Genomic DNA, 135,453 nt, shown 5'->3' on the forward strand with positions numbered 1-135,453 from the left:
GAGCTGGAGACTGGTTCCTTCTTGCTCAGGAGGATGCGATGCCGCCACCGCCCCAAGCCCAGCCTCCCGCCTACCAGCCTCCGCACCCTGGGCCTCCCAGCGGGACCCTCACTACGCTGGAGCACCCAGGGAGTGAGGGTCTCCTAAGAGCCCACGTGCCGGCTCAGGGAACATCCCAGGATCGGGAGTCAGGGGAGAAGCTGCCTGGAATGTGAGTATTTTGTAAATCCTGCCTCCAGGTTCCACAGGGATCACTCCCAGGAACAGCAGCCTACAATTCCAGAGCACAGTCCGGGACCAGACCTCCCGATTCCCCAAAGGCCAGCGGAGTGGGACAGTGACGTGCCAGGGCGACACGGCCTCTGGCCCTCCAGCCGCCATGTGTCCAGAGGCAGACGTGGCACTGCTGGTTCCGGGCGCAGGTCCCAGGCCTCTCACCGTGTCTCGGGGGCAGGATGACAGAATAGGGAGCAGGCAGTAGCATCATCCCGAGAATTCAAACCACTGCACGGCCGTCCCCCGAGAGCGCTGCTGTCCCCCGATCTGCCCTCTGCGTCCCTGAAGGCGCACTGTTCCGTGCAGGGGTTCTCCACTCCAACCCCGGGATGAGGCCGGGACGCCCAGCGGGGTGGGCGGGCTGCGCCCCGAGAATAACCCCCACTCACGTCTCGACCGGCCGACGTCCTGGCCGGTGGCTGGGGTGAGCTGCGGCTGGGACGCTCATGGCGTCTGCAGATGGTCAGTCTGGAGGAAGAGCTAATCCCACACATAACAGGATGAAGGCCACAGACAAAGTGGGGAGACTGACGTGCTGCCAAAACAAGCCAGGTGAGTTTTAACCAGCACCGCGGGAGACGCTGGATCCTGGTTACGTGGCTGGAGGAGGAGAGGTCGTCGGTGTAACTCACGGCAGAGCATCTGGGACCCAACAGCGCCGACGCAGGCGTCCTCCGGCAGCGGACACATGGGTGCAGCCGCCGCGTCTGCCTTGCTGCTTCCACAGGACAGGAATTGATTTCAATTTCAGACTCTACACTTCTCTGGACAAAATCCGGGAGAACTGAAAAATCTGGAAAGCCTCCCATTCCAGCGTACCTTTAAAGCCTGGCTTTTATATATATATATTTTTAAAATTTCATTGATGTTTAAATGCATAGTGAACAGATGAGGAAGCAGGGGAAATCCTCAGATGAGACAAGTAGGGCTAGACCTCAATCCAGAGCAGTTAGGTGACCCTGTTGCCAGAGGCTGACACAGGACATCGGTGATTCTGTCCCCAGAGCTGTCTGTTTGCCTGGGTCCTTGGGGACAGGACACAAGTCCTTAATGAGCTGCCTCCCACACCCCCGGGACACTCAGGGCTTGGCTCCAGCGCTCCGTGGCTGTAGAGAGACATGTGAGGGGCGGCAAGGAGTGGGGGTAGCAGGGTCCCGCCAGGCAGGGTTGGGCAGAGCCAGTCAGTGGGCACTCGGTGGTCCCCTGGGCACATTTTATTCTGACTTGGGTCCCCAAACTGCCATGGAAGCAGGACATTGGGTCCCAGACAAGGCCGAGACTCCCGGGTCCTCAAAGAGTCAAGCCCTGGGGGTCCTGACTGCCCACACTGGTCACTGGGGTGCTGCCCAGTTTCCAGCCCATGGACCCTTAGGAAGTCCCACAACCCCACTGTCCCCCTGCGGAGACCACAGTAACGCTGGGCAGGGACAGGTCTCTTCAAGGCCCAGCAGCCCTCCCCTCTGCGGCCCAGCCGCCTCCCCAGGGGTCGCCACGCCCCTCCATGCCTGGGCCCTCTGCCCTCAAGGCTCCCTCCTCCTCTGAACACCCAGGAAAACTTCGCTCTCAGTTTCAGCTTCCACAGACTACAAGGAGGGACGTTTCCTGCACGTAGCTTCTGCCCTTGGCTCACGTCCCTCCCGCCTAAAGCAACAGGCGAAGCGCCGTCCATCGTCACCACGCCTGACCCTTACGACAACGCCTGCCGAGGGTATGACGGTCACCGCATCGGTGATGGGGAAAGTGAGGTGTGGCTGTGCTAAGGGACTTGTCCAAGGCCTCCCAGCTGGCGATGTGAAATCACGACCCTACCCGCCTGCTGTGGTCTGGAGACAGCCCTCCGCTGTGACAGTTTTATGTGTCAGCTTGCCGAGGCCATGGTGCCCAGTTTGGTCAAACGCCAACCTCAGTGTTGCTGGTATGTTTGATGTGGTTAACATTCACATCAGTAGACTGTGACCAGAGCAGATCACCCTCCGTGATGTGGGTGGGCCTCACCCCATCAGCTGAAGGCCTTGAGAGCAAAGACTGGGATTTTTCCTCCTCAAGAAGAAGGAATTTGGCCTCAAGACTATGACACAGAAACCCTGTCTGAGTGTCCAGCCAGCTGCCCTGCGGAATTCAGACTCAAGACTGCAGCACCCGGCCTCTCCTGAGTTCGCATTCTCTGCCTCTCTGGAGAGCCCGCATCACACACTCGTCTGTAAGTGGGTGTCATGGGAGGCTTCCCCAAGCAACCCATAACCTTGATCAGAGACTTCTAGGACCACAGTCGGCAGTGAGGCTCGGGACCCCAGTTAGAGCCCTCACCCCACCCATCGCGTCCTCACTGTGTGATGGCACTCAGCCACTCAGGGCTCGGTTGTAAGTTCTACGTCAGAACAGCTGTGCAGAGGGGTGCAGGCCGGGCTGTGTGTGAGCAGAGTTGGTTCTGGTCCTGTTTATCTTTCTTTCAAAATAATTTTCCACCGAAAATGTGCATCCACTGACAGGCTCTGATCTGCCCTCCCGCTTCTGTAACTGCCCCCGGGACGTGGCGGTAAGTGCTGACGGCGTCCCCGCGTGGCGCCCCTGTAATGGCAGGTTCGGAGAAAAGAACGTGTTGGAACAGTCCCACCCTGCTCTGTCTCGGCCGGGCGTCTCCACTCAGGGAGGGACGTCACCGCCGGGGGCAGGGGCGCTCAGCTGGGGACGGCCAGCGGGATGACGTGGGCAAGGCCACCTCAACCAAGGGTCCCGTGGGCTGGGCTGCTCCAGGGGGAACTCAGCCTACCGGTTCTCTTGGACTCAAATAGTCAAAGGGCAAACTGGTTATTTACCTGTGTGAACGGCTACCGTCGCTGAGTCAGTGGTGTGTAGTCACGTCCTATGACAGAAAATGAATAAAAGATGATTTTATGTTACTAAGAAAAGAACGTGTCTGGAGTCTTTGGGAGGTTTCCTTTCCCCCAGTGTCCCACTCCACAGCAGCCATCCGGTTCCTGGGATTTCAAAACGCCTTAGGTCCTGGGCACGTTAGGACAGGTGGGTTTGCTCACAGAGTCCAGAATACTGTTGGGTTTTTTGGAGCCTTTGTTTCTAAGGCTTGAATCTCACATTCTTCTCTTAAATTCAGCGAGAAGGGTCAGTGCGGATGGGGGCTAAGGAAGGCAGGACCTGGGTGGAACGGTGGCAAGGGGTCAGTGAGGTGGCTGCCCCTCCCAGGGCTGGATCCTGGGTGGAGTCACCCTGGGTTGCTGGTGACACCATGGAAGGAAGGCAGGGCTGTTTGTCATGGAAGCTCCGACACCCTCCAGTTGGGTGTGCGTTAAGGACCTCCCAGCCAGGCGGGCACGACAGAGTAAATATTGGGGTAGCATTTGCCAAACTCTGCAACAGCCATGAGCACCAGGGAAGGCTCGGCATGTACACCCCAGGGCCAGGTACCGACGAGCAGCAGCAGGATGGAGACTCGCCCCAGATGGAAGAGGTGAACTTGGCTCCCACGGGTGGAGAAGGAAGAGCCATCCGGCAGGTCCCAGACACGCGGCACGGCATCCTGATGCCTCCGTGGAAAATGCCTCAGTAAGCAGACTCACAGACAGAAAACAAACTTGTGGTTGCTGGGGGGTGGGGGAAAGAAGGATAGGGGGATAAACTGGGAGCTCGGGATTCGCAGACACTAACTACTACGTATAAAATAGGTAAACAGCAGTGTCTGACTGTACAGCAAGGGGACTATATTCAATAGCCTACAGTGAAAATGAATATATATGTATAACTGACTCCCTATGCTGTACACCAGAAATTAACACAACATTGTAAACTGACTGTACTTCAATAAAAAAAAGAAAAGAAAAGAAAAGAAAAGAAAAGAAAGAAAAGAAAAGAAAGAAAAGAAAAGGAAAGAAGAGAAGAAAGAAAAGAAAAGAAAATGCATTAGTATTTTAAGTAAGAAGCACATTAGCCTTTTCTTGGAAGGTATATTGGACAAAGCCATCCGAGCAGATCTGTAAACCAGAGTCAGCCCCTCTTCCTGGGGTCCCAAGGTCACAAGCACCTCCTTAGCCTTAGGTGCTTCCCAGCTGGTGGCACCAGCCCAGGAGCCGCCACCAAGCAGAAAGCAGCAATTAAGCCAAAGAGAGGGAGCCAGAAACAGGGAGAGACGGGCGTGCCTGCCAGGTGAGCTCCCAGCGCCGGGGCTGGCAGCATGGCCAGAAGCAGAGGGTCCGGAGCGAGCTCTCCCAGGCAGGAGCCCCTTCACGACTGAAGACCTTGGCTCCCTCCTGGGTCCCTGGGTCCCTGGGTCCCTGGGTCCTGCCTCAGCCCTCGGACCACTTAATGCCTGGCAGAAGTCTGGTGTAAGCTGCATTGTCCAAGAATTCAAATGCAGGGTGTACAGAGAGGTTGAAATTGAGCCACCTGGGGCCAGTCCAAACTGAGATGCTCTGGATGTCAAAGATTCAGTGTGCAAAGAGGAATGTGAACTATCTCTTTGAGACAGGAGGGAAGGGGGCAGGGCACAGCCAGTAGCAGAAGGACACAGCCATTGAGAAAAACAGGATAGACACCCACTGGTTAGAACCAATTTGACCCAAGGTGGCAGAAGATTCGACTTGCAGTGCCCTTGAGCCTCATTATAGGCTCACTGTAACACATTAGCTGCTAAATGACACACCCACTGGTGCCATGACATTTCCCAGGCTGGCCACAAAAGGCCAAAAAGTGGGCAGGGCCCAATCCCTGGAAATCCCCGCCCCTTCCCCAAAATAGGTGCGATAATCTTCCCACTTGTTAGCAGATGCAATTACCCAGCCCATGAAAACTAACCACCCCGGTACTCCAGGCCCCCTTTCCTTCTGAGACGAACCACACTCTGTCTGTGGAGTGTGTCTCTCGCTAAATAAACTTGTTTTCATTTCACTATGTCTTGCTTTTGAATTCCTTCCTGCATGAAGCCAAGGAACTTCGCTTGGCAGGACGCGTCCCTGGCACTTCGCCCGAGACCTGGGGCGTGACCATCCTCTTGTACCCCATTTTTCTGCATCACCTTGAACATTTTTTTTATTGATTACATGTTGAAATCATATTTTAGATACATTTGATTAGATAAAAATATTATCAAATTCGTTTTACCAGTTTATTCTTACTATTTTAACCTGGCTAAAGAAAATTTAAAACTACACGTATGCAGCCTGCATCGTACTTCTGATGGGCAGCACTGCTCTCAGCCTGGTGGCGGCAGCCTCTAGTGTGACCTGCGGACGCCCACCCCCTGGGATCCAGGCTTGTATACTCCCCTCCCCTCAAGTGGCTGCTTCAAGCCGTCAGAGCAGGGCACCACGGAGGGAAAGTTGCTTTTGTGGTTGGAGTACAAAAGCCAGTGACTGTGTCCTGTGCCCCCACTGGGCAGGCTGCCATGTTGGAGGGGCTTACCTGGCAAGGCCCTGAAGACAACCCCCGGCCAACAGCCCTCAAAGAACTGGACCCTGCCAACCACCAGTGAGCAGGTGGGGGGGCCCGGCCTTCCCCATTTCAAGCTGCGGCGACTGAAGCCTCGGCATCACGTGGAGGGCAGAGAGGACCCAGCAAAGCCAGGCCCCAATTCTCGGCCCACAAGGACTGTCATGAAATAAGCATGTGTTGCTTGAAACTACTAAGTTTTGGGGAAACCTGTTACGCAGCCCTCCACCAGACCCTCCACGAGAACACAAGTTTCCCTGGTCTCTGGCCTTTGGACTTCACCTGTTTGGAGTTAAATTCTCCAGGCAAATGGTGCAGACACAGCCCTGAGCAGGAAGGAGCTGCTTCCCAGAGCAATGAGGTGGCCAAGGCACGGCACTGACGTTAGGTGGAGCATGAGACACTGTTGTGCTTGGCAGCAGCCCCTTGGCCGCCAGAACGCTATCTCCCCATGAGCCATGGCCCCTGAGCATCTCCAAGTCCAGGGGGTCAGAGTTAAAACAAGGTAATTAAACTAAGCTAAGTGCTCCAGCCGGTCTGTGATTTTACGGCACTCAGTACGGCTCCTGCCTGCGATGCTCTTGTCTGGGGGCTGAGAAAGGTGCATCACCGCTCTGCTCCTGGATCGTGGGTGCCCTGGCCCCACCTTGGAGCAGGATCAGCTCCAGCAAAGGGAGACCTGCAGAGTGCAGGTCCCACCTGGCCAGCATCTCGAGGGGACAATGAGGCATGGACAGGAGCAGAGATACCAGCAGTGCTCCATCCAGAAGGGCTGCAGGCTGGGGCTGGACCTGGGCTCACCAGAGAGCTCCCAGACAGCCGGAGCCAGCCAGCTCACCAGGTGTCCCACCTTGTGTCACTGGGTGGCCACCCTCGAGGGCCTGATCCGCTATACCTGCGGGGGTCCCCAGAGGATGAACACGAAACACACACCCATAGCACCCCCCCCCCACACACACACACACAGGGGCCAGGCTCCTCCCCATCCTTGAGGCTCTGCGGGCTTCTTAGTAGAATTTAATGGCACTCCAACCCAAAAGCATCCCCAGGGCCCCTTTGGCATTAGGAGTCTAGCCTCGGACGCTGCTGGTGGGCAGGTGAGAGGATGGAGCCACTCGGGAAAACAGTCGGCGGTTCCTCAGAGAGTGAAGCACAGTCACCACACAACCCCGCTATTCCGCTCCTGGGTGTAGACCCAGCAGACATGAAACCAGAGGTTCACACAGAAAGTTTTACAGCACCATTCTTAACAGCCAAAAGGCGGAAACAACCCAAACAACCACCAAATGATGAAGAAATTTAAAAAGCAGTACATCCATACAGTGGGCTATTATCCAGCAATAAAAAACACTGAAGCACTGATGATTCTTTAACATACAGAGAACTTGAAAACATCATTCCAGCCACAAAAGACCATGTGTTGGATGAGTCCACTCGTAGGAAACATCCAGCAGAAGCAGATCCGTAGAGCCCGAACATCAGATACCTTTGTGGCACCTGTAAAACACGGCGGATGCTTGGGGTGCCGGCACCCTTGCATAATTTACAAACGTGTAAATTGGCTGCGGGTCCGGTGCAGTTTCTGACTTTCTCCTTCCTGTGTTGTTAAGCCCCGTCTCCGTGGAGCTACCGGGGCTGCACCCAAGCCTGGTGCTCGCTAAGCACACGCTCTACTGCTGAGCCGGCCCTCCTCGCTCACTGATTGTTTTCTCCCCTCAGAAGTACCACATTGCTTTTATTACTACACCTTCACAGACTCTCCTGATATCCAGTGTAGGACAACCTCCCTCTTTCTCCTCTTTGTCAAAGACTTCAGAGATTCCAAACAAATTTTAGAGTAAGTGTATCAAGTCCCCGCAAAAGCGTTCAACTGCAAATGTGACTGGGCTTACACTAGGTGTAAGGCTTCGCTTGGGAGGAAACATCCTCTTTGTAATGTTGTCATCCCCTCCCGGAGCATGGATCGTCTCTGATTTATTCACATCAGCTTCTTCGGTCCGTCACTAGAGTTGTAACCATTCGCCACAGAAGCTTCATATAGTCTTAGATTTTTCCTATGCACTTTATAGTTTTTGTTATTATTTGTAATATCTCACTTTGTATATTTTTGTATTTCCATGTTGATTATTTCTGATGCAAAGAAACACTGTTGGTTTTTTAAATTTAACTAGGTATCCATCAACAGTGAGAAACATTCTTATTGTAACTGTTTGCCAATTCTCTTGGTTTTTCTTGTAAGGTGATCGTATAATTTGTAATTACTAATCTGTATCTGTACTGTATCTGCACTAATACGTATCTGACTCCTTGGAGAAAACAGCATCCATGCCTGACCCACCTTTTCTCCCCCCGGCACCAGGCACAGGGCAAAGATGTTCGGCTAATATTTATTAAATGCATAAACGAGTGATAAGTCATCCAAAGCATAGGTTGAGGCCACTCAGAAGTGAAAGATTCAGTCAAGCTGGGTTTTGAAATTGAGCTGAGTGAAAAACCAGTCTCTGTCTAGTGCCTGATGGAATCTAATTCACGGCTCATGTCTCTGGGGACTTAATATCGAAGAGAAACCACCATTGGATCAGCAGGTGTAAAGACAGAATGACAAGTGAATAAAGGACAAAAGGTGAATAAACAGGTAACACAACGTCACTGAGTCAGCTCCACGCTGAACTTCCAGGTCCCCGCCAGGTGAGGCCAGCAGTGCCTGGTCCCTCCAGCTCCGCCTCCTGCCTCCCTTTCAAGGTCGTCCTGGTCGTCCTTGTGGGTTCCACCCCGTGCATCCCACCCTCACGCCAAAGCTCCGTCCAGGCACGTCTGAGTCTCATGCTTCCGCTCACCCACCTGCTTGGCTTTGTCCCGCAGCTCTCCTCCCCAGCACACTGCCTGAGCTCCCACGCGGCCCAGCCCACCGCTGGTTCTGGGTGACCTGGGACACTTGGTCCCTTCGGGGCACTGCCTGCAGGTCTTTGTCAGGCAGGACTAGAGGGTCAAGACCGAGGCTGGAACAGGGAAGGCGAGCAGGGCTGCGCCCTTTGTCTTCTCCTGGGCCCCCCAGCAGAGAGCAGACAATTAGTCAGTTCCCCCTAGAGCTGCTCTTGGCTCTGACGATCAGGAGGAAACAGTTTCTCCCCTGAGAATCCAGAGCGGACTGGTCTGCCTCTGGGCAGGTGCCGGCTCTCAAGCCCTGGGAGCTGGAAGCCGGAGCTCCTCATCTTACTCCCCAGGGTCTCCGAACCCCGGGCTGCGGCCGGTGTCGCAGCCTCCGCGCAGCCTCCACAGAGACCTCTGCTGTCCGCTAATACCGGGCTCCTGCTCGTTGCTCCGAGCTGTCGGCCCACGGGGTGGAAAGCTCCCCTGCAGGACCGAGCGCTGAAGTCAGCTACAGCAGGACCCACTGTCCTCACCCTGCCCCCAGTCACCCAGGGCCTCCGTGTCTCTGCTGTTCACACTGAGATGCTCTAGGACCCCCCCGATGCGGGGTCTCCTTCTTCTCCGGGAGGCTTCCCGCTTGGAGATACTGCCCGGCAGTGGGTGGGCATTTGGGGAATATCTGGAGGCAAAGACCAGCCCAGTGCTCTTCCTCCTTCCGGAAGAGACACCAGGGCATGGCCGGCTCCACTCGGCCCTCTGTCCGATCCTCAGTCCTCAAGTTGTCCAGCACCTCTGGACTCAGTCCTTGAGAGCAAATGACAAATGGGCCCCGACCCACAGCAGGGCCTCTGCCGGCATCCTGGGGGTGGGGGGCAGGGCACAGTTCTACAGCACGAGCACCCTGCTTTCTCTCATCGAGCCCCCCAAGAAGAACATGCGAGCCAGAGGCAGCACCCACGCCCAGCGCCCCAACCTTCTTATTTGGGACTGGCTTAATGAGGATGTACAATCAGTGGGGGCGCCAGAGTGCAATTTTTTGCCTCTGTTTTTTAATAGGAAAAAAAAAAAATGCCAGCGGGTCTAACTTCGAGGCAGAGCAGAGTCTCGTTAGAAATGTGCAGATATGAGCTGCCCTCCCCCCCAGGTGCTGCGTGTCATGTATCTTCCTCTGGAAAGGAGTGCACAGGTCTTTGCAGAACTTGGCTTACAAGCAACAGAAAATAGCCCCAAACTCTCCCTCCATGCAGAAAAGAAAACTGGGCTCCCCCCTCATCCCAGACGCCCCCAGCATCGCCCCCAGGAAGGAGCAGAGGCTGTGCTCAGCTTCAAGGTGTCCACTTAGCTTCTTCCCCGACCTTAAGCACTGCCTCTCACACCCTCTGACACCTGTGCGACAGATGTGCGGCTCCTTGGAGTTCCTGATGGATAGTTTGGGGTCAGCTTGACTTGGCCATGGGGTGTCCAGATTTTTGGTCAGGTTATTCTGTGCGGGTTACTAGTGTGTCTAACTTTGCATGTTCCACGGAGCCTCAGGCAGCCATCTGGGGCTCTTAGCAGCTATGTGGGCACTGGAGGACCGAGTTGTGCAGCTAACTTCCAGGCACTAAGGTTTGCCACAAAATGCAGGTGCAGAGCGGCTTCCCAGTGCCTGGCCCAAGGGGGTCCCTGAGCAACATCTGAATAGATGGCAGCTTTGCTGAGAGGGTGAAGGTGAGATGTGCTTCTTAAGTGAGCCACCAGGAGGGCAGCCAGTCTCAGCCCGGCCCTTGCAGGCAGGCAAAGGGGCTGGCAGGCTCACCCCTGCCCCCGGGCGATTGCCCCATCTTCTTGTGTCCTGCATGGGGTCGCTGGTGCCGGTGGTGTAGACAGAAACCCGAGGAATGTCACTGAGCTGCAGAGGCTGCTCCGGAGCCCCAGACAGCTGTTGTTTTTGGTTTCCAACGTTTATTGAGACAGGATTCTCACTTCACACCGCCCACCCATTTGCAGTCCACAACTTGATGGGTTTTGATGCCTTCATGGTCATGAGCAACTACTGCTGCAGTCAATTCTGAAAAATTCTCATCATCTAGAAAGGAAACCCCGTTCTCTTTGCTCCCCACCCCTCACACCCCTACCCAGCGCCAAGCTCCTCTCCACCTCCATGGACTTCCCTGCTCTGGATGTTGCACGTAGAAGGAATCATTCCATATGTGACCTTTTGTGTCTGGCTGCCTTCGCTGAGCACGTTTCAAGGTCCGTCCCCGTTCTGTCAGGATCCCTGCCCTTCACATAGCCGGGTCATACTCTGTCGTGGGGATGGGCCGCATTTTACTTCTCCATTTGTCGCTCAATGGCCAGTGGACACTGGGGTCGCTCCCACCTTTGGGTTGTTACCACCAGTGGTGCTGTGAGCCATGTGCTGCGCTGTTTGCTTTGGCTTGTTGCTTTCTAGAGGAACGTGAAATACAGAAGTCCTTCCCAGTGCTCCCCACACCGCCCCCCAGGCCGGGGGTGGATTCAGGGCACCACGAAGGCCCCCACACTGGGGGAAGGGGCGTATTTAAGGACGACGTCCTGTAGGGGGCAGTGTGGTCTGTCTTCCTTGTTCCCAGGATCCACCCCCAGCCCCCACTGGGGATCAGAAGAGGGGCCGGGCCCTCCCCAGGTGTCTTGGGGTTAGCCAGTTGAGGACCCCCGGCCTGGCCCTGGAAGAGAGGTCCAGGATTCTGACAGGAAAAGCACGTCGTACCTTTCGGGCATCTGTAAGAGAATCAGCACTCCTGGGCCCCCGCGGTTTGAGCAGAGGCGCCGCCCCCTCCTGGGAAGGCTATCTGGCTGGAAAGCCTCTGATCCGTTCACAGCCCTGAGCTCCCAAAGTCGGGGCAGGAGGCCTGGGGCCTCGGGGAGGGCAGATGGCTGGGTCCTGCTGGGAGGCCAGAGCCCCTGCAGATCTTTCTGCAGATCCATCGCGAGCCCCTCTCCACTCTTCTGTGGAAATGCACCTCCTCCCTTCAGCCTTGAAGAGGGCTGCTGCTCAGAGTGAGACCGGCCCCCTGACGCTCCTGCTGTTTGAGGGGTCGGCTGTCCCCACGGTGACCCTGCCTGGCCCACTCAAGTTACCCTCCCTCCCTCCTCTCTCTCCTCCCTCCCACCCACCTTCCTCCCTCCCTCCTTCTTTCCCTCCTTCCTTCTCTCCCTCCCTCCCTCCCAACATCCTTCCTGAAAGATGAGAGTCACTCAGCTGAGGAACTGGACAGTTTGGGTCTCAGGAAGATAAATGCCCCTCTCCCTGCAGACTTTTGGTAGCTCCTCTGGAATAACTCTTCTTTCTACTAAAACGTCGGCAGGAGAGGAGCAGAGCTGCTCTGGTGCCCAGGCTGCTGGCAGAGTGGGTGCCGGGGCACGCCCAGGGCCGGCCCTGTGGCTCTGTGGGATTGCCTACTTTCTGGCAGGGACATGTTTCCTCGGGAGGTGGTGACAGGGCTCAGGGCTGCGGAGGGGATGGTGGCCCAGCTCTGGCTGCCACCTCCACCCTCACCTTCCCACCTCTGGTCCAGCACAGGGCTCTGCGCATAAGAGACAGCTGATAAATATTTGTTAAATAAGCGAGTTTATTGATGCTTCTCCTTTGCCAAACAAGATGGGCTATTTGGGGAACCCGTTTATTTTTCCAGATGGAAAATTTAGAACAGTGTCTCAGTGGGGCCTCAGAGGGGCCCTGCAGCTCATCCAGCCCGTGTTCTTGACCCTAGCTGCACAAGGGAGCCTTTGAAATGCCGGTGCCCAGGCCTTTCCCAGGCCCTTCCCAGGCCCATGGAGGAAGGCCCTCCGGGTGGGCTATGTTTTCCCAGGCTCCCAGGCGACTCTAACGTGTGGTGCGAACACCAGCCATAGCACAGGTGGAGACAGCGAGGCTCAGGCAGGGCAAGCACGTGCGGCTGGGTGGCTGGGACTGGCTCTTTGAGATGGACTCCTGGTCCAGTGCTCCTCCTGGCACAGTCTGCACACCCTGCCCTTGCAGGGACAAAGGGACTTTATCAATGCCACCCCCCAGGGCGGTGGCCATGACCTGCATTCCCAGTCAGCCCCCACGGCCTGTGCCCTCAGGAGGTGCCTGTGCCGGGGAGGCGAGCCCCAGTGCGGTGAAACCTTAGTGCCCAAAGCCACGCGGTCTCTGCAAAGAGCCACCACGCACAGTGGGGCCACCAACAATCTGAAACCCCGTGGACCTCAGCAGGACAGAGCGTCAGGTGGACACAGCCCACAGCAGCTCTGGATGCAACAGGTAGGGTATTTCTAGAAGCTGCTTCTCTCATGTCTTACCTGCCACCCAGGGACAGGGAACCGGTGGGTTCAGGAGCACTGCTCTCCCAGAACAGCAAGGCAAGACTGTCAGAAAAAAGAGGTGTCTGCCAGCCTCAGCTTCCCTCTAACCCACCTGCAGAATGTCTGCTTCTAACCAACAATGAAAGGAGACTCACCCCCACCCACCCAGGAACCTCCCCAGAGCCCCAGACTCCAGGCTGATGGCTCATCGAACCAAGGGGCAGACACCCCTTTTGGTTCACTGTGAGACCAGCATCCTCCACATTGTGCCCCGCCCCCCAAATTCCTACACTGAAGCCCTAGCCTCCAATGTGATTGTATTTGGGACACTGTGGGAGACCTCAGGAATGGGTTGACACCGGAGTGGGGGATGGTTCTTTTGGGCAAAGCCTGTCCCCCGACTTCCCTGCAGGCCAAAGTGAAGCTGCCTCCCCATGGGGCCTCCTGAGAGGGAGGAGGCCCGCCCCTGTGGAGGTCACAGAGCGACCTCAGCTGAGTGCGGCATGGGGCAGCCCGGGGGTCTCGGGAGTGGGCAGAGTCCCGGCCCCCAGGACCCACCCCTCCCTTCTCTACTAAGTCTCCCAATGATGCAGAATGACCGTTTCCCCCCTGTGCCCCTTCCTTGGGGAGCCAGCCTCTGGGCCCTGGGGGCTCCTGGAAATGCCAGCTCTGGCCAAACCCAAAATGAGCCTCAGAGTCCAGAAGCTTCCTGTTCACATCGGGAGTCTGACCTCTCCCCAGTCTGAGCTAGTGTCCAGCGGAGGTGGATGGAGGGCACCCACGCCCTGGGAGAGGAAGCACCCACCGGGACGGAGGGTTTGGGGTGAGTCAGCACCGAGGGCAGCTCTGCTCTGTGATCTCAGCCTGTCTGCCACCTCCTTCCTTCTCTTTGAAGCAGGCCTTGGGTCTTGGCAAGCAGGCTGTCTAGACACCAGGGCTCTGGCCAAGATGAATTATTTTTCTAACAGAGCTTGTGGCATTCTTGGCAGAGAGGAAAGAGAAAGGCCTTCCTGCAGCCCCGCCAGGCCAGGAAACTCTCTGAAGAGCTACTGACACTAAAACTCACTTGCAAGGATTTCCCTCCAGCAAAGCCCCGTCTCCCTGGGAACCAGACCTGGGCTCCCAGTCTGATGGCAACAACATGAAGAGGTGACACCCAACCAGTCACCAACCTGCCTCAGGGGCCCGGCTGCCCTCCCTCTGGGACTGGTACCGTGAGGGATGGACGGGGATGTTGGCAGAGGAGCCCCTGGGTGGAAGCCCCTGCCAGGTGAGACCTCAGGCCCGGGCGTCCGGTGGCACTTGGTGGAGGAACCCAGGGAGCCTCGCTGCTTCCCTCCCACCTTAGCTGAAAGGAACACCAGAAACACGGATTCTATTCGATGGAGGTAGTTTTGCCTCAGATGAATTGGGTTTCCACTGGTCAGGAAGGCAAAAGCGAGCACGGGACGAACAAACAGCAGCGCTGCCCCAAACACGGGAAGGCCCTTCAGAGGGAAATGGGCGCCCAGCGCCCTCGCTGCAGCGGAGGGGCAGGGCGGCTGGCGCGGCCGGGGCTGCAGGAGAGGCTGTCAGGTTGCAGACAGAGACCAGGAGAGAAACAGCAGTAGGTAGCTAGAGGCCAGGGAAGCCGTTTGCCTTCTCAGGACAGTGGGAGTGAGGCGTCCTGCTCCGCTGGGGGAGGGAGCTGGGGGAGGGAGCTGGGGGAGCTTGTCGGGTGGGGGTGGGAGGTAAGGAGCCAATGACTAACACCCCAAGGACGGGGTTGAGGGGGGCTGTGGAGGGCAGGGGGAGGGGGCTGTGGAGGGCAGGAGGTGGGGGCTGAGGGGGAGCGGTGCCAGGAGGAGATGCCGCCCACAGGGAGGGCCTGGGTCTTGCCTACCCGCTGCCACTTCCTGCCCGCAGCCAGCCCAGATCCAGGGCCCCCTCCCTCTCCACCCTCTACAACCCTATTTTGTGGGCCTTGTTCTGGTCTCCAAAGGGTCAGCTTCAGGCCAGAATTCTACGTGTGATCCCTCAGGCCAGACCCCAGATGTGTGGGCCTCACAGGGGGGCAGGGTGCCAGCCCCCCGACCAGGCTCCCTGCACCGAGGACATACTGTGATTTTTGGGAGAGAACTGCCGTCAAAGATGGAAGCTCCCCAAGCCAGACTTGCTCCTGCATAAGTGTGAATTCCCTGCCTAGGCACCAACGCAGAGCCCTCTTATCCCCTCAGGCATTTTCCACCCCTGGCCCTGCCACCTCTCCCTCCCAGCCCCCTAAGTCCATACAGAGGCAAGAACCCTGGGTCTGGGGCTCTGGGGCAGTGGGACGATGTTCCCAGGCTGCGCTGATCCACCGGCCCCAGCCTGGCGCATCTGTCCGGGGAGCCGGTGCATCTGTCCGGGGAGCCAGCGCCTCCCTGCATCTCACTGCTTCACAGGTCCATACTGAGGCTCCTTAATGCAGCCAGCCACCTGGGCACCTGATTGCTCACCTGGGTTCCAATTTCAATCTGGGGGCTCCCGCCTTCTAACATGGACTGAAGATGCCAGAAACTAACTGGGGAGGAGCCAGCCTCAGAAGGGAGCACTGGGGCCTCCGCTGACTGCACTCAGGCTGATCCCCAGTCAAGGTCAAGTCTCCCAGGATCCTCCCTCCCCGTGAAAGGCTGGCCCCCTGCCGCCCGCTCAGGAGGCACCACGGGCTTCACTGCTGCGCTCTTCTCCCTGCAAGGATGCGGGGAACTGGACGCCAGTCCTCTCAGACACTAGCCGCTGGGGACCACCAGGGCCTGGTGGACACATTTGCCTAATACTGACGGAGGGAGGGAGGGAGTAATGAACGCGTGGAGCCCTTGACTCTGGGAAGAGATCAAGGCAGACCCATTTGCTGCGTTGCCCCTGCCCCCCCTCCTCAAGCCCCAGGCCAACATTCAGGTCACTCAGCTGACAGAGCCGGGTTCCCCTTTCACCGCAGACTCGGGAGCCCTCGGGCATCTCAGCCCCAGGCGCAGTGCCTCCTTCGAGATGGCATCCATTCTCTGTGCCTCTGAGTTCACATCCTGTCGATGGAGCTAGTGTGACCCTAGTGCCAGTTTCCAAGCCCAGGCCTTCAGGAGGAAGCTTCTGCATTCTGTATCTTGAGGGCGCTGGGTTCTCCCAGCCGTCACACTGGGAGGAAGCCCAGACCACACGGAGAGGCCACGCGGACGCATTCTGGCCGACAGCCTGCAATGCCCACCTGCCGTGAGGGAGGGTGGCTGCCCGGTCACCCGCTAAGTGCCTTCAAGTGAAAGAACAGTCAGCTCCTTAGAGGAGGGGCAGGAGGGGCAGTAACATGGATAAAAAAAGTATAAAATTATTGCGTTTGCTTTAAGCCATTACGTTTCAGGCTGATTGGAGGCCCAGCAATAAACACTGAAGGGAATGGGCAGCTAATAAGGGTTGCTGAAACCAGAACAATAGCTTCTCCCCTGCCCTAATTACAAGCGGCCTCTGAGCCGCTTACTTCAACACGAGGCAGTGGCAGCTCTTCTCGGCCAAGCCACGGCACTCTTTGTTCTTCACTTGGAATCTCTTTTGAGAGACACCAGTAGGCATCACCTGCATTGGCCTGAGCAGAGAGAAGCGAGATCATTTAAGGGTCCTTAAATTTTAAAATGTCTATTTGCAACATATGCCCTAAAGGCGACTCCTAATAAAAGCCTCAGAGAGGCAACTCTGTTCATTTATGTGCTATTTTCTGCCAGCCTCTTTCTTTGAGTGACTTAAACTGTTTGCTCAAGGACTCACTATCTGAGCCTGAACCGGTTGCTTTAATAATTGATAATCAGACAACTTCAATATAGACCATAAGTTAGATGGAAACACAAGGTAAACGCAGGAACAGAAATGAGCAGGGTTGTTAGCTAGCGTCACTGCGGGAAAGGCCCGGCGGGTCAGCGTTCGCGTGACACGAACAGTCCGTCACCACAAACCCCTTAAAGAGGGTCAGCATGTGTAGGCCAAGGGCAGGGGACAGGCAGGGGCACTGTCACACCTGGGAAGGAGGTGCTTTGCATGTCAGCAGGGACTGCTTCAGACAGTGCGTGTTTACTGAGCACAGGCTGTGGCCTCACCTGCAAGAAACCCGGGGAGCGCAGCGCTGCTTCTGGTGGCCAGATGAAACCAAAACAGTTTGAAAGAAGTTGTTGAAACTGCGTGCGCCCCGTGCAGACTCTCCACCTGGGCTCTGGAGTCATGCAGAACAGAAGATGCATTTGCTTGGGGTGGGGACAATCAGGACCGTCCGAAAGACTTTTACGGCCTTATATTTCAACGCCTTTCAATCTTACATCTCTTAATGGAGAGTGTCTGACAATCTTGGAAGATGGATTTGGAAATTGAGGCCAGTCCACAAGATGTATAATTTGTCCATTTGTCCCTGAGCTTCTGGACATGTAGCAGCTCAACCACCACAGGGCAAGTTTCTTTTCTCTTTTTTTTCTTTCTTCTTTCTTTCTTTTCTTTCTTTCTTTTTAAATCAGACCTCAGATGCAGAGAATTGGGCTCTGGGCACAATCCTAGATTCAGTTTACAATGTCATCACTGGTCCATGTATGGCCATCTTTCTGTCTGTCTGTCCGTCTTACATGATGTACACCCTGAACGCCCCGCCAGCCCGACAACCAGTACCTCCATATGTGCACTTCCCCTCTGATCACTCGGCCTCTCTCCTCAGAGGCAACTACTGCCTTAAATTTGGTACTTTGCTCTTTAAAAATAACTCTTATGACATTCACACGTAGGCCTGAATAATTTGTTCAGCTGGGCATTTTTAAAACTATGTAAAAAGGCTCTCATGCTACACGAAGTCTTTTGGAACTTGCTTTCTCATGCAACATCATGAGATGCCTACAAGTCATCCTATTTTTAAGGCAGCAGCATTCCTTTTCACCCTTGTGTGGTAGTCTGAGTGTGAATGGGCTCCGATCGACAGAGGCAGTTGGGATGTTTCCAATGTTTTGCTGTTGGAAACAGCGCTGCTCTGCTCATTCTGGGTCCGTGACTTGTCCCGTGCGTTCGCGAGCCTCTCTCTGCGCGGGTTCCCAGAGAGAATTGGAATCGCGAGACTGTAGGGTGTGCTAATGCTCAGATTTACAAAATTGATTTCAACAGTGGTTGTAACAATTTCCACCCTCACCAGCAACGTGTAAAGCATACTATTGCTTCACTTCCTCTTCAATACTTGGCACTATCAGACTTCATAATCTTGCCAGGCAGACGTGGGTGTACATGGGTATTTCACTGTGTCCAGCATGTTCCTGGCTTCCAGTGGGCTTTGTCATCTCCTTTTAGTTTATTAGCCCCTGTGTTTCCTCTTCTCTAAAAGGCCTGTCCATGTCTTTTACCGAATTTTTAAAACTCAGTTGTCTTTTTCTTAATATTTTCTACAAGTTTGTTTTATACCAGTTACATGTGCTGTTAATACCATCTTTTTTCTAGCTTGCCAAATGCATCCGTGTTTTATAGTGTAGGGTTTTTGGTGTATTGTTTAAGAAAGCTTTTTCCTACCCCAAGATCAGAAAAATAATCACCTGTATTTTCTCCTAAAACTTTTAAAGTTTTGTTATGACATTTCTATTTTCTGTCAAAGTAGAGTTGACTTTTGTGTATGGTGTGAGGTAGGGGTCTTGTTCTACTTCCCATAATGACAAAGGAAAAACAGCTTTTTCAGCTCCGTTTACTGAACTGTCTCCCCTTCAACCAGTGATGTCCCATCCCACCTCTGTCCTGTGTCGTGTGTGAGTCATGCTTCTGTGGTTCTGTTTCTGGGTTCTCCATCCTGCTCCACTGGCTGTTTGTTATCCTCAGCCCAACACCACACCATCTTACTTGCTAGAGCTTCATGATAATGCTTGATATCTGCTGGACGAATCCGCCCTCCCACGTTATTCTTCTTTAGAATATTCATGGCTATTCTCAGTCCTTCAATCTTCACCATACACATTAGAATTCAAGTGTCAAGTTGCAATTCTGATTGGAGCTGCCTTAAATCTAGAGATCCATTCAGAGAGAATTTGCATGTTCATGCTATTATGATTTTCTACTCATAAACACAGGATATCCACCCATGTATTTGCTCTAGATTTTCTGTGTATGGGTTTCAAACACAATTTCTTAGATTTGTTCTAAAGTAACTTACAGTTTTTTTTCTAATACAAATTTTGTTTTGCTGTTCAGTTTTGTAAATCAATGTTATGCCCAGCCAACTTGCTAAATATCTATTAATAATAATTTATAGACATTAGTGTTATTTCGATAGACTATAATATCTACAAACAATATGATGTGTAGACACAAATATTTGCATATCTGCAAATAATGACAAATTTCCCTTTTTCTGTTCTATGTGATTCCTTTTTCTATACAATGTGAAAAAGAAGCATAGAAATATGGGGCATTCTTGTCTTATTGCTGATTTTAAAGTGGATATTTCCATGTTTCATCACTAGAATGATTCATTATGTATATTTTAAGGTACCCTTTATCAGGTGAAGAACATTTACTCTTACTCCTAGTTTAATAAGAAAGTTTTTATTTTTCATCATGGTTAATTTTATAAGATGCTTTCTTGACTTCTACTGAGATGATTCTCCTCTCAAAACAATGACATTTTCAGATTTTCAAACATTAAATTTTCCTTGTATTGGTAGATAACTCCTAGGTATTGGTTATCTTCATTTTTGTACGCTCTGCGATTCAGCTTGCTAATGTTTTGTCAGCAGTCCAGCTTCATAAGTGAGATGGGCCAGCAGTTTGGTTTTCTTGTCTTTGTCCCTAGTTTCAAGGTCATACCTAGCTTATACAATGAGCAAAGGCCAGTTATTTCAAACGAATTAATTTTCTATCTCCCTTGATTGACATTCTCAAGTTACCCCAGCCAGCTTGGTAAGCAAGAGAGGAAGGAGCTCAAGAAGTGGTGAGGAGGCATTGTAACACATTATTAAGATTTTTTGGTAGTGCCTGTCTGGTTTTGGTATCAGGGTGACGGTGGCTTTATAGAATGTGTTTGGGAATGAGGTATCACCTCACACCAGTCAGAATGGCCATCATTCAAAAGTCCACAAATGATAAATGCTGGAGAGGCTGTGGAGAAAAGGGAACTCTTCTACACTGCTGGTGGGAATGCAGTTTGGTGCAGCCACTGTGGAAAACAGTATGGAGACTCATCAAAAAACTAAAAATAGACTTACCATATGATCCAGCAATCCCACTCCTGGGCATATATCCAGAGGGATCCTTAATTCAAAAAGACATCTGCACCCCAGTGTTCATAGCAGCACTATTTACAATAGGCAAGACATGGAAACAACCTAAATGTCCATCAACAGATGACTGGATAAAGAAGCTGCGGTGTATTTATACAATGAAATACTACTCAGCCATAAAAAAGAATAAAATAATGCCATTTGCAGCAACATGGATGGACCTAGAGAATGTCACTCTAAGTGAAGTAAGCCAGAAAGAGAAAGAAAAATACTATATAAAATCACTCATATGTGGAATCTAAAAAAAAAAAAAAGACAAATGAACTTATATATAAAACAGAAACAGACTCACAGACATAGGAACAAACTTATGGTTACCGGGGGGGAAAGTGGTGGGAAGGGATAAATTGGGAGTTCAAGATTTGCAGATTTGCAAATTTATAGTGTAGAGCACAGGGAACTATATACGATATTTTATAGTAGCTCATGGTGAAAAAGAACATGAAAACAAATATATGCATATTTATGTATGAATGAAGCATTGTGCTGTACACCAGATATTGACACAACATTGTAAACTGGCTATAATTCAATTAAAAATAAAAAGACATGAACAAGCACCTGTTTTATAAAGACAGCCTTTTTTTGGTGTTTTGCAGCCTTGACTGCAAATTAGGATCACCTGGAGAGCTATACGAGCCATGCCTATGGCAGGCACACCCGGGCCAATTAGATTAGAAGCTCTGGGGTTGCGCCCAGCCATTGTACTTATTAAAAAGCCTTCTAGAGCAATTCTAACCTGTAGCCAGGATTAGAAGCACTAACATGTGAGAATCTGGATTTTCCTTTCCAGAAAACAGTCTCAACAATTATCAACCAGTGGGTGCCGACTGCTGGAGTATTTCTGAGTGGTACGGTGGTGCTGATCTCAGCACCAACAACACAGGCACGCGACGGTTCACGATTGAATAAATTATGGTTCATTTATTCAGTGAAACCTATGCAGCCACCAAGTTCTTCAAAGACATCAGTGATCTAGAGTTCATGCAGATAAAAACACAGGTGCTGATCATGGCATCTCATAAAATACTTAGATATAGAAAAAAGATGGATGGATTAGCAACAGATTACCTCATTAATTGCTTTGTGTTGAGAGTAAGAATAGTTTTAGTTTGCTTTTATGGGCTTTCCCCCTAGCTGTTTGAAACGCAGGGGAAGCTCTTAGGCAAAAGGGAAAAAAAAATAAATGCAAAATATAATGAGACAGGTACATATTAGCTTATTTTATTTAAGACACTTTTGTTACCAGGAAAATCTACTCATATTAGCGCTAGTTCCTGTATGTCCTGTACACACACCCAAGAACTGAACACAGTCAAGCTGGCGTAGAACTGGGACCCACAGCTTCCGGCGCAGCCCCTCATCCGGGCTCCTGTCTGTCTCCCTCTCTGAGAAACTGCTCCCGCTTCAGTCTCCCCGGATGTCCCGTTTGCCCAAGTCCAAAGCTTGCCATGGAGGGTCTCGGATGTCAGTCGTGACCACACAATCTTTGGATTCAGGGCCATCCCTTTGGACAAGTTGCTCATCCTCCCCAAAGCTTAGTTTGTCATTTATAGACAGAGACATAACTGGACAACCTCAACTATTTCTAGCAAAGTGCCTGTTGTATCATAAACAGTCAGCAGATATTTGCTCTAAGACGTCTATGGTCACTGCTTGTCGATGTGTGATTAAACCTCAGTGCTCCCCCACGGACAGGGCAGTGAGGGCGCTCTGCGGGAGGGGGGGTACAACATCATGGACCCACCTCGGCACCCAGGGGAGCCAGGAGGACGGAGGCTGATGGGCGGAGGGGAGGTGGCAGCTGGAAGGATGGGCTCCCTGGTAGGTCAGCTGGATGGGTTAGGCTGGAAGGACCGGAACCCGGAGCCCTTCCCGATTCTGGAAACTGAGGCTGGAGGGACAGTGGCCACCCCTCACCTTTGCCATCACTGAGCTATTACCACGAATGAGCCTGCAGTTCCCAGCTCAGACTGAGCCCTGACTGACAGAGGATGGAGGGCAGACGCTGCGGCAGGCTGTCCCCAGCACAGGCCCCGGGTCTCAGGAACATTTCATGTCGGTCTGGAGGAAGGGGAGTCGGTGCCGGTGCCGGGGACCATTTGCTGTCTGGTGTGTTTCAGAATCCAACGTGGGTCGTTTCAGCTCAGTCTTCCTCGCCCTTGCCGATTGTGAAGATAATGAGAGCATTTCAGGGTTTATGATATACAAATGCAGCACATCAAATGAAGAGTTCCTTTTAGAATCTGGTTTCCCTTCTGTATTCTTTTTTTTTTTTTTTTTTTTTTTGGCTGCATAACAAGTTACCAAAAACCTTAGCAACTTAGGGACTTAAATGGATTCTTGTATACTCATGCTCACAGCAACGTTATTCACAATAGTCCAAAGGTGGAAACAACCCAAATGCGCATCAGCAGGTAAATGGATAAACAAAATGTGGTCTAACCGTACACTGGAATATTTTTCAGCCATAAAAATGAGTGAAATTCTGACACATGCCACAGCATGGATGAACCTGAGACATTATGCTAAATAAAATAAACCAGACACAAAGAAACAGGGAGGTGCGTATAGCCCAATGGTGGGGCGCATGCTTAGCGTGCACGAGGTCCTGGGTTCAGTCCCCAGTACCTCCATTAAAATAAATAAATAAGTAAAATACAGCTTTTTTAAAAAGCCACATACTGTGGGTTTCCACTATGTGACACACTTAGAACAGACAAATTCCTAGAGACAGAAAGTAGAACAGAGGTCACCGGGCTCAGGGAGGGAGGGTGGGGAGTCACGGTTTAATGCGGACAGCTTCAGTTTGAGATGGTGAAAAATGTCTGGAAATGTGGTGACAGTTGCACAGCAGCACTTAATGCCACTGAATTGTATATTTTAAAATGATTAAAATGGTCAATTTCATATGTGTATATTTTGTAACAAATAAACCTAAACAAACCAACAAACAAAACCCCAACATTTCTGACCTCACAGTTTCCATCGAGCTCAACACATGTCAGCTTGATCCTGGATTTCCAAGTTGCCATCAAGCTGTCAGCCGACTGTGTCCTCACCTGGAGGCTTAGCTGAGAAAAGACCCACATCCACACATCCCTCAGGTTGTTGACAGAATGTACTTCCTGGAGGTCACAGGAGAACTATGTCCCCATTGTCCTTCTAGCTGTCAGTTGGGGATGACCCTCTGCTTCTGGAGGTTACCGTCATGCCCTTGCCACGTGGCCCCCTTTGCAGGCCCCTCAGAGTTCCAACCTCTCACTCCAGGAAGGTCTCAGTCCCTTGAAGGACTCAACTGATTAGGCCAGGCTCACCGGGATTCTCTGCCTGTTGATTAACTTCAGGTCAACTGATCAGTAACCTACTCACAGGCATGCTATCCCATCACAGTCACAGTTTCTGCTGGAAATCTGGGGTGGGGGTAGGGGGTATAAAGGGCATGCCCACCAGGGGATGGGAATCTTGGGGTCATTAGTGTTCTGCTACCAGCCCTGCCCGTGCATGTGAGAAGCCCCACTAAGTCGGATTTAAGCCACAATAACCAGGTACTCCTCCACTTGGCCTGTAGAGCCTCCTGAGAAAGCAGGTTTTATCGTGAGATGTAGAAGGAATGAAAAGATGGTCTTCACCCTTCCGCAGGGCCAGCCTGCCTTGAAGACCTCTGAAGCATCATTTGCAGGACACAGGCAGCTGGAAAGTCCAGTGTGAGCCACCCCATCTCTCTGGGAAAGGGAACCTCTCGTGGTTTTCAATGAGCTGTGCTTGCTGGCTTGATAGTCTGGCCCCAGCTGTTGCCTGAACTTAAAAGTGAAAAACTGGGTCACGCTAACACTTTTGGGCTTGTGAAATAGTTCTCTCTGCTGACCGTCCTGTCTGAGCTGTTGACACTGTCAGTGCTCGTCGGGTCGGCGGGACAGTGGTCTCTCCCAAAGGTGCCTGTGAGAACCATGGGGACCCTTAAGAAACCAGTGCCTGGGCCCTACCCACCCAGACCAGCTGTATCCCATCCTCCAGGGTGTTCGCAGCACCACTCATGTGACCCTAATGGCCAGAACCGCTAGCTGGGATAATCATGTGGGGGACAAGTCCTAATAAGATAACAATTAGAATTCCAGCTGCTTTCATTGAAAGCGTGTTCGGCTTATTAGAACAAGAAGAGAAGCCCGGCAGGGAGTGGGGATACAGCTTGGAAAGGACTTGGTTTCGGGTGATGGGGCAGAGGATGGCTTGTCCTCAGGACATCCAGAGTCAGAGGGGGAGGACTCACAGGGCGTCCCTCAGTGTGGGCGCCAGAGACACCGCCGGTCGTACGCAAGGTCGGTGCAGCCCTCGTGGAGCTGGCGGTCTCCTGGGAACGCACAGCCGCCACATGACGGTCCCAAAGGCTGCTCAGATCCTGGCTAAGTTCTGTTTTTTTAACTGGAGCACAACAGGATTCAACCCTGCAACTTTGCACTTTCTAGGTGAGAAAGTTGTACCACAGTGTGATAAGAGAAAGCATATCTTTTTCTCCTAGAAATTTATGAATGAAATAATAGACTGTCTTGGGTTTGCTTTAAAATCATCTGGGGCAGGTGTGTGTGTGTGCATGTATGTGTGTCAGGGGGAGGGGCCGGTAGGCACAACAAGATTAGCCCGAGTGTGACTGGTCCCAGGTGAGTGATGATTGCACAAGAAGGGTGGTTCATTGCACCGTTCTCCCCACTTCTGTCCGTTTGAAATTTTCAGTAATAAAATGTTAACAAAATTAAATTAAATTGATGAATCAAGAGACAAAAGAATAACATATCAATTGAAAGTGTAAAGGTAAGTGAAGAAGAAACAGCTGAGACCCCAAAGTTACACCATCTCTGCGTAGCCCAATTCTGCATCTTGTATCAAGCTTACCCCAGCACCTCCTTTCCAGCTGACTGTATCAGTCTCTGTTCGCAAATGCTCATTAAACCAGCTGGGGGAGGGTGTAGTACAAGTGGCAGAGCATGAGTTTAGCAAGCATGAGGTCCTGGGTTCAATCCCCAGTACCTCCTCCAAAAGTAAATGAATAAACCTAATTACCTCCCTCCCCTAAAAAACAAATAAATAAAAATTAAAATCCTACTCCCCTGCTGCTGAGTTAAATAAGCCATCCATGAACTGGTGACCAGTGGTCGCTACATACTTATCTTAGAATCACAATTCGAAATTTTTGAAATTATGCCTGGACCCTATGATGGCATGCTTGTATTTACCAAGTTTCTTATATGCAGAAAATTAAGCCATGTTTCAAAAAAAAAAAAAAAACAGAGATACCCTGAGCGGCAGTAACCATGAAAGGTGACCTCTGGTCTCAGGTGACCTCATTTGATGGGACCAGCATGCAGCCCACGGGTGTGTATCCGTGTATCCGGTGAGACCCCGTCAAGAGGGGAAAGTGAAGCACTTACCTAGAGCAACATGGACCATGGAGACGGCGGGGGCCTGACTCAGGGCACCGGGCTCAGGCTGGACTCCGTGAGGTCTGCCCTCTCGCCGCACAGTGAGAGAGGTGGACCGGGAGCCCTCTGTCCCAGCGGTGGGGAGAGGCTCCTTCAAACTCCCTGGAAGCAAAGTTGTGCTGTCCCTCAAGACGATTGGTCAAAATCAAGAGCCCAGCAGTGTCCTCCCAGAGGCACTGGCCTTTCCTGTTTCTCCATCATCAGCCCTTAGAAAGAAGTGTCTTCTCAAAACATCGCCCAAGTCCCTTCATCTCGTTCGACTCCTTGGCAACTTCCAAGTTTCTAGATCTGTTTTTCTCTCTCCAATCACTTCCTCTTGCGAACAAATTGTTCATAACATGACAAGGAAAAAACACCTCTCTTCGCACACCTCCCTCTTCCTAAGTGATTCCCAAGGCAATGGTGTGGGGCTACATCTAGGAAATAAACAGGATGTACCTTGAATTACAGGCGCTCCTAGTTTCGGAGGATTCTGTCACCCGGGGCTCCAGCAGGAACACAGGGAAGAGAACCAGTAGAACATGGGCGGAGGGAGGAGGATAGGGACAGAAAGTCTAAGGAATGGCTTGGCCATCATGAGGCTGTCGGGTCTGAAGTCCAGCGGGCAGGCCAGCAGGAAGAGCAGGCTGGAAATGTGGGCAGGAGCTGAGGCTGTGGTCTTGAGGCCAGAACCTTTTCTTCCTCGAGGAAACCTCAGATTTGTTCTCAAGACCTTCAACTGATTGGACGATGCCCACCCACATGGTGGAGGGTAATCACCTTGACTTAACCGTGTCTTCAAAACACCTGCACAGCAAGACCTGGATCTGGCGACACAAGGCATCCTCTTCCAATCCCTGTCCCTTCAGACACCCCATCTCCTCTCTGGAGACAAGCACAGTGACAAGTTCCAAGGGCATCCTTCCAGAGACATCCACAAATATTGCACAAGGAATGCGGATGCTGGCAGGCTCTGCGGGCCATTCCGCATTTTGCTCTCCTTGCACTTACCAGTGTGTATTAGAGACACACAGCAGTAAGTAGAGAGCTGCCGTACCCCTGAGCAGCTGCATCGTCTTACTCTGTTGTGGCCCCATGACGACCTAGTTCATTGTTTCTCCTGTCAGCAGCTGGTTTCCAGTCCTTTGCTCTGACCATACCCTGGTGATTAACCCGCACACATACCCATTCACCAAGATGTTTGTTGGGTAAATTCCTGGGAGGGTAATTCCCAAGTCAAAGGGAATGGGAGTTTCAGACTTGACAGGGATTGTCCAACCGCCATGCAGAGAGGTTTAACCAACGTGCACGCCCATCAGAAGAGTGCCAGGTGCCTTGCCAGTAGTGTTAGAGAGAAAGACAAGCTGTGTCTCGTTGCTTAAGTTTGCACCCTCTTACAGGTTTGGGCACATTTTACATGTTTACTGGCCATTAGTATCTATAGGTCTTGCTTATTTCTCTGCTTATTGATCTTTTCCTTTTTGGTTGGAGGCACTCTTCTTTAGTAAAGAAATGAGCCCTTTGATGTGGCGTGCTTTTCAGTTCATCTTTTGTCTTGACTATTTTACAGGCTTTTTTCCATCCAGGAGATTTCGATGAAGCTGGATTTATGAATCTTCTCTTCCATGTTTCTGGGTTTGGGGTCATATTTTCAAAAACCTTCCACACCCCAAGATAGTAAAAATCAGCTTTGACTTTGAGTACCCTACACACACACACACACACACACACGCACGCGCATGCACACTCACGTGTGCACACTCAGACTGTGTTAAATGTAGGTCTAGCGCAGTCACATTGCTAATATCACTGACCTAAGCTGGACAGAGAGCAACGGTCAACAGGTCTGGTCCCCTTGTTTTAGCAGTGAGGGGACTGAGACCCTTGGGGTGACTGTCACCACCTGCAGTCCCACTGGCAGCTGGCCACGTGGCTATGTGAGCACAGGCCCGAGGGAGCCCACCCTAGTGCCCCTGGGACTCTGCCCAGCACTCCTCCCACCGGACCTCCAGGCCGGGTCTCCTGGGAACCACGGGAAGAGCTGAGGACTGGCCTCCGCTTACAACGTGCACATTCAGGTTCTGGTTGAAATTCATTTGAGTTTTAAGTAATGCAATGCCTTAGACTGTGGGCTTCGGCAGGAATTTTGAGATACAGATAGAATTCCAGGGAGCAGAGAGGTGGAGCACTTTTCCTGCCAGTCCTTTCTCTGGGGACCACGAAGACGTGTTCTTGACAGTGCTCATCCTGGTGGTGGCTTTCCCCAGGAGGATGACAGACAGCGCGGCTGCAGGGCCCGGGGGGGGGGGGGCGGGGGCTGTGCTGTGCCCGCCCGCCCACAAGTGGCCCATGGGGAGAGCCTGGGGAAGATGCCTGGGCGCCTGACCAGAGGGCGGGGATGCAGCGGGGGCGGCCGCTAAAGGGTTGACTCAGGGCCTGGGACGCTGAGGATTGACCGCTGCTGCTCAGAGGAGCCCACCCAGCGGTCACCTGGGGGCTGGGAGGGGCTGGTTTGCTGGGCTGCTTCTCCTCCTCAGCCGGAAAGTAGAGTCGTTCATTATTGCCCATCCCCCGGGGACAATTCACTCCTTAATGCCTCTCAGTCAAAGAGCAGAGTGATGCTCTCTGTCTAGTACACAACTGCAAATAGATCTGGTGGCCTTCTGTTCCACTGTAACTCCTGGGGGCCCGGAGTGGACACAGCACCCCCAACTCCAGTGAAGGGAGGGAGGGCAGAGCCACCCCTCCAGAGAGCTGGGCTCTGTGAGCAGCTCAGGGAGGCTTAGACTTCAGTGACTCTCCCTGGCTCTGCTCCCGCAGGCACAGTTGAAATAGGATGGGAGGCTGGAAGGCGGGGTTTGTTCAGAGGCCATCATTAATCTCCTGTTGGTCTGACCTTTAGCACTCAAGGATACCAGGATGCCATGTAGCCTGTGGCTGGTCCCTACTCTGCAGGAGTTGGCCCCATACAAGAACCTGTGGGAAGCCCGCAGAACTGTGTGCCCTAGAGCAGTGCTGGGCTGGTCCCCACCGGCCCTGCGGACCCGCCTTCTCCGGCACTGGAGTCTCACGCTGGAAATCACTGAAGAAGCCACGAAACGCACCCACCCGCCCCTCTCCATGTAGTCAGAACTAACCCGCTCCTAGCACACCCCTCTCTCCCCAGGGGCAGCCCCAGGCAGCCGGGCGCCCGGGTCCCTCCTCCGATCCTGCCCATCCAGCCTCGACTCAGAGCTGCCCTCTGCTGTCCCCTCGGCTAAGAGCCTGGTGCTGTGCGAGCCTGGGGAAGCCAAGCCACGCGGTACAGCGTCGGGCACGTCACGGCCCGCTCGCCGTGCGGTGTGGGCAGCCCTCTGCTGTCCTTGGGGGTGGGGGGGACGGTGCACTGTTTTTGCCCAGGGATCCGGGGTTCTGCCGATGCACCAGTTACAACTGCACATGTGTGCTGCCCAGGGGGCAAGGCAGCGGGCCTTTGCATGCCGGTCAAGGGTGGGAAGGGAAGCCCCAGGCAGCACGCCGAAACCCCCTTTGCCCTCCCTGAATGCGCCCCATCCTGTCCCTTCATGACGGCAAAGAGGGAGAAGTGGCCAAGGGCTCAAGGACATCTGAGGCCCACCTGGCCAGTGTGCTCGCAAAACCAGCCCAAGTTTCTGGTCCTGCAGCTCCAGGGGGGCTTTTAAAACACTTCGGATGGAATGTGGCACCTCTGCCCTCACCACCTCCTGGGGATTGTGGCACTCTGCCTGTGACGGTGCGGTTGGCGGTCTTCTGCCGTAGTGCCACCGGCCAAGATTCAGATAAGCTTAATTTTCTGCAATTAATGACTTTTTAATGATCTTAGTGTCGTGTTCCAAATGTAAAATTCATATTTATAATGCTGAATAGATACACTGTTTAAACTACATCCCCACAAGACACCGCCGCCTTGTGAGGCAGGAGAGAAACCCCAGCTCTTTTCCCGAGCAAAGCCCTCTGAGAACTTCCTCCCGTTTCCTCGTCCTGAAACGTGCCAGGCAGTGATGCCCACCGGGTGGCACGTTTCCATGCTGGAACGAGGTCGCGAGCACTCAGCAGATGTTGGCTTAGCTGACGAACGGGGAACCCGGTGGGAGTGGCCCGCCTGGGTCAGGTCCGACTCCTTGAGTTTAACAATAGGCTGGTGTCCCAGGGGCAGGGGAGGTGGGGGCTGTCTAGCCCCTTCCCTGAGTCCTGTGACTAGCTGGGCAGAGACCCCACCACCACCACCACCAGATGACGAGAGCGCCAGTCCCACTTCCTTCCAAACGGCACCCTGAGGCAGGGACAGAGAAGTAAGTGTCCCCTCGAGAGGCAGGCATCACGTCACTCAGGAAGCCCGCTGCTGAGATCTGCTCACCAGCGGTCCTTCAACAACGCCCTCTGAGCACCAGGCCCGGGGGAGAGGCAAGCTTCCCTGTGCTCCTAGAGTCTGCCGTCTGGGGTGGGCGGAGGCCAACGGAAAGCAAAGCCAACTAACTGATAAGGAGCATGTGGAAGAAAAGGCACAAATGCCACCTCGAGGGTTTGTAACAGCACGTGAGCACCTCCGAGGAGCCCCAGGGCTCCCGCTGGTGAGAGCGCTGGGAGGTCTCAGCCCGAGACTCTGGGCGACGCGGGACAATATCGTTGAGGCTTTTGTTTTGACTCCTTGTGCATCTCATGCTAGTGAAGACCCCGACCGACCGTCACTCTGGAGGGTCACAGCCAGGTAGGCAGAGGCTAACCGCCCTCCACAAACACACCTGGCCACCGTTCAGCGCCCAGAGGACGGGGAGGGCTCTCTCCACCCAACTCCTGGCTTTCTGCAGCTCCTGGGGCCCAAGTCCCAGAGCACCGGGGACCCCTGAAGTAACTCTGGCCTCACTTGACCCAGGATCACGCCAGCAACAAGATCTCTCCCCGGAGCCAAACCAGAAGCACAGGGGAAGTCCCCCTCCCGGCGGCAGCGCCAACCTGAACGCCCGTGTTTCCCCACCATCGCCTTCCCTGGACATTAGCACTCCTTCAGCCCTGGCCCTTCGATGAGTGAGTAACTGAGGTTTGTTGGCGCTGCTGTTTCTCGTGTCTTAAGTAAGTGTGAGCGGGGCTGTCTGCTGGTCACCTGCACATCTTCTCCTGTGAACTACCTGTCTGTCCTCTGTCTTCTTTTCTCTTAAACTGTCCATTTCATATTGATTTGAAGCTGTTTACAAAGCATGGATATGACGTGTTTTCTATTATATACAGAAATTATTTTTTCCCAATGTGTCACTTTTTAAAAATCTTTATGATGTCTTTTATGTTTATCAAATCACTAAACTATTTAAATGAGTTTTTTAATACCTTTCCAGTTTATCCGCCTGGATTTTCATGCATAATTACCTGACCTGCAGATCGTGGCAGTGTTCCCCCTTCCCTCCCACCACTGTCCCTCCTCTCTTCTCGTGGTCTCACTGCACTGACCAGGACTGTCCATGTGGGCTGATCGAGACAGTGAGCAATGTCTGTTACCTGGTTCCTGCTTCTAATATTTTTATCATTAAGTATGATGTTCAATATAGGATTTCTGATAAATACCCTTCATCAAGTTAAATAACTTTCCTTCTTGTCTTAGCTGATTGTTATTTTTTAAGGAAAGACTGAGTCTTGAATTTTATAAGTTTTACTATTTCAATTTTGCTCCTTTAACCTCTTAATGTTCCTTATGTAACTATATTAAATGTATACATTCATATTTTATTTTGTTATATAAATATGTAATAAGTTATATCTACTATATATAAAATATGCAATTATATAGAAACACATACTAAAATACATAATTATATATACTATATATAAAATATATAAATTGTATAATAAAAATTTATATAATTATATAATCCTAATAAAAATACATAAATGTAGAGAATGTAATACTTTATACCCCGAGAATACATCACGGCATGTTCCTTATTTAATTCCCTGCTGGTCTTGCTTCACTGACATTTTACTTAGCTCTTCACATCCGCGGTAGTGATGTCAGCAGCAGGGGTTCCTTTTGTGTGTGTGTCCTTGTCCATCTGGGGCCTCCCGGGTTCACCAGAAGAGAATGATCAGGGAAACATTCTGGCTTTTTCTATAAAGTGAATTTAACATAGGAATCAGTTGTTTCCTGAAACTGTGACAAAGCTCAGCTGAAAATCTCCCAGGACCTTGTGCCTGTTTGGGGCGAGGAGGTGGGTGCGTCTCTAGCCGCCTGTCCCTTGTCTCCAGTTGTTACTCCTGCTGTGGTTCCTCTCCCGTTCCTGGAACAGCGCTGGTGACTCGATTTCCTGCGTGTTTTCATTTCACCCACGTCGTCAAAGCGCCTGTGCGGGAGGGGATGGGTGTGTTCTGGCACATTTACGAGTCTCTTCAGTAGTGTCTCCTCTCACCGTCTCTCTGTTGAGCAGTTATCAAAGATTTCTCTATTTTACTGATTTTTCCAAAAGCTTTTGAATTATTGGTCACCCCTAAGGAGTTTGTGTCCTGTTTCATGACTGTGTTTGCTCAAGTTTGTTACCTGATACTCAGATCCTTATATTCCACTCCACTTGTCAGTTTCTGATAGGTGCTATTATTAAACTATCTTAATATAACTGTGGCTTTGTCAATTTCTTCTCCTATTGGTAATATTTTTTGCTTTTTCAATATTTTGTTGTAAAGTTCTTTAAGGTTAAAGGTTATTATATGTACATGGTAGTTTTTTATAAATAAAAAAATATGAAGTATTTGTTTTTCCCATTTAATGGGTCTTGCAATGAGTTCTATTTTACTTGATATTAATGTCAACACACCTGGTATCTGCCATAATTTAAAATACACATATTCCCTGACCGATCGATATTACTGCTAGGATTTTATTCTAACCCACATGCCAGGTACAGTATTTGAAATGAAAGTTACAAGGTAATTCTTGTGGGCTTTTTGGGTTAGTAACAAAGGACCAGAGACACCCCGTGTCTATTCACAAGGTTTGGTTAAATGGGGGTCCTCTGCTCCAGATGTACTGATGTGAAATAACTTCCAAGCTGTATTATTAAATACAAAAAAGTGCTAGGAGCAGCACATTCTGTACTGAAGTCATATTTGTGTGAAAGGGGGAAAGCACCTGCATGGAATATCTCTGGGAAGACAGACAGAAAATTACCATTGCTGGTGGCCCTCACGGGGGACAGAGGGGGCTGGGCGAGGAGTGGGGAGGCATCTTGCTGGTCTGAGCCTCTCAAATACTGACCATCATGAACACTGGACTTTTCAAAATAATATTAAAGTAAAACACCCGAACCTCCCTCTCTCATTACCATTTGCCTGTGTCGGTCTCGTTTCAATTTTTTGAGCTGTTTCGTGTTTTCTGTTTCTGTGTTTTCTTGTTCTTTCTATCCTTGTTTCCTTTTCTCCCTCCCCTTAGACTGACAACATTTTGTTACCTTTTCCCTCCAGTGGGTAGGGAGTCACTTTCTATTCTTGTTTCTCCTTGACAAACACGTCTCAGTGGTGCAGGGGAGGTGCGGTCCTCAGGCGGGAAGCCCCCCTCTCCCGCCTGCCACACAATCCAGACCTGCTTCCTTCCGGGAGCCTCAGGTGCTGATCCAAACTTCCTGCCTGCAAATCCCCAGCCTGGGGGCTGTTTCCCAGGGAACCCGACTAAAACACACATTGCTGCTGAATCCACCCATCAAAACCGGCCATCACCTCCCTCACAAGCAGGACAAGTCTGCAGCACACCCTGACCTTCCCTCGCCCACCAGACTTGATTTGCTGAAATCATTGCGCTGTTCTATATTTATCTGTACTTTACATCTCTGCCTCTCCAAAGACTGGGCCATGCAAATGGTCCAGTGCTAATCATGAAAGATGATCAATTATCAAGGCATATCTGAATGTCGGTGCTGGCTGGATTCCATCAGTGCGTGCTCTGGACCCTTCATATTGTTTGTACTTGTCATTGTTTAAGACTGGCTTAAACATTTAGAAATATTGTTACTGGGAAATGCTATTTGTTGCAACCAAAATCCACCTGGAAAAACAAACCCCCAATATTTAATTTAAAAATGTATAGTCTTTCTTCTGACACCAATAACAATCTTACAAAAAATTTAATTGGAACATGAATTTGCATAATTTCCCAAGCACTCGGATAATTTAATGCAAGGCCGCTGTTTTCCAGTTTTTATTAGCTTTTTGTTCCCTGCTTTAAAACAATCGGAAGTTTGGCTCTGAGGGTGGCAGGTGCTGGTGATGGAAACTGGTGTTGGCAATCAAACACTGGGGTCAGATGTGTAACTTCTGTACTTCCCACTATGACCAGTTCCTGAGCTGTCTACCCCAGGCAGGCCTAGGGGAGGCGAACTGAAACACCCCTCCCCAAACCCACAGAAAGAACTGAGAGCAGGCGATGATCCAGGCGACGCTATGTGGTTCCACGGCTCCATGTCTGACCGCGGTAGGCACTCCTGAGACTGCGGACCTTTGCAGCGGCGGACCGTGTGAGCACGACCCACCACGTAAGCGGCATGCACTTCACCCTCCCGATCTCCGTCTGCCCTGAGCAAAAGGTTTTATCCAACGGCAGAAAGAAAGAAGGGCTCATCAGTGAGCGTCTTGTCCTAGCAACCTAAAAACACCAGCCTCCACCTCGAAAACACTGGCTGCCAAGTGTTTCGTTCACATTACCGTGTGGTTTCTATCACACCTGACTGATAAGAGTTAATATAAATAAATCATGTAAACATCATTTGCAAAGGCCAGCCATTGTCCTGTCAGACGACTATTATTACCTAGGCCTTGCTTTGCTTAGATGTCAAATTGGGGGGCGTGGGGGGAATCTGGCTAAATACTCAAGGCTGGTTTTGTTGACCAAATGAGCCCATGGAAACGATGATGCAGTCTGGACAGACTTGGGTTTGAATCTTGGCTCCACCATTCAAATTGCTCTTGACAACCTACCCACGTCTAACAGATTATAACTACACAAAATGTTTGCAAAGAATCTCAACTTAACAAATGTTAGCCGTCTTCACTGCAAAGAAAACACCAAGGGTTCTAATTTGTTTCACAGTATTACATTGTTAGATGAGCTAAGGTTACTTTAACCAATAGCCTCCACTCTGGCCACACGTCAGACCAGATGGGGTTTAGACTCCACCACAGCCATACGAAATAGACTCTCCAACAAGCACGGGCCAGAGATCCTCATCTTAAAGAAGCTCTGGAGGAAAAACTTTAAGAGAACGAAGATCTCCCCTTTTCTTTGGTTGGTGCTGAAGTTCATGCCGTCACTGGCCAGTAGGGTCTTCGGCGGGGGAGGGGGGATGAGGCTGGTCCTGGCACAGCCAGTAGGGGTCAGGGGGGCCACAGTCTGAGGCTCTCAGCCCCAGCCAAAGGGGGAGAGTAGTACACTGGACAAACTGAAAGTGAGGAAAATCAGTGCCCTGGTGCTTACGTGGGAGGGAAAGGAGGATAAACATGGAAGGGGGGCTACAACAACCGTGTTGGGCTGAAATCAGAGGTGGTGGTGTGACATGTGTTAATTTACAGGTAACACATACAGGTGTATAAACGTAGCCTGTGCACACATACACCTTTTATTTCCTAGTAGCAGTGAGCACACCAAATGCCAGGTCTTGGCTTCTAACTACCAGGCTCCACAAAAAGGACCAGGGCTCCGGGGGTGACCTGAGGGCTGGAGCATCGCGCATGAAGTAGGATGGTGGGGACGTGCAGAAGGATGTTGGAACCAACCAGAAACAGCTCTCACCAGCCAAGTCTAGGACAATGAGGACCAGAAAACAAGTGACGGTAACAGACACTTTACTAAATAAAACAGGAACCCTTGAGTCCATATGATATAAATAACTGAATGAAGAAATGGAGCAGAGGGGAAAGCGCTTAATGTAGACGGCAAACCCGTAATGCAGAGGGGCAGTAAAATTGGAAATTAACATCTGGCAACTCTCATGGTAAACTGGTCCAGGCAAAAGTTGCCAAGAGATGCTAAAGCTGGTAGCTCAAGTTCGATAAGAGACATATATACACTCTAAAAGTGTCTCCCTGCAGAATACCTATTAAGCTTTAAGTGAAGGGATGTGGAGGCAGTTACACTTAAGTAGAGCTTCACTTCACTAGGAAGGTGACAAATCCACACCACGAGCCTCTCGATGTGCTCCAGTGAAACAGAGCTCACCACTGTAGCACCCTTGTCGAGATGTGTAAACCACGAGGACACATCAGATAAACCCAAACTGAAGAATGTTCCATAAAGTAATCGACCTGTCCTCCCCTGAATATGTCACAGATCACAAAGGACAGACTGAGAACTGCTTCAGTTGGGAGTGAACACAAACGCCATACAATGAAACACAGCTGACCTGTGAAGGGCACTGCTGGGCCACCTGGCAGAATGCGGTCGGTGGGTGGAGGGAGCCTTGTATCAATGCCTATACTTGGGCTGTGATTTCAGAAGAGGCGGGTTTCCAGCAAAGATACGCTGAAGTTACGGGATAATGAAACACGTCTGCAACTAACTCACGTGGTTCAGAAAAAAAATCAGTCACACACAGGAATTTAGGTGAAGGGTAAGAGTTCTTTATACTGAGTCAGGAAGTATTTCAAAATCAAGAGACTTAGGAGACAAATGAAGCAAACGCAATGTGTGGTCTGTTTGTCCAAACCAACTTAAAAAACAAATTGAGACTAATAAGCAAATGGAAATATTAACTAAGCTATTTGTGGGGGTTTGATCTTTATTTCCCGTCTCCTAGCAACCACTTTCCTACTCTTTCTGAGTTCAATTTTTCTTTTTTAGGTTCCACATATAAATGACACCATGCAGTATCTTTCTCTCTGCCTGGCTTATTTCTGTTAGCATATTTCCTCGAGGTCCATCCAGGCTCACAACGATAGGGTTCCCTTTTTATGGCTGAGTAATACCCCACTGCATATATACGTACCACATTTTCTTCATCGATCCACCTGTTGATGAACATTTAGATTTACCTGTTTCCATACCTGAGCTACTGTGAACAATGTTACGATGAATATGGGCATGCAGGTATGCCTCGGAGGTAAGTTTCACCCCCTTTGGATAAATACTCAGAGGTAGGATTGCTGGATGATCTGGTAATTCTACTTTTAACTTCTTGAAGAACCTCCAGACTATTTTCCATAGTGGCTGGACCAGTTTATATTCCCACTAACGATGTACAAGGGTTCTGTTCCCCACACCCTCACCAGCACTCGTCGTTTTGAGAAGGCACCCTAACAGGTTGTGAAGTGATGCCTTATTGTGGTTTTGATTTGCACTTCCCTGATGATAGTGTTTTCTTGTATCTGTTGACCATTTGCCTCCTTTGGAAAAGTGTCTATTTAGGTCCTTTGCCGTTTTTTTTTTTTTTTTTTTCCTTTCTTGTGAATTCAGTTGTACGAGTTTCTCGCATGTTTTCCATATTAAGCCCTTCTCAGATAGTGGTTTGCATTTTCTCCCAAACTATAGGTTGCCTTTTCATTTCGTTGGTTTCCTTTGCTGGGCAGCTTTTGTTTGAATGTAGTCTACCCTGTTTATTTTTGCTTGTGGTGCCTTTGCTTTTGTCGTCATGTCCAAAAAATCACTGCCAAGACCCATGCCAAGGAGCTTACCCTGTTTTCTTCCAGGAGTTTCATGGTTTCGGTCTTACCTTCAATGCTTTCAACCGCTTTGAGTTGATTTCCGTGTACAGGGTAAGAGAGGGGTCCAGTTTCATTCTTTTGCACGTGGCAATCCTGTTTTCCCAACACTATTGATTGACGAGAGCATCCTCTTCCCATTGTATACTCTCGGTTCCTTGGACAAAAACTGACCAAATACGCATGGGTTTGTTCCTGGGCTCTCTATTCGGTACTACTAACCTGTCTTGTTGTATACCAATAGCACACAGTCTTGATTGCTACAGCTTTTTAATATAATTTGAAATCAGGAAATAGAGTGCTTCTAGCTTTCTTCTTTTTCTCAAGATTCCTTTGGCTATTCTTGGCCTTTTATGTTTCCATACAAATTTTAGCATTTTTTTCCTATTTCTGTGAAAAATGCAATTGGAATTTTTATAGGGATTGCATTGACTCTGTAAGATCACTTTGAGCAGTACGGACATTTTAACAATATTAATTCCTACAATCTATGAGCACAACATATCTTTCCATTTATTTGTCTTCAATTTCTTTCACCCACGTCTTACAGTTTTCAGTGTACAGAATTTTCACGTAAGCTATTTGACACTAAGGAATTGTTACTGTTTTGGTGTGAAGTCACTGAGGTTATTTTTTGAAAAGAAAAAGGGTCCTTATCTTTTGAAATGTTACTGGATGCAATTTACTTCAAAACAATACAAAGAGATGGGTGGTGAAATGAGCAGGGCTATTAATCAGACTGTTAACTCTAAACGCCAAGTGACAGGGACAGGCTCACCATCCCACACTCTGCTCTTCTGACATTTGGAAACTGTCTTGGAAGCTGTGTCACCAGCACCCAGAGCCCTGCCTGGCACACAGCAGGGACTTAGTAAGTGATCAACTGAAGCGGCCCCGCAGGTCCTGCCTGAGGAGCACCACCCGCAGGTTCTCCAACAACAGTGCACGAGGGAGCCGGTTCAGCACTGGAGAGGGCTCTCAGATTGCTCAGGGAACCTTGCACCCACCCACATCTGCCTCACGGTAGCCGCGGCATCAACACCGCCCTCTAGAGGATCAAAGATGAACACACAAGACAGTCATTCAAGTGCTCTCACTGCTACCTACTCACTTTACTTGAGTAGAAACTGACACACTGTAAATGGACGATGCTTCAGCTTACAAGAGGGGAAAGGAGAAAAGCAGCTTTCACGTTCATGTTCCTTTCACCAGCTAATGCTTGACTACGAACATTTCCATTAAACCAAAAGTAAGTTTACTCCTTCTGACTTACAAAGAATAAAACAGGAGTCGTGCACATAACGCGCTCTCACTAATTTTATTTCAACTTTCCAAGGATCCCAAACCCCATGTAAAAAATAAAATAGCAGAGCACTCCAATAAAAGCCCATAAAACCCTCATAATTAGTATCACAATTCATGATACAGCTCTTACTCTGAAAAAGTTTATTTTACCCTTTATTACAAAGGCACGGAAGTCATCTGAGACCTCAGATATCCACCCCACTGAGGATTACTGTTGCACTAACGTGCAACTAATGTAAGGTATTAAAGCTGATAGTACAGTTTTCTATCAATTCGTGAGGAGTTATACATTCTCTCTATAAAGAATCCTTAGAAGAAATAGTGAGCCTTTAGACCAATGCAGGCAGAACAGGGGCCTGAACCCTTCTGTAAGGGCAGTTCTGTTTCTTGGCGGAGTAAGACTTTAAAGATGAAAGTCTATTCCCAGCAACGGGCACAGTGGGCCCAACTTTGCCAGAGAAACCAAGTAACACGAGCAACTTCTAACAAGCTGGTAAAGCCCCTCTCCGGAAGGCCTGCACGGAAGGAGTCCCGGGATCGCTCACGGCCCCTTCACCCACCAGCCCCCGGTCTTCCCAGACACGTGCCTTCCGGGTCAGAAGCGGCCCTGGGTTTGGTCTCAGACCCCAAGGGGAGGCCCCGGCCCCCTCACCGGGGCGGGCCAGCCCCCGCTGGGTCACTGCTTGTGCTGGCGCCAGGGCTGGCGGGCTGCTCTGCTCCTGGTTCAGCAGCGGCCTCGCCATCCGGGGGCACAGGGCTGGCTGTGCTCTCGTCCATCTGAGCAGCCCCGTCTTTCTTCTTTTCTGCCGACACCTCCAGCCCCATCATCCTGAGATAGTGAAGCCGCTCATTCTTGGGCACAAAAGTTCGAATTGAGGCCTTTCCCCGCCATCCGCATAACACGATGGGGCACCGGAGCGTGTCTGGTTTCCTGCAAGGAGAACGGCTCTGCGTAGCATTCACAGTCCTCGGAACTGGCCCTAAAGAGCTGTAATACATACCCACTCCAAAAAACAGCCCCAACCTCCACGGGGAAGGCATTTTAGCCCTTCGACCCTATGGCGGGTTTTCTCAAAGGAACCTCTTTCCTTCCTCATGTCCCTGAATATTATCCACACCCTCAGGCTGGCCAGTTTCTCCTTCTAAAAGCTGACTGTGGAATAACACTCAAATTGGCAGCTTTCAAACCCTTTCAATGTCTGAATTTCCAAATACTTCCATCTTCTCAAATTTGAAGACCTCTCTATAAATTCCTAAAGCTGCCTTTTCTCTTGTACTTCAACTAGCAGAAACTCGTGAATGTGGAAAAGAGAATCCACATCTTAAAAAATAGTCTGCAGTTTTCTATGTGAGCCCCACAAGTACTGTCATTTTAAAACTCACCTGCTGTCTTACTCTCAGCCCCACCCCCACACGAGCTGCTCTCTGCACGGCAGCCGAAGGCAGCTGGAGACCGCGAGGCCGAGGTCACGCGCCCCGCAGATGGGCAGGCTGCCTGGATGGACCTGCCCTCCTGCGCACAGCCCCACTCAGACTGCTTCTCAGCTTCCTCCTCGCCCCTCAGGTTCAGCTCAAGTATCTTCCAGAGAAGCTGCCAAATCCCCCTCCAGCCCTGACTCGTTTCACTTCCTCCTTGGGAAACTGTTTTATTTGACAAAGAGGCGGCTGTTAAATGTAAAACCCGGGTCGGGTGCAAATCCTGCCTCTGCCTCTGCCTGGCTGGGGCGCTCTGGGCACCACCTGCGCTCGCTGTCCCATTCCTGGCAAGTGCTGACCGTGCAGGACATGCTCCCCAGGGAGGGGCAGCCCAGAACAGCGGTCACCTGGTGGCTGCCACCACCGGCAGGGCTCGAGGAACTCAACCTCTCTTCGCTGGTCTATCCTTACACTCACTCTGTTTGAGGCAGAAGTTAGAATTCGCTTTCTGAGGCCCAGGGAGTAGGACTGTGCACTGCATCCCGTGGTAAATAAGACTTCTCCTGGTCTGAGATCCCCACGGCCCCATCTGAGCCTGAGGCCACCCCCTGCACCCCGACGAGAACGCGGTGGCTCCGCGAGCAGGAGCAGCTCACTCACGTGGGGTCCGGCTCGTACTTCAGGACGACGCTGCCTTTGGCTGCAAGAGAAGCAGGGGCGCATCAGCCAAGCCCTCGGGGAGGTGGGGGGGGGGGGCTCTGCTGCACACGTTTATGAGCCCAGAGAACAATAATCCCTGCTCTTGGTCTCGGGGGTCTCGACAGAGAAAAGAGGCCTTTCTTTCTAAAACCACGACGCCATCGGCAGGCCCAGCCCCAAAAGGAGCAGTGGAGACGTGCGTAGGCTCGAGTCAGACCATTAGGGAGCTGGGTGAAGCTACTCAGCAAGTCTCTCAGACACAGGCAGGTGGGCATTAACTGCTGGTTAATTCTCAAAATTCAAGATGAAATAAATAATTTCTCCAACTCCCAGAAACAGCATGGAACAACACAGGAAAACTGTCAAAAACTATGTTGCCATCACCTAAATAAATGTGGGGTTAACTGAAAGAAGAGAGCAAGGACAGGCAGCTCCTTCTCCTGGACAGGCCGGCGCAGCGGCCGCGGCCCCGCCGAGGGAGGCAGCCCATGCCGGCCCGTGCGGTCCGCTCCGGGTGCCAGCTGCAGGCACAGGACTCAAGAGTACACAACTTCAGGAACTGATGTGTGCGGTTTTCACCAAATTGAGCCAAAAACACTGAACAAGTTATAAAAAAATAAACACTGAGAAGACAAGCAGAATTGGAAGCCTCGGTGGGGTTATTTCTGTTCTTAGGCGGAAACGTGACCAGAGTGACTCGAGGTGGCAGCTGATGGGACAGAACAGCAAGGACGCCTGTGTGGCTGGGACCCACACCCGCACCAACGGCCATGGGGTCTCACTGGGGGGAGCAGAGCAACCCCAGGGATGCCCCTGACCTTCAGGATACAGAGGTATCAGTTCTACCTCCACAAATACCTCTGAAAATTGACAGCTGGTAAAAAGCAAGCCTCACTGTACTGAAATGTAAAACTGAGAGATCCACCAAGCAGGAACGCCCCGTGTGCACGGTGTGTGCGAGGACAGGTTACAGGTCTACCGCACTGCTTACCCATGTCCTTGGCTTGGCTGTATGTCTCACTGCTGAGTTTTCTAAAAAATGGATTCTCCTGGGTTAACAGAATTTTAACATCTTCTATCGATACAGTGATGATTCTTGAATTAATAAATGGATACAATGTATATATTCCCTGTAGGGATAAAGAGAGAGGTCACCATTATGCACAGTAGCAACCACCCCTCATCCAGCAGGAAGCGAGCCCTGCCCTCCCCACCCCATGGCAGGCGGGGCACCGGGGATACACGTGGTATCTGTGAGCAAACACACCCCTCCCCAACCCCAGCAGGAACCCAGCGGGAGAGCTCGGTGGCAGAGTGCCCCAGCTGGAAGAAGCCAGCCCAGCTCCAGGCGGCCCGGACCTGCTGGGCCAGCTCAGAAACACCCATGTACGCCCCCGTGGCTGCTGCTGTCCCGCTGGCTCGCCATTACCTCCTGTGCCAACCGGAAAGCACAGTCAAACTCCTCCCCACTGTTATTGCGACACCAGACTTTAATCCCGGTGTTAATAACCTGGATGGGAAAATCTCAGATGAAACACACACACAACTGAAAGCCAGGATAATTGGTTAAAACACTCCCTTCTACTGTGAGGAGACAGAGCTACAAGCAGCTGCTGAAAAAAAGAAAAAAGGAAAGAAAAAGTGGAAAATACCCGAAGAGCCATCTGACTAAACTAGGGGGCCTCCTGGTCCCGGTTTATGCGGCTTACACTGACTAGCAGTTAGCGCAACAGACATTAAAGCCAGGAAAGCAGAGAAAGACCACGTAACACACACGCCACGGGCCCGCAGGAGCAAGGATGCTGTCACCCTGGGACCCCCAGTGGCAGCCAAGAGAGGACGACAAAGAGGCACCTAGTGTCTCAGTATTGTCCCGGTGATACTTCTGACCTCCAGACCACACGGAGATGCTCTGGGCGAACAGAAAGGCAAGGGGGTAAATGAGCTGGAAGAACAGTAAAGCAAATGAAAATCGGGGCCTGAAAGTGGAAAGAAATCTACAGAAAATGGAAAGGACAAATAAAACCAAGTGGCCACAGGAGCAGGAGGCAGATCCCCCAGTCCCCCGACACAGCTGGAGCGAGCACAGTGGGGCAGAGGACACAGCCGGGCAGCCGGATCCCCTCTGCCCATCACCGACGCAGAGACCTGCACCAGGACCGGCTCCTCCCAACCGAACCCAAGCAGGCGACAGCAGCGCGCATGCCCCTGACCTCCCATCGCCCGTGGTACCTTCATCCGCTCACTGTTGTTCAGCAGCACATTTCTGAGCTCCTTGGACACCATGTAGAGCTGCCGTTTCTTCCCTTCTGTGGTTCGTGTTAACAAATTCATCTTTGGGAACGAAGGATCCAAAGCATAAAATTTCCTGTAAAGAAGACAGCTGTTTATGAGAGACCAGTTCAATCACTGTCTCTAGCATCCCACTCTCCCCAAAAAGAACTCATTTCTCAAACTCAGTGTGGCTTAAAGGGCGCTGGAGCTCCGCTCGCTGGACATGGACTTCTGACTTCACCCACTCCACCCAAAACCTCCAGGAGTTCCATCTGAGTACAGCTAGGTCTGGGGTCTGCGTTAACAGGTGTGGCTTCCCCCTCAACTGCTGCTCTGATGACACAGCTGAGGACACCCACCTCCTCCAGAGACGTTTTAGGAGAGATTTTTACAAATGCAGGCAAGTACCAGTTATCCACAGGACAACGGAAGCGACCACTCTGGGGAACAGACACTGAATTTAACAAGCAAGGGATGAACCTGACACGCCATCCTGAGCACCTCTCCCCTATTCCACCTGGAAATCCCACCCAGACCCCCTGAGTCGGAAGCGAGGTGGGGAGCCCGGCCCCCGATCCTGAAGCTCAACTGAGTGGGCCACACTGGGGCTCACGGCCCAGAGCGCCCCATCCTCCCCACCTTTCCCTCTGGGTGGTCTTCCTTCTCTGGTTACCGGGCACCTGAAAAGGAAGGGCTCAGCAAACACCTTCCGAAGTTCCACCCAGCTCTAACACGCACTTCAGAAGGAGCTAAATTAAAGACTATGGTTAAATGTGACCACGTGTGCACGTGGAACTCTACAGTAAACGTATCTAAATGAAGAATTTAAAAGGTTGAATTAATCCTTACTGGATGGGTGGAAACAATGGGTCGTCTTCAGGAATAAATACAAATGGATCTTCTTTGAATCCAAATAACTTCATTTTCTTAGATGGAGGAGGACTGAGGAGGGAGTGGGGATGACATAAATCAACCTGCAATCTGAGTAATAATGTTAAATTCCAGCAGCACGTCCCTCCTTCCCGCCCGGCTCTGTGCAGCCCCAGGTTCCAGGCATGCAGGCTCTGTAGAGGGTGGGTGTCAAGTCTCTGCCCTCCAGACGACAGCCAGCAGCATCCACGATGCAGGTTCACAGGCACCGAACCGCATCCTACGCGGCAAGGACGCTCTCACCCAGGCCCGCCCCAGCCAAGGCACCACAGGGGCGCTCTGGGGTCCAACATAATCTACAGGTGCTAGGCGGACACGAGGACACCAGGATTGGGACACAACCGTTTCTTACCCACACACGCCATCTTTCTTACTTCCATTATTCTCCAAATTCCCAGTTCTTTCAGTCATTTCTGTGTCACTAGTTCCAGTTTTACCCTCCAGCTCCGAGGGGTCGGAGGTGCTCCCCACTGTGGGGTCTGAGGGGCTTGGCTGCAGGGGGGCCCTGGGGTCTGCAGACTCGCCCTGTGGCTGTGACGGAGACAAGCTCGTTTACACTCAGACTGCGACCCGCCCCACCCTGACGGCAGCTCACAAACTCCACCCGAGTGATGGCAGCATTTTATGTGTAAAAGAGAGACACCAGGACTTTTTTAAAGCAAGTATTTTAAATCTGTTTGCCAGTATAAGCAGAATTCATGGGCACTGAGTCTAGTTTTGCTTGCTTCTCCAAAGGTTAAGCATTATTTGTCCTCACTTTCAGGCACGAACCAGGAAGCAGGACAGACCTGCAGACCGACTGCGGGCCGGCCGTGGGTGCCGACGGCAGAGCGTGCAAGGTCCCCCGGCAGGTTACAGCGGAGGGCAGCACGCTGGCGGCAACTGTGTCAAGACTCAGGCTCGATCACTCTGCTTTGTGGCCTCCCTCCCCGCGATCCAGGAGCCACTGAGGCTTGTTATGCCAGGTCAGGCCAGGTCTGTGTCCCCTTCAGCCAGGCCTGGACAGCCTGTCACTCCCCCCACGGCCACAGGGAAGGAAGCAGAGCACAGGCGCCGGCTGGCGGAGGTGGGGGCGCCGTTCTGATTCTGAGCAGCAGAGCAGTCTTTACATTTTTATTCAAGAACTGGACTTGAAATGTAGGAAGAATACACTTCCCAAACTGCTTTTTCCACTTGTTTCTCCCTCGTAAGAAATGGTTGGTTTTTGGAAAACTCAAAATTTAAATGAACCCCTCATCCCACACACACATTCTCGACCTGACCTCTGCCAGCTTTTGCCACAAATGCATGAAAAGACCGAATGGTGCGCTCAGTTGTTCTGGAAGACATTTACCTTTGGGGGACGTTTATTCCAAGGCATCGAACACTTTTTCATTAACACTGCCACGAAGAACCCTCCAGTGTTTTGATGATGGGGTAATATCCTAAGACTGAAAACAACACAAAAACCAAGAATCACTATTTACCCTTTTTACCTGATCCAAAACACAATCTTTCGCTGTAAAGAGTCATGCAACCCTCACTCACAGCATGGCCAACGTGTAATCTGTGAAAAGTGAATGTGGTGCTCTATTCTACGTATCACCATTTAGGTTCAAAGCACTTTCACTGTTTACAAATGTTTGATGCCAGCAGTTAACAGGCTGGAGAAATCTCCCCTGCTGGAAAGCTCACCTATTGGGTCGGCCATGGGCACAGCCAGGCCATGCAGGAATGCCAGGGGCCCCACTGCCTGCCCCCACAACTCACCAGTGCTCCAGGTGCATCGCCTGTAACTTTTCGGGGTCCCTGGGGGGGAACATGGTAGGCCGAATCTGGGTATGCCTGCCGCGAGGGACATCATCCCACTCTGCAAACCACTGCCCATCTTTCGTCATCACCTGCAGAACGAGAGGGTGGATGCTGAATTCCAGCACTGCCCGATGAGAGGGAGCGCCAGCGCGGCGGTGGAGACGCTCTCCCGCGTGGTGAGGGGCCGCTCCCATCCCCCTCCGAAGCCCAGCACGCTGTCTGCAGGGGCAAAAGCGAGGCAGTCCTTCCAGCAGCACAGTGCTTTCATTGTCCGCGTGGGTTTTTTCTTTTTCAAAACAAGCCTCGGATTTTTCCTGGTTTCAACAGAAAAGTGACTGGTTTCATATTGGAAACAAAGCTTGAATCCCAGCCAAATAAAAGGAAAAAAAGCAAAGCTATACTTATGGGATGAGAATAAACAAAGCTGCTTCTACCTGCAGAATGAAGACAGGAAAACTTTTCCACTGCCAGACAAAAATATTTATACAATCTTGCTAATTTGCCATTCAACAGAATTTTGAAGTTGATTCTAAGCCATATAACCCAATGTACTATTCACTCAAGTTACCCAAATGTGGACGCTTTAAAACTTCCACAATTCTAACAAGTCTACTTCAGCTGACCCGCTCTTCTGAGCCAGGGTCCTCACAGAAAGGTTACCTTCCACTGTGAGAGTCCAGGCATCCACTTCAGTCCCGGAAGTTCAGAGGACACATCCGCGAGCTCCAAAGCACCTGGCATCAAAAAGAACCTCACATCACGCCCAGCACAAGAGCCCGGCTACAGAAGACCACGAACGGCAGGATTCTGTTTACAGGAAGCGTCCGGGGAGGGCAGGCCCGTCAGACAGAGGGCAGACCCGCGGTTCCCAGGGCAAGGCGGACAGGGAGTGACTGCACGTGTGCACGGGAGCTTCCTGAGGGGATGGAAATGCTCTAAGACAGGGCCGTGGGGAGGGACACACGGCGACGCAGCGAAGTCACCAGCGCTCACCCAACTGCACACTTAGAACAAGTGAGCGTCATGGCCCATAAATGACAGCACGGCGGAGTAAAGCTGGTGAAGTGAGGGGCTGCACAGCCCCCCCAAGCACCCCAGAGAGGCTCCACAGCAAGGGCAGCCTGTCCACGACGCAGGGCGAGGGCCCCCAGAGCTCGGCCCCCCTTGGTTTCCAGACACACACCCGTGAGATGGTTTGTGTCTTCGTGCCTTTATGTCCAACATCCCAGAAGCAAAAAGCAACATTTAAAGTCAACTGTAGACATTTTTAAACATTCAGTTTTAGGCCCAAGTTAGCTTTCTATCAGGACTGCCCATCAGGACAATAGTCCTGTTTTAAAAACACTGGTCCACACTAGAACTATTACAAGAAGCTGTAAGCTGGGACCACTGCAGGAAATCTCTCAGATGAACGACCATCCACAGCCGCGGACAGAGCCGACAGCCTCGGGAGGAGGGAAATTCGACAAAGCTCCAAGCAAGCTGTGAAAAATGCAGGCGATCATGAAAGCAAAGCGCAAGAATCCCCAAGGTGGAGGCCCCACGGCGAGACACCCTCGACAGACACTCCCCTGACCGCCACTATTACACCCAAACAGTCTGGCTTTACACGCAGCACTAAGCAGCAGCCCAAGTGTCCAGAAGCTGGTCTCCTCCGCAGCACCGCCCGGCTCGGCGGTGCCTCCCTGCGGCACACGCGGGCCAGGAGCGGCTGGCGCTGGCCCAGCCTCCGCAGGCTGTGTATTGGCCACCCTTTCCCGGCTCCGCCCGAGGACTTCCAGGGGAGGACCACATTCCCTCCAGTCAAAATCCCCACAACCCAGAGGACAAGGCCCAGCAAAGGCCTACTCTCCGATGAAGCCGTGTCCACGCACGATGCCTCTGACAGAGGAGAGCTGAGGCATCTACAGTGCGGTCTGAACAACCACGTGCAGAGAGACAGCGGTGAGAGCAACACTCAAGACGGGAAAGCCACCTGCCCGGTAAGAAAATAATCAAAGAGCAGGACACTCGGGGTTACGTTCACTGTGAAATGACACCACCCACAGTCTCCCTCACGTGCCTTCAGGAATAAAGTGCCAGCAAAGACGTGGAGATTATGACCATCCAAAACACGTGATTCAGAAATCATGTCTGTGTAAGTACAGCAAAACCAACAACACATTAAACTCAGGTCTAAAGGATCCCACCAGTGCTAACAGTCAGAGGGCTGACGACACAGCACAGCTCGGTCAGCCGCGAGGAGAACCCCCCTGGAAGCCCAGATGGTCGTGGGTGCCGCCCCAGGAAATGCACACGTGTTTCAACTGTTACGTTTCAACTTGCTTCACACATAAGTAGAAAACTTTGTAGCATTCTATGCTGGAAACGTAGTTAGTTTGAAATTTCCCATTATTTGCTTTAAGACGAATTTGATAGAAAAGGTTAATTTCAGTGAAAACAAAAGGAGAAATAATACTGAACATCAAAACGTGAAAACTGCTGTTTCAGAACATTTCATACAATCTGGTCCCTCAGTACAGACAGTGTGATAAGAACTCACACCCACTAGGATGGCTACTACCAAACAAACAAACAGAAAACCAGCGCTGGTGTGGAGAAACTGGAACTCCTGTGCACTGTTGGTGGGAATGTAAATGGTGCAGCTGCTGTGGAAAACAGGAAGGTGGGCCCTCAAAAAGACAACACAGATATGCCAAAGGATGCAACAATTCCACTTGTGTATACCCCTGAAAGTCCCTGAGGGCAGGGACTCAAGGAGTCATCTGTGCACGTTCACAGCAGAGTTGCTCACAACAGCTAAAATGCGGGAGCAACCCAACTGTCCCTCGATAGATGAACGGATAAAGAAACCACGTTCTGTACAGACAGTGGAGTACTTCCAGCCTTCTTTAGAAAGGAAGGACGTTCTGATACATGATATATGATATATGATACATGATATACGATACATGATATACATGATATAGAAAGGAAGGACATTCTGATACATGACATAATACGGATAAACCTCGAGGACGTTATCCTAAATGAAATGCGCTAGTCAGTCACAAAAAGACACACACTGCATGCTTCCACTCGTGCGAGACCCCTAGAGTGGTCAAACTCAGAGACAGAACACAGCGGTGCGGAGGGGATACTGGGGAGTTGTTCAACGGGTCCAGAATTGCGGTTCTGCAAGATGAAGAGCTCTGGAAATTGCCTACACAACAATATGAATGTACTTAACACCGCTTAACTGTGTATTTAAAAATTGTTAAGATGGTAAATTTAAAGTTATGTGCATTTTACCATCAAATTTAGGGAAAAAAAAACAGTGCAATGAGGATCTGCTACAGTCTTTCAAGCTTAGAGAAGTAAAAAGGGCAAACCTTGTAATTCATGAAATACAACAAATACATTATATACATGTTTTAAATCAGGGATACCTCATTTTAGGGTTTATAGGCTAATCATATATGCAAATATGGAAGAGGTCTACAGGAAAATACATTAGAGCAATTTAAAAGGCATTTTCAACAAATGTGTCCCTAAAATGTACACAGTATTCAGTTTACTACTCTTGAATAAAGCCTCTGAGAAGCACAAGCTCTTATTAAAACACCCGTCACACACCGACCTTCACTCTTCTCCAGTAAGGATGCTATGACCGCCTCATCTTCGATGGGGTTCAGTGAACACGTGGAGTACACCATCCTACCGCCCTCCACCAGCTGCTCCGCGCCCCGGGTCGCGATCCGCAGCTGCAAGCTAAGGTCAGACACGAGGTTACCGAGACCGAGCACATCCACATGGCACGTACGTTACGGGCACCTATCACAGCATGTGTTTATCACAAATCCTATGACAGACTTAAGATATAAAATACTCCAGACAAAACAAGTCCCATGTTAAAAAAAAAGAAAAAACCAAGCAAAACTTTAGGGTTCTAAACAAGTTAGAATAAACCTATACAAGATGTTCCACCTTAATTTTAAAAAAGCATCTATTTATATAAACACTGTTACTACTCTGTTAACCATTCCCAACACGTCAACAAGCAAAGCGTAAAGCTCATTAACAAGGAACTCAATATACTGGCTCAATTCCACTATTTAAAAGGCCTCCATACTTATAAAATATTTGATTTTTTTTCTATGAATAGTTTGTATCCTGTAGTAATTCTATCCTAAATGCCTCTGTTTCTTGAAAACAGTAGTTAAGTTTTTAACAGAGAAACAAAATTTCCTCCTAGAGTTATTTATGGTGAATATTCATTAGTACACGTTACATCACCCTGCCCTGAATTTGTATAATTTTAATGGTAAATGAGAAAAAAGAACACAGCTCTACAGACAGTACATTCAAAGCAGGTACTTTAAAAATCCCTGCACCCACAAAACACAGCAGCACACTAGAGGCATCACAGGAATTATCTTTGAGGTATAAGATTTTCTTTTCCCTTTAAACAAATTTTCTGTAAAGACAACCAAAAAATATTTCTAGGAGATCAAAATGTTGAGCAAAATAATTTAACACAAAATAATTAAACATGAAGTGGAGAAATATTAGTAAGAAATGATCATTTCATGGAAAGCATATTTGAAATGTTACAGGAAATTTTTATAAAAGGTGTTTTCAATAAATGTGTACCTAAAATGTACAGTCTTCAATTTACTACTCTTGAAAGGTTTTAGAAACAACTGACAAATAAGCAAACCCTCACAAAGGTGGCCACTGACTCTGTGGCTCGCGGTCGGGCAGCTGGAGTTCTGGGTGCTCAGGTAACCACCTTCAACCTTCGCCACCTCTCAGCCCGACAGCGCTGCCAGGCATGCGGCCGCACTCACCCGTGTAGCTGCAAGCTATTTAAGGTGGTCCACTTTTTCCAAACATCAATGTTTTTCCTCATAGTGCCATCTCCACTGAAAAGAAAGATATTTAAGAACTTAAAACTCGGCACAGGCAGACAATTAGCGCTCAACAAATATGTCATATTCCAGCTAACCCACAAAACAGGTGCTATTAGTAAAGAAAACAACCTAACTTCTCACAAACGACAATAAACTTTCTATTTCTGTTTTGGAGCCACTCTAATATACGTTAAACTTCCTAATTATACTTTGATTTCAATTCAGTAAGGAAATAAAGATTTGAGAAGGAAACCTCACTCAACACTTGAGAGAGTAACTTGCTTCTATTTGAAATACTAGCAAAACAAACCTACAGACCCAGGACAAGAACCACGAATACATACAAAGCATTTGATCCTGCTACTTAGAAACTCAGCTAACCAACAGCAGCGTTTTAATCAGAATTACATGAATGATGATAAACTTACAAGGGACTTCCACAGCAAATTCAATTAAGCCAATTTAATTTCTTTACCAAGATATTTGTATATATCACAGTTAAACATTCTTAAATTTCTGTTTTTATTTAAAGGGGTGATTATGTCCATATACATTATAACACAGAGTTGATCAATTAATTGTTCTGTCCATGTCTGATTTTATCTACTGAGATTTTTTGGCATAATTCCTGTGTCTGCTGCCTTTCTCTGTAAAAGTCAATTTTCCTTGATTTCTAGCCACATGTCCTGAAGCTGAAGGGCCTGCAGGACGAACTGCCCTATGAGACATGAGGGCTTTCAAACGGCACCCCTGCTTGTCCTGCTTGTGTGGTGGTGGCTGGAACTCTACCATAATTTGAGGAATTTCTTCACCTCACAACTCAGAGCTCATGAGGTCATGTCATTCTCACAATATATTTCTGATCAACAGAATATAGTAGTGGGAAATTATCTGATCCAAAGGAAAGTGAAAAAACTGCAATCTCAAAAGAACAGAACGTAGCTCATGACTTCATCTGATTTTTCTGTAATGGGGAGTTCTCCCAGGCAATCGACACGTGGTCACACTCAGCGCTGCCAGCTACGACTTTCAAACTGAGCTCTGCCACCAGCAGTAAACCTGCCCCTTGTTTAAATAAGATGGGATTTAATAACGATGGGTCAGATTTAAACCCTGGTTCATGTAACCAAGTCCTGTGGCAGCTCCTGTGCTACCGTCTCGACAAAGTCGTGTGTTCAGAAAGTATCAAACACTGCGACATCCCCGCCTACGCCACTGCCTCCAGGAACTTCACAGACGTCTTTAACATTCTTCTTTTCTTTTGGAAAAATTCAGCTATTCAGCTATGCCATGAAATTCTTTCATAGTTAAGCTATAAACATCCAAAATTAGTATGAAAAATTTAACAAAAGGTATGTGTACAAATACACATGAGTTTTCCCAAGGTCTGACCTCCTGAACTGCACTGTGCCAAATAGCATGAGACCGACCATCAGAACCCAACGTGATCACGTATGAGTCATGGCCAAGCGCCGTCCATCCTCACTGCAAGTCCGACGATTACACTCCCCGGGACGAGCAGGTCACTGGCAGCACCAACACCAAGACGCCCCTGACCAGAGCGTACGATGCTACCTCCCCTCAGGTGTTTTCTTTCTCTCTCTTCTAAGACTATCAAAACCACCTCTTTCCGATCTCTTTGTTCTGTGTTGTCAGCTGTCCAGTTTATCACTGAAGCCCAGTGTCTGTCTTCTGATTTAGGCTCACAATATCTCTCTCTTCAAGTCAGTTGCCCCAAGATTCATACATGCAATTACCTGAGTGTTCTGTTCACGTGTAGCTTCATTTTAGACTATACCTGATTGGCTCTCGAGTGGATTTGGGGGTTTCTGGCCTCGTAGCCGTACCTGCAAGGGACGTCACACAGGATGCGGTCGTAGAAGAGAATCTCCTTCCTCCCGTTCACATCCATCTGGAGCCTGGGGATGCAGGACGCGTCGTGGTTGACCACCATGATGCAGGGACTGCTCAGCCGCTTGGCCTGATGCACCAGCAGGTAGCAGCGCTTATTGTCCACGTCGTTGGCGATGACGAACCCCTCTGGGAGCAGAACACCGTGGTGTCAGGTGAAAGGCAGTGTGAGCGGAACAACTCCCTGAAGTACCTAACCTAGGTCAGCAGGTGAGAAGGGCAACCCACCAAACCTAAGACCGAGCTTAAGATTTACTATAACTACAGAAGCAGTCCAGAAGGAGCCAGGTGGCTCGGCGTGAATCTTACAGCCACTTAAAATTTCAAAACTTCAGAATTCATCTGTTCAACAATTATTCGCTTTGTACCAATTATTGTGCCAAAAATGACTTTTCTATTACTAGTAATAAGTAAAAAGGAGGGTGAAGAGAGAAAGATGTGGAAGACAACCGCATCAGTGACAAATGATTACAACAGTGCATGTGTGCTGGGCTCTGTCCTAGACTCCGTGCATCAGACCCACGGGGCGGGGCCGAGGCTCCGCGAGGCCCCGCGTCAGCCTGCTGGGGGTGGGGGGCGGGTCAGCACCCGGGCTAAGGGCACTGCTGGCAGGTTTGCTGAGCACCGCCTCCGTCACCACCAGTAAAAAGGCAGATGACAAACATGCCTAATAATGTTTTGATCAATAGGACTTTTCAAACAATATGAAACATAAAATATTAATAATAGGACGAAGCTCTCTTCTACCAATTCTGGAGAAAGCACTTAAAAGTAGGGAAGAATACAGAAAACTTTTTAGGAAAGATTTACCACAGTAAAGAGGACTTTTGAAAAAACACAGCCAATAAGCATTAAAGCAGAACTAGAGCAGCTGGCCAGAAAAAAAGGCAGCAGGAGGGGACAAGGGTAGACTGAAGCATTAGAAGACTAACGCCGCCACGAACAGCTACGCTCCTTACAAGGATCCCTAGAGGAGCATCAGCGGCACTGTCAGCTGCCGTTCCCTGAGCACTTCGCAACCTCACATGCTGTCCTGCAAGCTCAGGCCTGAGGCCCCACGTCACTACAACAAAGGCCCCCTCCCCACAGTGACGCGTGGCCCGAGTACGAGTGACGGGGCGCACAGCGTCCAGCTCTACCTTCAGAGACCGAAAACCCGCCTGCTTGACACAGGAGGCGCCAGGCCATGTTATGCCCGTTTCCTTGTCTACAACCCACCAGAAAGCCCCAGCAGGCCCACCCGCAAACCACCAGCGCCGCGTGTACCTGGGAAAGGGACGCGCATGTCAGCGTGCAGCATTTCGATTAACTGCGCGGTCTTTGATCCAGGCGCTGCGCACATGTCTAAAATCTGTTGAAAAGCGAGAAGATGGTTGATGTTTTTCTTTTAAATTTATAACAACTTAACATTATTTTTTCATTTCTATTTGAAGACTTAAATACATTTCTTCATACAATGAATTTAGAGCACGTTATACTTACCTTACAGGGCTCTCATGATATATAATGCCCCCAAACCACAGAAGGACAGATAGGGGACTCCATAGGGGACAGGAAGACAATGGCCCTTAATGGCCGATTAAGTGAACACAGGAAACCCAGGATGAGCACAGACAGCAAACGCGAGCAGCACGGTCACATAACACCAAGGCGCAGAGCTGGCTGGGCTCACGTCTCAGCTCAGCCTCGGACGACGAGCTCGGCACCCGAGGCCAGTTCCCTCCACTTTCCTCTGCCACCTTCACCCCATCTGGAAAAATGGGGACGGTGGCAGCATCTTCTCTCACAGGGATGTGCGCGTAATAAAGCGAACTCATTAGTCGAAAGAACCCAGAGCACTGCTCTCCATACATGTGATTTTCAACCTGACTTAGTCAATCAGGAACACTGAGGACAATCTGGGTAGTAGGTAAACAAATGAATAAACTTGAACAGCTATCTGAGTTGCAAAAATTGCAAAAGGAACTTAAATTAAATATGTATCACTCTCCATTATACCCAAAGCAAAAAGGGGCAAAAAAGATGATATTAAGGAAAAAAGGTCTCAACAAAACACAGACCCTGGCAGCAGCTTACCCACTGCGATTTTCTACTCAATCCACGGTACCTTATGGTGAGGGTGAGCGTTCAGCAGCAGCGGTGGAATCATGCTAACGGCTTCCTGACGGCTGATATTTCCCTTAGAAAAGAAAATGTTTTAAAAACCAGCTGTGACATTCAAAAAGGCGAAAATTTCAATACTGGGCATTATTTCCAACGCAATAGGAAAAAACCACAGAGTCATACACAGAACAGAACAGTCAGTACTGTCACACAAACAGTAAATAAGACAGATCTGTACACTTGTGGATAAACGGCTGCTGCCTAAAGGCTAAGTAAGGATGATGATGGATACCAAAACTTAGCATCAGAATGTTAGAAGTTCGAGTGTGACAACCAAGTTCTGTAAAAGAAAGTACAGCAGCTGGATGAGCATCTCAAGGGCAGGCGATGCTACTGAAACACCTTCAACCGCAGGGAGCAGCCCCAGGGGCCCAGCACAGAAGGTCACTGTCAGGGCGCTTTCCATCCTGGCTGAAGCCCTAACTTCTATTTGTAGTCTCCTGTTCCCGGGAACAGCTCATGCCTGCCTCCTGTTCCCGAGAAGTGCCTCTCAGAAGGATGAAGACATCAACCACTGCTCCTCTCCTTCCTCGTGGAGGACAAGCAGCACTGAACCGACCATCCTCCCCACCTTCACTGCAGGGTCAGCAGGTCTGTTAAAATGTACGACTGTTCAGATTCAGACAAATTTTCTTGGTGAAATCCAGCACTTGTCTCAACCACAACTCTATTTTAACAGCCTTAGGACTGAACATTTAAAAAAAAAAAAAGCTGTGAAAACCACCTGAACCACCAGGCTTCAGCTCTATTACAATCTGGGTCTCCTGCACTTGAACAGCCATCCAAGCCGCGTCACTCACCTGATACTTCGCAATTGGCTATCGGAACCTAAACACAGGCTTCCTTCCAGTCACACCCGTTAATTTTCACCTCATGGGTTTCTGGCCAGCAAAGCACCTTTGTGACGATTAAACTGTGATGGACTCGGCAGGCACTGATTCCAAGCTCTGGGTTATACTTGTGATTCTGATAAGCCTGCCTTCTGTTTTCACCCAAGTTTTCAATTAACGCATTAACGGGGGATGGGGCTGTTGGGCCCTTGGCTAGACACCCTGGCAGTCAGTCACTGCATTCATAAACGCTCTCTGCAGCCAGGTCTCAATAACCCAGAAAGTATCTCATCCTGCTGACTCCAGTCAAAAATCTGGACAGGTTCCCTATAACACACGTCCCAATGCTAAACTCCCGTGTCCTACACCTTTCAGAGCTGCCCCAACCTGGCTCTGCACAAGCTGCCCGACTATGCATGCCCCTGCCCTCTGCAAGCCGTCTGCTCTTTTGAAGTCCAAACCTAAACTGTTCTCCGACAGCTCACATATCCCTACCCGACCCTCCAACTAGTTGTAGAGCTGAGCCAGAGAACCCCTCCTGTGTGGGCCCAAGTACAGAGCCGCTGCGTGGAGGTGCTGAGGTCCGTTTATTCCTTACCTTGGGGAGGGGAGGGGAGTGGAGGCAGAAAACCGGGCAGAGGAGCCTGGAAAGCCACACCAAGCGGAAACGGCCGTGGACTGAGCAGACGTTAGACCTGAGTGAGGGGAGGGTCTCTAAGCTGGTTACTGTGTCAAGGGAAGGAAGGCGGGGAGCACACCAGTCCTGTTGGGGTGAAGACGGCAGCTCAGAGTGGGAAAGAAATTAAAGACTGCCTGGTGACACACAGAGGCTTCCTTGGCTAGGAAAAGGAGATCAGAGAACAGGAAGGGGGAGCTTCTGATTTTAAATATGAGACTATTAAGAATCCCCAAGAAAAGAAACTGCAAAGCTCACAACATCCAAACCTGACAGGCATTCATTCGATCATGTACCGCGTGAGGGGACAGTTACTTTGTTGGGGAAGATTTGATGCTAAAGGTGAGAAGTTCAGTGTCTGAACTGCAATCAAGGACTTTGTATGGCAAAGGAGTTGGGGTGAAGACAGATAATGGCTTTGTGAGAACCAAAGTTGTCACAATTGGGTGTTGTTTGTTTGGCAAAGGTGGAATTAGACAAGAGCAGGAAAAAACAGAAATGTTAAAAATGAGTTTAAGTCTCACTTTAATAAAACAACACAGCCCTAAAAATGTATTACTTTTTCTGCAGGAATGGCAGCCAGCCGGCAGGCGCACCTAACCGAAGGATGTGAGGGGGAAAGAGCAGCGGCTCCTCAGTGAGACCCCACCCAGCAGAGCACTGCTCCCACCTCAGGGCGGCAGTCACCCAAACCCAGACTGGCTAGAAACAAAAAGCCACACAGACAACTGTGATGGCGCCCTCCCGACATCTCATGATTAGATGAGCCAAACAAAAAACAGCTATGCAAATGATCAGAAGTGAGGGGCACACACACTCACAGGTGTATCTCTGCATGCCCTTATCTACCTAATTGCTCCCAGTGGCAAGTATGATCCAAATGAAACCATGACACTAGTGTGCATTTAAAGCTTCAAGGAAACCAGGGTGGGCAGGGATAAACTGGGAGGTCGGGGTTTGAAGAGACACACTAATATATACATAAAATAGATAAAACAACAGGGTCATACTATATAGCGCAAGAAACTATAACTAATACTTTGTAATGGCCTGTGATGAAAATGAATATGAAAAGGGATTATATATGCATAAATGAATCACTATGCTGTACACCAGAAATTAACACATTATAAATCAACTGTACTTCAATAAAAAAAATAAAATAAAATTAAGCTTCAAGGAAACCAACAAATCTAACGAAATCTACTCACAGACTCAGTTTCGCTAACCAGAAACTGGTGGAACTTTTCTAATTGCGGAGACTTTCTCAAGATTTTTCGACTTAAATTTGTGTGCCAGGCAAGTTCTTCAGGATACCTGAACAAAAACAAAGTAACACATTTATGGATTCTACATATAAAGTGGTCTCTTCACATCTTTTTGCTTATACAAGTCATAAACCAAGTGAGACACTCAAGTGTGTCCTGCCCACTGCCCCCTCAGCCCTCTCGAGCAGCCAGCAGCACTGAGTGATGTCACTGGGGCACAGGAGCAGGGTTCCGACTGTATCACGTATCTGCTGGGGGGTGGGGAGGGCAGAAACAGAGCCTGGGGGGTTATATGAGACATAAACACATGATATGACTGAGAAATTATAGTAATAAACGTTCAAGATCAGATGAAAAAGTGGAGACACCTCTGCTCTCCACTGTGGTAAGCTACCAGCATAGAGGTCAACAGGAGACATCAGATGACGAATTAAAGTGCAGATCACACAGAATCAAAGCAGTGCCATAGGGCAGGTGTCAGAATGTCTGACAAACACCTGCCTGCAATCTCTGTTACTACATTTTTCACTATTTCCAAAGCAAACCAGTCCAGCCACGTATTGAAACATTTTACACACCAAAAAACCCTGCAAATCATCAATGTACTAACTTGAGCTCCAAGGTTGCTGTTTATACACAAAGCATCTCCTGTCATTTCTGTGACTTTATCTGAACTTTATAAATGATGACGTCACTGATTAGGAAATGTGTGCTTGCACCTGTCCTCTGGGCTCCACCTGCACATGCAGCATACTGACAGGACACACGGGGCCACGCCGAGCATCCCATGGCACTCGGTGACAAATCTCACTGCCCCTATTGTTAAGCCTGAGGTTTGACGGTGAGCTCAATTTAACAATGCAAGGTCACCATGTTTCCACGTGCTAAGGGGACATCCATAAAAATGAAACCAGAACGTTTGAAAAATACACATCTGACTGCTCTGAAAGTTTGAGTGACTGACAGAAACAAACTCAGGTTTAAGATGTGAAGACATGCTCGACTGTCATGATGTTACAAGATACATCTGAAAAGTGCTTTCTACCAAATAATGATGGTTAAACTGGCTGAATCTGCTAACGGCTACCCTCCAACTGTCCCAGAGCTTTTAACTGGTTCCCTCTTCAATATTTAACCTGTTTCAAAATTACAAAATCAAAATGCAATCACAGTTATCAGGCAATTAAAGAGTGTCACTTTAAATACTCGCTTTGGCCTCACTAAAGGTGAATGGCTCCAGCTGCAGGGCTGCGAGGAGCCCGGCGTCCAGATGCAACCTTTGCTGACAAACACCTGCTTTTATCTGATACCTGGCAACCTTGGACTGTCTGTGACCAAAGACAGCACACATGGGGTCACTACCTTCCCAAACCAGCACAACACCTTAATTTGAATGTCACCTATGATTATTTACTGCACCTCCCTCGATTTTCATTTTCAAATACAGACAGCAGTCTAAGATATAACTTGAGCCAACAGTTCCATAGATGCCTTACAGGTTGAATTTCTAGGAGCTAAAATGTAAACTTTCTATTATAAGATTAAAATTCTATTGTAAGTTGTTATGATTGTGAAAGCTGTTAATCTTTTGAAAAAATATCTGAGAACTTTCAAACAGTTAAATACAAATACAGGCTGATAGGTAAAATAAAAAAGTGTATTTCTTATGCAGCTTTACGAGTAAGTTTTGAGCTAACAAATGTTTAATAAAATCTCTGCAGGTTTAAACATCAAATAATCTTTAAAAAACTATGTTTATAGTTACATAATTCAAATTTAGCTCTTGAGCTTTAAAATCCTATTTGGAAACTTGTCATGTCTTTCAAGAATAAATTAAAAGCACCACTGTCACCTTTAAACCTCAAAAATTATGGGAAAAAAGTCTTTCTAAGTATATACAGCATCTATGACAAACCATCTTCAATCCGAAAATTAAAAAGAACTTAAACAGAACGACAGTAAGGTTATGTTCTCAACAACTGATTGTCAAAACAAGGCCTTTAAAACATGCTTTAGGGTAGTTTTCTTACAGATCCTAGTCTATTGAAAGTAAGAAAAAAAACGAAATCTTCCCAAGTTATGAGTCCTATACGTAACATTCCTTCTAGAAAACATGGTTCCCAAAAAATATTTCTCCTGTATTATATTCTGCTAGGTATCAAAAGTTTAAAAGAATATTATGTGACCTAGTTCTGTTTTGAACAATACAGAAAACCACTATAGGTCTTCAGTTTCTGCTTTACTTGCTCACTGATTTATGGGTAGCCTACACTTGACTAGTGAATTTGACTGAATAAATGTTTATAGAATAAAACCATCACATGATTGTCACAGATAATGGGAACAGGTGAGTATTAGGGACCCAAATCATACAATCTGTTGCTCCCACACTTCAGCTGTGTGTTCAGAAAATTAAAGCAACAGTAACGTGCAGAGAATGACCGGCCACTGGAGAGATTCACCGGCAGTCTTCAACCACGAACACCCGCAGGGCCTTTCCAAGAGGTCCGGGAGTTGACCTGTTCTGTACCCAGACCCAAAGTTCACTCAAGAGGGAAAAATAGCTGTAAAATGAGATGAATAAACCAAAGTTTAACTGTAATTTGAAGAATAAAAACAGTGAGACCAATATCCAAATTTGTTGGAAACCCACAAAAGAAAATTCCACAGGGACGCTCCCAGAGAGGCACCTCCTTCCCACAGGAGGCATGTTTCCAGCTCCTCCCCCTGCTCAGATGCAGAGGATGGTCAGAGACTCCCCTCACTGGAAAAGCCATCCTTCCGGACCCAAGGTCTAAGGAATAAATGTTCTCAGGTGACAGTGTGAGGCGGCAAACAGAAGCAAGAGTATTAGAAATGGAAATGTGCACCAAGACAGCCTCAAACCTACTTCTGAAAATATCAGACGATCACTACTTCAAGTGCCAGCACCACCAATCAAATCTGCAAAACATGGCCTGGGAGAGGTGCTCAGCCTATAACCCGGTTACCCTGGGGGGAAGCGGCTCACCACGTGAGGGCTGCCTCACCTGGCACGGCTGCAAGCACAGCAGCTGGAAAGGTCTCTTCCTTCCCCCCGGTCTCAGCACAGCGGACACGCGGCACGTGGCCACCAGGAGCCGCCTAGCACCTCAGTCATTTTCCTGCGCTCTAACGATTAAGCTTTTAAAACCTAGCTAAAATGTTTGACCAAAAAAAAAAAAAAACCATCATGAAATTTTTCGGCTCAATACTGCAGACTTATTCCTTCTCCAGAAATGCATTCTACAATGGGACATCTGGCCTTTGAGCATTCATTCAAAACGTGTATGCTATACACATCTGATACGGACACTGCAATTCAAATAGCCAACAAAAGAATGAAAAGCAAGCAAAGCTATAACCCACATTAATGAGAACCTGACCTTGGTCTATGATCACTAACGGGTATCCAAAGAGGACACACAGCATCAAACACTTGAATAGTCAAAACCTCCAAAGCTGCCAGGAAATGCTGGTTAAATCCACCTTTTACAGCAATCACTTGAAATACTTTGTTGTTGTTTTGTGAGGACTCTCAATACCTCAAAGTTGATATACCGAAATGTGGAACTAAAACAATTTACTTTAATGACTTCTCTATTTATAAATTAACCCAGGGCTTGACATGTCTTTGGTTTGTGCTTGACTATGCCAAGCCTTTTACAAGACAGAAGAGGCTGCCTTCACACAACTGAGACCTGAATCGGACCATGAAAAACAAGCAACCCACGGGACACTTACTGGACAGTAAAAAATAAAAAGGGGGGTTAGCCGGGAGGGCAGGAGTATGCCCGGGCCCTGGGGACAGTAGACAGAATTGGCTGAAGCAGCCCTGGTGACTCTTTGCCAGGTTAAGGGCTGCGAACTGATTTTTAATCAAGCGATTCCTACTCATCTCAAATGACTTTAGGCTACGTTAAGTAGTTCGAAATGGAGTGGCCGAAGTTCGTGAACCGCCGTGATGACCGTTTGGAACAGAAGGGGCAACTGATAGAAAAAAGACCCCCGGGTGTAACCAATTACACTCACTGATGGACTCTAAGACACTGAGGCAAGGCTTGAAGGCTCAGTCACAAGACCTGATCCTGGGAGGCCAAGGAGCTGCTCCAGATAGACAGATGCTGCTGGAGGCACTGTTGGAGCAGGCTTCCCACTCACACCTGCCTCCAGACCCAGTACAGGACAGGGGATCAGCACTTATGCCAAGACGTCTCCTTCCCAGATGCCTCTTCAGAATGGCTCGTCACTTCCTTTCCTTTTCCTATTTCTGGGACTAACCTCTGCTGTATTGGGTGGGGGCGTGCAATAAACCAAGTGATTCGTAAATTCAATGCTGGCTGCACTCTGTTTCCCACCCCAGGACCCTTACGGCCTTACTGCCAGGCCCTGCAACAAAACATTAAATCTCCAGCAGTTCCGATGTGAAGACACGGGGTTTAAATGGAAATGGTGGAAATGGTAACATCCAGGAAGGAAAGAGGCTGGATTGACTTGGAAAAATTAACTGAACCCAAGACTTTACATAGAGTGCTGCAAATCACATATGAAAACTTGCACCCCAGAGTGAAGTAACAGCAATAAAAATCACTGGGAAAAAAGAACAAGAGAATGTCTGGAAAGTATATTTAGGTCCTTTCATGTCAATGTTAAACACATTACCAAGAAATATATTCAAGTGCCAAAATTAAAATCCCACAGAAATATCGAGAAGGATGAAGCCTTGTTATACTCACCAACTCAGGGGCTGTGGAACTTCAACTTTCTGACCATCTACTTCCAGGTCCTCCAATTCCTTGAAATACTTGTTCTTTAAGCAATGGAGAATCTCTTTTGCATGGCTATTTAAAAAGAAGCAAGTTTTAAATCAACCTGAAAAGCTAATTTAATATTTTATTTTTTTGTAAATTTAAATTTTTAAGCATTTTAAAACTAAAACCATCTCTGTGTGCAGAGAAAACATTCTTCAATCTCTGCTCTTTTACTCTATTCGCTCACAGCTTAAACAACCTTCCTTTTTCGATCACTAAAAGGTGATAAGCTAAATACTGTCCTACTGCATTTCTTCCCTCCTGACCATTCCAAGCGTCATTTTTACTTGCAGGTCATTTTTAGAAGACATAACTGAAAGCATACACTGTAACTTACACATTCAAGACCCAGAAGGCAGAAACAAAGTGACTAACCAAGACCCCCAAAGCTTGCTCTGCAGAAGCCCAGGGGAACCACAGATGTGGAAACAATATGTTAATGGCCCCTTTGCATTTAAGGGACTGAAATAACCCAAAGTAAACTTCACAGATGTCACAGACTGAAAATACACTGCATGTACCAGACAGAACTCTCCATCCCGAATTTGCACATGTAACCCATGAAGAGACCTGAAGGACAGCCATGCCTGAACAGAGAACTCCTGAAACTTACCTTTACTTCCCACCCATCATTTCAGAGCCCACTCCACCTCTTACTATCTACTTCCCTGATAAGTACCCCACTCAACAGCTGATGAGAAGACAGATCTGGGCATTGCCTCCTGCCTCCTTGCTTGGTTGCCCTGCAAAAGAAAAGCCTCTTTCTTTCTGCAAAACAGTATTGGTATTTGGCCTTTCCCTTGGGAAGCAGACAACAAGCCCACTTGCCCAGTTACATGAGTACAAAAACATTTTTAAGGAGAGAACACCAGAAGTTTTTAAGCAGGCTTGTAATGTTACAAATTTTCACGTGCTCCAAAGGCTGAGCACCTTCAACTCACAAATCCTCAGGTGTCACCTTTCAGATTACATTTTCGTTTCTTATTCTGGCCTCCAAACTTGCAGTACCTCCCTGACCTATTCCGTTGGACCCTGTGCTCCCTCTCAGTGCTTCCAGACTCTAGAATCCACACCGCTGACATACAGAGGTTCTCCAGCACTGTAACACTTCTTGGGGAAAACATTCTCGTTTTTAACCATGCGCATCCTAACCCCAACTTTAGAGTTAACACTCAAGGCACGGCCCCCTACCTTTTGTAACCAGTAATTCTTAAAGTGGCCGGGAGAGGCTCCCTGAGCGCTGCCATGAACTGGTCCCACTCGCCTTCGGGCACGATCTTGAGCTCCTGATAGTAGTGCTCGAACAGCTTGTTCTCCTTGATGATCTCGGGGTAGCCGCCTTCCCAGCCCTGAGGAAGGAGAGGGACGTCTACTCAGACGCTGGAGCCGCGCCGTAGGCCTCGGGGTCGGGGAGGCCCACGCAGCGCCCTGGCCCGCCCTCACCCTGGCCCCTACCGCGTCATTGCGCTTCCCGCCGCCCTCGGCGCTGTCCTCCGCACCCCCGGGCCGCTGCTGCTGCTGCTGCTGCTGCTGCTGGAGCCGCCGGCCCCGCGACCGCCGCCCCATGGCCCACGCGGCCGCGCACGCCGCCCTCACACACCGACCCGCCACCGTCGGCCGCGCGAGCACTTCCGGGCTGCAGCTTGAGGACCCCGCGGGTCTGCGCCTGCGCCTCACTCGGATCCGCAGTAACCTTCAAGAAACAAGCCGAAAGCCCCGCGACCCGTGCTCCCGGAAAGAAACCAGCGAGAGGAACCGCTGACAGCCGTGAGTGGGAAAGGGGCTCCAGAGAGCAGGCCGAAAGGCGCCTGCACGCCGAGCGCCCGGGTTTCCCGCGCGGGCTCAGGCAGCGGTGCGGACAGCTCGAAGTCGCGCGTGCGCTCTGCGGCGAAGGGCGGGGCGGTGGGTGGGTGGGGCGGTGCGGCCCCGGAGCGGGCGGGACTCCAGTCGCGTGGGAGGGCGGGGACGTCTGCAGGCCCTCCCGCGCCCCGCCCCCGGGGCCGCGGCGCGCAGCCGGACTGGTCCAACGGGTCGCATCCGCGCATCCGGTTTCCATACCCCGGCTTTCGCAGCGGGCACCGACCTCGTATAACCGCGCCTCCCGCCCCCTCGCCGCCTGTGCCCTATATGTGGCCCGCCGCGGCTGGCAGGACATGGAGCTCGCCTGCCGTCCCCCGCCATGGCTCTGGCCGAACAGTTCCTGCTGGACGCGCTCGCCTACCTGGAGTGCGCCCTGGGCTTCGTGAGCTACGTGCTGCTCAGGGTGGTGGGCTCGCCCTACGGGCGCTACGCGTCGCCGCAGTCCGCCTTTCCGGTGCCGGCGCGGGCCGCCTGGGTCCTGCAGGAGCTGCCCTCGCTGGCGCTGCCGCTCCTCGCGTGCGCCGGCGCGCGGGCCGAGCGCCTTAACCGTTGGCCCAACTGCATCCTCCTGGGTATGTTCCTCATCCACTACGCGCAAAGGTAAGGACCGGCTGCCCCGCGCCTCTCCCTGCCCCACCTGGTTCCCTGCCCTCTGCCTGTGCACCAGGGCCTGGCGCCCTCTCCTTGCGCCCGTGTTCCCTCTCGCAGGATCCCTTCTTACTTCTCTACAGTTTAAACTTTGGTCTCTTTGTTGTGGATGAAGGAGCTGTTTTCGCCCAGCCAGGAGGTCATCTGCAACTTGGAAACCGGTTTCCTACAACTGCCTGTGATTTCCCCTTTACATGGCACTGACTCTATGGGCTTGAATGGATCACATTCAGAATTTCACCTCCACTTTTGGCAAGGGCCCCACAAATGCGGAAGCGGTTTTCCAAGAAATCACCTTAAATACACATAACGTTTTCAAGGTTACTTCCAGATGTTTTGCTTTGGTGAAGAGTGTTAAATGGCAGTGTCGGAACACCTCGGGCCTTGTAGTGAGATGGGGCTCCCTCCAGCTCTCAGGCTTTGACTTTCACACAGCTAAACCAAGTGGCCCAACGAACGTTTAAAATCAACACTTAAAATTTTTCATTCAGATTTCCAAAGGCTGCCCAGTTAAAAGGAGTGTTATCTGCCTGTGAGGGAGCTGTGCCGCTCTCTCTGGGCAGGTTACGTGACCTCTCTGATTTGTGGTCCGACGTTACTACACCCAATTCATAGAGGAGTAGAAGTCGGTGATTGTCTCTAAACCGCTCTTGAGTTTCTGGTGCAGCATGTGTCCTCGTCTGCTTTTATTGAAATGGGCAGAGCCCACGTTCCACAAAGGCTCACTGAGCCCGTGCTCCTGACACTCCCGGGTTTGTCCAATAAGCAAAGTTGTTGCCAGGCTGCTAGATGTTTTGTAATGTGATTGAGTGTCAGGAGAATTCTTGTATCTGTATACATTTCTCCAGAAACATGCCAGAACCTGTGCCTCTCTGTTTCTGTAAAGGCTGAGCGCAAGCTCTGGAGACAGACTGCTTGGTATTACCCAAGCCCATCCCTGGTGAGGTGCCGTGGGATGAGTCACTGAGCTGCCTGCAACAGGCCTCCCCATCAGTTAACAGACATAGCGAAGGCACCAGCCTGCGGGATCGGCATGTGTGTTAAATAAAGACAATTCCATGAAATGCCTGTGTGGTTCTGACACAGCTGAGGGCTCAGTGATGACAAATGACACCACTTTCAATTTGCCATGCAAACGGGCACATCCAGGTACATGCTCTGCGTGACATTCATGCTCACTGCTGCTGGCTTCGAGTGCCAATAAGAAACTTCTGAGGACAAGGCAGTGGGAAGACGTAAAGGGAGCACTTTGCAGAGTTTTGTCTAAAAGCTGGGAGTTGAAGCTTTTTACCCTGAGATGTATGTGTCGCTGCGTCTCGGATCTCTAGGGGGAGACCGGATGCTGCCTCCCAGAGGGCTGAGTCACTTCTAGAGACAGAACGTGAATAGATCGTTTCATACAGAGGAGGCCACTGAGCCACAGAATTCACTTAAGGTTGCTGGACAAGAGGGTGCTCGGACTAAGTCCCCCAGTTTCTAGACCAGTGGCTTTAAAATTTCTGCTCCCAAGGATTTGTGGGTCAGGTGTAGTTTTTTTTAACTGCTGGGCTCTTTCTTTTTCGAGTCATACATATTACGGTACACGTGGCCCGTGTGGTTTGGGGACATTCCAGTTTTCCAGATAGAAACGATAAACATCTTCCATTCTACCCAAGCAACTAATTTATTAAACGGTCATTTGACGTAAGTCAGTGAGCACTTGGAAGAGAGCAGAAGTGCAGAGAGCATTCAGCACCTGTTCGAATCCAGCCAGCTGACCCAGGAGACGTTTATGCAGCCCCCTCCTTGTCCGGGCTCCGCGGACCATTCAAGGCAGGGTGAGAAATGAGGTGTGAGTGCAAGCCCGAGGCAGGCTGGTGGCAGGAGAAACGCCAACCAGAGGACGCACTCAGGAGACACGGACAAGGCTGAGGGGTAGCAGCTACGGGGCTGGGCAAAGCTGGGGAGGACACAGGAGGGGACAGGGCCCTGCCTTTCGGGGAGTTTTAGCCTCTTGAGGGAGTGATAAGGACCGAGGCCACTTGGAGGGGCTTCCCAGGGTCTGCGGGAAGGGAGTATTTGCTTGTGTCTTTTTATGTCTTCATTTGGGTCGCATTTCCTAAGGACTGATTCACCTACCTGGTGCTAGACTCGTTATCAGAGCTACAGAGAGACAAGGTATTCCCTTAAAGAATCAAGACATACAAAGCAGGCTCTGGAGAATCAACAGGATCTTTTGGGCAGAAGAGCCAGGGATGGGCAGGAAAGCCAGCCGAGGAGGGGAAGAAGGGACAGCTGCGGGACAGACACCAGGGCCCTGACCAGCCCCCCCAAGGATGGTGAAGGACATTTGTAGGAATGTCTTTTAATCCATGGCCAACAGCATGGTTGTCCCATGAGCTGCCCCTGCAGTTACAGCGTCCCCTGTGTCCCTTCTGCACAAAGGGCCCCTCCTGTCCATCTCAGGGCTTCCCGAGCCCTGGCGGCATCTTCTCACAGCGCCCTGGGACTTGTGTGCATAGAGCGGTGTCTGACGGCTTACCTCCTCACCTGAGGCAGGTGCATGCTAGAAATCACAGATTCCTGCTGTCACCACCACCAGCTCAGGGCTGCTCTGCGTTTGTCAGAGGCCCCGGGCGTGGCTCCCTCCATGGCTGTCTCACCTCATGTTCTGCTGCTCTCTGCCCTGCCTAGCAGAGTTCTCTACTACCTGAACTCAGGGTCCCCGTGTCACAGGTTTTCCCTTCCCATTCAGCAGTGAGTGAGTGTGTCATTGATTATTTCTTCATCTGCTTCCCCATTTAACATTAGTTACAAACCCAAGTCCCACTTAAGCACGGAGTCATTTACCACTGGGCGGCCCCAGTGACCTCCTTTATCTTGAGGCCATGGAGGAAGGATGCCAGATGCACCTCCGCCTCACCAGAGTGCAGACTTTCCATCACCCGTCCCAGAGTCTGTGCTCAGCCAAAGCTGTGGCCTCGTGGCACGGTGATTCTGCCATCCCTGATGGCACTGCCTCAGAGAGCCTCCCCCACTTCAGATCCATCGTGTCTCCTGCAGGGGTCTCTTAATGGTCCTTGGGGAGAGCTTGGCCCAGCCTCTCTCTTATTTATTTTTAAAAATTTCATCTCATTTTTTCTCCCCTTATTGGAGGCACTGGGGATTGAACCCAGGACCTCGTGCACTCCAAACACGTGCTCTACTACCGAGCTATACCTCCCCACCCCAGCCTCTCTTTTGAATGTGCCATTTGGTGTGTGTAACATTAAGACACAGCAGAGAACTGGAGAGGCTGAAGGATACTCCAGAACCTTGGCCCTGGGCTCGTGGATTCAAGTGATTTAAGAAAAGGAAAACTTTTACACAAAGTAAAGCATGGTAAGTGAAATATTCATGTGTTGGTGAACTTGTCTTGAAAGGGCAGAGTGCTTATTTAAGTGTGCGGCTTTATTGCAATATAATCATCATAGTCAAAAAGTCTCTTTTTAAAAATTTTTGTACGGTTTTTAGTGAAAGAGACTTTTACAGAAGGACAGACAAGCAAAAGGAACTGATCCAAACCTAAGAAGTGCTGTAGATTTCAATAATGTCAAATAGCTGAGAAAAAAAAGTAATAAAGTCAGTTATTAAAAATTAACCACTCTCAATTTTAAACATTTAAAAATAGTACATCTGCCATTGCCTGAATGACGGCCAAATCACCAGGTTAGCTATTTCGTGTCCCCAGCTTGGGTGTGTGACCTCACAGGCCATCTTGGGAGAGGATGCCCAGTTGCTTTGATGTGGGGAGTCAGAGCTTTTACTGGATGATTGCATTATTTCTCATTGCAAGGAAGCTGGAATGTTATTACTGTTGGGAAAATCTTTTAAGAGATAACTCTTGTTTACTGTGTGGCTTACGTGGCCATGGAGCTTGTGTCTGGGATTCCAGAAATTGAAACGTTACTTTCAGTGATGAAGGAGGAGTCCTCCAGTGGCTGCCTGCCTGAGCTGATCACATCTGGCAGATGGGCACGGTGGCTCTTTGCCAGTGACTTGGGTTTCCTGTAGGCATTAAGCCTGCTGGCTCGAATGGTCCGAGAAACCACATGGGAATGACACGGGAGGGTGAGAAGCCTGGAGCTCTGGGTGCCACTCTGCAGGCAGAGAGGAGGACATGTGGCTAGCTCTGGGGACTTTTGTTCTTCTTGGTTATCCGATTTCCTTCATGGTGCTTACAGGACACTTTCTTTTTTTCTTAAAATTCAGAAAGTGCCCCACAGATACTCTGTGGTTTGCTCATTTGTTCATTTTGCCTGATTCTCTCTGAGCCTTTCCAATAAGCAACTGCAGGTCTTCGGCCCAAGAAAGCAAATCAAATCAAGCAGACCTCACTCATCGGGTCTGTTCTGAATGTATTAGGTGTCAAGGCTTAAAATACATGTCAGCATATTGGGTGAGGGCAAGGCAGTGTGTGAGAAGGGCTTCTGAATGTGTGTGCCTGTCATGACCAAGCCTGGGCCCGAGCCTGGGTCGTGATGGCAAGGTGTCCATCCAGCAGGTGTGCCCTGGATCCTTCACCCTGATAAACTGCCAGGGTCCACCGCCATCCTTGAGTTGCTCTTGACCCCCCAGAGTCCATGTGAGAGCTCGGATGAAAGCCATGCCCAGAAGCCCCCCTGCCTGACCCCATGCTGGTTCCTAATTGGCCCAAGTCAAAGGAAAATATTTCCGACCACAGCTGCATGGATTTCCAAGAAACAGACGTAAAGCTAAAGGGAATAACCCAAAGGGAGAAAGATAATCCAAAAGATGCCAAGCAAGAACAGAGCACTGCCCTCTGGAAGCCATGTTGCTTCTGGACGTCCGGCTGCAGAGGACCTCGGCCAGCAGGTCCTCGGAGTTAGGGTGCCTGGTCCCCGAGGGCATGCTCAGCCTCTGGGGAAGGAGAGGACGGGAAGGAAGATCTTAGCTCCCTCCTTAAGAGGTGGCCTTGACCGAGACAGCTTGTTCTCCTCCTGACCTCAGTGGTCTTATGTCCAGGCCTGTAGACATTGGGGCCACAGCTGTCCCTTCCAAGGGCAGAGATCAGAAAACAACAGAATGGACCATGTCAGCCTTTCGAAGGCCCTGTTTCCAGCCCTTGCCCTTTCCCTGACATTCACTTAAGACCAAAGAGAGCCCGATCTTCCCTCCACGACGTCTGGGAACATTTTCCCCAGACTCTCCCGGGGCGCGTGCAGGAACTGGAGCAGAAGTCAGTACGACTGTCCTTCCCATTTGGTAACTGAGGACACAGGTACACACAGTCCCCGCCACCCACACCACCCACTGGGAGCCCCAGACGGCAGCGGCTGCCCACAGTCCAAGTGCCCAGGCCTCTGAGAAAGTCAAAGTGATGTTTCCAGAATAGAATTCCTACTTTAACCTAGACCAAGGGCTGCAAACTTTTTGGAAAGGGCCCGGTGGTGCCCATGTTAAGTTTTGGAGCCAAAGGACAGAATAAGTTACATTGTGTAAGTATTTACAACAAAAGAGAAAGCAATTTTTCACAGAAATTGTATTGACAAAATTCAAAGTATGGTACCTTATTGTAGTTCTTATAATACAGGTATAATAGGAATGTAATTTTTTTTTTTAGGGTACCTTCTCATCAAAAGCTGTTGTGTCTACCTCTTAGTGTTGATCTGCAAGGAAGTTTTATCTTTAAAAATCTCTTCACACGTGCAGGGACTGCCAAATATAGATCCCAGTCCACAAGTTTATGGTTTTAATTTCACATAATCCTGCCTTGAAAGGCTTTTATGGAATTCTGTTGCGTTCTGCCTTTGGCATTTGCCTTTCAGAATGTCATGACGTCGTAGATTAATGTCTCTCAATTGAAAACTAGATGGCAGCTCCTCAATTACACAATTAAGTGGCTTTTGAAATATTGAAACCAAGGTTTAAAAAAACACTGGTGGAACTGTAGCCTGAGCTTAGAAATTTGTCTACAGCAAACTAACGTGAGAATGGAGATCTTGCTGCTTTTAATTTTAGTAGCATAGAAAGTATATCAATAGCATTTGACATAACTTGTGATTCAAACAGTGTCAGTTGTCGAAATGACTATCACAGTATAAATTTTGCATGTAAGTGATTTTTGTCTTACAATTTTAGGTGGATTCACTAAGAAACATTATCAAGTCTGCAACAAAAGCTGATTTCCAATGCCCTTTAAAACTCAATAACAGTGGTTGAGGACAGTTTTTCTCAGTGAGAAAATTTGGCTTGAGCTCAAAATAGTGGTCAAGTCCACAGAGGGAATGTCAAATTCACTGTTCGCACTGTTGGTTCAGACACGCACAATATAATTTTTTTTTTTTTGCAAAGTACCTGCTGGTATAGGAAATAGCTTTAAACACCTTACATTTTCACAAGCTTTGTAAATTTGTAATTTGTCTGTGTCTGTTGCACACATTTTTTACCACCACAAGTTATAACAGCTTAGCAGATGCCACTGTAGATTGTACTGAAGTAGTGTTTCCTCAGCTTCTCTGGAAACAGCCTCACCTTTGGTTGTTCCACGCAGACTGTTTAGAAAGCCTGATTCCTCGGTCACTTCAGCCTTAATATTTGATTCCTAGGTTAGACACCTGAGCAGCAGCAGCAAACCTGGGGACACCAAAAGCCAGGGCTGCCCGCCTCCTCCACCTTCTGCCTGGCTTTTTAACTGACTATCAGCATCATTCCTGTCGCCCTGACTCCTCCAGCAAGTGTTTTCGATGAAAGGCTAACCGTGTTAAACAAGTTTATGTTTCCTGGACGTTTCTTTAGCTGCCGCAATTAATTAACTCACCGCAGGTGTATGGTTTCCCTTGCTTGGCTGACAAAATGAGCTGCTTCGTAGCTTCCTGTGGTTGTAGCCTTGTTTTCATTTCTTTTGCAAAGAAATTCAGTAATGGGGTTGTGTTTCAGATTCTCTAATTTTTTGTTTCCTATGAGCTGAGGACGCCACGACGACGGCTCAGTCTGCTAGCGCGGATCTCAGTTAACAGTCTTCTTCTGGTGCAGCTGGTGTCACGCGTCCCAAAGGATGCTTTGTCATCTGATGCAGTGGCAAAATAGCCCGCACTCCGCCATACCTTCAGAGCATGGAGCATGCCCTCTACCTGTTCTGACGTGATGGGTGTGCGCTGAGCACCTGTGGCCCAGTGATACGCAGGGCACTCAGACCACTGCATCACGGTGATGGGCAGTGCCCCGAGCAGCAGTGCAAAGAGATGCAATTGCCAGCCCGCGGGCTCTGTCAGACAGCGTGTAAACAGGGGACCGTGCCCATGTTTCAGTACCGCTTTATTGATGGATGCTGAAACTTGAATTTCATGTAATTTTCATGTGTCTTGAAATATTCTTTTGATTCCCCCCGCCTCTCCATTTAAAAATATAAAAACCTTTCTTAGCTATCACAGGCTATACCGAAACAGGTGGTAGCCTGGATTTGGCCCCAGGACTGTGTTTGCTGACACCTAATCCAGATGTATGTTGATATCGCGGGCATAACATTAGTGACGGATGAGGAGCATCCGAGAAAGCCAGACAAGAGGGAGGTTTGGGTTTCACCTTTACGAGGTGCCAGCCAGTGTTTACCAGCTCACAATTCAGCCCTGAGCTTGAAACCAGGTTGGGAGAAAGCCATCAAGTGTCTGCCGCAGCTGCAGGAGGTTTCCTCAGAGTTGCTGCTTCCACATTTCATGCATCTGTAACTTAGGAATTTGTGACATCTAGCGTTGAAGCTTTCCTTCAATCTTTTTAGTAAGAGCTATTTTTCATATTTCAAGCTTCTGATTTTTCCTCCCCTGACCCTTCCTGTGAGCCTGCGTTGAAGTCAGCATGGGTTCCCTTCAGGTCATCAGTCCCAGTCTCTTAGGAACTGAGCATTCTGCATTTTAACAGGCATCTTTCTAAACCACGCCCAGCGCCTGCATCCTCGACAAGTCTTATTTCCTGAGCTTTTTTCCCTGTATTTCTTCAAACTTGGAATTCTAACACTTTCTCAGTTCGGTCCTGCAATTTGCCACCCAGAAAAGTCCTTGAGACCATAACTCCCTGAAAGTTTTCTCTCAGCTTTCTCCCCACACTGTCCCCTTTCTACTTTCCCATGGCTAGAGAATCCGTAAGCTGCTCACTGTTGGTGCGTCTCCAGTCTGCCTTCAGGGGCAGGGTGAGAACCGTCTTGTCTTCTGCCATTGACTGTTTCTTCCGAGTCTAACACAAGGCCCTCTGCCCTGGCTGAGAAACAGGGAGGGGCAGAAAGTCACCATGACAGCAGTGCCTGATCACAGCGCTTCCAATCTCTGCCTGTTTCTAAGGGAGCCTGTGCTGGTCCAAGACTCGCCCTTGTACCCCAATCAAGACCAAAGCCTGGTCTCGCTCGCGGTTTGAGCATGTGCAGTTAGCCTGCACCCCAGAGGCCAGCCCGCTGCACCCACTGTCTGCTCAGGAGTGAATCATGTTTCCACGATGAAGAGAGAAATGGCTGAGAGTCCCTGTTCTTTCTGAGGTGCTGGTCAACACTGTAGCTTCCACGCAAATTACCACCTCACTGATGACGTCACAGCCAAATGGATGCTTAACATCCAACTCATGCTTTGCCCTAAGCTTGTGTATCTCCTTTGGGGGAACGGGGCTGAACAAGCTGAGAACCTTGGGGACTGCTTTTCAGTCACATGCGTGTTCTCCCAAGATGCTGAGTGAGACTGCTGCGGGGAGAGTGCCTTGAGGACGCACAGCCAACGCTATCGTGCTGTTACTATTACTGCTAACGATCAATTATGTTTTTGCCCTGGAGTAGCTGGCCGAAATGGAAGCAAGTAATAACTTTTTACATGTTTTCCCTGTTTTAAGCTGTAATTCTCATAAATAAAGTTCACTCATTAGAAGTCTACGGTTTGACCGTTTTGATGATTGGATGCAGTTGTGGAGTCACTGCCTCAAGTGAGATACCGAACAGTTGTGTCCCCGTAAACATCCCTCGTGCCTCTTTGCCGTCAGCCCCTTCTGGCTCTAGTCTTGCCTCTCCTAGAATATCCTACGTCTAAATTCAGCTTCTTTCATTGATAGGATTCAAGTTGTCAGTTTGTTCTTCGGTCAGTTTTGGTCGCCTGTGTCTTTTAAGGATTTTGTCTGTTTCATTCAGGTTGTTGAGTTTATTGGCATGAAGTTGACACTAGTTTCTTATCCCCTTAAGGGCTGTAGGATATGTAGTGATGCCCGCTCTTTACGTGTATTACACGTTGAAAGAGAAAATTCAAACACAGAATAAAATTTTGTACCCTGTTTTCTCCATACATTTCTAGTTTCTTGTCCTTATATTTTCTCTCTTTAAACTTTTAGTAACGTGCATCTAAACTAGTGTCATATAACAGAAAAACATGATCTTCTAATTACCCAGATTTACACTTAAACTCAGCCACTGACCAGCCCTGTGACCTTGAGCAGATTCCTTAGCTACTCTGTCTTAATCTTGTCCTGGGTCAAGTGTGTGTAGCAGTGTCTCCTGCCCAGGTAGCTGGGGGGCCTTGCTGGTGACGGGCGCCCGGTGAGTGAGAGCCACTGCGTTGGCGATGGGCAGTGTGATGGTGTCCCCCAAATCGCACTGCTCAGACTAGACCTTGTTACTGGTTTTAGGATGGTGGAAGCTTTGAGAGCTTCTTAAAGCCTTCAGCTTACTCCAATTCACATTCTGTATAGTTAGAATCCTGAGTTTGTGCACTATGGTGTACGTTACTGAAACACGGTTGATTCTTTAACTAGAAATCCTGCTTTTAACAGATGTGGTAAATCTGTGCAAGAAGTACTAAGAAAGACTTTTATACAGAAAGCGAGATTAAAAACACAAGGTGCTTAGAATTGCAGGAATTAGATTCTTTACCATTGTTGCTTTGAAAACAAAAATGTTTCTTGTTTCCTGAGGACCTTGATTTTCTCGCTTCTGATCCGAGGAGGGAAGCCCACGCCGCTCTACTCGTTTGTCCTGGCCTTCGTGTTCTGCACCTACAACGGCTACCTGCAGAGCCGCTACCTGAGCCAGTACGCCGTGTACTCAGACGACTGGGTCACCGACCCCCGATTCCTAACAGGTGAAGGTCCTTAGTGATGCCTGCCACCATTCTAATGATAACTTCAATTTTCATGTTCCAATCATTTCTAGTTAGGAAACACACATTTCCGGAGAGAACACAGGGTCTAAAGGTTGATGACTGACCTGGCCGGGGAGGCGGGAGGGGACAGCAGCGCTGGCTTGGGCGGCAGGGAGTCAGGCTGTCCCGGGGCCGCATCAGCAGCCCGAGCTGACACAGGTGCTGGCACCCTCGCCCACTCAAGGGCTGGAAGTGCAAATACCTGTTCTTCAGGTGCACCTAAAAATAGCAGCAGGCCCCAGCAGGGTGGGCAGTGGACTAAAACAGAGGAGGCTCGGGCACTAATCGGCCGTGTAATCTAAGATAGGCATTAAACCTCCTGCAGTTTCTTCTGGAAAATGACAGGGCGTCAGGTTAGGTCATCTTCCCACAAGGCAATCAGGCTGTTACGGTTAGACTAACTCGAGTGCGCTGTTAGGTTTGTGAAGTTCTCAAAGTGTTTTTATTTTTATCCATTAGTGTAAATTAATATACATTTTTCAAGTTCTCATTAGAACAAAGTTCTAACCTGAACAAAAATGATCATAAAACATTAGCCATCAAAAATATTTGCAAAATACCTCCTAAATTAACATGGTAAATCAACTGCACTTCAGTAAAAAACAAAAGTTAAAAAAAATTTTGCAAGAATGTTGCTAAATACATAATTTGGGGCATCTTATTTTTAAGGAAAGATCTCCTATAATGTTTACCCTCAGAGCGTCTGGAAATTCTAGCACATTCAGAGAGCACTTGCTCCCGTGGGAGCGTACTAAGAGTCTGAAATTGGACCATCAGATTTTCAAACTGCCCCACTTCCTTTACCTTAAGCTCCATAAAGTGACCTTCCATTTCATTTGGCTTTTTCCCCATGTGTATCAATTTGTAGAAGTAGATAAGAGAAAACTAACATTTTGAGAAGTACTTTGTTGTTGACGAAGCCCTTTCACATTTCTCAGTCATACATTTTCTGTGAATTGAAGCTGTGTTCCCAGGGCAGTGTCCTCGTCATACCTGAGAATTGTCACAACAAGGGGTCTGCCTCCTTATCCATTCAAAGGAAGGATGGATGCAAACATTTTCAGGATCCTTCTCCAGCTTCACAAATCTCTGCCTCTGTGAAACACGAGACCAAATTGTTTTGCTTGGACACTGCCCCAAACATCATCTTGATTTACCAGCTCTTTGACTATCTGATTTTCTTCTGCCCCCGCTATCAGGAGGAGGAGAGGGAACAGGCTCGGCCACCTGCCGGGAGCTGCACACATACCTTCTGCCTCCCAAGGTCCAGGAAAGGGCAGAACTTAGATTCTGTTCCCACGAGGAAGGAAAGGTCAGAATGTTAAGCAGCTGGCCCAAGATCTAAATCGAGTAATAGCAGAGTGATGGTTTACACCAGCTCATCACATGGACCTACAGAAGCAGGCAGTGGGGGACAGAGAAAGGGGGTTGATTTTCAACTAAAAGATAAAGATTTTAAGTGTTTACTTGAGATTCTCATGGGAATCATTTCTGTGTTTGGATACTTTTTGATGAACGTCAACAAAACCAAAGAGTTCTTTTGGTCTGTGAGTTTAACTGTCATTCAGCTAGACCATGTTACCTGTAGGTGCCTCTGTGAAGCTGGTGTAAAATTTAAGGCATCAGTAAATTGTACACAGACTTCCTGCCTCTCTCCCATTGAACAGAAGAAACCGAAAATGAAGAAAAAAGAAAATGCCAATTGAAAAAACAAATGAGGTTACTTTGTTGGGTATTATCTTTATCTCATAAAGTTTATAGCTTTTGTAATTACATGAATAATTCTTGAAATCACATAAATAATTCATTATATTTACAGTAGTTACCACTAAAAGCTAAGCAAATAGGCATCAAATCCTAACAAGAAGTCTTCCAGAGCAGTAACAGCAGTTAATCTAAAAGAATTTGTACAGAGATGTTAAGATCCCTAACTGTTGAATTAAACGTTTAGCTCAGATGAGCACAAATATTAATGTCCTTACTAATCTGTGCAACAAAGGAAGCTTGCCTCCTAGAAGAGAAATAAAATAAGCATGAAATGTTGAGAATGCGATTTTTTCTGGAACCTCACGCTGGGGGCCAGGTCACCTGGGAGTGGCGTACTGAGACTCAAAGGAGGGAGCGGGTCAGCTATCAATTGATGGGTCCAGCAAGGGGGTCATAAAACATATCACAAAACAAAACTGGGTACGAACTGTTTAGAGAGTGAGCTGCCGAGGAAAGTCAGAAGTAAGGAACCCCGAAACCCTCACTGTAACCTGAACGGGATTTACACGTCCCTGTTCTGACCATGGAAAACCGTTTGATGCCACTGGCATAACTGACGAATAATCCATAATGTTACTCCAAGTGTACGTTTCTGTGATACAGAATCGAATGCCGCCATTACGCGCCATCTGCCTTTCACATTTTTTAAATATCTCAGGACAATCAAATTAACACTGTTTTGACATTTTGCCTTTTCTTGTTGGAATTCATTGATATGGTCCTACGAAGTCTCCTCAAGGTGATGAAAAACCTCTGAAGACTTATGAATGGAAGAGAAGATGTTCAGATGCTATGGGATGTCTAGTAAGAGCCGGACAGCCGGCAGTGGAAGATTTTCTTGGGAGCTGAAATGGACAGACCCAGGAATACCAATGGACGAGTGAGCAGGAAATCGCGGTGGGGGACGCCATGGATACGCATTAAACTGTTCAGATGAGATGATTGAAGAAGAAGAGAAGAGAACCAGGGATTAGCTCCTTGGAACCACCCCCCAAGGGGCCTGAAGGCAGCTATGTGCTGGGACTTCACCTCCTTGTCTGCCCAACGGAGAGGCGGCAGGCTTCAGACGCGGTTTTAGGGAAGACAGATAAATCCCATGGGCTGACTCACTGGTGATAGTAATGCCTTGTCCTAGAAGAGAGCCTTGGGCCAAAGTCACAAGTCATATTTCTAATCATACTAATCATCCTGAAAACACAGACTGTGGCCACCTGGTCAAAGCATTTTGAATATATTAGATCATGTGTTAGTATTATTAGGAGAGCAAAGCGCTATCTAGCATGCCTGGAGCAGCGTTATAAATCATCTTTCTGAGCAAAGGACAGTATTTGTCACAATGATTTTTCCTGCCAGTTACGGCTAATGTGTTACACCACTGACGGTAGTATGAAGGATTCCAGTCCTACTGTTCAGTTTGTGAACCTGGTGGTTTATTTAGCCATAACACTCTTGAGTAATGTATTTTCTTTAGGTTTCGTCTTGTGGTTGGCTGGCCTTCTGATAAACATCCACTCAGATCATGTCCTAAGGAACCTCAGGAAACCAGGGGAGACTGGATATAAAATACCAAGGGGTATGTACGGAAAATGAGGAATTTATCCTCAAACTGCACTGAATGCCTTGCTGTTTCAGTTTTGCCAGCTCTCATAGCTGAAGTATTTATTTATTGCACATTTTCAGTGAGAATCACTATTATTAGTAGCAATGACTAGGATTATTGTTTTATTAAAATGATAAGCAATTCTGACTAACTGAATGGTTATTAAGCAAAAAGGAAACTCTAGTTATATCTGTATTTGGAAAGAAAGTGTGAGTAGGAATTTACAGTTTACAAGGGGTGTCCAGTGCTTCATTTGTGGCAGGATACTTTGACCCTCCCCCTGAAAACAGTTAAAAATATGGGGTGAAATTTTTAAATGCATCAGAATGGTGTCAGGAAAGGGAGTTATCATTAGAGGGCAAAGTCTTAAGTGAGTGTGAGAGCCCGGCGTGCCCTCGGGAGAGCCTGGAGCCACTCTCGGACCCTCACACTGGTTTGTAGCCCAAATCTGTGCTGCTCGCCTGGTCTGAAACACGTCCGGACATGAATTATGCTCCACGTGGTCCTGGGGGTGGTGCGCTCCCACCTGCGGCCAGTGACAGCCCAGGTCCCCAGGGAACCTGCCCTCAACGCAGGCCGAGAGCCCAGCGGGCCACACACCACAGAGTAAGGGCCACAGTCCAAAGTTGGGGACCCACGAGGAAACGGCACCGTGAACGAGAGCGAGTGCAGATCTTAGCGTTCATAGAAACAGGTTATACGGTGAATACTCCGATGGTTAAAAAAGCTAAGAGGAATTGAACTTATGAGTAAAGGAGTAACGTGCGAAAAAGAGAACTAAGTGGATGTAAGCTGGAAAACAATGGGGCGTCTAAAAATTTAAAAAAAATTCAGTGGGTAAAATTAAAACTGGAGGGGAAGTGGGAGGGTGCAGGAGCGCTGAGTTTGGAATCCTTCCGCTTAACCTCCTGGAGACCACGCAGGAATAACAGCTACAGATGACCAGAACCCTGTCAACCTCACGTGACTTCAGTCGTGGTTACCCTCGGAGTGTGTGGCTCTGCTCTCCAGCCCGACCACTGCCCGCGCCCCGACCTCCCTCCTGCCCAGCCCGACTTCCCCTCCCGGCCTGCCCTCCTCTGGCCTTGAGTCCTCTGCACCCTCCCTGGGGTGTAATGGCCCAGATGTGGGGGAGGGGTCTCGCCCACGGTGCACCCCACGTGCTTAGAGCAGGGTCTGCCCCATAATGTAGATTTGATGAATCTGAAGCCTTGATGAGTGAATGAATGAGTGAGTCTGTCCTTGGAAATTAGTATTGTCTTCAGTTTTTGCCTAGGGGCCCATGTAGGTCCATTTTACCAAACTAGTTCATTGACTTGTTCCATGTTCCCTGTCCTCACTTAGGTTTTGTCAGCTGGGCCCATTAACTAGTGAAGTGATACATTAGAATGTGTTAAAGCCATGGCAGCTGGTAGTCAGATGAGCAGGTAGGTGTTGACACAGGCACATCGCTGTGATATGAAATAGTGAAACTGGTCACGTTGGGTGTGTTTCATTGATGGAAATTCTGTGAAGGTTGTATTTTCCCATAGTCAACTTTCATGTTCTCCGAGTATTACCGGTGTCTCTGAAGTCAGGGTTTTGTTCGGCATCGTTCTGTGGTAAACGCCCTGCTGTCTCTGTTTTCTCCTAGGCGGCTTGTTTGAGTACATCTCTGCAGCCAACTACTTCGGGGAGGTGGTGGAGTGGTGCGGCTACGCGCTGGCGTCCTGGTCCATCCAGGGCTGGGCGTTCGCCCTCTTCACGTTCTGCACCCTGGTCACCAGGGCTCAGCAGCATCACCAGTACGTTTTAAAACACTTCTAGCATTTTCCATCTGTCCTCTGACGTCAGTATACCAATTTTCAGGTTAGAGTTTGGACGCGTTATTGCCTTATCCCAGTTTATACCAAGTTTTAGCTAAATGAGTCCAAAACCAATCGCTGGGCCACAGGCAGAGGCAGAGAGGACCTTGAGGTCCTCAGTTTTCTCCTCTGCTGGACGGCTTCCCCAAATCTCAGGCTGTTTTTCTGTGAATCATTTTTCTCAGAACCAGAAAGATTCATACACAAAACAAGCTTGACTGATATAATACTAAGCTATTACCGCTGTAGACTAAAAATATCTAACAAAGTCCTAGAAAATGAATAAAACCAAACTAGATTCATGTAAGGGCAGTGATGACAACAGCCAGCTGTCTCCTCCCTCCCCCTCCTGCCCACTCTGCCTCCTCTCCTCCCCCTCCCTCCACCTCTTCCTCCCCCTCCCCTTCCCCTCCCTCCCCCTCCCCTTCCTCCCCTCCCCCTCCCTCTCCCCTTCCTCTCCTCCCCCCCTCCCCTTCCTCCCTCCCCCCTCCCCCCAGCACCTGCCCACACAGCCCAGTACAGGGGCCCAAGGTCAACTTCTCAGGCTCCTGTCGCCTCTAGGAGAAGATGCTATTCCTGTACCTTTGTTATCTTCGATATTAAAAAGCGAATATTGGTTAGTTTCTAATAATAAAAACAAGTGAGAGAATCCTGATGGTTTAAGAGACTGGAACAGAGGCAGACTGAAGAAGAGCATGCCAAGCCAGTAGTAGAGATGTTTTCTCGAATGAAAACAGGAAAATCCCTCTCACCATTTGAATGTGAAACATATAGTAATAAAAAATAAATAATTCTGTTTTCCAGACAAAAGCCTTTGTTAAAAACAACCCAAAGGTGCTCTTTGCAGAATGATTCGTGGGTCGAAAGGGCTCTTTTTCATTCATTTGCTATTTAAATTGATGTCAGGTTGAAATCAATTTTAATTAATTCAGTTGACTGGAAGTATGTTCAGAAATGTTGGATTTACAAGCTGAGAACAAAATAAAAACTATCCTTTTTTTTTTTTTAGAATCTAGTGAACCCAACTGATGAAACTATCAGATAAATTGATTCCAAAAGGAAACAGTCTGTGAGGCTAGTCCTTGAACTATATTTGACTTATTAACAATGTTCTCAAAGCAGTGTTTCATTATAATGAATTTCGTTCTATGAGAACTAGACATGAAGTGTTTAAATTCATCAATGACTAGCATATTGGTAGGTAAAGCTGCAGGTCAGAAGCTTCGGGTCAGTTGTGCCAAGTAGCTAACAGATCCTGTGTTTTGAGGGCAAGGAGTGTCGGGGGGGAAGGTTTCACACCGTTTTCTCCAGCAGCCACGCCTGTGGTTTTGCACACGACTTGGCAGCTGTCTGTGGGCGAGTGGGCTCAGGTGTGGTTGTTCACCCCAGATACTGGAAGCTGGAGGCAAACCTCAAGGACAGTGTTCAAGGGGAGACTCCTGTTGAAATAAAAAATCATTCCATGCTTATCTGTTTGTTAACTTTAATGTCACCTAAAAAAATGAACTCAGTGTGTCTTCAAGACACCATGGTTGATGATGCAGTGATTTGAAAAAAAAAGACCCACCAGAATATGAGCTGTTGCCATATTGTCACAGCCTGTTTCATCAGACTTGAGTACATAGCCGTTGTGAACTCTTGCAAAGTGTTTACTCAGCTGTCGGGACCCATCCCCGCAGAGGAAAACTTCCCTGAGAGAGGCTGGGAACACAAAGCTGTTTGTGAGCCAGAAACACGGCGACTGCTTTGAAGAGTAATTCAAAGAATTACCTCAGATTTAGCATAATCTGAACATGGGGAAGTGGGCATCCCTCGGAGAGAAGTTATTTTACATCCAACAGAAAGGCAGCAGGACGTTAACTCAGGCTCAACAGTGGTAAAATCAAGACCAAAACTTGGTATCCAGCCCTGGTCAGTGTCCCGTAAGTGACAGCTTTGATACTAGGGTTAGAAAAATGAATGAGAAAGAAAACAGAAAGATGCCGCCTGTCCTTTTAGGAACACGTATGCACACGCACATGTGCATAAATCAGAGAGTGTATTTGCTTGGGGTGGATCTGTGGTCTCGGTGATCAGACAAGCAGGAACTCTGTGCTGCACCACTGCACTGCCCTTCCACCGCCCCGGGGAGGCCGGGTGACTGTCAGCTCCCACTTGTTGACGCTGTCACTTGTCTGCGGCCGGCAGGCCCTCGTCCTCGGGCAGTTTCGGGACAGGAGCTTGCCTCCTGCCTCTGCTCATGCAGCGTCCGCTCCCCTGACCCATCGGGAGGTCTTAGGAGCTGCTCCTGGTCCGAGCCCTGGATCCCGAGCAGGCTGTCTTAGTCAGTGCTGGCTGCTGTAACAAGCACGCCGTAGACTGGGTAGCTCATTCACAACAGACATTTGTTTATTCCTCGCAGTTCTGGTGGCTGGAAATCCGAGATCAGGGTGCCAACCCGGCCGTTTCTGGGTTGCAGACGGTGCCACCTCCCTGTAACCTCAGAGGGTGGAAAGGGCAGGGAGGTGCGGGGCCGCTCTAATCGGGCACTAACCCCATTCTTGCCTAAGTTCCTCATGACCTGATCACCTCCCAGAGGCCTCACTTCTAATACGGTCCTCACCTCGGGCACGAGGTTTTCAGCGAGGCTCTGGGGGTGCCCTCTGGACGGCAGCGCCGGCCCGCGTGAGTCGGTGCTCGGATTGTGCTCCTACGCGCTTGGCACCAGCACCCTCCACTGTCCCTCTCGCCTCAGGCCCGTCGCTGACCTGGAAGGTCTGCTGTCACTGCGCCAGGGGAGGTGATGCTTCACCCGCAGGTCTGCCGACCACCTTCCAGGGGTTTTTCTCATTACGGGCCTCTTGGGGAATACAGATCAGCACGTGAGAGTTGACACGGCCATCCGATACGCAGCGGTTCTGTATTTGTGGTGACGTTGCACCTGTCGAAAAATCAGGATTTTGCCAACTCGTTTTCAGTTTGTTGTTTTCGTATATATCTGCCATCTTAACAGATCGCTAATTACTTTAAATCATGTTTTTTAGTCTGTTTAGCGCTCTTTTGTGCTGATGGAAGCTCCCTTTTTCTGCCTATTTCCTCATCTTGGCAAATTTTAATTTTTATTCCATCCACTTAGTCACCACCCTCCTCAGCTAGCTGTCCCCTCCACCCCAACGCACGAGTGTGCCTTGGCTCGTATAATTTATATCAAAACTGAGAATAGCTGTTTGTGTAAGTGCAGGGCCAAGTTGTGAACGACCCACGTTGCATTTTCCCGGGTTTGTGTGAGCGTCGCCTGGCAAGTCGCCGGGCGTCCTTGCCACAGGCCCTGGGTCTGGAGCAGCGGTTCTCTCTGGGGACAGGAGAAAACTCTGGGAGTCACCAGGAGGTACTCAGGACACACTGCTCGCGCCCCCCGCCCCCCTAGACCTGCATGCTGTGGGCCTGCAGACCGCTCCCCAGTGGGCAGAGCGGCTTCTCAGCCACGTGCCTGTGATTTTCCTTGACACTATAGCGGTGAATTACATGGGTTACATCTTCATGAATCACACTTTATAACCAGATATGTTTATTCACAATACAGACAAAAGTCAAACTAAGTTTCTAAGATGCCAGAATTTTTAGTATGACTTTCAGAAAGCTCAGCATCCCTTTACAATGAAAAATACTGTCCCTGTTGTTAGCATCTCTTAAATGTTTCAGTGAGAAAATTAACCTCTTTTAATGTGTTTTTTTTTCTTGTTTCAGGTGGTACCTTGACAAATTTGAAGATTATCCAAAATTCAGAAAAGCTATGATTCCGTTCTTGTTCTGAGTTCCTGGCAGTGGAATTCTCTTCGACTTGAAGCCCCTGGACGGTGCTCCTCCGGGGATGATGTAAATGAATGTACGTCTCCGTGATTTTTCTGCTGCTTCATCCTTGTCAAGATTTGCTCTGGGATTTTGTGTCTGCCGGCAGACCTGTAAGCTACCTAATAACAGGCCAGCTAAATTGATACGCAGGTTGAAGTGTGACGCCGCGCAGGTCAGGAGTCAGGAACTCTGTAATGGCGGCTGGCCTCCTCCGATTTTGAATTTGCCTCTGTGGACCAAAACATTTCTCTACCCCTTATACAACCCCTGCAGCAATCGGTTTAAGGGCAAAGGTGATATTGCCCCTCCCCCCACAGAGGCATGTCCTGTCCTCACATCCCTCTCCTCCCACTAGGTCAGAGGGGCCTGGCGACCCACGCTGTACCCACGCCTCTCGCTGGCCAGGGGAGAAGCTGGGCATAGAGGAGGGAGAGGCCCAGCGGAGGCCGGTGCAAAGGCCTCTGGCACCTGCTCCAGCCTGGCCCACAGGTGACTTCACTAGCAGGACAAGGCACTGACAATGTTAAGGAGCAAGCCGTGTCCCCCAGGAAGGGCCCTTGGCTGGGAGCATGAAGGCGCCGCAGGGCAGCCCTCCCATCTCAGGTCACTGGCCATGAGATGGATGTTCTTCCTCCTCCTAGGTAGAATTAGAATTTTTTTAAGGCATCTTTTTTTTTAAAGTCCCTCCCAATATTGCAAAACCATAACTGGAAACAATTTCTTATTCAAATACACTTGAAACTCCACGGACATCAATGGCAGTAATTAAATGCACTACTCATTGCCAGATGGTTTAAAAGAAACCCCTTGGGCCCTCTGTAAACCTCTAGGGAACACGTGGTGCAGACCCTCCCTGTCCTGGGACATGGCTGCCTCCCTTTGCTGCCGCCTTGCAGAGGTGGAAGCGGAGGGAGCAGTGGGAGTGGAGTCTGTGTTCACTTTGATCGCTGACCATGCTCAGTGGCAGGGTCGTCCTGGGCACCCCATCAGCCCCCTCCCCCGTCTCCTGCTTCACCTTCTGACCAGGGCTTGTCTCCCTCGTATTTCCACATGGAAGCTGTACTCTCAGTGTTTGTGCTTTTTAGGGCCTCTTGGGGTTTTAAAATTACACGGAAAACTTTTCCTGAGGTGGCTAGGCTTCATTTTCACTAGAAAATGGGATGCTTTTACAGGGAAACTTTATGATCAAATAAACTTTTTCTAACTAAATAATTACTTGAAATCATAAAACAATAAATATTTCAGATCTCCAGAAAACTCAGAAATTTGACCAAGTCTTGACTGGTTTGGGCCCCTGCGCTCTGGAAGGCGTTCCTGGCCGGGAAGATGCTTGTCTGAGAGCCAAAAGCTCATTGTGAACTTTACTTCTGTTTGTGCTTCTTTTTTATTTAAGTGACTGTGGGTGCAAAAGTTGGGTTAACTCAGGCCTTGACGCACTGTTCCTGCTTCACCCACCGGCTCTGGATAGATGATCCACATAGGAAGAGATCCTGCTCTGTCTAGTCTGGCTGTCTTCTGCTTGCTGAAAACTGTAACTTAGCAAATCATCATCAGTCATTATTAATTACAATAATTAAGGAGTTTAATAAAATTACTTTTTAAAGTTTGGTCGTTTTGTTAGGCTTCTATCTGGACAATTGTTCACGCTCGACATTCAGACGGTAGCGTTATTTTCAGCCCTGAAATCCTCATCCCACATGTTAACATTTCATCGTGCCAAATACTCTTTTCTGTCTCTGGGAAGATCTGTGTACTGTTCTTATAAATCTTGTGCATTTCTGCTAAGGTTATTTTTAGATGCTTGATTTTTTTTTTTATTGTGAGTAAGAATGTTTCCCCAAATACATTTCATAACCAGGATGAGTCAAAGCTCTTGATGTCTGTACGTTTCCACAACCAGCCATGCTGCTGAGATTATGTCATGAGTTCCAGGTTTTGTTGTTATTCTCAGGCTTTCTAGCCTTGCAGTCCCACCATTCTCAAACATCTCAGGTTCTTGTTTTGCAGTATTTGAAGCTGTTGCTTTTGTTAATTGTTCGCTTCTTAAATTAGCAAGAAATCCAAGAGCAGTATTGAACAATAGAGGTGATTATTAGGGTTCTCGAGTAGTTTCAACAGGAATGTCTAATTTGAGATTGCTGTGTTGAGCACTCTTATTTCCTTGCGTGGTTATTGATCTGTGTTCTACTTTAGCCATTGGGATCAATTCTTTGCTTTTTTTTCTTAATCATCTATTTTATTTATTTTGAGATTTTGACTCCATACAGATCAGAAATGAAGATGAGTGTTTGCCAACAGGGTTAGAGGAAATGGCAAGATAAAACTGACATTCTGATCTTGTAGGTTACTTTCTTTACTAGATATTCTCAAAGCTTCTCTTTTTTGTTTGTTTTACTTTTATTATGGTAACTTCCTCTGTATTTCCTAGTTTATTAGTATCTGCCCTGATCTGATTTTCACTGTTCTAATTTGGGGAAAAATTTTGCTGTATTCATAACTACTTAGAAGGAGTACTTTTTCTTCTCAGCAAGAGTGTTTTTAGCTTTTAAGACTGTAATATTGACACATTTCCTTAAGTTTAATCGTGTTCCTGTAATTATGATTCTAAATAGTCTCAGCTGCATTTCTTAGGTTTACTTCGAACTAAATATTTTAGGGAAACTAATTTTTGTTTGGAATGGTGCCTTTTACTGTTACGGAAATGACAGGCCTGCCAAGAAACAAGCACCACTCGAAGGGTTGGAGTACTCAGATTTATTACGCCGGCAGGCTCAGAGGGGCTTCTGCTCTGAAGCTCTGAGCACCTCCGAGATGTGTGCGTGGGGTTTTATAGGGTTAATTACAAGCTTGGGGCTATTAGCCAATAAGGCTCGAACAGCAAAACCAGGGAATCAGTACACTGGAACTTATCTATTAGGAACAGATCACGTTACTGACACTTGCTGAGCTTGGATTTTTGAGTTAGCTTGTTAGCCCAGTAGACTGACATTAAACTTCAGGTTTACGAGTTAGCCCAGCAGAACTTAGATCAGTCAACCGTCACTTACTACACTTAGATTTATGAGTTACCCTGTTAGCCCAGCCTGGCTTCTCCTTCACATTACAACCATTTGGGGGGATTTTATTTAGCTTTTTGTTTTGTCACATGTGTGGGTATGGTAGAGATCATTTTCTGTGAGATTTCTTCTCTGTGGAGTTGAAGTTTTCCTTCGTAGCCTCAAACCTTTTATAACAGTAACAACACCATTTTTAAAGTTTATGCTGTTTGGTCTATAGTTTGTTAATCAGACATTAATTGTATTGTTAAAGTTCTCTGCAACTGTTTCTAACATGTCAGATTTTCCTTTTACTTCTAGTATGTGGGTTCTGCCCAGCAGAGGTCCCACCGAGATGGAGTGAGTGACTCGAGCCTCTGTGGAAAGTCAAGAGAGGGAGAGGGAGTCGGGGACCAACTCCTCGAGCCTCTCAAACACTCTCATGTTTATTGTGTGCAATCAAAGAAAAGATCACAAACAATTGTGTCATGGAATGCAGGAGCTTAAGGAAAAACAGGATCGGGTCGAGATCATAAAATCCACAATGAGTACAAAGGCTTAATTTATCTTCAGGGCAGTCGTGGGGGGAGGGCGACAAGGTACATTCTTCAGATATAAGAAGTTGACTACAAAACAGACCACCAGACCAGCCAGTTCCTTGTCTTGGGGCTTACAGAAAGCACACCCAGTGTTTATAGCATTTATAGCAAGGGACACACAATGGCTTTGCCATTGGAAGCAGCCCTAGGCTAAAACCGCAACTATGCAAGCAGGGCGTTGTCTCTGCTTTTTATGGCAAGGAGACAGACGTGCAGATGCACAGGTGCCTGCTAGCGAAGCAGGTGCTAAGCACGTTTGTTCCTCCTAAAGGTCCCAAGCAGCGGGGGTCTGTTACAGTGTATCAACCCGGGCATGGGCTCCCACACTAGTAGGTTTTGCTTTATGTTTTGATGCTGTTTCTCACAAGTTTCCACCTTACAGTCTGGACTTGTTATCTATCTAAGATACTCTTCCTCCTGAGTGCCTTTTGCCTTGAATTTGATTCTTTGATAAGAAGATTGACACAGTGCTTTTTTTAGTCAATAAATTCATCTGGCATTTCTTTGCCCGTCTTCTCATTCCAAAGTTTTAAATATTATTCCTTTTAGTTGTCTTTATCAACATAATAAATGGACTTTGCCACTTAATAAGTTAGATCAAATTTTGTTACTAATTGCTACACTGAAATGTAGCATTTATCACATTTTCTGTTATTATTTGTTTGCAGCTTCCTTTGTTTACTTTCCATAGTGATTTGGAAAGAGGCATCCCCACCTCCGCTTTTTTTTCTTAAGCATCATCGGGAGTTGGTTTATGTTTTTAGGAGCACACTTAGGGGTGCACTTAGGAGTACACTAGGGGTACACTGAAGGGTACACTTAGAAGCTTCTGGTTAAACAGGATGAACTTAACATGTGCCCTTACGTCTCTGCTCCCCGTCCTGCCCTTCATTACAGGCACTGTGAAGGAATTTAAGGATGGGGGATGGCCCCATAAAGGGAATGAGAGCGAGTCATCACTGCAGGGTAACCACAGCACCCGTGGGAGCGGAGGCAGGTGAGGCCGGCAGAGGTGTGGTGATGATGGGGAGAGCCCACAGTGCGCCCGCCAAGAGGGGAGTTCCTAAATGCCAGGGCTGACACAAGGGCGGGAATGAAACACACACTGCAGGGCCGCCTGGAAGCACTCAGGCCATTCCTGCTCCCCACCAAGAGCATGCAAAGCCCCGAAGTCAGCTGTACGGCCCTTCCCAGGGAACATCACAGTGAGGGCAGGGCGGAGGCCTTCCATTAACAGAAATTAGCTCTCGGGGGGAGCACCAGAGCAACCAGACATCAGCATCCCAGGAAAAAATTCTCCACGTTTTGGTCTTTGGGGACCCTCTGTATGGTGGTAGATCACCTTTCGTTTTGTGCTGCTCGGAGACTGGGGGGGGGGGGGCATCGCCCCTCAGTTACAGGCTCCTACTGCGCTTTCCTGGTGCTTTTGACAAAATGTGAACTGATCCCCCAGAATCACTGGATACCTAGAAAAGTCTACATCGTGAAAAGTAAAACAAACGCCTCTAGAGAAAACATCCTTCTGGAGCAAAAGGAAAATGTCCTTAAAAAATTGTAACACCTGGGCAATCTGGTGCCAACGGGTGAGTGGACACCTGCCGGGCGTCATGCACAGGAGCAAGACCCAGCAGTGTGGAGGGGCAGGCTACCGAGGAGGCTTACAGATCACATCTGATAAAGGTTTTGTATCCAGATGTGTAAAGACCTCTCAAATTTCAATAACAAATATTTTAAAACATTTTTATTCACCAAAGAATACCTGCAAATGGCAAATAAGCACACACAAGGAGTCTTACCATCTTTACTCATTAGGGAAACACCAATCAAACCACAATGAGATACCAGCACCCATCTCTTAGAATAACTAAAATTAAAAAGAACAGCCCACCCAAGACTCAGCAAGAATATGGAGTCACTGAAACTCCCACACACCGCTAGTGGGAACGTGGAATTGTTAGAGCAGGCAGATAACTAAATATGAGCAGAGAAAGGGGGACACAGACCAAATGACAGGAATTGGGCAGAAAGGAGGGGCACAGGCCAAATGCAGGAAACCATACATCATGTAAGCACCAGGGGTCTCTGGACAGAGAAAGAAAAGCAGGAACCTTTGGGTTGATAAGGGGTCACAACTTTTAGGGTGATGAGTGGCCTGGGGACCAACAAAGAAAGGTGAGAAAAGGCAGGAATTTCCAATGTCCGAATGTAAACTTTTGCTCATTATGTCCTCATTTCAATAAACAGCCTTGCAGATCAGAAGTACCCATCATGCACCGACACCATGACACTTCCGATCCAGACTAAATAAAGACAAAAATCCTTCCTCCCTTTGGGAAGGTGGAGTTGGGATGATAACCAGGGAATATGACCCCAAGCCCTTCCCTCCCCAGTGAATATTCCGCCCATTCATTTTTACACCTTGTGTAACTAATTTGCCAAAGAAACACAGGGCAGCCACTCACCTGAGCCCGCTCTTCCCTTGAGAGTGTACTATCCATCCTTTAATAAATCCTCACTTTACTTTTTTAACCACTACGTCTTCTCTCTGAATTCTTCCTGGGACAGGACAAGAACCTAGAACACCAGTTGCATCTACTGGCAACAGAATGATCCAACCAATTTAGAAAACACTTTGACAGTTTCCTAAGAAGTTAAACATACACTTATTATATGACCCAGACATTTCACTCCTAGGCGTTTACCCAAGAAAATGAAAGCATATGTCTATACAAAAACTTTTATATGAATGTTTATAGCAGTTTTATTTACAATAGCCAAAAACCAAGAGGTGAATGACTAAACTAAACATGTTGTGTGATATCCATACAACGGAATACTACTCTGCAATAAAAAAGAATAAACTATGAATCCCAGCAGCAACATGAATGTATCTCTAAATCATTACACTGACTGAAAGAAGCTGGTCAGAAAAGAGAGAATGCAGTATTGTGCGCAGGTAAGCATTTGCCTGGGAATGAGGGCAAGGAAGGAGGGGTCGTATTACAAAAGGGCACAAGGAAGCATTTGGGGTTGTTGGGTTGTTGTATATTATCTTGGTTGTATAAAAGTTTCATGGCAGTATGCATTAAGTTATACAGTTTAGATATATGCAGTTCATTGTATGTCCATTCTTTTTTTTAAGTAATTTTTATGTATTATTTTTTAAACTTTTTTTTTAATGGAAGTACTGGGGATTGAACCCAAGACCTCATACATGCTAAGCACACACTCTACCACTGAGTTATACCATCCCTACCTCGGAATGTCCTGTCTCAAGCTTTTTTTTTTTCTTAAAGAAAATATAAGTTATTACACTCACAAAACAATAGGATGCAATGAAAATGAAATTCTCTGAGAACAATGAATCTAGGAACTTAGAAAACAAAAACTTGATAGAAGAGGTAGAAGGTAAAATCAAGATTGTCCTAGAAAATATAACAAAAGATCAAGAATGAGGAAACATAGGACCAAGTAGGAGGTCCCACATTTAATGTGCAGGCGTTGCAGGAAAGCATTCTCTCCAATCCTGGAACCTGGATGATTTCAGGAAACTCTCTCCACAGAAGGTGATCAGAGGTTTGCTTCAAGATGACCCTTGAAACCAGGTGGGCTCAGATGAGACAGGAAGACCTGGTTGGCTTTCTGGTGAAGGAAGGGGGCAACTCCCTGGAGAATAACAGTGTTTGGTACTAGAAAGGGAAACACAAAGCAATACCACCTGTGGGGGCGTGTGTGTCAAAGTATAAACGCAGGGATTGGATACACAGAAGTCCTTGATTGCGGTTGGCTTTGAAGGTGAGAGGAGACTGGAACTGAGGAAGGGAATCTAGGAGACATTAGCGTTCCGGGGTGGGTATTTGTTCCCATCTTGTTTCCTTTAAAGATCTAAAGCAAATATATCAAATCTATTTTTTCAAATATCAACATTTATGCTGGGTAGTTATACTTTGTAGTTTTATGTATTTTTAAATTTTTGATTAAAAAAAGAAAAGAATACAGAGATGAACAGTGGCGTTTAGACGGCGAGGAAAGGGAAGCCAGGATGCTGTAAATAGGAAAGGAGAAAAGAAATGGGCGATGAGCAAAGCATACGTGTCTTGAATCCACACAGACATTCAGAGGGAAACTCACAGGACCATGGAGAGCTCCACACAGGCCGCTGCCATGTGCTCAGGTCGGAGGGTCTCCCTGTCTCCTCCTTGTCAGTGCTGTCGGGGGACTGCAGGCAGCACAAGGAGGCCGTGAGCCCTGCTGAGATTTGATGACAGTTCCTGCACCCTGAATGAGATAGTGTAACAGAGGATAGATACTGCACCCCCTAAGTCCTGTATCGCCGGGGGAAATGCTGGGTCGGGCTACTCAGCACACTTCTGGAGTAACCTGTGGTCCACTGTGCCAGGCACAGTATCAGAGGAGAAGAAGAACAGGCAAAATACAGTTTGCCCCTAGTAGATCTGGGGTCTAGCTTAGAGAAAGACGTACACAGAAGGAAAATACAATACAATGTTTGCCTAACGGGAAGTGAAAAAGACAGAAGGCCCTCAATCTGCTCAGAAGATGCAGTATTTTTACAATTCGGGGAGAAATAGTCTGGGCAGAGGATGGAAGAGTGAAGGGCAAGGAGGCTTCCTGGGACCAAACTGAGTCCAAAGTTGGTGAAGATCAAGTAAGAAAGGGGGACGGGAGAGCCTAGGATAAAACTGGCAGGTGAGAAGCATGTGAGGAAGGCACCCAAGTGACAGCCAAAGGATAGAAAGTCCCGTGGTTCAGGGCCCACAGGAGACGTCTGAGCGGGAGAGCGACCATGTCAGACCTAGAGGCTACAGCGGTGTCTCTGGGAGTGATGAGCGAGACGCAGATGAGTGAGCTGCCTCTCAAGAAAGGGAGGCTGGTGGGGAACCAGGAGAAGACGGGCCGGAGAGGTGAGAATGACACACTGGGGACTGGATGTTGAAAGGCTGTATTTCGAAAGGAGCAAAGGATTTGAATGGATGCTTCACTAAGGAAAATATACTCATGGCAAGTAAGCCCATGAAAAGACATTCAACATCCTGAGTCCTTAGGAAAATGCGTCGACATCAGAAACACATCACCACGCATGAGATAGACTGGTTCAGATCAAAGGGCTGACCATACTGTTGGTGAGGACGTGAAGCAACTCAAAGTCATACATGTTACTGGTGGGAATGGAAAACAGTAAGACTGCTTTGGAAAACTAGCAATTTTCTACCTTTCCTTTCTCTCTTTCTCTCTTCCTTCCTCCCCTCCTTTCTTTGTTTCTTCTTTTCATTCTTATGTTCTTTCACTCTCTCTCTTTCTCTCTTTTCCTTTTTTTTTTTTTTTTTGGAGTTGCCAAATTTTTTAAAACATTTTTATTGATTTATAATCACTTTACAATGTTGTGTCAAATTCCAGTGTAGAGCACAATTTTTCAGTTATACACGAACATATATATGTTCATTGTCACATTTTTTTTCTCTGTGAGCTACCAAAAGATCTTGTGTATATTTCCCTGTGCTATACAGTATAATCTTGTTTATCTATTCTACAATTTTGAAATCCCGTCTATCTTGAGTTGCCAAATTTTTAATGCTGATTAAAAGCCAGATAATTCATGGTCTTTCATTTTTATCACTGTTTGATCATGAACAGCAGACACTGTTGGTCTACAATGTATCATCCATCTATACACAAGAACATCATAACATATTCTTACTCTTGAATTCTGAGTTTGAAAGTTAAGATGAGTTTCTATTGAAACTTAGGAAATTGTAACTATAAACAGTGATTGAATTTCTGAAAATGTTTGCTTGTTCTTTGAAGACAATTCACAGTGTAAATTTAATAAGTACCCCACTGCAATTTTAGGAGATACATTCCTAATATTTATCTTTCTCCTGGACTTAAAATTCCTGAAAGCTTCCCTTCATTGTCAAAGCTCAGAAGTATTTATTCCGTGGCACACTGAATTAGAAATGTGATATCAGAGGATTTGGAAACAGTTTATGACATGCCAAGTAGAGACTGTAATATCGTAAGAGATTCCAGTTCAAGTTGGCAGGCAAAACGTAATTTAAACATAAAGTGCTATATTTAAAAAGCAAACAAAATTTCAATTTGGATAAATAAAAATAATTCCATTTTCAAACGTCAGCATCACAAAGAATGGAATGCACACAAAAGAATCATCACTGCAGAGATGTCCCTCTGCTTTTCCTAGAGATGAAGCTGGTCAAGTGGTGATGAAGGACGAGCAGCCTCCTGAGTGACATGCAAGAGGCATAACGTACTCACTGGCCTCCCCTAAACGTTGTTACATTGACTCCAAATAGTATGAAAACTACAGGTCTGCTCAAAATGGAGGTTCTCTAAGCACAGTGCTAACCAGTTTGACCAGAAAAAAAGCCAGCGTTAACTAGGTATACAATCTTTATTGACTATATTTTTTTCATTTTAAAAAAAAAAAAAAGCTAGTCCAAAAATGTCCTCATCCTCTAAAGATGTGTCTCTTCCAAATACAGTGGAACAGACGTGACCACATGCCTTAGAATTCCTTACAGAATCACTCCCGGACACAACCAGCCCAGCATTTGCAGGTTGTGTTTGGTGATGAGAGTGTAAGAGGCTGTCAGACCCATTTCAACAAAGCCAGGAGGCTGATTGTTAACATGTTAAAATGATTCAGACATCCAATGGTTGATTGTATGCTAATTATTTATGTAGAGCATTGATTCACTAACATAAAAAACAAATGACAGCAGCCAGACAACCACCTCATTCAGTATCCAGAGGGTTAATTCTCCTTCCTATTTCTGCAGGCAAGTCCTTCTATGACCAAAATCGTGTGGCTTCCACAAATGACACATGCTGGGGAGGGTGTGGAGAAAAGGTGGGAATGCTGGTGGGAATGCAGTTTGATGCAACCATTATGGAAAACAGTATGGAGTGTCCTCAAAAAACTAAAAATAGACTTACCCTATGATCCAGCAATCCCTCTCCTGGGCATATATCTGGAGGGAACTCTAATTCAAAAAAATACATGCTCCCCACTGTTCATAGCAGCACTATTTACAATAGCCAAGACATGAAAATAACCTAAACGTCCATCGACAGAAGAATGGATAAACAAGCTGAAGTATATTTATATAGTGGAATACTACTCAGCTGTAAAAATAATAAAATAATACCGTTTGCAGCAACATGGAGAGCATCCTTCTAAGTGAAGGAAGCCAGAAAGAGAGGAAAATACCATGTGATATCACTCATATGTGGAATCTAAGAAGAGAAGAAAGAAGACTCTAATGAACTCATCTTCAAAACAAACAGATTCACAGACATAGTAAATAATCTTACGGTTACCAGGGGGAAAGAGGGTGGGAAAGTATAAATTTGGGAGCTCAAGATTTGCAAATATTAGCTACTATATATAAAAATAGATTTAAAAATTGTTCTTCTGTATAGCACAGGGAAATACGGTCCATACCTTGTAATAAACTTTACTGTAGAAGACTATGAAAGCAAATATATATGTATATATATGTATGGCTGGGACATCAGACTGTACACCAGAGATTGAGACATTGTAACTGACTATATGCCAATTAAAAAGAAAAAAGACATCTTGTGGCTTCCTATGATAGAAGTCTCTAGCACTTTACAAAGTGATCGTCTGAACAGCATGCTAACAGCCATCATAAACAGACGTGAATGCCAATGTTCCATTCACCCATCACCCAGGCTGATCAGTGCCCAGGAGGCTGGGCGCCAAGGATTAGCTGTGAGCACATCCTGGCCCTTGCGGCTTACATTGTACCCCTCCTGGACAGCGCTGCCCAAGACTCTGTCCGCTGAAGGCCACTTGATGACCTGATAGGGAACCTGGGACATGGTCAGGGCTCAAAGCACACTTATTAAACAAAAAACTGACTTCCACACTGCTTCTCACTTAATGAGAAGACCAAGGAAGGACAGCGCCAGGCTTCAGAAAAAGCCTGGACAGGACAACATGGGCCGAGATTCCGGATCCTGAGATAAGTGTCCTGTAGGGAGTTGGTGGCTTTCATGAGGACGAAGGGGACAACTGTGCCTGTTGCTGCTTCTGGCTGGAGGGCATTCAAATCCACCACCAAACCCAACTGAACTGTATATTTTCAGACCCATAACAGTCTTGGAACTAAGCAAGTTAGTGGGCGCACAAGGTGGCCTGTGGGTGTGTCCCCTGGGAACTCCTCTTTGCCAGAAGCAACTTCGAGAAGCTAACACCCTTCCCCAGGCCAGTTTGGGGCCCTCCACATCTGCCTCTTCGCTCTTATTTGACCTTATTCTCAAAGCACTGACTTAGCCCCAACTAGCACCACTGAAGATGAAATTTGGGGGTACCCGTGGGCTATGATGATGTCCAAGATTGCCAAGTAAGTCGTGACTTTAGAACCAGTAGCTCAAGTGTGATTCAAGGCTGGTTTTCCTCCAGCCTTCTTCTATGTCCCTGGGGAGGGCCCACTGTCTGTGTTTTCACATCTGAATACATGTACCCCCACCACTGGGGACCAGCTCTTCTCTAGGATTCAGCGTGAGACTCCAGTGCTGTCCGCCACCCCAGGCAGCAGCCGGCCCACGGGGCCACCGGTCTGCAGCTTCTCTTAGGGGGGCTGCTGCCCTAGCCTCTCCTGGTGGCCAGGGCAGCTCTCCCTCACGGTTCAGTATCCCTGGGGAAACAGGTGCATCCAGATGCCGAGCCCACAGGCCCTCACCCAGCCAGGGCTGTAAGGCACTGGCCGCCCATCCACAGATCCGCTTCCTTCTGAGCCGCCCCGCGGCATCTACAGGCTCCTGTGAGCCTCCCGCTTGCCCAACCCTGCACTCTCGCTGCCAAAATGACTCTGCCGTGGCCATCTTGTGGCTGGGACAGAGGCCAAAGCCCTGGCCCACAATATTCTCCTGGCTCATCTGCCCATCTCCGCCCCAGAGGGCAGGTCTCTGAATTTCTCCTTCCCTCATCACTGTGCCCAGGGCTTCCGACTGTGTCCTCTCCTGCGAACTGGGCCTGCCTTCCACCCTCAGACCTTGTAGTTAAGCCTCCATGCTGCTCAAGCTGCAGGACAGAACGAGGGACTGGTTTAGTGCGCAGGGGCTGAAGTCAGGCAGTCTTCCAGAAGCTCCAGGCTTCTCACAGTTGCCAGCTGCCTTATTTGTTTTAACCCCACACGATCTTCGCTCCGCTCTGACACACAGTCCCTGCCCCTGACGGACTCAGGGTCCCTTCAGCAACCCCCAGGGCTCGGTTCTCAGGCTTGTCCCGGCCTGACCTGGCAGCAGCTGGCGTTCTCTCTGCCAAAGGCTTTCCTCTCTCCCTTTTACCTGCTTCTCATCCGAACCCTCTGCCTCCCTGGCTTCTCCCTCCCATGACTGTGCACAGCCTCAGTCACACGCTACCTGCTGTCCTCTCAGTCCGCTGCTGTCTGTGGGAAAACAACCCGCTGGCTGTCCTGGCCAAAGCCGAAATTCAGCAAAGCAGAGAGCTTACTGAACCATGTCCTCGTCAAAGGACACTTCTCCAAGGCTAGGCTTCATTATGGCATCTCCCTTCTCAAACTCCTCCTATGATTTCCACCTCTGCTGCATCCAGAAGGTTTTCTGCCCTGGGTCCCAAGGCACAGCAGTTTGAATCACCACAGATTCCATTCCTAGAAACGTCTGTTTAATTTGATAGGACTTTCTTGACATCACATCTTAGAGAATAGAAATGCCAAAGGGGCTTGTTATCCAGTGGGCCAGCTCACTGGGGAAGCCATCTCCGGTGGGCAGCCTCACTCCCCCCTGGCAAGCCCAGGGTCGAGGGCAGCTTCTGCAGATCAAGCCCACTTCTCATACACACTTGCAACCCATGAGATTTGCAGTTACTCTTGGGAGCTGGAGAAAAGACTTTCAGCTCTAAAACACTCATTTGAATCAAGCTTTCACAAAATTTAGAACCGAATCGATAGTTTTAAGTCAATACCATGATTGCAATAGCTTTGTAATATAGTTTAAAGTCAGGGAGCATGATGCCTCCAACTTTGTTCTTTATCAAGATTTCTCTGGCTATTGGGAGTGCCGTACAAATTTTAAGGTTATTTGTTCAATTTCTGCAAAAAATGCTGTTGGAATTTTGATAGGGATTGCATTGAATCTGTAGATTGCTTTGGGGAGTATGGACATTTTAATATTGATTCTTCCAGTCCATGAGCACAAAATATCTTTCTATTTATTTGTGTCTTTCTCAATTTCTTTCACTAATGTTTCCTAGTATTCAATATACAAGTCTTTCACTTCCTTGGTTAAATTTATTTTTAGGTAGTCTATTCTTTTTGATGCAATTGTAAATCAGATTTTTTTCTTAATTTCTCTTCCTGATAGCTTATTAGTATATAGAAACAAAACAGATTTTTGTGTATTGATTTTGTATCCTTCAGCTTTACTGAATTTGTTTATTAATTCTAATAGTTTTTTGATGGAGTCTGAAGGCCTTCCTATACTTAATACCATGTCATCTGCAAATAATGACAGTTTTACTTCCTCCTTTCCAGTTTTGATGCCTTTTATTTCTTTTTCTTGCCAAATTGCTCTGGCTAGGACTTTGAATACTATGTTGAATAAAAGTGGCTAGAATGGTCATTCTTGTCTTGTTCTTGATCTTAGAGGAAAAGATTCTCACCACTGAATATGATGCCAACTGTGGACTTGTCATATATGGCTTTTATTATGTTGAGGTATGTTCCCTCTATACATGCTTTGTTGAGAAAACTAAACTATGCTATTGAATGGAATGTTATATATGTATCGGTTAAGTCCATTTGACCTAATGTCTTATTTAAGGCCAATGTTTTATCATTGATTTTCTGTCTAGATAATCTATCCATTGATGTAAGTGGGGTATTAAAGTCATCTAATATTATTGTATTGCTGTTTATTTCACCCTTTAGGTTCTATTAATATATGCTCCATATATTTAGGTGCTCCTACATTAAATGCATAAATATTTATAAATGTTATTATATCCTCTTGTTGGACTGACCACTTTATCATTATGTAATACCCATCTTTTCTCTTATTACAGTCTTTGTTTGAAAGTCTATTTTGTCTGATAAAAATATAGCTACTCTGGTTTTCTTTTGGTTTCCATTTGCATGGGTTATCTTGTGGTTTTTTATTTTATTTTATTTTAAATTTCTTATTGATTTGTAATCATTTTACAATGTTGTGTCAAATTCCAGTATAGAGCACAATTTTTCAGTCATACATGAACATACATATATTCATTGAGACATTTTTTTCCTCTGTGAGCTACCATAAGATCTTGTGTATATTCCCCTGTGCTATACAGTATAATCTTGTTTATCTATTCTACAGTTTTGAAATCCTGTCTATCCCTTCCCACCCCCCACCCCTTTGGCAACCACAAGTTTGTATTCTATGTCTATGAGTATATTTTTGTTTTATATTTATGTTTTGTTTTTGTTTTTCTTTTTTTCTATTTTTTTTTTTTTTTAGATTCCACATATGAGTGATCTCATATGGTATTTTTCTTTCTCTTTCTGGCTTACTTCACTTAGAATGACATTCTCCAGGAGCATCCATGTTGCTGCAAATGGTGTTATGTTGTCGGTTTTTATGGCTGAGTAGTATTCCATTGTATAAATATACCACCTCTTCTTTATCCAGTCATCTGTTGATGGACATTTAGGCTGTCTCCATCTCTTGGCTATTGTAAATAGTGCTGCTGTGAACATTGGGGTGAAGGTGTCTTTTTGAAGTAGGGTTCCTTCTGGATATATGCCCAGGAGCAGGATTCCTGGGTCATACGGTAAGTCTATTTCTAGTCTTTTGAGTAATCTCCATACTGTTTTCCACAGTGGCTTCACCAAACTGCATTCCCACCAGCAGTGTAGGAGGGTTCCCCTTTCTCCACAGCCTCTCCAGCATTTGTCATTTGTGGATTTTTGAATGATGGCCATTCTGACCGGTGTGAGGTGATACCTCATTGTAGTTTTGATTTGCATTTCTCTGATAATTAGTGACACTGAACATTTTTTTCATGTGCCTATTGATCATTTGTATGTCTTCCTTGGAGAATTGCTTGTTTAGGTCTTTTGCCCATTTTTGGATTGGGTTGTTTGTTCCTTATTAAGTCGTATGAGCTGCTTATATATTCTGGAGATCAAACCTTTGTTGGTTTCATTTGCAAAAATTTTCTCCCTTTCCATAGGTTGTCTTTTTGTTTTACTTATGGTTTCCTTTTCTGTGCAGAAGCTTGTAAGTTTCATTAGGTGCCATTCATTTGTTCTTGCTTTTATTTCTATTGCTTGAGTAGACTTTTCTAGGAGGACATTTTTGAGATGTATGTCAGGTAATGTTTTGCCTATATTTTCTTCTAGGAGGTTTATTGTATATTGTCTTATGTTTAAGTCTTTGATCCATCTTGAGTTGATTTTTGTGTAGGGTGTAAGGGAGTGCTCTAGCTTCATTGTTTTACATGCTGCTGTCCAGTTTTCCCAACACCATTTGCTGAAGAGACTGTCTTTATTCCATTGTATATTCTTGCCTCCTTTGCCAAAGATGAGTTGACCAAAAGTTTGTGGGTTCACTATCTTGTATTTTTAAAGTGACATTTTTCTATATATAAGCACAAGCTTTAATAATTTTATAAAATGTATTATTGTAACAGCTTGGGTCTACAGTGGCTTCATGATCCATACCCCCTAGTGTTCACAATCTCATGTGATCCCTTCCTGTATTAGAGTCTTCCAGAGAACCAGAACCAACGAATCCAATAGAAATATATATATATATATATATACATATATACACACACACACACATATATATAAATTTATTATAAGGAATTGGGTCACACAATTATGGAGGCTAAGAAGTCCCACAACCTGCCATTGGCAACCTGGAAACTCAGGAAAACCTGGTATTTCCAGGTTGAGTCTGAAATCCTGAGAGCCAGGAGATCTGATAGTGTAAGTTCTAGTCCAACGGAGGAGAAGACCAATGTATCAGCTCAAGAACAGTCAGGTAGTGGGGGTAAATTCCTTCCTATTCAGGCTTTTATTCAATTCAGGCCTTCAACTAATTAGATGTGGCCCACCCAAACTGGGGAGGGTAATCTGCTTTACTCAGTCTACTGATTCAAATGCTATCTCACCTGGAAATGCCCTCACAGAATAATGGTTAATTAAATATCTGGGTGCTCCACATCCCAGTCAAGTTAACATATAAAATTAACTACCACACCTCTAATGGCAAAGGTATAGGAGGTATATGAATATGAGTATGTGATTATAACACGTAAGACAGTTAACACCCATCTTGTGAGATGCTCCCTTGATGAATCTGAAGAAGCCAGCTGCCATGATGGAAACTGGCCCTTGGAGAGGATCACATGGCATGGAGCTGACAATGGCCTTCAGCTGACTCACAGCAAGAAGCTGAAGCCCTCAGTCTGACAACTACAGGAACTGATTGCTGTCAACAACCACATGAGCTTAGAAGGAGATGCTTTCTCACTGGAGTCTCTGATGGGACCCCCGCCCACCTGACAGCTCGACTGCAGCCTGATGAGACCCTGTGCAAAGGTCTCAGTAAGCTGTGCCCAGAGCCCCAACCCTCAGAAACTCTGAGATCGTAAGTGCGAAGTTCTACACCTCTAAGTTTGTGGCAGTATTGATATGTAGCAGCAGACGACTAGTAAAATCATAGAAGTATGACAGCTTGCTCTTTGTGAAGGTCGAAAGTGACTGGGAGATAGACAACTTTTCAGAGCAGCTAAGACAAATATACATGTGTCTTCTTAACCTCATAGAAACCAGAGCATTTTGTAAGAGTGTCTTTTGTGTGTCTATTTGGTCTAACATCAAGTTTGGTCGCAATGTCCTTGCTTCTTTAAGTCATTTCAAAGCTCAACTTGTCACAAGAAAATAAATGGAACTGTTAAGTTGGTAAAATGGTTTTCTGAACTTCTAGGACCTTGTCCACAGAATGATGGAATCTAAGTTACACTATCAATCAACTATGAACCAGTTTAAAAACTGTTGAAAGCAGACCACTTTCCCAGGTTTTCTTTTTTTTTAAATGACATTCTCCACTTTCCCCTGAAGAAAATGGAACTGGAAAGTCATATTTTTATTGCTGCTGACCAATGGAATTCAAAGGTAATATTTCACAATGTTCCCCCTCATTTGTAAAAACCTCATCTCTGTCAAATACAATACAAGTGAAATATTAGGTTGTTACTTCTTCAATTTCTGGGTCTCCAAAAGCATTCAGTTTTTACATAAATGAATATATGTCTAATGAAGCAGCATAAACGTCCCTCGGCACTTAGCGTTCTACCTAGAGATCTGCTGGCAAGCGGACAGGTGTCTGTCTACGGGGCAGAATATGAAGGCTTAAACACTATTCACCTGCATTCAGGATGGATGGTGGGACTCTCTATCCCACCAGAAATGAAACAAGATGGGTTCACAGGGCTGGAGCATGGAGCATTGACGGGGTGGCAGGAGGGCTCAGCATGAGGCTGAGGACTCGGAGTCTACACCATTTGTGCAGCTGGTCTCATGGTGAGTGTCCTTGCTACTCCAAATGGAAACGGGGAGGTGGTATCTCTCGAACACTGTGCATATGCAGCCCTCCTGTTGAAGGGGAGACCTGTTCTTTGCCAGAGTACCTCCCTAACTTTACATTTCCTCTGGGAAGATGCTGGAAATCCAGCTGCTTTACGGATTACACTGGAAGAATGGGTTCCTCAATATTTATGAATGAGCCGGCTGAGAAAGAATGAATGAGATTGTTAACACTCTGTTTTGGAGGGCATATTTGGAAAGTTTTATGTAATATCCAGAGCTGAGTGAAAACCATGGTAAATGAAGGGTCCTTGGGCTAAAGACAAAGCCCAGTGGTGCTGAAGACATTTTACTTCCCGTCTAGCTTCACAGAGTGCTGCCCGTCAGAGCTTGGCCAGGATGCAACAGGATGCAAGCTCACAGTAAGCTCCGCCAGTTTGGGTGCATTTAGGAAAGTCTGGCCTGGATTCCCGGGAACACTGACTTAGACATTCCAGAGAACTGACGGCTCATTATTCCCCAAAGCTTATGGAGGAAAAACCAAGCTGTGAGTCAGGGGCCTTTAGGAACCATGGTGCCCACACATTGATCATTGCAGGGACCCACTGAGGATCTCAGACTGACAGCCACCAGGCATCCCCGCTTCACACAGCTAACCCCTCTCCAAGCCGGGGCCTGGACTGGCGGGATGGGGCCAGTTGTAAAAAGGCGCCCTCCCTCAGGACGCTTCACGTCTACTCGTCGGAAAACTGTCAGCATGTCCTGATTGTTTTAGAACAAGGCACTTCCCTTTGCTGGAAAACCGTCCAGAAAATACAAACCTGCAGCGTCCGCCCCGTCTGACGGCGCCCCCTAGAGGTCGCGCCCTCCCCTCCCCACCAGCACCACAGACGCGGCTCCTGAACATCCCTCCTGGGGGCAGGGCTTCCTCTGTCCGCAGGGAAGCTTCCTTGTCCACGCTATCTAGCCCTCGCCTGGGGGCCGAGAGGCATGGCGAGGAGTCCAGAATCCCTTCTTGCAGACTCATCAAGAGCCCTTTGTTTCTTAGGTGAATAGCAAACAAATGGGTTATTATTCTGCATTTCTATGTATTTCATCAGTTAATTGGAGACACGGTTCTGCCTGACTAGGAAGGTTTTCAATCTTGGGCTCCTTGAGTTGGAAACCTTGAGGCACAGTCTTGAACCTTCAGGGACAGATTTCACTTCCAACACCTTCCCGATACTGAGTGGCGACGTGGGTCCTGAGAATGCCCAATGCCCATATTTTACAGGCTTTTCTTTCTATGACAAGTAATAATCTAATTCAGAGTGAGAGATGTTATTCACAGAAACAAATAATAGCCTCTACTAAGAGTGTTCATCGTGTTGAGAATAACGCACTGGGAAGTGCAAGACTGCAGAGTGCACGCCCAGGATGGCGGGGGTGGGGGACAACTTTCCCTCTTGAATAAATGAAAAGGAACACAATATTACTTCCATTTTTATTAGGAAATACATCCTGCAATAACTCCCCGTTCTTCTCTTTCTAGTAGAGAAGCTCCGTCTTTCTCAGACTCTCTCAGACGTGGAAGGGACAGACTCAACGTCTGCTCTTAGCTGGGTCTCCCTCGGTTTCGACATCCCCTTGGCCAGCCCTCATCCAGCCCTTGCCTGGAGCCAGGCAGAGCATCAGGCTCAGGTGCCACAGAGGTGAAAACAGGATGGTTTCTCAACCTTAAGGGACTCATTACCTGATGAGTCAATAAAATAATTGTTAACACAACATGTTAAGTGTCTGATACAAATTATATTCAGGACTCGTGTAAAGGGAAGGGGAGATGCTTGGTTCTGCAAAGACATCAGGTGACCTTTCAGACTGGTCTTTGGGAGAAAAAATTCTGCTTATTATCAACCACTTAATTCTTTCCCTGTGGACCCAGGAGGATGGCATCACCAGCCCCATTTCTCCAAGTGGGACCCCGAAACTAATGCCTACTGGTGAAATGTAAGCCCGTGGGATGGATAACACTTCCAGGCTGGCCCGTGAAATATCTCACACACCCGATCCTCTCCCCTCTTCTTCGATGGCAAGTTTGAAGCCCTGTGTTGGACACGGCAGCATCCCAAGATGGAAGGAGCCAGGAGGGCCGAGTTACTGCCTTCAGGTAGGTGCCCTTCTAGGAGGAGCCCTGACTACAAAATACATATTGGATATCAGGTGAGGGAGAAACTGTTCCCTTGTTGAGCCACTGAAATTTGGGGTCACTTACAACAACTAGCGTGGCTCAGTTAACACCAAGGAGATCGGTGCTCTGTAGTGAGCTGTTGTCGCAGCAAAAAGGATGTGGCTGTTCTCTGAGCAGTCAAGCAAGGGACGGTGAAGGAACCGCATGCTGGGTACATTACATAATAATAAGACATTTGACAAAATGGTCACCTGCAGAGACTTGGAAGTCAGAACCCCATCAGTGTCGGCTCTGGGGGGTGTCATTGGAAAATGGAATGTTAGAAATGTGTTTTAATTGGAATTGGCTCTGTTCTGGAAGGCAATACAAGAGAGAGCTGAGTTCAGTAAATAATTGGTTGTTTTGTCAACGGAAAATGAAAGGTGATATAGAGTCCAGAAATTCAAGAACTTGCAGGGCTGTGGAAGGTGACTTCTTCTAGTCCCCAAACAGTAAAATATGGGAATAAAATAATTTGAGCTGCTAGAGTGAAGGTGAACTTTCTGAGCGAAGTAACATGACTCAGGGCACAGGTGTAAGTCAGTGTGTGGACGTCCCCTTCAAGCCCGATGCCTCAAGGAGGCTGCTGTTATATTGAGAGAGAGAGGGAGAGAGAGTCACAGAAGAGAGGAGGCCAGAAAACAAAGGGGACTCCAGAACAATGGAACGATGTTTAGGAAAGGACTTTTGATGCAGTCACAGGTACATGGAATTGACTGGAGGCGAGTAGATCAGCAGTCACTAAGTTTTTGAGATGATTACACTGCCAAGAATACCGTGAGTCTGGGTCAAAGAGCTCTTTGATTACTTGGGGACTTGGAAACAGACTTTGAGCCCTCAGTCTTTGCTAAACAGGAATTGAGCTCCCAATGGAGAACACGCAACCTAAAGTCCACTCTTCTGTGGACGTGGTGAGAAAGACCAAGCAGGGGCGCCAGAGGGTGGATGGAACCTGGGACGGTAACCATGGGGCCCTGGGGAGCAAACGCAGGGTCTGAGCAGAGTTTCCCAGCATCCGGGGCGGGGAAGCACCACCACGCCCGTCCTGCGGGACTAAAGTACAGCCATGGCTCAGTGACGGGTATGACTTCTCCTGTCCTACTTTTTTCCAAGTTCTCCCGTCCTGATCCAGCACTGTAGATTGGAAATCAGGGAGGTGGATGGCAGATAACTTACCCCTCAGATCACAGGGGGCCACATCAAAAGGAGCTTCTCCTCTCTTCAGGAAGTGGCTCACACCCTTGAGAGAGCCTGGGCTCTGAATTGGATGCTGTAACTGGACGGGTGGGCGTCTGAGTTCTCTTTCTTGGGAAGGTGAGCAAGTTGTATTCTGTGAAAAGAAAAATAAAGCAATTTGGTGACCAAAAGGGTGGTCAGCAGCAGAGATAATACTATCACCTTATTGAGTTGTTTTATATTCCTCCTGGAGTCCAGGAAACCACATTTCCTTACTCTTTTGCCTATGGGTGTGATCATACAGTTAGTTTTGACCAATGCAATATGAGCAGAAGTGATGGGCGCCTGTATTGGCTTGTGCTGTTTAAAAAAACAAAACCAAAACAAAAACCTTCCATGTATACTTTTTCTTCCCTTCCGTGGTGATCTTAGAGGCTATTTGCTGAGAATGGCGGTATCTCAAGATGTTTTCACCCCTTGGAGGGGAGCTTCCCAGGAGAGCCATCTAACCAAGGACATCCCCAGGAGACCTTGAGTGAGTGAGAAACGACCAGTTACTGTGTTAAGTCCCCAAGACTTGGGGCTTGTTGTAGTTTCTAGCATTATTTGCTTGAATATTGTCTTGAATAATGATTAGGAGTTCACATGGTAAATAAGGAAGGAAGGAAAAAAGTATTCCCAGGGCAGTGAGGACAGAGATGCTCGAGCATGTTCACTAGAGGGAATTCTAGATGGATGCTGAACTGGGTCAGCAGAAAGAGGATGGAATGACAGCAGGAAAAAGCGATAAAGAGTCCATGTGTACAGATGGCAGTTTAAGATATTCTTCTGTCAGTGATATGGAAACAGGAATTTTAAATAACAGAAATAATATGTTGTAATATCACCTTTTAAAATACTTCACAGGACACAAGTTGAGAGACTGTCCGAAGTGCCTAACTAGTATTCTTCAAATATGTCGAGGTCATGAAGGACAAGGGAAGACTGAGGAGTTGTCATAAATGTGAGGGGACCAAGGAGACAACACAACCAAATGAGACGTGGGGCCCTGGGGCCCTGGGTTGCATCCTGGAACCGTAAAATAAAAAAAACAAAACAAAAAAACCCTAAACCTGCATAGAAAACCTGGTGACATTTCAACAAGATGCATAGTTTAGTCAGAAGTGCCATACCAGTGTTAATATCTTGGTTTTGGTAATTGCACAAAAGCTATGTGGGAACTCTCTATTGTTTTGCAAGTTTTTAATGATCATCTAAATTTATTACAAAATAAAAGAATTTAAAAATACATCACAGGGCATGGTATCAGATTTAACATCTATGCAGGTTTCAGGGAGTTCTGCCAAAAGGGCCGTGGGCAAGGGTGGGAGGCAGGTGGAATCCTTGCCATCAAACTATCCCATGGGTTGTTAAGTTGAGACCTCAGAGTCTAGGGTACCACATGCCCGTGAACACGTATGGGTTATGAGCCCAGACTCACATGAATGCCAAGGGTGACTTGATATTCAGTCTCAGAGATTGGGCTGGTGATTCTTTAATCTTTTTGGGGCTTAGCCAAGATTTATCCCTGGAGCTGAGACATGGTAGCCACGGAGGTGGAAGGCACTGATGTAGGTCAGGAGAAGGAGTCTGTCTTTCACCAAAAAGGTTGAGTGACGGACAAGATTCAGTATTCGGAACACTTAGGATCTGATCCTGTCAAGCCAGAAGGCAGATTTCATGAACTTGGGTACACGGTACCTTTTATAACCACTCTTCATGGTCTTTGGTCCAAAACCCGTGTGTGAGCTGGGCCAGCACTGAGTGTGTTCCCTTCTCACAGCCCTCCCCTGTTACACTGATTTAGTAGGTATTCCTGTGCCCCCTCTGTGCCAGGCATTGTGCTGGGTTCTGGGAGTATCTGGGTGAGCCAAACAGACATAGCTCCTGTGTTTATGGAGTCTCAAGTCCAATGGGGTTCAGTTATTAAACAAGCAATTACACAACTAAGGACTCTGTGATGCTGCTACAATTACAGTCTGTAAATTTCCTGCCAAGCATTTCTCCAAAGACCAGCATCTGTTTAGTAGGATGAAAGGGCAGTGGAGAAAGGGAAATTCTCAGCTTGTGTGGATCACTAGACTAGACACTGGTTGTGAATTGATGCTAATCTGTGGGAATAATAATGTCACTGTGTTTTACCAAAGTGAAGGCTTAAGTTGGTCAAATAATAAATGGGGTTTGGACCAAGTTCCATAGTAGGTGCAGTTGGCCCATGGGCCCGCTTTGCTGTTATTCTCCAGTGCTTGGCAATAGTAATTGAATATATACAGTCAGTGACTGGAAGATTATGCATCTTGGGTCCCAGATGCTTGTATTGTAAGAAGCAACTACTGTAAGTCTCCTGAGCGATTCCTTCCTTCTAGGACCATAAACCAAAAGCAACACCATGTCCCTGGGTGAATGACAGAGATTAGTATGATCATCAAAGATTTGAAGGATGGAGGGATGGTGATACTGGTAGTATTTCTGTAGTAAGTTTTGACTAGGTTACTCTTTTTGAGCCACCTGAGAGACTACTATATCCCCTTTATACTTACCTGTTGGACTTTTCGGAAGGTGACTGGACTATGGAGCACCATAAACTTAACTACATGGTAACTCCAGTAGGAGCTGATCCTTCAGACGTTACACCTTTACTGGAAGGTATCAGCACAGCCCCTGGCATTTGATACATAGCTATTGATCTGACAAATGCTTTTATTTATTTGTTTGCAACTAGCAAGAACCAGAAGAAGTCTGCTTTTACTTGGCAGGGCCAACAATATACCTTCGCAGTCTTGCCTCAGCATTGTATTCACCTTTCTCCTTTGCCATAATCTAGTCTATGGAGAACCTGATTATTTTGATATCCTGCAGAACATCATGCTGACCCTGGACGTTCCTGGAACTATGCAGACTGGATTTGATCAGGAAACAACAATACCTTCAGTGCTATCTTAGCCAGCTCGGGCTGCCATAACAAAATACCACTCCTAGACAGCTTAAACAGCAGAAATTTATTTGTTCATTTCTGCAAGCTACAAGGTCGAGATCAAGGTGCCAGCAGGGTTGTTTTCTGGCAAGACCTCTTTTTCTCGTTTGCAGATGGCTCCCTTCTCCCTGTCTCCTCACCTGGCCTTTCCTTTGTTCAGGTATGGAAAGGGTGAGTGCTAATGTCTCTTCCTCTTCTTAAAAGGACACCAGTCCTATAGGATTAGGGCCAACCCTTATGACCTCATTTAACCTCAATTACTTCTTTAAAGACCTCATATTCAAGTGTAGTCATATTGGGGGTCAGGGCTTCAGGGAATGAATCAGGGGGAGGGCACAATGCAGTGTATAACAGACGTCCTGCTAAGACGGGTGAGAGACAGATACCAGGGAAACTCACGGGCCCATTGTCTTAATAGAGCTCCGAGGCATCTAGTGGTCTAGAGCACAGCAGGGTGTTCTTTTCAAGGATAAAGAGAAGTTGCTGCATGTTGTTCTATCTACAACTAAAAAGAGGTCCAATACTGAGGGGCTTCCAGATTTTGGAGGCAACATGTACCACATTTGAGTGTGTTATTCCAGCTCATCTACAGAATAACCTGAAAGGCCATCAGCTTTCAGTGGGGTTTCGGACCAAGAGAAGGTTCTGGAGCAGGTACAGGTTATGATCCAAACTGCACTGCCACCTGAGCCTCAGGACAGGGCAGATCCAGTGGTGCTCCAAGGGTGTGGCCTCTCCGCCAAGCCCGACACAAGAATCACAGGACAGAACTGCAGACTCTGGAGCAAAGACCTCTCTTCTGCAGAGCGACATTCTCCTCTTTGAATAAAAGCACCTGGCTTGGTACCAGGCCCTGGGAACTATGGAACTTTGGATCAGTGTCTGGGAGACCTGAACTCTCCGTTCTGGACTAGGTGCTATCCCACCTACCAAGTTCAGGTGAGCGCATCAGCACGTCATTGCCAAGTGGATGTTGTGTCTGTGCACTTGGAATCCAGCTGGTGCAGAAGACATATGAAAGCTGCATTAGCATGTGGTTCCAACTCTGACCCCTGTCCCTGTTAAGTCACCTCCTTTTCCTTGTGGGAAGTTCGTTGCAACTAGTTGAGTGGGAAGGAGACACCCTCAATTGCTTTATAGTTGGTTCTGCACAACGTGGAGGAGCCCTTGAAGTGGACACCAGCCCAATCAGGGGAGTCCCAATCACAAATGCTCAACTCTGATGTCCTAACACAAAAGCAGCCAGAGACAACATGGACCAAACCCACATGGCTGGGTCCCAGTACAGCTTTATTTATGAAGGCAGGAAGTGGGCTGGAACTGGCCCACAGGCCATAATTCTTGACCCCCTATCTAAGGGAGCCAGACCACGATTCGGATGATAAATAAGATGAAGAAGATGAGTCACTGGCCATCAAAAAGACTCCATCACCTTTCGGAGAATATTAAAAACCACTTCGAGGTTTTTATTATGTCTGAGGCACCTATTTGCTATGAATTATTTCATACCTGCATTGAAAAGGAAATCTTAAATGTACTCTTCATTTTTAAGAAGACTTGAAAATACTCTTAAGACATATTTTATTGAAAATAATCTAATATGTGGACACCCATAATAAATTAAGTGGTGATTGTTCTCAAAGAATAAGTAATTCTTTGCTTTTCAAGGAAATTGCTTTTGAATTTCTTTAAATATTTATATCCCTGCCTGAATTTACTGGGCTGGATCCGGCGACTACAATTTCCAGTCAAGGTGGTGAGTGAGTAGGGGAACATTTTTAACCTGGCAGATTATAGCTACTTGGTTTCAAAACGGAGAAAGGAGAGACAAATGTGTGTAGCAGGGCTTTTTTGAGACTTGAGCCGCTGGGTGCGCTTGTGTGTATATCTGGGTGCGTTCTCTCATTGCCTCCCTCCAGTGTAGAGCTGCCACTGTCCTGGAGCTGGTCTTGGCCGCTGCGGCAGGCCACGTGGTGAGCTAGCACACCGGACACCCGGCACCCAGGGGGGGGGCGCCCCAACCATGGCACCCCTCCTCAAGGCCAGGTTAGAGTCCCGTTCTCGCATCTCGCCCATCCCTGGCAGTGGCCCAGGCGGTTGCAGTAAGAGTCAGGAGTTCTGGACAGGCTCCCGGCCCCACCACTCACCAGCTACGGGACTCCTCACACTCCTGGTTTTTTTTTTAATTGAAGTACAGCCTGTTTACAATGTTGTGCCAATTTCTGGTGTACAGCATCATGTTTCAGTAAGACATATACAGATATTCGTTTTCATATTCTTTTTCATTATAGGTTACTACAAGATATTGAATATAATTCCCTATGCTATACAGTAGGACCCTGTTGCTTACCTATTTTATATATAGAAGTTGGTATCTGCAAATCTCGAACTCTTAGTTTATCCCTTCCCACCCCACAACCCAGTAACCATAAGTTTGTTTTCTATGTTTGTGAGTTTATTTCTGTTTTGTAAATAAATTCGTGTCTTTTTTTTTTTTATTTCACATATGAGTGATATCATATGGTATTTTTCTTTCTCTTTCTGGTTTACTTCACATAGAATGATGATCTCCAGGTCCATCCCCATTGCTGCAAATGGCATTATTTTATTCTTTTTATGGCTAAGTAGTATTCCATTGTATAAATATACCACAACTTCTTTATCCGGTCCTCTGTCGATGGACATTCAGGTTGTTTCCATGTCTTGGCTATTGTATATAGTGCTGCTATGAACACTGGGGATGCATGTATCTTTTGAATTAGAGTTGCCTCTGAATATATGCCCAGGAGTGGGATTGCTGGATCATATGGTAAGTCTATTTTTAGTTTTTTGAGGAATTTCCATACTGTTTTCCATAATGGCTGCACCAGACTACATTCCCACCAATAGTGTAGGAGGGTTCCCATTTCTCCATATCCTCTCCAGCATTTATTTATTTTTAATGAAGACCATTCTGACTGGTGTTCATACGTCTTACTGCTCTAAGCCTTGGTTTCCTCATCTGTAAAGCGGAAACAAGACTAGTTCCCTTGCAGAGTTGTTCTTCTGACTAAATGGGACAGTATCTGAATCACCAAAACAGGGACCCCTTGGCAAGGTGGCCCTTCGCTCAGCTCAGGGTCTGCCCCTGGTATTAATTAAGCCTTCTTCGGTGAACTTGACCTCTCATCAACTTGCCTCCTTTGAAGTAACAACACTTGTCATTTATACAGTGTGAATTCAATGGGTTTTTCCATGATTGTTTCTCGTGTTCTCCCCCTAAGAGATAAGTGGCAGTGAGGGCCGTGCCATGCACCTGTGTTTTCCTGATCACACACAGGAGAGCGGCCTGTTTCATATTTGATACTGGCAATAAACAGCTATTTTTATTTCAGGGAGGTGAGCAATTATTTTCCTTCCTCCCTCCCCAGCTCCTTCTTCCTTCATTCATTCCCTCCTTCCTTCTTTCCTTCAGTTCTTCCTTCCTCCCACCTTTTTGGACACAGGGCAGTGGCGCAATGGGTTTCTGCTTGGGTGGTGACAGCTCGGACTGCCCACCTTGGGTCTGGGGCTACCCTCCATCCGCACGCTCTACAAAGGCTTTCTGCATCCTTCCAGGGGTGACTCCCGGCCCCAGGATGGAAGGGCTCTCGGAAATCTCTGGAGATGGGGACTCGGCCGCCCTCCCTTCCCACGGGGAGGCTAGCGTGGAGGCCGGTTCCCTTACACCCAAACCAACATCAGCGACTTCGCCTGCTCCCCACCCACCTTCGTTGGCCTGGAAGGCTCTCCCCTCCCCTCTCCGTGGCTGCCTCCTTCTCACCTGTCCTGCCTTTGCCTTAATGGCACCTTCTCGGAGAGGCCCACCCAACTCCCCTGCATCTGAGGGGGTATTGGGGGCTGAACTGTGTACCCCCCAAAAAAAACAACTCATACATTGAGCCAAACCTCCAGTACTTCAGAATGTGGCTGTGTTTGAAGACAGGGCTTTGAAGAGGTGATGCATTAAAATGAGGCCATGAGGGTGGGTCCTAACCCAGTGTGACCGGTGTCCTCAGAAGAGGAGATTGGGACCCAGAGAGACACCAGGGACGGATGCCCCAAGGCAAAGCCAGGTGAGCGGGAGCGGGGCCCCTGCAGGCCCAGGAGTGAGGCCTCTGGAGAAGCCCAGCCTCAGACACTTCGATCTCAGACCTCCGGCCTCCAGAGCTGTGATGGCAGGATTGCTGCTGCCAGAGCCGCCCCGCCTGGGGTGTTCTGCGACAGCAGCCAGAGCTGACTAAGGCAGTGCCACCCCCAACGCCAGGCCCCAAGAGCTCCATCCTCGCCTGAATCAGACATCTGGCCCAACCGCACGTTGTCTGTGAGCGCACTGACTCAGGAGCTTCTCTCTAAGGCCTCCGCGTGAGGCAGGGCCGCCCCGCTGACTCAGCCAGAAGGCCCCGAGAGACGACAGCCAAGTGGTGATGCGTCGCTCATTCTCCCCTGAGCAGGAAGGCCCAAACCTCCAACGTACAAAGATATCCCTGTGGGTTATTCAGTTGCCTGATTCCTAATCGCATCTTGATTGATTTTTCGAAGGCACTCAGCTTATTCACTTGGCTTTGAACCTACTTGACATCCGTGATGGTGATTTTCATCCTTTTTGGAAATGTTCAGTGCAGCGTTGCTCGATGTTGAATCACTTTCCCCCAACGTACTCAATTTTAAGAAGCCTTATAACACTGCTGTTGAGTTAAATTGTTCTCAAGAGCTTTTTATGATCGTCCGAGAGGTAATTTCTGTTAAGCCCAAATCAAAAAAAAAAAAAAAAAAAAAAAAAAGCACAGGAATGGGAGAAGAGTTAAGCAGCTGGGTTTGGAAATTGTGACACTCAGCTTGGACTGTCTGTGGATAATTTATGTTATAGAAAATGTCTTAGGTCTTTCTTGCAATCCTTTTGAACCGTAACAAACAGGCTCAGGTTACTGGTGTTTTGAACTTTACAAAGTGGCTGAAGGATTCTCATGACTGCCCAGGATTCTCAAGACTTCCTCCGAGAAGGCTTCCTTGACCTTCCTGGGGTGTAGGAACATTCCTCCCCCCTCCCCAACTCTGGAGCAACCATGGCACCCTGAGGCTAACCTATCTCTGCCGTCACTTCCCCCCACCCCCGGAGGTGGTTGTGGTTTGCTTGGCCGCCTCCCCCATCTGACTGTGGGTTCTGGCTTCCTGGTCCTCACATCTGCAGGCCCTACTGCAGGGCCAGCCCCAGCAGGCACTCAATGGACACGAAGGGTGGATTAATCCACCGGGAAAGGAAGAGTAACACACGTGGGGGTTTGGAGAGAAGGAATCTGCCATGCTAAACGTTAGCGCCCCTCTGGTCCGACCCCAAGTACATGGCAGCAGACAGAACCCAAGGAAGCCTCTGTGACTGATGGCAGCCCCCCGGGGCTGTGGGGTGAAGGAAGAGGAGCAGGTGGCCCCTGCTCTTCCCGCTAAAGCAGGCTCGCCTCCCTGGCCTGCCTCCAACACCCCTTAGCTCAGCCGCTACACAATTCCTGAAGCCCCACCTGCCTGGGACTGTTATAAACTCTCGTTATGAATTACTCTCAAATTAAAATTTTGTATCTCACACTTCAAACTTCAATGCATTTTGAATTGATTTCTGTATAAAATGTGAGATAGGAAATCTAATTCAGTTTCTCCAAATAATTAGTCATTCAGACAAGTGTTTCTCTGACTACTGTGATTGTGACATGCCACATTTTTACAAACACTTGAGTATGTTTCTAAAGGTTCTTCCTGTTCTGTTAAAATTAAAATAAAAATTAAAATTGCATGAGCTCACTGCTTAAAATAAATCTTTTTATATCCATTTGTCTATCTACCCATCCACCCTACTGATTCTATTTCTCTGAAAAACCCTGACTGATACAGGTACATATTTAAAATATAACGCAAATATCAAAACAAGTGTACCCGTACAAGGAACAGACTTTCTGATAGAACCGTCCATTTGACTTTCTCTGTCAACCGAATAAAATTCATTAGAGAATTGACTGTCATGTTAGTGAAAATCAAGTCACTAACAAGTAACTGATACTTCCTGGCCACAGACTATATTTCTAATTTAATTAGGAAAAGCTTTTGATATGCAATGATGTTAATATATGATTTAACTTTCTATCACTTATGCATATGAACATTGTAGCCTTGACTTTCATTATTGAATCATGTAGTTTCGAGGGAAAAAGTAATATCTTGCTATGGTTACTGGGGAGGGGTCTGTAGATCTGGGGATAAAGTCACTCTCTGAGAGTGATTCTAGGCAGAGTCAAGAGAAGCCAAGGGGACTGGCTATGAGAAGACACTTCAGATCCAAGATGCTTAAATCTGGAGCTGCTGGTCCTCCCGAGAATCCTCCCCCAACCCGGTAGGCCCCATCTGTGCTAACAACGGCACCTCCATCTTTCCAGTTGCTCAGACCAAAAAAACTTGGAGTCACCCTTTATTCCTCTCTTTCTGTTTTACCTCTAGCTCTTCCCTCCCTGGGCACCCAGCACCCAGCCCCTTCCAGCATCCCTGCTGCTGACACCTCGGTCCCAGCCACCATCACCTCTGCCTCAAGTTCAACTGTAACAGCCTTGCTCCTGCAGACTGAACCTCTGCATCCCCCGAAATTCATGTGGTGAAAACCCCATGCCAAAGTGATCCTGGTAGGAGGTGGGACCTTCGGGTGGCGATCAGGTCACAAGGGCGGAGCCCTCACAAGTGGGGTCAGTGTCTTTATAAAAGAGGCCCCTGAGAACTCCCTGGCTCTTTCTGCCGCTGGAGGACGGGAAAAGTCTGCGACAGAGAAGAGGGTGAGTGTGCATGAGTGAGTGTGTGTGTGTGAAGTTGGATGCCCCTCGGTGGCATTCTGACTGGCACATCGTCCCCATGGTTGGTCCTGCATGTCCCCCGAAGCAGACCTGTGGTTGTGAAACACTGCACCTCACCCCCTGCCGGCCCGGCAGCCTGCGGCTCCTTTCCACAGAGCCCGGTGGTCGGGGAGGAGCAGACACATCAGGAGGGCAGTTCTCAAGCCCAGTGCTCCGTGACCGGCCCCTTGACCCCTTCAGTAGGGAAAGGACAAACGGAAGAACCACAGAGCCCAGCACACTCACACTCCCTCTTGAACATGCACGCACACCCACAACAGGCTCAGATGAGTGCCAGATGCACCTGCCTCATAGGGACCAAACGCAGAGCTGCCCCCACTAATCTGGGAACTAATTTGAGAACCCTCTGCCTCAGGGCCATGCTAATGTCTCTTTTTCCCGGGAAAGGCCAATATTTCATCTTTTCCTCGGGTGTTTGAAATACCACCTCTTTTCATTTACTAGATTCCGCATCTTCCGGGCTCTGTTTCGGCATGTCTCTATTTCGCTTATGAATTTATGAGATACAAGGTGCTTGGAACACTTTTACCATATTGTTTCGTACCTGGAAGGAGAAGTCCCTTTTAATTATTTTTCTTTAAAATTTAAAAAAAAAGCTTCCATACATTTATTCTGTAATTTTGTGTCATTTTTAGTTCATCCTACTTTAATTTGTAGCCAACAGAGGTGATCAAAACAACCCACAGTACACTTTGCCAGTGTGTAGTAAACGCTCAGGTTTTCTTGGCTCAGAGCATTGAAGTGAGTCGTATGAACACGCGCTCCCGCTGGCAAGGGCAGACAGCAAAAGCCCAAGCCCGAGGATGAGAAAAATCATGCACACAAGGTCGTGAGCATGGGGCTCAATGTGAATCATGAACTTATTCTCCAAAGGTAAGATTTAGAAACTGAAAAACAGTGAAGCTAAATGAGTGGGTATTGGGTGCCAGATTAAATGTGGAGACGTGGACAGGAGGAGATTGGGGCAAAATCAGTGTGGTGTGTGTTTGTGTGTGTGTATCTGTGTGCAAATGGTGCGTGTGTGTGCACGTGCGTGTGTGTGCCTGTGTGTACTTGGGGAATTGGGTGAGATGGGGCAATAGATGAACTCCGAAAGTAACATTCACATCTTCACTCTGAGCATCAGGGAAGGCTAGCTCAGAATTTTATGTTAAAAATCAACAATTTCTAGAATTAAAAGTCAGGATATCCAACTTCAAAATATAAAGCTCCTCCACACCAGCAAGAAAAAAAAAATTAAAAGGAGAGAAGAAAGAACAAAGAAATAGAAGAAATCCAAAGAACAAGAAAATGGAAGCAAGCAATTACTTCTCAACTAGAATAAACAATGTAAATAGAGTAATACCCCAGAGTAAGAAAGGAACCTTTCAGAAAATCCCTTAAAACGAAATATAAGCAAGTACTATTGATGAGACATGCCTACAAAAAGCTGATACCAACAGGTGGAGAGTTGAAGGAAGACTCTAGGCACAGAAGGGTTCCAGTTTTGTTCCCATCCGAGATTCTCTTGCCACTGTGGCATTTTGCATTTCTGTATACGTTTGGAATCAGCTTGCCAAGTGTCGCGACCATAAACATGCTAGGATTTTACCTAGGATTGGGTTCAACCGCAGGTCACGTTTAGAGGCCTGGACCCTTACGATACTGGTTTTCCTTTCCCAGTCTATGCAAATGACCTACCCTTCCACTCACACAGGTCTGTTTTGATTTCCCTCAAAAATGTTTCATCATTTTCAGTGTAAAACTCTTGCATATATTTTGACATAGCTACTTCTCTGTGTCTTATTTTATGCGATTGTCAATGAGACATTTTTCAGATTTTATGTTCTACTTGTTTATTGCTGGTGTGGAGAAATACAGCTTGGTTTCATTGCTGTATTGGTTTTGTATTCAGTCACTGTGCTACATTTGATTATTAATTTGAATACTTTATAGACTTCTTTGGCTTATCTATGTATACAATCATGTCACCAGAAAGTAATGTGTTTTTTTTTACTTCTTTATAATTCTTTTGCCTTTATTTTTCTTGGTTTGTCACATACGTAATACCTACAGGATGATGGTGAATTGTGGAACATCGTTGTCTCCTTCCTGATCTTGTGGGAAAAGTTTCAATATTTTATCATTAAGAGGTTTACTTCAAGTTTTTTACTAACGCTTTTTATTACATTAAATAGGATATCCTATTCTATTCCTGGTTTTCAAGATTTGTTTTTTTTTTAAATCATGAATAGGTGTTAAATCTCATAAACTGTTTTTTTCTGAATCTAGACGATCATACGATTTTTCTTTTTTATCTTAACGTGGCAAATCAGGTAGATTGATTTCAAATGTTACATCTTTTATTGTAATCAACTCAAATTTGAGCTGACATATTGTCATGTTTACATGTTGCTAAATTCTGGCTCTGAGTCCCACTCATCGTCCTGCCTGCTGGCCCCACTGATCGTGCCCGGACGTCACCAGCAGGCACTTGGTGGTGGCCCTGCACTTGTGGCTGTATTCAGAGGCAGCACCTCCCTTGAGGCCGAAGTCTCCCTGGACCTCGCTAGGGGTTCTCCCTCCATGGTCTCCCTTTGGAGGCTGGACATGCGAGTTCCCATATGGCCACCAGCTCCCAGCCCTGGTGCATCCAGTGGGCTGGTGAGTGACTGCTTCTCAATCCTCTGTCCCCTTTCGCAGATCTTCACTCCCTGAGCCCCTCCCACACCTATCAGCCCTAGTTCCTAAAATGAGCTCCTTGTTCTCAGAATGCTCTCAGTGTCTCTGTTTTTCTGATGGAGTGCTGACTCACCAGCAAGAAGAGGGTTTAGCAGAGCACAGGAGGAAGTCATTCGTTACTGTTAGATTGTACGGCTCATAATGAATATGTAACTTTAATGACGCTTCAGTTGCCAAACAACAGCTTAAAAACAAAAGGCAGTAACTAGAAATACAAAAAAAGAAATTGATAGAAAAATAACTTCATGCTATAGAAACGTGTGAAAACACTCATGCTTTGCTAGAAAGAGGCAAATAACTCAAACGGATTTGATAAGAAATAGGAAACCAGGAAAGAACTCTTGAAATTTTAAAAGTTATCAAAAATGTGTCTTCAATAATGTTGCTGTAGCGAGATAATTTACAAATCGTTATCATGAAATCTTTAAGAAACAAACGTCACTATTCAAACTACGTGAGTCTCACAGATGCCAAACTTTAATAAAATATTAATGTCTATTGTCTGGTAGTCTATTCAGTAATAATCCTCCATGTCTGAGTATGTTTTATTGCTGGAATGTAAGGGTGACTTAACATAAATGAAGCTAGCCTATAATTCTTGAACGAGTAAATAGGTCAAAGTAGAAAGACTACATGATTGTTGATATATATTAAAAAAGGTGGTGGATAATATTCATTTGTAAATTTAAAAAAGCTTCTATAACTAGAAATAGAATGCCATGTTCTTAAAAATCTAACAACCAATTGGAAATCAGCAATTAAAGTATATTCAGCAGTGAAAAAATATGGGCACTCCCATTAAAATCGAGAACAAGAAAAATGCCTACAGTGACTGACAAGGTTCATCACCGACTTGAACATTTTAGCCAGCAGAATAAGACGAGAAAAACACAAAACTGCACTCTGCAAAGTAGGAGACGATTTTGTCTGTTTTTATAGGCAGTTTGATTGCCTGAAGAGCCCAAGAGAATCAACTTATTAAAACTAATGGGGAACAAGCTCAGGTTGAGTGGCTGGTTAGCAATCCGATACACAGGGATCAGTATCTTTTTTTTTTTTAACCTCGTGTGAAACTAACCCACACGCTGTCTAGCAGACTACACGCACTGTGAGGGCAGCTCCAGCTCGACCGTCCCTCCTCTTACGACTGCCGAGACCAGGGTTCAGATCAGATGGGAAAGGGAACCCGAAGGTCGTTAGAGCAATATCTTTCTGACATAGCAGCAATAACCTGTAACGTTAAAAAATCATCTACATATTTTCAATTAAAAATTACTAGCAATGACCTTTAAAAGAATGTGCAGAGTCACTGTGGAGTGTCTACTGGTGCTTTAATTCAAGACATAAAATTCTTTTTTTTTTAATTTATTATATTATTTTGGGGGGAGAGGTAACTGGGTTTTTATTTATTTACTTATTTTTAATGGCAGTACTGGGGATCGAACCCAGGACCCCGTGGATGCTAGACACATGCTCTACCACTGAGCTATACCCTCCCCCCAAGACATAAAATTCTTGAATAAGTGGTGAGACATAACATTCTTCTGGGTAGGAAGGCTTACATTAATTCTTATATATATTTACTACAATTTAATAGAATTCATTTATAGATCTAAAAATGTAATATAATTTAATACTATTAAATTTATAGAACTGTACTGGTTTTTTTTCTGACCTTGAAAAATTATTCTTAGATTTACCTGAAATAATACTTTTACCAGAATATGCAAGATAATTTATTTCTTATAAAATAACATTCAGTTTTGGAGAGGAACCCCTCCCTTACCAGACATTAAACATACCAGTTTACACCCTAATAATTAAAATGGGATTCTTCTGGTTGAAGAATGAACAGACTACTTAACAGAACAGGAAGAAACTTTAGAAACATACTCAAGTGTTTGTAAAATTGTGGCATGTCACAATCACAGTAGTCAGAGAAACACTTGTCTGAATGACTAATTATTTGGAGAAACTGAATTAGATTTCCTATCCCACATTTTACACAGAAATCAATTCAAAATGCATTGAAGATTGAAGTGTGAGATACAAACACAAGTGGTATGGATACGTGCATGTATTTGAGTGAGGAAATGTTCAGCATGACTCACAATCAGGAGAAATAGTCTATGAACAGTTCATCCTTCACTGTGGTTGATCATTATTCTCAAAAGAATCACACGAACTCATTGAATCGTGGTTTTGTTTTTTCAAGCTCCACCAGTTGAAAACAGTATACATATCTTATCTCAAATTACTCACTTATAAAACATTCACAAACGTAGAAGATGTTTTCCAGTATTGATCTTCACTTTACCATTAACATTTTTCTCCCATGAAATTACACATCACAGTTTAGACATCAGGAGGCTGGGTCCTAAGGGGTGGGGATTCAGTTTTAAATGTGTTTAGCTTTCAAAAACTTTAACTAGCAGACTATAAACAATGTGCCACTGCTGGTAATAATTGTTCACAGCTATTTAAAATTTCTGAATTCTGGAAATGCCTTTGCCTCCACAGCATGTCTGTTTTGCTTTAGGTATTTTGCAAACAAGATGTTTTTGGAACAAAACTTTCTAACTCCCCTGGGGAAAAAAAATCATTTGTCATTTTATTGTTTAATGTGAAATGGATTCATCATTTCCTATGACACTCCAAATTTCACAAATTCAGTCTCAGAAATTAGTGACAAGAAAATAAGGTGAAAATTTCTCCCATCTCCCTCCCATGGCTGTGTGTCCTGTGGAAAACATGTGTTATGATCTGTGTCTAAAACATGCTGAGTGCATTGTCCTAAGAAGAGTCAGCTTCTCTGGGGAAAAAAAAGAAAAAACTCAGCCAAGATCACTTGATAATTTTATAATAAAATGTAGTATTTCATTACAATGCACGTAAGCCCATTTCAAAAGGAAGGGGAGTGAATTTTAGAAATATTACTTAAAGCCAGAAAAAGAAAGAAAAACACCATATGATACCACATATAAATGGAATCTTAAAAAATAGCAGAAATGAACTTATTTACAAAACAGAAATAGACTCACAGCCATAGAAAACTCATGGTTACCAGGGGGGAAAGGGGGTGAGGAGGGATAAATTGGGAGTTCACAATATGCAGATTCTAATTACTGTATATAAAATAGATAAACAGCAGGGTCCCGCTGTATAGCACAATATCTTGTATATCCAATACCTTATAATAGCCTATAATGAAAAAGAATATGAAAAGGAAAAAATATGTATGTATAACTGAATCACTATGCTGTACACCAGAAACTAACAAAACATTGTAAACTGGCTATACTTCAATAAAAAATTTTTTAAATAAACAATATCTCAAAACAGAAATATTACTTGATTGAATCAAAGATGAAGACAAAATAAATTGAATATCTCCTTTTACTCTAAGTGACATTTCTTTGAAAGGTTTAGCACGCAGATAATCCATGTCAGCAACTGAGCTGAGCTCACTGAACACCAGTGCGCTAGTTAAGAGACCCATGTCAATCTTCCCATTTTCACTTAATGAGGGCTTACGTTTTTAAGCCAGTGTGGAAAAACTACCCTCTTTTCCCCTAAGTTGAAGTCGTCTGGACAGCAGCCAGCTCAGAGCCTGGCACCCTTGGCATGGAATGGTTACTCCTTAAATACTTACAGATTCAAGAATTCAGTCCTCAGATCCCCCTTGGCTGCCTGGAGCACCTGGGGGTGAACAGTGGCTGTCTCCTTTTGTAGTTCTTTTAAAAGATCTGCCCCAAAAGAAGGCTAGGGGTGCTTCCTCCCTTGTGATGCTGGGTTGTCCCTGGCAGTCTCAGAAGGATCCACGCCTGCCCCGTGAATGACAAAGGAGCCCAGAAGTGGAAACCAGTCACACCCGTGTGGACTGAGCGCCCCCTGCCGGCCGGTGACAGTGCCAGGGCCAGCAAAGGGCTTGGGTTCTCAGGAGGTAAGTTTCCTGCTGGGATGAAGCCTCCAGGCCACTTGAAACACCTAGTAAATGAAAAATCAAGGAGTCGAGAGGAACCTAACTCCAGGCAGTGAGAGAAGCCCATCACTCATTTCAACATCACTGCAGTAATTTCACCGTGACGGTGAATCTCCACCTCCCAATTCCATCACTTCAGGTTGATGGGGCCGGGAAAGCCTTATCAAGATCTTGGTTGGATCTGGGTCTGGGAGGTTTGGGTTGCATTGGGAGAGGCAAAGACAAGAGTGAGAGAACCTTCCAGAAAACTGGTGCACCCTGAATGGCAGGTCAGAGACAAGAAAGCCTGTGGCTTGCTCTGCTCGGGGGCTGTGAGCCAAGAACTCTAAGACGCTGGGCTTCAGCAGGTGGGGGCGTAGTTGGAAGTGAGGCTGGTCTGGAGACTGAGGTCCTGTTGGGAGGACGTTGAATATCAGTTCTTTTATTCAGTTGACAACTGTGTCCAGGACACCCTGCTGAGCTCTGCCAAAGGGTGGGCGGGTGGCACTCTCCCAGTCCCCAGCTGGGGCAGCAGACGGGGCAGCCCCAAGGTCAACTCCCTCTGAGATGGCTCACAGTCCCATCCGCTGCACACGCTGTTGGTCACACTGAGATTTCCTACCCAGAACATTTAGCACCTGCTCCCCACCCCCGACGTAGCTTATGCTCACAAGGGTGGGACCGTCCCCAGGACCAAGGTAGGTGTCTAATTCCCATCAGCATGACCTGAGTCCTCATTCTGACTTCCTGATGGGAGAAGCCACATGGCTGGGTCCCTGCAGTGTTCCCTGCTCTCCATCCTGCTACCATCACGTGGGAAGAAGGAATTCACGTAGATTTGTTCACAATGAATGCACGAGTGGATGAATTTTTCTACAGAAGAACCAAGAAAGCACAGCCACAAAGACAAAGCAAAGCTTTGATGATTTTGACATTTTTCTTTTACCCTAGACATTTTGAGGTCAGAGCATCCACTAGTTTTAAATATTTTTATGATAAAAAGAAATTATTTGTTAATGGCTGTTTTTAAACTTAGCCAGACTGAGGATATAAACAGCCCTCCTGTTTAACAGCCCAAGGCCTGCAAACTCCAGCACCAGCTTGGACTACAGAAGCACTGACTCTGAGTGGGGAGGACCAGTGGTGAGATGTGGCGCACGCATACAACGCGGCACCCTTTGTCCAGAGGTACCCGAGGAGATGATATCAGAGCTTCCTTATCCCAATGGCTCTCTGTCCTCTCTGCCAGAGGATCCCCCTCCCATCCTCTCTCTCCTTCAAGCACGGCTTCAGCCGGCGAGATGTGATTGGATGCAATGTCACCGCGTCCCAGCAGCATCTTGAGAGCCACGGCGTGGCTGGGCTGCGTCTCCCTTTTCCCTCCCCGTGTGACTCAGATGGGGCTGCTTCTTGGGCCGGGGTCCCCGAATAAAAAAGGTGCAATGTGGAACAGGGCTAGGGAGAGGGGCTGCCCATGTGGGCCCATGTCATTCCTCTAAGCCACCGAGATGAGGAAGTAGGTGGTTACTGCGGGACAAATGAGCAAAGCCAATAAAGCGATTTATATTGTAAGACGTTAAACACACAGCCAAGGGAAGCCTGCGCTGGGCCAGCGTGTTCTTTCTAGTGTGACGCTCACCCCCTCCCCTCCAGGGAGGCCGATGTCCCCTCCAGCAGCGCTGGGTGGGCTCCTTCTGAGACAGGAGGGAAGGGGGCAGGGCACAACCACGGAAGAAAGGACACAGCATCGAGGACAGGACAGACTGGTTAGAACCAAGACGGCGGGAGATTTGACTTCCAGTACACCCTGAGTCTCATGGCTGCACCCACAGGCTTCATGACAGGTCCCAGGCTGATGTAAAAGGCCAAAAAGTGGGTGGGGGCCTGATTCCTGGAAATCCCCGCCCCTTCCCCAAAATAGTTGGAATAATCCTCCTACTTGTTAGCATATGAAATTACCGAGCGCATAAAAACTAAGAACCCTGCACCTCCTGGTCACTCTCTCCTGCCTTCTGAGACGGCCCGCACGCTGCTGTCTGCTCTGTGTGTGTCTCCTAAGCCACTCTCCCTTCTGACAGAGGTGGACCACACTGTCTAGGGAGTGTGTGTGTCTCTAAATAAACTTGCTTTCACTTTACTATGCCTTGTTCTTGAATTCTCTCCTGTGCGAGGCAAGACCCTAATCTCTGACAACACTTCCATCTCTGCCTTAGGTTACGGTCGTCCCCCCTAAGTGTCTGTGCGGGGATCGGCAAGTGCTGCGTGCAGAGCCGCCCAGGCTGGAGCAGCTCCTTCCAGACCCTTCCTGTAGGGGATCCACACCTCCTTCGAACACCAGCCTCTTGAAATGTGATTCTAAGTCCAGAACGGGAGTCAGGTCCTCGCCACTTCCCGAGGAATGACCGCGTTCTCTGAGCTGCACTAAGGCACTTTAGAGCTCAAATTAAACACTCCTCCAATTCAGGAAAATAAATTCACGGACAGCAGAGGTGAACAGCGTCCTCTCCTGTATTTCCAAACTTGGTACTTGTCATCTCTTTGCTGGCGGTGAAACTCACGCCTTTTCCCCAACTAGTGGTCTGTTACGGAGGTACCAGGGCATCCTGCGCTGGTCTGGAACTTCAGAGATGGATTCCCTTGATCACTGACTCGTTTTCAGGGGCACCGCCCTGTGTTTCACAGAGTGTGCCTGCGTTTCTCCCGGGTACCATTTCGTTTCTGCTCTGGCTGCCCTTCCTGACGGGGGCGCCCAGCCATCGCCCTGCCCCGGCTCAAACTCAGAAGAAAGGAGACATTACGATGGGAATTTTGCTCAGCAAATAGCAGGTTGGTGGAGGGGGAGAGCCCAGTTACTGCCTACATCTGTCTTTCTGGCGGCATGGAATTCACTGGAAACGTCTCTGCCAGCAAGTCTCCGTGTCCAGCTCTGCCTGGGACTCTAAAGGGGGGCCTGCACCTCCCGGGTTGCTTGGCTGGGCCTGCGAGGCCCCCACTGCCGTGAGAAAAGAACCCACAGGTCTGTAAACTTGCTATTTTTAGGCCTTGGTGGACCTAAGCCAGTTTCCCGAGTGCAGCAATCACCCAAATATTTTATTGAGTAGGGTCTTGAAAAATGACAGCACACATCTTAAATCTACTCAGAAATCTAAACAGGTTTGAAATGTCATGCAACTAATTCACATGGACAGACGATGGGCCTCCTCGCCTGGGTCACCAGGGAGGGGCTGGGGGGGCCCATCCCTGCCCGTCTGCTCTCGTCACCCACACCCAGCCCGGTGAGCTCACCCACCCGCACCGCAGGCCAGCAGCGAAGGGATCGCTCCAGACACGCCCCTCCAGACGAGCCGCTCTTCCAGACTCAGGACTTGACACATCCAGCTGCCACCCGAGTGCCTCCCCGGGGTTTCCGGGATGCCTCCTGCTCCCCCAGGGTCCTCTGTCTGGGGGAAGGAAGACTCTCAACTGCTCTGCCCACCAACCCGGGGTGGACCCTTTACTCCTCCCTCTGCCCCCTCCCCTATCGTCCAACGACTCTGCCTTCAAACTATGCCAAATCTGCCCACTGGTCGCCCTCACGCCCCACCACCCTGGAACCAAGGCCCTGTCTCTTCCCGCGGAACTGCCATGGCCCCAGACTTGTTTCCCACCTCCATCCTCCCCACACCGGTTACCCCTCACAGAGCATGCAGGGCCACCTGCAAGGGGTGCAGACTCTGTCTCCACCGCTCAGCTCCGAATCCTGTGGTTCTTCACCTCTCGTCCCAGCCTGTGAGGAGGGTCCTGTGTGTCTGTGGGTCTTAAGGCCCCTCTGGTCTCTGCTTGTTAAATGTCACGCACATTTCATGACTCAAGCGACATTTTAGCAATGATTGTAAATAGAGTTGCTCCCCGCCTACCCGCCCAAGTCCTGGTTCACACAACAGAACGAAACTGGACACCCAGAGGGTTTGTCTGGAAATAAAGACCAGTTAGATAAATACAAAAATTAGTAGTTCATCAGCCCTGCAGACCCTAAACCATTCCCTTCCATCATCGGGGAAGTTGGAGCCTGACCAAGAGCAGGAAGCAGGGGCAGTGCCCTCGACTGCATCTTCCCCTCAGTCAGAGGAGGAATAAGTGGGAAACTAAAAATGCAAGGAAAACTCGAGCTTCTGTAAGAACCTCCGAGAAATAACACCATGAACACACACAGGATGAGTGCCATGTGCCAGTCACCCTGGTGAGCCCTTCCCATCTGTTCATTCTTTTCATCTTCACACAACCTGACGCATAAGGTACAACTATTGTGCCCATTCCGCAGATAAGGAAACTGAGGCCCTCTAGGCCTCCCAGTCAGGAAATGGTGACCCGTCTCCACAGTCTGTGTTTTTAACCAAAGAAACAGATCTGAGTTTGAGAGCAGTCTGGATGTCCCGACTGAAGTCCTAAAGCAGAAGGAAATGTCAGCAAACTCCGTGGACGGGCTGTCTGCCTCCCTGTACAGAGTCATAGCTGATGAAATCCTCGGGCTGTGGCAGTGAGGTTTGGACTGGGCTGCCAATGACCTCAGTCGGAGACGGGGACAGAGCCCCAGGCGACTTCAGCTCCAGGGAGCGTCTGAGAATCTGGTGTGTAACGTAAATACTTGTTAAGTGCTTCCTGCTGTAAAGACTCCTCCAGGGAGCAGGAGAAATAGCGAAGCAAAGGGGTCTCTACTAGGTAAGAATGAAATACTGAGAAACGAGAATTTTCCTGTTTCATGTTCAGGTTATTTTTTTACATCAAAGATTTACACACATACGTATGTGAGTGTTTCTCCTGGAACTGACGCAGGGCCCACAGGAGGTCAGGCGGTACATGTGCAGTGTTCTGGGGTGCCTTTAAAACAGGCCCCTCGTCGTCCCTGCGAAGGCGAGGCTCTTGTGTCCTCCGCTGTGGCATCCTGCCCTGGGCTCCTCGGTGGGAACCTGGAAGTTCTCTGGATCCGCCCTCTTCCCTTCCTCCACGTGGAATCAGTTATGGGGCCCCGATGATTTTACCTCTGAAACATTCTGTGGCAGACAGTGCTGTGGCTTTGCCAGACCCATTTCCTTTCTATTCTGGGCTCTCAGCTCCACTGCACTTTCTAGAATCCTTTGTATTAGGTGGGGCCACCAGCCTGTGGGCCCAGGGTGTGTTGGCCGCTCTGGGCTTGGTCCCCTGACCCCCTGCAGGACCCTCCAGCCTGCTCCTTCCCTCTCCTGCCGGCCCTCTGCAGAGAACCAGCGGCGCCCGCCCCGCCAGACCCGCCAGACCCAGACCCGAGGGAACAGGGAGGGGCAGGACTCCTGGGGGAGAGAGCCTGCTTCCCGGAGGACCGTGTGAAGGCCCCTCCCTCCCCACACCCCAGCCCCAGCAGGGCCCACGCCGGCCTGGGGTGTGAACAAGAGAAACTCGCCACGTCCTGCCACAGGGATCTGCCACCAACCGCAGCCACAGCTACCTACCCTGACTTGTTTATCTTCTCCTAAACCTTCCTTCCCAAACCTAAACCTGTGCCCGTTGCTGACTTTCTACTTCTCTCGACAGGCATGGCCTCCCAGCTTCTGCCCCTACCTTCAACCTTGTCCATCACAACGCCATCTCCTAAGGCAGAGTGAGCCTCTTGGCAAACACAGCGCAGACCCTCTCACTCCTCCGCGTGAATCTTTTCATGGGGCCTCTGATTGCCTCCAAAGTGCTGCGGTGGGGACGTGGTCTCCCCAGGCCTGGCCTGGTCGACAGCACCAGCCTCACGTTAGCTTCCCGCGGACCCCACTGGGCTGGACACAGCGAGCCTGGCGATTCTGTCCTCAGGGCTATTTCTCCCACCAGCCCTTCCGTCTGCCTGCCCCCTACCTCCCTGTTGGCTTACTTCTCTGCATTGGCTTTGGCAGCACCTCCTCCAGGCTCCCTTCTCCTGTGTCCCCCCAGGAGCCTGCACGCTGCCACACACATCACTGTTTTCTACCCCAAGAACACTTGGTTCGGCGACTGTGTTGGTTGTGTTGTGCACCTGACACACAGCAGGGGCTCAACAGCTAACCCCGGCCCAACAACCACAAATGTCTCCCAGAAGGAACCCTCCTATGCTGTTGGTGGGAACGCAAATTGGTGCGGCCACCATGGAGGGCAGTATGGAGGTTCTATAAAAAACCTGACAATAGAACTACCATGTGACCCAGCAATCCCATTCCTGAGCATACATCCGGAAAAGATGAAAACTATGATTCTAAAAGATACCTGCACCCCAATGTTTACAGCAGCACTGTTAACAAGAGCCAGGACATGGAAGCCGCCTGAGTGCCACCAACAGACGGCTGGGTAAAGAAGAGGTGGTCTATATACACAGTGAATACTACTCAGCCATAAACAAAGAATGAAATAATGCCATTTGTAGCAACATGGATGGGCCTAGAGATTACTATACTAGGTGGAATAAGTCGGACAGAAAGACAAATATCATATGATATCACTTACATGTGGAATCTAAAAAAAAAGGACACACATGAATTTACTTACAACACAGAAATAGACTCACAGGCATAGAAAACGAGCTATGGTTACCAGAGGGGAAAGAGTGGGGGTAGGGATAAATCAGTAGTCTGGGATTAACATATATACACGGCTATATGTAAAAGAAATAAACCACAAGCACCTACTGCATAGCTCAGGGAACTACGCTCAACATGCCGGAATAAACCATGATATAAAAGAATATGAAGAAGAATATATATACGTCTAACTGAATCACTATGCTGTGCACCTGAAACTAACACAACATTGTAAATCAACTATTCTTCAATAAAAATAAATAAATAAATGAATGAATTTAAAAAAAAGTCTCCAGACATTGGCAAATGACACCCAGAGATATATCAGCCCCACTTGCTCTGGAGTCACGTGGGAGAAGGAACCATGTGCTAATCCTGGCAAGAAACCAGAGGGCATGTTGTCTTGGTGGGTGGGGTCAGCCCAGTCAGTGTTGACCTGAACCTGGATTTTATTACAGCAGGCTCTCAGAAGCACACTTGCAGGGACCAGATTCAGAGGAGATGGGGGTGACGGGCCCTGGGCTCACCCAGTATACCCCCGCCTGCTTCTGCTTTCCTAACAGACTCCAGTCTTTTTCAACAAAGCCATGTGCCCAGCACAAGCAATGCCTCACGGCTGGTCTAGATCTTTCTTCGTCACTCCGTTCTCAACACCCCAGCTTTCTGGCAGTTAGAGGCGGCCTTACAACCGGTTCTAGTCACGAGATTTAAGGGGAAATCTAGTGTGAGGTTTGTTTTATTTTGTTTTGTTTTTAGAAATGTTTGCTTTTCGGATTAAAAGGGCCACAAGCAGCAGACACCTCCCTCCCCCACCTCCTCCAGCCTTGACTGTGGTCATGATGACTGGGGCCAGGGCAGCTGTGGAGCCAAGGCCGGGGAGTCACAGGCAGGTCAGCGCAGACATTCTGGGGTGCTGTACCACCACGCCACTCCTGACTTCTAATTATGGGAGAATAATAACTCTTTGCTTTTGTGACGCCCCTGTAGCGGGTTGAACAGTGTCTTCCCCCTACCCGCTTCCCAAGTTAATGTCCACCTAGAATCCCAGCACACGACCTTATTTGGAACTAGGATCTTTACAGATGAAATTAGTTAAGGATCTTGAGATGAAATTATGCTCAATTTAGGGTGGGCTCTAAATCCAACGACTGGCATCCTTCTAAGAAGGAGCCCGGAGACTCACAGGGAGCAGGTTACGTGAAGACAGAAGTAGAGATTGAAATAATGTGGCCACAAGCCAAGGGACACCAGGAGCCACCAGGAGCTGGAGGAGGCAGGGAGGACCCTCCCCTAGAACCTTCAAAGGGAGTGCAGCCCTGCCCAGTCCCCAGTTTTGTGCTTCTGGCCTCCTCAGCTGAGAGTGAGTGGATTTCTGTTGTTTTAAACCCCCAGGTTTGTGATCATTTGTTAGAAGCAGACCCAGGAAACAAATACAGCCACTGTCAGTGAAGTTTTCTGTTGCTTTAGATGAAACTATTCTTAATGGATACACTAAGACGTGAATGGAGAACCAATTTAGAAACCACATGGGGTTTTATTTCAGGGGCCCTCCTTTGAGGACAAGAGAGGAAGGGGGGCAGGTGAGCTGGAAGGTTGCTCTGAGGGAAAGGAAGCTGGTGTCTTCCACGTCTAGGTGGAGTCTTTTAAAAAAAGTGGTTCCAAATATTTACCGCTAATTAATTTTTTTATCATTCATCATGGAGCCACAGAAAATGGAGGAGCGTGACAGCCAGAACCCTTTGTTTCTCCTACATTGTGAGCAAGTAAGGCTCTCCACACAAACCACACTGCAGAAAACCGACTCTTAACAGTTTTTTATGTTTTCAAACTTCTAATATTTTCCATTCTGTATGTACTCAATATTAATTTTGAAGCATTTTGAAATACGTATTTTATGTTTTCTCAAAACCAAGATTTTTTTCAATAACCTTGAGCTTAACGTATGAACTTTTAAAAATTCAATCTCATTTATTTATTTCACTTGTAATGAAAATTCTGTATATTCAAGGTGTACAACACAGTGATGGACTCCACCTGTCCATAGTGGAATGATCGCTACAGTAAGCTAATGAGCATGTCCATCTCTTCACATAGTCAATCTCATTTTTTTTAGGTGGAGACTTTTGAAAAGCCTCCCTGTCCCCCTTAAAGCTCAGCTTCTGGTGAAGGAGCACGTGTGCCCACCGGGGTCAGGGCATGCATCCTTGGACAAGAAGGACTCAAAGCATAATTTGAGGGGTCCCTGATTATAGACTCCCTATAGACCATTTCCCAAATTCTGTTACATATTCCTTCCACGGGAATATTCCTTCCATATTCCATGATGTCATATTTGTGTGACATAATGGAGCTGATTTTTGGGATTTGTTCTGCTGAGCCCCCGACTCCAGTTTCCCGATTGGACCATGGATTCAGGCAACCTTGGAATCCTCATCTGGGATTGTGAGGTGCTAGACCTGATGATCTGCAGAGCATCACCTGCTTCTCAGGTGAGGTGGGAAGGGGTAGTCTTGGGATGGCTGTGCGGTTGAAATGTGATGACCCCCCCCCCCCAATGGGACAATGGGTCTAGGGTCTTAGGCATTGCTTATCAAAGATGCTCAGGACACCACAGAGGGAGCGCCAGACGCCGTGAGACTCCAGGCTGGACACAGCTCTACCTCTGCAGTCATCTTGCCAAAAAAGACAAATCTGAATTCTATCAAGACTCTAGATCCAATTGACCAATTTACAGAAAATAGAGCCCACAGGGAACACGTTAAGGGACAACACAGGGAGACAGATCTGCAAAATCCAGACTGTAGGAACCATATTCTTCAACCACAGATTGCCCCCTGCCCCTCACAAAAAAAGCAAAAATGATGAGAGAGAAATCATAGATTAAAAACTTTGGAAGATACGAATCAACCAATTGTTAATACATAGATCTTTTTGGAAAAAAACGAGCAATTAAAAATTTTATAAGACTATCAAAGATACTACAGATCAGACATTTGATGATATTAAGACATTATTATTAATATCTTAATGTGATGATATCATAGTTATGTGTTAAAACAAGAATGCTTGTAACTTAGAAATAACTTTTATGGATAAAATGTTACATGGGATTTGCTTTAACATGACTGGGAGGGGAGAAAGTGGGTGAGGATATTAGTGAACAGATTTGACCACGAGTTGACAATTACTGAATCTGGGTAATGAGTACATAGAAGTTCATTAAATATATTCTGTCTACTGTTGTATAAATTTGAAAATTTCCATAATTAAAGAGGAAAATAATTCATTTGACAGAAAAACTCACTCCCAAGATTTCCTTTAATGAGTGGACTGAGTGCTTGAAACTTTCAAAACGTTTAGCACCCACCTTTGCAGGAACATAGCTCTTTTACAATGCATGAAAAATAGCTAATTTATGTTTGCATAGAGAGCTTTTATAAATCAATACACTCTCCCCAGAATGACAAAAATATCAAGTAATTCACAGAAATTTTAAAGATGGCTTTAAAACACATGAAAATGTGCTGAATTTCACTTAAAAATGAAGGTAAATTAAAATGATAACCATTTATCACAGAGTCCTCGGTAAACATTTCAAAGTTTTGTTCCATGTCACATTACAAACTTTCCTTGGTTAATGAGAATACAGAACAATCTGACGATACGTATTAAAATTCAAAATAACCCTGCCACTTCACACTAATAGGAGTTTATCCTATGCATTCTCAAGTAAGTGAAGATAGATGTACAAAAATACCCATTGTAGCATTGCTTTTAATAGCATGTGACTGAAATGAACTGAAGCTACACTGATACAAGGTTGGTTAAACTATGATAAACATATGGTTAAGGAATATAGCTCTTTGAAGAAAACCTCTCTTGGTGAACACAGAATCACTAGCACACAGTGCAGGTGGCTCTCTCTCTCTCTCTCTCCCTCCCTCTCTCCCCCACCCCCTTTCCCTCATCATATTATTTGCTTCCTGGGGACCAGAGATTACCCACAAGCTGTTGTAACCCACTGACTACTCTAGTCGGCTCTCACTGTATGGTAGCATTTTCTGAATTACTTGCGGTATCAAGGTGCTTTCCACAGCAGAGCATGACCCGTCCAGAAAATGCCTCAACTAGTAAGGGAGGTCGTCACCTTGGATGCCAAGGGGTCTGGAGAGGGAGACTGTGGTGTGGCTGACTCTACTGCTCAGTGAGGTAACCGAGGGCATCTTCTTTACATCATTCCATTCGGCCCCCAGAGCGCTGGTCACCCTCTTCTCCAGCCTCAAGACGGCTGCAGCAGAGCCAGACAGCCTATGTAACTGTGTCCAGTGGTGAGGAGGGGAGCTTCCTCTTGGATGCCTCTTTTATGCTCACCTGGAAGGCTTCCCCAGGAAAGTTCTGGCAGACTTTCCTGAAGGTCCTGTCCTCTAGCACAGAGCTGTGTGCTGTGTTTACATCACAGGAGGGATGTAGATGCATCATGGTTCAGCCTCTGGCCCTGTGTACCTGGCCAGGCTGACACCTGGACAGAATGGGGGTTCTGTCTGCTAAAACAGAGGGGGGCAGCAGGGCCAAAAGGACTCGAGTGGACGACCAGCAGCACCTGCCAACAGGTTGGCATGTCAAAATGGGAGATTTCAGGCTCACGCCTGCATCTCCAGTTTTGTCATGAGAAAGACCATCTCTGGTACCTTGGCTGGGTCTTGCCCTTCTGCTGGCTGGACATGGCAGCCGTGGCCCTTTACAGTAGGACCCCATGGTCCCCACCACTCCTCATTCATGTCACACTGGGGGCCCAGTTATTCCTCTCCCAGCATCCAATGCCCCTTGCAACGTGACCTCAGCCCTTCTATCAAGAGGGGAGGCTGTTTCCCCACCCCTTAAATCTTGCCAAGACCTGGTCACTCGCTTGGGCTCACAAAACTGGGAAGAAGTACATGCCTGATTGCTTTCTTTTCTTCTTTTTTAAAATTGAAGCACAGAGGATTTACAATGTTAATTTCTCATGTACAGCATACTGACTCAGTTATACATAGATATAATCCTTTCCATATTCTTTTTCATTATAGGTTATTACAAGATATTGAATATAGTTCCCTGGGCTATTCAGTAGGACCTTGTTGTCTATTTTATATATAGTAGTGTGTATTTGCAAATCCCAAACTCCCAATTTATCTCTCCACCCCCACCCCATTTTCCCCCAGCTGCTTGCTTTCTTGAAAGTCTGTTCAGCCACCCTGAGAATGAGCTGGGGCCAGCTTGGTGGATAATGAGAAACACATGGGCCAGTTAACTCTGCTGTCCTAGTTGCCAGCCAGCCAACTGCCAGTCATATGAATGTGGCCACCCTAGACCAGCCAGGCTTCAGCGCACCTTCTAGTTGACTGGAGCGTCTAAGTGATCTGTAAGCCAATTTCAGCTGTGTCTGACCCAAATCAGCAGAACCACTCAGTTGATCCATAGACTTTTGAGCAATACAACACTTATTTTAAGCCACTGAGTTTGGGGGTGATTTGTTACTTGTCAGCAGCTGACTAATACACACACACACCCCCCTGACTTTTGTCAGTTACTTATATCACCTGTTCAGCTCCTATGAGCAACTGAGTTTGGGAAGTTTGGATTAGGCAGAAGTTTCCAAACTTTACTGTGCTTAAGAATTGTCCAGGGACTTTATGTGATACATTGATTCCTGGGCTTCACTTCAAGAAGGTTTCAGTAGTTTGCATGAGCCCCAGATACCTGCATTTTAACCAGCATATCAGATTCTGGCACTGGTAGTCCATGAAACTCACTTTGGACACCATTTGTTCATGAGAACAAATCACTACAATCATAATGTAATCTCTACTATTATCTCTCCTCTAATATCAGGAGAGAGAAAAAAGTAACTTTTGGCCAAAAAGGGAAAATGCTTGGCTTATCTGTGAAAATTGATGAGCAAAGAGAAAGACCTCCCCTGCCCAGAATCTCAGAGGCTGTATTGTTTCTTGATTTACATACAGAAATACATCTCTTCTAATTTACATAAAAAGATTTATGATCAAATCCATACATAATACAATTCAGATATAATTACAAGAAGTTGAGTGATGACTGATGAAACAAACTAAGGGGGATGAACCAGAGGCAACAGCAAAGATGGAGCAGGAGGCCATGGTAAGGGGCTGGGAGGGATGACTTAAAACGTTAAAACAAGTAAACAATGACAACCTGTGTAGCAGATCCTGGAAGCCAGGTAAGGAGACTGCCTGCTTTCATTCCCAGTGGGTCGGTGAGTCCCCCACTGGTCATCCCACCGATGTTCACTGAGGACCTATCATGTGCCAAACATGGTCCTTGAGCTGGCCCACAGGAGGGAACAGGACAGATAAAAATTCCTCTCCTTGTGGCGCTTACATTCTAATGGGGTGAGGGGACACAGATGAAAAAACAAGGTAAATAAAATTTACATTAGATAGTATAGTGGGTTGAATTGTGTCCCCCCAAAAGATATGTCCAAGTCCTAACCCTGGGTACCAGTACATTGTAACCTTACTTGGGAATAGGGTCTCCTAAGATGCAGTTAAGAGATCAACAGCATGAGCCCTCAACCAATAGAATTGGTGTCCTTAGAAGAAGAGACAGACACAGGGAGAACCCTAAGCAGTGATGCAGATGGAGATTGGAGTGACGCACCTAAA

General features: G+C 47.6%; 2 protein-coding genes, 2 long non-coding RNA genes and 2 other non-coding genes across 9 annotated transcripts; 2 read left to right on the forward strand and 4 right to left on the reverse strand.

Annotated features, from left to right (window-relative positions):
- Positions 1-21,394: 21,394 nt before the first annotated feature.
- Positions 21,395-26,771, reverse strand: LOC116660391. Its single transcript, XR_004315897.1, has 2 exons — positions 25,613-26,771; positions 21,395-22,347 (listed from the first exon to the last, which is right to left on the reverse strand). It is a non-coding gene; the product is annotated as an uncharacterized LOC116660391 (long non-coding RNA).
- A 2,990-nt stretch (positions 26,772-29,761) lies between these two features.
- LOC116660392 lies at positions 29,762-30,730 on the forward strand. Its single transcript, XR_004315898.1, has 2 exons — positions 29,762-30,368; positions 30,534-30,730. It is a non-coding gene; the product is annotated as an uncharacterized LOC116660392 (long non-coding RNA).
- A 7,893-nt stretch (positions 30,731-38,623) lies between these two features.
- Positions 38,624-64,116, reverse strand: NSUN2 (NOP2/Sun RNA methyltransferase 2). Of its 2 annotated transcripts, none has more exons than XM_032469801.1 (19): positions 63,764-64,116; positions 63,500-63,657; positions 62,234-62,338; positions 57,423-57,528; positions 54,650-54,721; positions 53,809-53,893; positions 52,479-52,671; positions 50,569-50,643; positions 49,359-49,489; positions 46,400-46,473; positions 45,698-45,828; positions 45,282-45,378; positions 44,301-44,479; positions 43,868-43,999; positions 42,977-43,112; positions 42,174-42,254; positions 41,736-41,874; positions 40,706-40,745; positions 38,624-39,560 (listed from the first exon to the last, which is right to left on the reverse strand). In XM_032469801.1, the coding sequence occupies exons 1-19, from the start codon at positions 63,872-63,874 to the stop codon at positions 39,278-39,280; spliced, it is 2,328 nt and encodes a 775-aa protein (XP_032325692.1). In that variant the 5' UTR covers positions 63,875-64,116; the 3' UTR covers positions 38,624-39,277. The 2 variants fall into 2 exon arrangements, with proteins under 2 accessions (XP_032325692.1, XP_006195327.3); XM_006195265.3 differs by having other exon boundaries at positions 39,278-39,560; positions 43,868-43,960.
- A 131-nt stretch (positions 64,117-64,247) lies between these two features.
- SRD5A1 (steroid 5 alpha-reductase 1) lies at positions 64,248-85,608 on the forward strand. Of its 3 annotated transcripts, XR_004315904.1 has the most exons (6): positions 64,254-64,768; positions 74,732-74,898; positions 78,197-78,298; positions 79,959-80,109; positions 83,896-84,034; positions 85,394-85,608. XR_004315904.1 is itself a non-coding variant. In XM_032469817.1 (5 exons), the coding sequence occupies exons 1-4, from the start codon at positions 64,488-64,490 to the stop codon at positions 80,129-80,131; spliced, it is 723 nt and encodes a 240-aa protein (XP_032325708.1). In that variant the 5' UTR covers positions 64,248-64,487; the 3' UTR covers positions 80,132-80,173; positions 83,896-85,608. The 3 variants fall into 3 exon arrangements, 2 of the variants coding, with proteins under 2 accessions (XP_032325708.1, XP_006195328.2); XM_032469817.1 differs by having other exon boundaries at positions 64,248-64,768; positions 79,959-80,173; positions 83,896-85,608; XM_006195266.3 differs by having other exon boundaries at positions 83,896-85,608.
- On the reverse strand, positions 67,947-68,018 carry TRNAS-GGA. Its single transcript has one exon. It is a non-coding gene; the product is annotated as a tRNA-Ser (tRNA).
- Positions 85,609-119,322: 33,714 nt separating the features above from the next.
- On the reverse strand, positions 119,323-119,455 carry LOC116662858. Its single transcript, XR_004318947.1, has one exon. It is a non-coding gene; the product is annotated as a small nucleolar RNA SNORA61 (small nucleolar RNA).
- Between the last annotated feature and the right edge of the window lie 15,998 nt (positions 119,456-135,453).

Source organism: Camelus ferus, chromosome 3, assembly GCF_009834535.1.
Source record: "Camelus ferus isolate YT-003-E chromosome 3, BCGSAC_Cfer_1.0, whole genome shotgun sequence".
NCBI lineage: Eukaryota > Metazoa > Chordata > Mammalia > Artiodactyla > Camelidae > Camelus > Camelus ferus.

Excerpts from the sequence above, each read along its gene's own strand:
- NSUN2 (XM_032469801.1), bottom strand. The coding sequence starts at position 63,874 with ATGGGGCGGCGGTCGCGGGGCCGGCGGCTCCAGCAGCAGCAGCAGCAG. Across the intron at positions 63,658-63,763 it reads GCGGGAAGCGCAATGACGCG|GGCTGGGAAGGCGGCTACCC; the intron begins GTAGGGGCCAGG and ends CTCCTTCCTCAG. Across the intron at positions 57,529-62,233 it reads GTTCCACAGCCCCTGAGTTG|GTATCCTGAAGAACTTGCCT; the intron begins GTGAGTATAACA and ends GTTTTTGTTCAG.
- SRD5A1 (XM_006195266.3), top strand. The coding sequence starts at position 64,488 with ATGGCTCTGGCCGAACAGTTCCTGCTGGACGCGCTCGCCTACCTGGAG. Across the intron at positions 64,769-74,731 it reads CTCATCCACTACGCGCAAAG|GACCTTGATTTTCTCGCTTC; the intron begins GTAAGGACCGGC and ends TTGTTTCCTGAG. Across the intron at positions 78,299-79,958 it reads TGGATATAAAATACCAAGGG|GCGGCTTGTTTGAGTACATC; the intron begins GTATGTACGGAA and ends GTTTTCTCCTAG.